The 119,449-nt window shown below is 47.6% G+C and overlaps 3 protein-coding genes across 12 annotated transcripts; all 3 read left to right on the top strand.

The window, feature by feature from the left end:
• Positions 1–5,594: 5,594 nt before the first annotated feature.
• On the top strand, positions 5,595–70,871 carry MTHFD2L (methylenetetrahydrofolate dehydrogenase (NADP+ dependent) 2 like). Of its 9 annotated transcripts, XM_054824134.1 has the most exons (14): positions 5,595–5,787; positions 11,699–11,883; positions 13,210–13,332; positions 18,056–18,208; positions 18,965–19,072; positions 22,016–22,048; positions 24,183–24,275; positions 28,266–28,391; positions 41,240–41,329; positions 46,831–46,951; positions 47,708–47,860; positions 60,879–61,032; positions 69,223–69,309; positions 70,827–70,871. In XM_054824134.1, the coding sequence occupies exons 1-13, from the start codon at positions 5,651–5,653 to the stop codon at positions 69,274–69,276; spliced, it is 1,530 nt and encodes a 509-aa protein (XP_054680109.1). In that variant the 5' UTR covers positions 5,595–5,650; the 3' UTR covers positions 69,277–69,309; positions 70,827–70,871. The 9 variants fall into 9 exon arrangements, 7 of the variants coding, with proteins under 7 accessions (XP_054680109.1, XP_054680110.1, XP_054680113.1 ...); XR_008576870.1 differs by lacking the exons at positions 69,223–69,309; positions 70,827–70,871 and adding an exon at positions 48,173–49,492 and having other exon boundaries at positions 60,879–61,008; XR_008576871.1 differs by lacking the exons at positions 69,223–69,309; positions 70,827–70,871 and adding an exon at positions 48,173–48,310 and having other exon boundaries at positions 60,879–61,001.
• A 1,302-nt stretch (positions 70,872–72,173) lies between these two features.
• EREG (epiregulin) lies at positions 72,174–81,772 on the top strand. Its single transcript, XM_054824145.1, has 5 exons — positions 72,174–72,438; positions 79,148–79,231; positions 79,568–79,691; positions 80,266–80,412; positions 81,369–81,772. The coding sequence occupies exons 1-5, from the start codon at positions 72,393–72,395 to the stop codon at positions 81,427–81,429; spliced, it is 462 nt and encodes a 153-aa protein (XP_054680120.1). The 5' UTR covers positions 72,174–72,392; the 3' UTR covers positions 81,430–81,772.
• Positions 81,773–98,118: 16,346 nt separating this feature from the next.
• AREG (amphiregulin) lies at positions 98,119–105,917 on the top strand. 2 transcript variants are annotated; one of them, XR_008576872.1, is made up of 6 exons: positions 98,119–98,261; positions 98,418–98,603; positions 101,116–101,299; positions 101,750–101,908; positions 103,651–104,583; positions 104,694–105,917. XR_008576872.1 is itself a non-coding variant. In XM_054824146.1 (6 exons), exons 1-5 carry the CDS (start codon positions 98,219–98,221, stop codon positions 103,736–103,738), a joined length of 660 nt encoding a protein of 219 aa, XP_054680121.1. In that variant the 5' UTR covers positions 98,120–98,218; the 3' UTR covers positions 103,739–103,753; positions 104,694–105,917. The 2 variants fall into 2 exon arrangements, 1 of the variants encoding a protein (XP_054680121.1); XM_054824146.1 differs by having other exon boundaries at positions 98,120–98,261; positions 103,651–103,753.
• The last annotated feature ends 13,532 nt before the right edge of the window (positions 105,918–119,449 follow it).

Raw genomic sequence — 119,449 nt, forward strand, 5'->3', positions numbered from 1 at the left:
TTTTACATAATTTCCAGGGGTTTTTAGTTACGCGAATGAACTGGAAAGAAGTTACTTTCTGGGATTGTCTATAGATGAGTGTTTTACCAAAAAGTTTAGTCATCTAGTGAGTATATCTATCAAAAGCAAAGACAGCTGGAGAATGGTTTGGTAAGTGATAAGCATGAAGATAACTAGTATGGGTTTGCTGGGAACTTCAATGAGGTTTTACGTTGTTTTGAGCTCACGAAGACATCTTTTGTTGACTTCGGAAGTCTGGTATCTGCACACCAAAGTAAAAGCAACATAAAATGCTGGGTTTATGTTTTGCTGGTGTATGTTATCAGAAATTAGGTTTTCCTTTTTAATAGAATAAGTTTTAACATAAGATCCACAGGAAGATCCCTTTATCAGACATAATTTGTAATGTGTGGTTAAACTACATGCTAAAAGTCTTGGCACTGTTTATAATTCCTAATGATTATTTTAGAATAACCTAAAAGAGATTATAAACGCAATTAAGATATGCCAATCAAGCTTAAGAGAAGCTTCCAAAGGCTGGAAATCCACATTCCCTGCTGTTGTACTCATAGCAAAGAGCTCAAGCGCCAACTAGATACCTCATTTTCACTTATGCAGAGTTCTATAATGAGTCACAGTATTCCAAAAGAGTCGTGGCAGAGCAAATACACCTGACTATTACCAATGTAACCGATCTAAACTTGACTGGGAAATGACGCAGCATGAGTAGAATAGAATCTGCCTAAACTTACAGGGCATTTTACATTCCTTGCAATTCAAATCGACTATTTGGATTATTTGACTATTAATGAAAAATGAAATGAAAATGAAAAAGTCAAAATATTACATACTTATGCAAATATATTACAGAATTTGGAGCTTGTTACTATTTAGGAATAGCTGTTAACTATTAATAATAGCAATAGTCATTACTGTCTAGCAATGATTTTGTAATAACACAAACTGTCATTTCATTTAAATCAAAATAATTTCCTTGTTTCTCCATGAAAACATGCATTTAAAGGATCAAATAATATTTGCAAAAGGCATTATAAATGTTTATTGTTGTGGTTAATGAATCCTATTTTATTTACTTTTTACAAATAATACCAGAACCTTTGCTCCAAATTCAATCCCGCACCAAATGCTAGAATTTTCCTTTTTCACATAAAAGATCCTTTCTATTGTTTCCACTGTAAGGTCCTTTAGAGTACAACATTAAGACAGGATGTAGAGAAAAGGAAAACCTTAGTTTATTTTAATTGTGCTAGAGAAAGCCAAGAAAGAAACACGTTCAATATTTAGGAGCTGTAGAAATACAATGCACTGTTATTGAATGACACGATCTACCTAACTCGCATCAGCACGTCCAATACTGTGCTCACTTAAGAAGACATTTCAGAGTAAGACCGTGACAGACAATAAATGCTAGCTATTAATCAAAAATGTATCTATCCATAAACTTTAGCACTCTGAGAGCATTGACTTACTGTAGAAAGGGATGCCAAAATAACTCAGATGAAAAACTCTCATTAAAACAGACTTGGCTGGGTATTTATTTCTTCAGTTTGTGCCTTAAAACTGCATATTTGAGCCAAGATTTTTCTAAACACACAGTGTGGACGGGTAGCCTGAGGACTCCCAATAGTTCTACTGAAAGCATAGAAAAAGAGTTTTTAAAAGATTGCCTGTGCTTTGATGTCTGTATTTCTCTTCAAGATCCTAAATATGAATTTCCATCTTGAATCTAGTTCTCTTTCATTTCCTACAGAACAATTTAATACGCGTATGTTTTCTATTTCAGCTGACAGCTACGGTGAACAGAACTCGCGCTCCGGTTTGTTTCCCTGCCACCATCATCCGGGAGCAGGTCCTAAGGGAAAATAAGATATTAAAACAAGTGAAATGACTGGAATCTCTTATTTGACGATTCAGAATAATGACTGCACAGCAAAGATGTAGTTAAGGCGCTCGCTAACGATCTTTTGGCTTCCCAAGTAGGGTGAATTACGAAGAGGGCAGCAGGAGGGATCGGCAAGGCGAGACTAACGTGTGGGATGAGTGACTCCTGGTGGCTAGCTTCCCACATGGCATCGCAAACCAGGGAGGGCAACGCTTCCCTTTGTGATTATCCCAATTAGCCACAGACTTTCTGTACAAATACAAGGTGAAGGCACAGTCCGGATTATTGATGTGCACTTTAAGAGAGTCACGGCACATAGTAACACACGTGCGCACACACACAGACGTGATCCAGAACGTACTGATGAAGGAAAACCCTTCAGGCCTCGAGCCACGTTCTGCACTGCCTTCTTTTCCCTCTTGTGAACCAGCACTTCCGAAGTTGAGCGATGTTGAACCAAGGTGCAAAATACGCATCTGTTAAATAAATCAGTAACACAGCTTTTTCCTTTAGTATCTCTTCCGGCTCCAGCAATAGCCGCGACTCTCACTTTTGCTCACATTCCAAAAATTCCCAGTACTCTGCTGTCAGGGCTCAGGTTTTATACAGAGTTTGTTGCTGTAGAAAGCAGAGGCTGCAGCAGGTGCTGAAAGTGCCAGATCGTGGGATCCTGAGCAGGGCTTCTTAAAATACAGTAACATGTTCGTTGCAGATGCTATGTTCATCCCCAATACTGGTGCCCTTCAAAAAGAGAGGCTGCGGGTGGGGTGGGGGTAGGACTTCTAGAAAGCAAAAAAGGCCAGCAAATAAATTTTCTTAAAATAGAAAGCTTCCCAAGGGTAACAAGTTTTTTTCTTAAACTAATTTTTCCTCAAACTATTTTTTCCTTAAACTAAGATTCATTTTTTCCTTAAACTAAGACTGCAAAATAAAGTACTCACAAAATTTTTTGCAAAGCAACATTTCCTGCACCGAGTTTTCAGAAGATGAGAGAACAGCACTTCTTACCCGAGAACCACGTTTGACTTCCTCTTCACACAAAAATAATTATTGAGATAATTTTAAGTCGATGGAATTGTTAATGCCCAAGACAGAATTTTGTAACTATAGTCCTTTATCATACGTACATAAAAATACTCCAAGTATAATACATTCTGAAACAACCCATTAAGAATATCCACCTTCTTCACAGCTGTCAATGCCTAACTCTGCTTTAACTGTTATGCAAACCAAATTGCATGTTTTCAGCTTTATCCTTTGTACCAATTTCATCAGTGCATTTCTGTGGACCATATGCATACTGCTGTTATTATTATTGTAGTATTGTCGTAAGATTTTCTATATAATGTATTCAAGAGATTGTGAGCAATAGCAATGTGGTCACTTTTTGTAGGCTATGCTCTGCAAACTGTTAATTCTAAATATTGCTATTATAGCAGTGGTGAGCTTTCAGGTTTGGATTTTTTCAGGAATGATACGAAAAGGCAGTGTATTATTTTGGTGTGAATGACTGGTATCGGTAGCATTTTTTTATATGTACTTTACTATACGTAGCTTCAGGTCAAACCTGAGGCTGCCAGTATGGTGCAATTTGATTGGTGTGCAAGTTAATTTAAAATGTTGTGGTGTTTTGCTTTTTTTTAAAGTTGTGATATTTAAGTGTCAAACTCGAATGGGATCTAAAACCTAAGCAGTTAACTCAGGTCAAGAAAAAAGGTTTCATCCTCATATTACTGAAAACCTATTTTTATTTGTCTGTAGGGGTCAGTATGAATAGCAGGAATCCAATTGGTACAAAAGGTGAGTATGTAGAAAACATAACAGATGACCTTTTTTTTTTGTTGTGTTCAGCATAACTGACTGCAAGAACACGCTCGCCTACAGTTGTCAAACATTTCCTAACCGATGTACTTTTGAAGTAAAGCAATTCTTCAGTCACAATTTGCATAGCATATTTTATCAAAAGCATTTATAATACGACTGTTTTTTCCTAGTGTACTAATTTGGTAGAAAAGTATGTGGTGGACATTCCATCTGCGGAAAATTTTGACAGCAATATAAAGTTTTGTAGTCAAGTATACAAATCTTGCATAAAAAAACCAAAAAGAGTGGACAACCTTTTTCATCCTAGACAAAAAGAAACTTTTGATGGAATTCTTTTCTGTAATACCAATTTTTAGGACTACTGACATTTTTTTCATTTGCCCATCGTGTTTTCTGTTATCTTCTTCAGCTTTTCTTTCTTTTAATATCTTTACTGTTCTTTGTGATATATATATCTCTCTCTCCTTCAAGTAACCTACTCCCTTTTTCAGGATTACTTGCAATTCCTTTTCCCACTACCACATGAAGTGTCAGTCTATCTGAACATATCTGTTTTTATGAACCATCGATATGACAGTTCTAAAACAAAAAAGCCCTCAAAAATGGCTAGATTTTATATAAATGAGCTTAAATATTCAATTTACATTCATAATCTTCGGTTCTTTAGAAGCTGGATAGGATAGATTAACATCTGAAGATCTTTGTTCTATCTTAAAAGATCTACTATCTGTTCAGGACAGTAAATTTTCATAGGACTTCCTGTATCCTCACATGTTCATTTTTCTCCAAACAGGATAGTAACAAATAATCATGGGAGTAAGGGACAGTGTATATAATTGTGTCGACGAATCCTGGGTAAGTGTCCTTTTTCAAAAGAGCTTTATAATGAATGCAGTACGTACATGCTAAACGGTGTGTAAAGTCTGGTGTCGCTACTGTTTATAAAATAAGAGATGGCAACCTAAGGGGGAAGATTTACATAATATCTACAGTGCTGGAAAAGGATAAGATTCTAGGAAGACGAGTCATTAAAAACCAGTATGCGCGTTGTCTGTGGAAGCATCTGAGCCGTGTTCCTTACGAAACACCTGACCGATCAAGACATTTACCAGTGCCATGGCCGAAACTGCAGCCTCGGTAATTTGTTGCATCTTTTCAATGATTTCGCCAGCTTCGTAAAGGAACTTGCCCACTGTCAGTAGGCTCGGTATTGCAGATCAGGTTGCCGTTATTATTTTGGCATGCTTTGTACATGCTATTTCAGATCTCGGTTTGTTTTCTTCTTCCCCTCTGCACAGGGGAATTTTTCCACACTTTTTAGTGAAAAATCTGCTGTAAAACATGACAGAAAGCACTAATATGTGCGTTGCAAGGGAGTCCACGAGACTTCCCCTGGGAAAACACGAGGGTGCAGCTGAGAACTACGGAGGACATCGGTGCTTGCCTGTGTAGCTCTGACTCGGTGCCGGCTTTGCCCGTACCGCGTTTTGGCGGGAACGGGAGTTGATACGAATCAAAAGATGCAAATGAAGGCGGCCTTGCGCACCATGACCTGCAGCGGCTCCTGCCGCAAGCCCCCGAAGCACTGCAGGGTGGCAGGGGCTGGGGGCTGGATAGGAGCTGCGCCGCTCGCCCTCTCAGCACACAAACCCGCAGGGTCTGCCGGCCCCGGGCACGGTTTGCCAGCCCCGGCGCCTGCCCACAGGTGTGCCTTCACTGGAGGCGCCGCCGCCGCCCCGGCAATGCAGCCGTGCGGTGCGCCCATCTCGCCCCTCAGGCCCGCTCTTCCTGTCACGGCCACCGGCAGCTCCGCCCGGCCCTCAGCGACGCGCCACGCCCCGCCACGGCCCCGGGCCCGCTACTTGCCCTGGCTCCTCCCCTCGTCGCTTGGTTGCGGCGGCGCTTCCGTCCGTCGGGGCCGACATGGCGGCGGTGGCCGCCTTCTCCTCCTCCTCCGTGCTGCGCCCGGGCTTGGCGCCGCTGAGGAGATGGCGACCCCTCTCGCGCCCGGCACCCCGGGCCGCCTACAGCACCAGCAGCTCCCCTCGCAGCGCCGCCAGGTACGCCACGCCGCACCGCTCGGGGCATCTTCATCCTCGCTCCCTCCTCTTTTTTTTTCTCCTCCTCCTCCTCCTCCTCCCGGTGCGGCGGGAAGCGTTCTGTGGAAAGGCGGGCCGGGCGCGCGCCGCCGCCGTTTAACGGTCGCGCTGGAAGCTCGCGAGCGCGCGGCTGGCAGAGCGGGCGCCAACTGCCTGAGGAGAGAAGAGGAGAGGAGAGGGCAGAGCCCCAGGGCCCAGCTCCGCTCCCGAGGCCCCGTTTCCATCGTCGGTCGCCTCCGGGGTGGCTCCCCTGGAGCCCGGCTGAGTTGGAGTTGTCGCCGGGGCTCCGCGGGGTCCGTGCCAGCGGGCAGAGGTACCCGGCGGCAGGGCGGGCCGCGGCACGGCCGTTGTGGGTCAAGCGGGGATTTAAAGGGTGCACTGAAGTGGGGGAGCTCTGGCGATGGATGGGCCTTCCTGCCTCCTCCCCGAGGGGAATCTGGCTATTAAACGTTTGGTTGTGTCTGGTACCTGAAAGAGCTTCTCAATTGATTTGCACAGAATTAGTATACGTACAAATTTTTTGGCATCTATGATTATTTTTGCTGATGTAATGCCATAGCAGAAAGAATGTTACTGTCTGTATGAAGGGGCATGTGACGGTGACAGGCCATCCCATTGCATCCCGGTGTCCTCCACAATTTTGTTTTTGACAAAATAAATAAAAATTTTAAAAGAAAAAGAAACTAAGCTCATAATAATTTAAATAAATAAGTTGAACCCCATGGTCACACTGTGTCTCACGTAGCACTGCAGCGGGCAGAGGTCTGCCGGTGTTTGCTGAAAGCCTGGATGCCAGGGCGAGCACGACGCGCTCTAACACAGCGAGGGCCGGTCTCTTGATGTCGTTAATCCGTGTGTTTCATTTAATGCGCTGGCTGGACTGAGCCTCTCGTGTTGGTATTGCGGCACGGCAGCTACAAGCGCTTGCCTGGGTGTGGATGGGAGGGTTTCAGCTCAGCTCTTGCTCGACAGCCTTTTCGTTTATACTCGAGTTGTCTTGAATACTGACCTGAAGGTTTGCTGAGTTCAGCGGGTCACAGGTAGCCTACAGTGAAAGCAAAAACCCTTTGCTTTGTGTTTTTAAACATGAAAAGATTAGTAAGCTGTGCTGTGACAGTTGAATTAAGCGTGTGATCTTCTAGATATTCTGTATATCCTGTGCAACAGAGCATTCAGTTCTGCTGGGTTTGGCACAAATAGCTGCATTTCTTGCACAGTGCATGCCTGCTTCTGTTCTTTGCTGCTAGTAACTGTTCTGCCAGTTCTGCAAAAAGTAGATGCTCCTGTTATAATGATTTTACAGAGGTTTTCATGCGGTATGTATGAGACGAAGATCATGTTGTGATGCCCCATGTGCTTTGGGGCTTTCAGTTTATAGGTTGATCTAAAATAGCAGCTGACGTCTTTGTTTCTGTCATGTCCTGCAAGTCATTGGATGCACTAATAAGGAAGATTGAATATGTGAATTGTTCTGTTGTAAACTCACGCAGGGTTCAGAATAAGAGCATCCATGAGCGGGTAGGATAACAGTGGGACAGGATGGCATAGTAACACGTATTAAATCTGTCATTACACCTGGTCAAGTTTTTAATGTACATACAATTTAAATTAATTATTAACTTATTAATTTCAATGTCTTGAATAGCTTGCTGCAGTGTAACCTTCCTGTACAGCTGATGCTTTACTTTTTCATATAGTTCTTGTATAATATTCCATTGAAAGACTTTAACTAGTTAGCTAGTTAACCTCGTGGATGCGTGGCATGCTTATAATAGCTTGGGGCTCGTGACAACTGGGGCACTTAGTTTCTGAACCTTTATAAAAACTGTTAATTGTATTCCAAAAAAGATTTGCGTTAGTGGCATAGTACCGATGTTGGTAGACTATGGGTGGTTGAACTCACGTGGCTCAGGATTGGTGTACGATCATCAGCTGTGAGCGGATGATGGGGGTGGAGGGGAAGCTTTCTGGCTTTAAACAAAGAGTAAAATTTAGTGTGTGTGGGGTGGGAAAAGCCACAAGATTGGCTGTCCTTTGCTGCCTTAGGAGAGAAGAGTGCATCTGTAACTTGACTGGCTCTTTATCTGTAACTCTGTAAGGTACAAAGCTGACCCTTTACACACCATTTTCCCATTATTTGGTCATTTCAGTTGCTCTGTGGTTCATGGTCAGTCTCCAAAGCAAAGACTGAAAGGTTTATCTGAAGATTTCTTTTCCCTGTACTTTGTCTTCATTGAGGTTCTTCTTGAGACCTGAAGTCACTCCCATAAACATTTGCCATAAATGTACATGCTATTTACCATCTCCCTGCCCGGCACCTTGAAGTTACGAATATGAAAAATAGAACTACTCTTTGATACTTTTCTTAACTTCTTCCAAGTATACATTCAGCTGTCAGAATGCCAGGAGACGGCAGCTCTTTTACAGTAGGGCCATTCCATAACTCCTTGCTAAGGTATAATTGTACTTGTTTCCTTCTGCATATGTGAAAATTTTCATCTTCTATACCTGGGCTGCCCCAGAGTATTAATTTTTGAGAGTAGTCTTAACTTGAAACACTTGTTTTCAGGCAAGTTTTTGTCTGTTACAATTGACTTTTGCCAAGGGTTGTAGAACTTAGTGTGTGTTGTCTTCAGAAAGATCCAGGTGTTCAAGAGCTTTATCACAGCACCTCCTGGCTAGGAAATAGTACATGCAGTTTGTCCTAGCTTATGATGCGTGTGTGAGGATTCTTTCTCCTGTATTTGTGTGTGCGTATGGTTTTGCTTTTTTAGCACTGTTCTTCTGTTGGTCTGCTTTGTTTTTTGTCACTGAGAAGATTGAACGTGATGGGGTGAGAATGGTCAGATTTAACTGAGGACAGATTTTGAAAATTTCATGAGTCTGGCTAGATTTTAAGGAAGAGGCAAACACTTAAAATTCTGTGCTTCAAGATGAGGAAAACTGATCCTTTGGCAATGCTTTTACAGTAAAAATAGCATAGAAATGCGATACACATGGATTGAAAATTTTTTTTGGCACCAAAACATTGTTAAATCCTTATAATCTAAAATATATGTGGCATTGCTACACAGGTGAGCATTAATTATTTATTTGGCATAATGAGTACATTGAAAGAAATGTCTTGTGCCAAAGGCATGTATAGCTAAAACATAAATAATGAAGATGAGAGACATCTATGAAAATGAGCACATAGAGAGCAGGCCATACCGGAAAAGAATTAAACCACATCTGTTGGCTTAATTATTTTGCTTTATATGTATCTATCTATCTATCTTTCAAAGTTCAACAGTGCAGAACCTTGTGTTTGGGAAGTAGCTAAGGCTGGTGTAAAATTCAAAGAAACAAGGTATTTGCGTGCGCTAAGTATGTTTCTAATGCTTTGCTTTCCTGACAGTCAGATAGGTTGTTCTCAGTAGAGTGTGTTTTTCTTTTTCTTTTTAAATATTAAGCAATGCGATTTTTTTCCTTTTTGAAGTTATAATGATACCTTGTTGTTGTCATTATAACTCATCTCAAGTCCTTGCTAAACTATGTCAGCTACAAAGGGTAGTCACTTTGAATTAATTTATTCAATTCAAAGCAGGGGTTACGATATCTGTGTGTGTGTATACATGTAAAACTCTTCATCTCAAAGAAGGAAGCGAAGGATGTTTGCAGAGGGGAAACTCTCTCTTACTCAGGCTTACTTTCTAGTAAGTAAGATCAAGTAATCCGTCAACGGTCTTTGATTAGGAGCTGATGAACCAGGAGGGTGGTTTTTCTTGCAGTGCCGCACAGTTGCGCTCGTTAGGAGAGGAGTGAACTTGTCCATTAGCAACTTTAACTTTGTGTCTGTCTTAGCAGTTCTGCTTCTGGGGAGTTGGTGTTATTTCACTGCGTTTTTACAGACAGAATTGTATTTACTTTCTTGTGGTAGTTTCAGACGATTGTGCCAAGAAACACTGTTAACTGTATGTGTGTATCACGTTAAGATTCTTGGAGTTTCTTTGAGAAGATGAGAGGTTTGATTAGTGAAGGAGACAGTGTAGATAAAAGCTGAAACTGTGGTGGAATATGTCCCATGGACATGTATAAGGTGAGGAGCACCTATGCTTGCTCATAGCGAGCAGGTGGGCAGGAACATGGAGAAGACTCTGGAGACCAGGAGAACAACCCAGGTAAGATAACGCCGACACTTGGAAGGTCTGAATGAAATAGTACTGAAGGAAGTGCTGTTCAGTCCAGGTGCACTTGATCTTTGAGCAGTTAGTTGGTGAGGTGAGCATGGGAAGTTGATAGCAGACATTAAGAGCTTTGCCCAAGGGGGTAAGTCGTAGTATTATTGTCACCAAAGTGTCATTTGAGGGTGAGGGTAGGGCTTGTAAGATTAAGTAAGAAATTCAACTTCCGTTCCATTCTGCGGTGTCTCTGGAGCATCATTAAGGTTTAGCTCGTATGCCATTTGAAATACGGTTTATTGTAAAATACATTTTTGGGGTTTTCACATTAGAAGTTGTTCATTTAGTTGAAGGGGTTGAGCAGCAGTAGTAGTTAGAGACTTATATAATACTGTTATTTCCAATCCAGAAAAAACTATTTTCAGGTAGACTGGATTTCTTCATCTATCAGTCAGATATAGAGGTTAAGTTTGGATGATTTCTTTATATAAGACCATAGCTAGTCTGTGATTTTGGGTGGTCTTGTGATTGTCTTGTCCTCTGTGGTGCCGCCTCCACCGCTGTTCCCCCTCACCTTCCTTCTTCTGCACCTTTGTGTGTTTAGCTTCTTGGGTCGTGAAGATTTACTGAGAATGATTGAAACTGCACAAATTGCTGAATTAAGTAAAAGGCAGCATACTCTTTTTGGCTGCTTCAAGTGATGGGTTTGAATCTTACAGAATACCATATTTTAAACCAGATCAGTGATCAAGTTTCTTGCTCTATAGCTTTCTGTCTCTTCTTGCTTTCTACCCTCTAAGCACCACCACTGCTAAGCAATAAAGTTAATATTGAAAGGCTGCTTATCCGACACAAAAGGAATTAACGTCGTAGCATCTGGAAGTTATGCGCGCTGGAGATGTCTTGTTTGTTACAGGTTGGTGGGTGTGTGTGGGGGTGTTCCATGTCCTTGGTTGTGGTCACGATCACAGCAATGGTGGAGGGAAAGAGAGGGGCTGAGGAGAAGCTCAAGGCACAAGACTTTTTCAGTTTTCCTCTGCTTTTCTGCATGGGTTGGGTGATAGTTGTTGGCCCTTCACCCAGGGAGGATGTTTGTCTGCTGTAGTGCTGGGGGCGGGGGGGGGAGTGCGCAGAGGGAGGATACTGGAGGGAAGGGGAATTGAGAGGACAAAAGTGGGGCGGGTATGACAGAAGCTCCAGAGTTAGTCACCACTGGCTTGTATCAGCTAAGTCCTAAGAAAACTGAGAAATAGTATCATCTAGCTATGCACCAAACAATAGTGTGAATAATCCCATGTTACATAGATTTTTTTGCTTTTTTTTAAGGAAATTTGGAAGGGAGGTGGGTAAAAATTCCTTACACCAGAAAAACTTAAGGGCGTAAGAACATTCTCATGTTCTGTTCCCAAAAGCAGTTGATAGCTGTGTTCAACCTGGCTGGCTACGTGTGTTGGGAAGGTGGGGTGTGGCGGTTGAGCTCCTCTTCTGCATGAACTGATGGCACATTGCCGCTCTTCAAACAAGAGTGGGGAAACGCTGCTTTCCCCAGGTGGATTTGTAGTGCGTTAGTTTGTTTCAAAGCGTGTTTGAAATAATGGCAAATTAACTAATCAAAGCATTTGCAAGTATTTAATGTGGTAGATTGCACACTTGAAAATTTCATAAACAAGACACTTTTGACCTAAATATTGTCTATCTTTTTGTCTTTATAGTGATGAAGCAACCATTATCTCAGGAACAAAGCTTGCTAAACAAGTTTTGAAAGAAGTTCAAAGGGACGTAGAATCGTGGATATCCTTTGGAAACAAGAGACCTCATCTCACTGTCATATTAGTAGGAGACAATCCAGCTAGTCATATCTATGTCAGAAACAAGATAAAAGCAGCTGCAGCTGTCGGTATGTGTTATGTAATGTAAATGATCCTTTGGTAAGCACCAGATACTGTTACTTAAAAATAAAAAAAAGCAAGGGGGAAACCCCTTCGTATTTTAATTGAATTTTGAACTATTTTCTTCCTCATCTTCTCTGATGAACCAAAAGAAAAGAAGTTGCATTGACATGTGATGAAGGTAGTTTTAATGGCACATGAATGACAGCCATAAGTTCAATTCTGTATCTTAAAATGTTGTTAGGAAACAGTTTGCACCCTTATCGTTAGAAACTGGAAACTAAAGGAGAAGACTGGGGAAGTTTTTTTGACAGTTAAATGTCTTAACTGGCTCTGAGGAGCTTGGTGAATAAAGATAATCAGAGAGAAATTATGTCAGTTTGTAGTTGTTTTTGCAAGACACTTTCATTATTTTTGAATGTGAAATACTTGCTTAAGCGCTTGCCTCCTCAGTACCTGTTAGATCGTTCTTTTTATACATGGATTTTTCAGCCCACCTCCAACCGCGGTAGCAAACCCTATACCCCGGAGTTGATGGGAACAGTGATTAAGTAACCAGGTCCACAGGAAGATACTGGGAAGAGCCTTTTACTTCATAATGTCAGTGATTTTTTCATAACATCAATCTTGATGTGTATCTGCTGCATGTCATGGAACGTCTGTCCAGTTGAATGCTCTAGGTCCACAGTAGAGCCAGGCAAGCCAATCCAAAACCAAGGCTTCACGGCTCTGAATATGAAGGGCAAGATTTCAGACATAATGAAATCAAACAGTAAAGCTAAGTGAGTGATTACCTGGGCTAAAGCCCAGTCACTACCACATCTCATCTTCAAATGAAAGAGTATCACAGTCTCAAAAGGGAACTTGAGCATTGTTGCTGTCAGTGAAACTGCAATCTTGTGAAGTAACTTGAAAAATTTTCTTTTAATAATGAGTTTTGTCCCGCAGAAGCAGAAAAGATATCAGATAAAATGCCAGTAATGCTAATGTAGCTTTATCTGTTTGGTTTTAGTTGTAACTTTTCTACAAATGTGCTCTTGAAAATTACATGCTTTATTTTCCAAATATTTCTAAACTGTCGTTTAATTTAGGTGCTACTATAGATTTGTTTGTTTGTTGGGTTTTTTCCTTGTATGTTTCATTGTAAGATTGTACTTGACATCTAGAAATAGAGCGTGAAAGACCAGGCAGCAAAAGTAGAATTCTTAGCAGGTCTTCCACGGTTATTTAAGACAGTTGTTAAAAATAGGATGGATTTTTAGACAAAATACTAAGCTGTCCGTAGATAAATTTCCTGATACTAATACGCGTCTTCTGTTTTTGTTTTTTATCAGGCATTTCTAGTGAGATCATACTGAGGCCTAAAGATGTTTCTCAGGAAGAACTCTTGGATATGACGGTAAAACTCAACAAGGATTCAACCGTTAGTGGTTTATTAGTTCAGCTACCTCTCCCAGGTGGGTGACATCTTTTGTCCCACTCCTCATATACAGTCAGCGTAAGAGGAAAGAGTCTGACAATTTTGGGTTGCAAGTGTGTCTTAGTGACACGCATAATGAAGGATTAGGTGAGGTGTTAATTTTTTTGTTGTATACTACCCTGCAGTTCATTTTAAACAAAAAAGCAAATGAAATGGTAAGAATCATTTCATATTGTCAATCTTGCCATTTTTTAAAGTTCAGTCAGAAAGCTATTTCAAGGAATTTCCCTCCATACTCACACTTTGTCCAGTCTCTTTCTCTTTATTTTTTTTGTTTTGTTTATAACATACTGCCCTGTTTTGCCTTGATCTCCAAGACCTTTGCCGTAAATTCATCCCCTGTATCGTGCCGAGTTACGCTATGTAGCAGATGATGCTATGGTCTTTCTCACAGTTATTTCAGGTTTTGCCTTAAACATTTGTTTGTGTTTTCTATGATGTCCCTAATATTCCAGGTGAGCTTCGTGCTAAGGTTCTAAAAGCCTCTACTATATTCTTGTTTTCTATTTCCCTTCTCCTAGTTTGTAATAAAATCTCACTAAAATATCACTTGGCAACATGGTTTTACATGTTTTTTTGGCAGTGATAAAACTCGGAGTTTTCATCTAAATCTACCTAAGTCAAGTTAGATAAGCCGCCGTATGCTTCCTAACGGGGAGGCGCCTGGATGAGTAGAGCCATTGTAATAAATGGCCTGGCATGTTGCATTTCCCCTGTCTCTGTGTTCCCAAGTGTTGTCTTTTATCATAGGTTTATACCGTATGCTCTGAAGGGCAGGAGCTGTCTCGTTGGCATGTATAGGCATGATTTCTAGCACTAGCTGGGATTCCAGGGGTTACTGTTTATTAGTATCTCTCATGATGGTGAAGTTGCAGCTTTGTTTCTAGGTAAGCTCTTCATTTCCGCTCTTATTCCTAGTCTTGGTTTTAAGATAGTTCTTGCTGCCTTTATTTAAATTCATATCTATGCAACAGCAAAAATTGGGCCAGGTGCTGAGCGTTACAGAGGAAGAGATGCTTTATTAGATTTGTAATAAGCATCAGTGTTTGTGATGAGGAAGTTTTGTCCTTCGTATTAGAGGAAAGCTAACGGAAATAAAAGCCAGTTGAAAAAAATTGGCCACAAGGTGGAAGTATAACACAAGTAAGGAGATGACAAATTGGACACCTAGTGAGGCGCTCTGGGAGCTGATGTAACGTGGTTGGTTTCCTTTGAACGTACCTCTCTCCCACTAAGAACAGACTAGGGAAAACAGGTAATGTAATAAATTTTCATTTCAGTAGTGAGAACTTGTGCAAAAGATGGAGCACTGACAGCCTAGGGATGGAAGGCTTTGTCTGAAGCGTGTAGCAAAGGAAACGCTCATCGCCTGGACTCCCAATCCGCTGTTGTGCTCCACAGAAATAGGAGGTGTCATGCGTCACTTGACTTAGCTGTGTGGATACTCGATACAATTGTTAGGTACCGCTTGGAGAAATGCAGTTTTTGGAGGAGGATATCGGGTCATTACAGTCTGCTCTTGAGCTGTCTGCCTTCATTGGTCCATGGTTCCACAACAGACTTAAGTCTTGAAACTTAGTGAATTTAAACTTGTTCAGCATTTGAAAAAAGAAAAAAAACCCTGAAGATAATTCTAGTTGCGTCAATTCTAATGTCTGATGCTAGTACACTGAAATGGTTAAGCCATTTAACATTGGGATATTAATAGAAGCAGAAAATATGTTTGTCCTCTTTCACTTTGTGAGCTGGAGCAACTTAACTTTGAGCATTGTCATCTTTGCTTGAGGAAAACTTCCTTTCTGTGTACCTTTTGAGGGCGTTACTTCTGACGTGGTAATGGTTTTGTGGAGAGTTTCCTGTATCTTTTTTAAATAGCCTGGAAGATGGCTATGAAATTTTAGATCTTTAGTTGAGATAGAATATGAAAATCTCACCATTTGCTTAGTTGTAAACAGCAAAGAAGTATGAGACAAAAGAGTACAAACATGATATCCCTCTGTTGTGGCAGACTGTGCCTGCCTAAGCGCAGCCTGTTTTGGTGGAACTGACTGTTGAGATCATAGCAGTGTCTCGCTATAGCTTCTCAAAATTATTTCCAGGGCGATCATTGCTGCTGCTCAACAGCTTCCTCCCTGCTCCACGTTTGTACTTCTTGATCCATATGGTATGTTTTGGAATCCCTTCTCTGCTACGTTTTAATTTTTATCGGTGTTCCCTTTTGAAAACCAGTCTTGATTTTTTTGTGTGTCCGCATTAGAGGCACATGTTGTTCATTGTGCGAATAAGAGTTTCTCTGCGTGCGTGTCAAGGTAGCTAGGCAAGCGACGCCTGGTGTTGCCTCGTGAGTTTGATGAACAAGTGAAAGGGTGAGTGCAGAGAGGAACGTGGCATGGTGAGTAGTGAGTGTGTATGACTATCAGTAAGACTGAAAGGAACGTACTTAGGAAATTGTTTTATTCCTCTCGAAATAACTGAGGCTCTCTTCAGTCAACTAACCAGGAAAATAGATTTCTTGAGGCTAATGGAATTTTCTCATTAAGTAACATAGTAACTGTCTATACAGCTTGAATTGGGTTGTTTGGTTTGTTTGGAGATGGCCCACCCAAGATAGTGTTTCAGAAGTGTTTCTGAGCAAGGGAAGGTGTCCACATCCTCTCTTCTCAGGCCCGTGTCAGCCTACTTGTCCCCAGCTACGCAGCTGCATTTCTTCCGGTACCATGTGCCCTTTTCTGAAATTGTGCAAATCAGTTTTGAGTGAGGGTGGAAAAAAAAAATCCCTGTAAAGCATGATTTCTTTCCCTTTTTTGTGGAGGTATCTATTATTTGTCTCTTTATGGGAAGCAGAAGACAGACAGCAATGAGGAGGCGTTTGTCAGAGCAGCGTTCTGTCCTATCCCGGGCGCAAGGAGAAGCGTGGCTGCCAAATTTTTGTTTGCTGAACAGCTAACTTGCCTAAGGTTAACGAGTCGTCTTTTGCAAAAACTGTTTATAGGTTACTCCAAATTTCTTTCTTCTTTGTGGTTTGTGGTTTGGTTTTTTTCGTTTTTTTTTTTATTCCCCAAGTTGACACAAAAACAAGGTTATGGTTGCCTTCAATCTGGACTAGGCTAGTTTGACTTGTAAGAGACTCTTTAATCAATGTACTTAACATCTTAATTTCCACAGGCTTCAGAAGTAAACTTCCTCCCATTGGAAAATAGATAATTAAATTGTAAATCATAGTAGTCTGGTTGAACTCCAGGGTTTTTTTCAATTGGAAATCTTTTAACAAGAGATTATCACATTTAAAGTTCTATAACATGGATGATGTCTTCTAATTAACTAGCTCCTTTTAATGCAAAATCCCAGAATACCTACATAAAGCTAGTTGACTACTGAATTCAAACATCGTATATACGTCTATAAAACAGTTTTACTGGGAACTTCCGAGTCTCGTAATCAACACTCATTTCCTTTGATTTGGCTTTTTTAAACATCCTGTTAGGCTTCCTGAATTGGACTTTGGGATACATTGCCTCACAATCATAGAATCGTTTTGATGGGCAAAGACCTTTAAGACCATCAAGCCCAACTGTTAAATAGCAGAGTTCTGTTAGGGATCTAGCCTCGAATGGGTGAGGTTTTGTTCTAAGCGAGATTGAAAAAATAATCTTTCGGAGATGGAAGTAAAGCTGGAAGTATAATCCTGGAAGGAGTTCGGGACTTTATTAAACAATGAAGCGACAGACTAAAATGTCCTTGCTCGTTGCAGGGGAGTTGGACTAGATGCACTGTAAAGGTCCCTTCAGACCCAAACTATTCTTTGATTGTGAACTTGTGACTGACGTACCACTGGGTAAATGCATTTATTAAACAAAGTTTGCTTTCTGGGTCAGTATGGGGACATTTTGTAGAGCCGTTCCCCTGGAGCGTCTTTACGTTTGCAAGCTTTATACTTGGGTTTGTAGTTTTGCAGAGGTGAGACTGGCTAACGCGTATTTTTTCTCATAATTGGTGCCAATGTTTATGCAGTATAAGCCTTAAACAGTTGCAGACCCATCCCGTGTCAATGTGCGTATGACAAATGCTCTTTGCAAATAGATATGGATCATAAATTATGTGTAGGTATCGTAATTTAAGCCTTACTTAGTGTTTCAAGCTCATCAGCATCAAACAATGTAATGTGTTCTCACAGTTTTCCAGGGAAGGAGGATATGTTTTGGTCCTACTGATTAGGAAATCGCTAAAACCAGTTGTTTTGTTGTAAAATGGAAAATGAAAGCTAGGCCTACAAAGCTATTTCAGCTTAGGGTTTCTGTACATTTGTTTAAACCTGAGGTCGTGTATCCTTTGTGATCTTAGAGACGGGTAACGTGCACAATAACCATAGAATGCAAAAGTCATTCTCAAGTGTCTTGCTTAAACATTTATTTTTATAGTTACTAAGTCGTCATTCTCAGCTGACTGTCGGCCTCTCCTATTTTGACTGAATCTGTTGTATTACCAGTGTCACAAACTGAATCATTTAATTTTCGGTAGATGACTTGAAAAGCTGAAGTTGTAACTGCTGCCTTTAGAGGGGGAGTGTAGTTGATTCATAATGAATAATAATAATAACCCTAGCTAGACCCAACTTGTGTGTTTCTGTGTAATGATTCAGACAGTATTGATGAGACCTGACAAGCACAAGAACTGTAATGTGAAAGCAATGTGTTTCCTAGATCACATAGATGAACGAACAGTTTGTAACACCATCGCACCTGAAAAGGATGTGGATGGATTTCATATTATGAATATCGGACGTCTGTGTCTTGATCAGCCTTCTATAATACCTGCCACTGCTGCTGCCGTGTGGGAAATCATAAAACGAACAGGTAAGAAAGTGAACTGTATTGAAACTCTCTTTATCTCGGAAGATGAAGGAAGGATCAAGTCAGGTGTGAGTTAAAAGGTGTAGGTTATCTAAATGTATTGGGCTGATTGAAGAACAAACATTTAGAGGATTAATCTAAATAATAAGGAGGTGCCAAATAGATGAGATCTTTTGCCAGTAGCATAATTATTAATTAAGTGTAGACCGTAGTCTGCATAGAATACTTGGTGAAACACTTCGGTAACTTATTTTCTGCATTTTATCATGTTGCAAGGAACTTTCTGTGATATTGCTGACCTCCTGATTATTTATCAAATAGAAAATTTGAATGCGTAAGTTCTTGTGGGGCATGAGGAAGAAAGAAGGACAAAAATGGGAACATTTAATTCAGCACTAGAAGGGGAAAAGAATGCATATGTATTCAATAGTTGTCATTTCATAAATATAATATACATGTTCTTATTGGTAGACGTAAGAGCTTCCATTTCTCTCTGTGGTCAGAGAAGAGAAATTCAGTCCCTGCAAAGGGTGATTCAGATAACTGGAATGAGTTGCCAGTTTAGTTTCTCTAAGGTGAAAACTGGAAGTTGTTTTGTGGATTCATCCCTCAAGTTCAGCCTTGTGGATTTTCGAGTCATGTCATTGTCAGCAGTCCACAACAGCAAATTATATCTTGGGGGTTGAGAATAAGGGTTTAGGTATATGAAAATAGTGGAATACAATTTTTTCCCCCCCTTTTTTTCTCTCTCCCCCCAAGGAATACAAACATTTGGAAAAAATGTTGTTGTAGCTGGAAGATCTAAGAATGTTGGAATGCCAATTTCAATGCTTTTACATACTGATGGAGAGCATGAAAGGCCTGGAGGTAAGTTCATCACTGTTGTTTGAATGTTTCCGTTTGTGCAATGGTTAAAATAAAGCTGACCAGAGGTTTCAGATAAAAAGAGAAAGCTTTTGTCTCTTGTACGGTATTTGCAACCAGAGCAAGGAAATAGATTTGTTGATATATTTCCTGACGTATTCGCAGGAGAGCAGATTCTGGACCCGACTTTTTCTGGCGTTAGGTCATCATTTTGTCCTCTATTGGAAACAGCTACTGTTTGAACATGCTTAGCACTGAAGGCTGAGGATAACACCTGATGGTGTGGCCTTAAAGAGCTACAGAGGTTCATGGGGTGTTGATACAAAGCAGTATAGCTATATGCCTTATCCTCGTGCTTACGTAATAGTATTTCAGGTTTTTCGTACACGAGCGTGCACACATATGTATACATGTACACGCATATACAGATGTATACACATGCATATATAAAAATATACATGACATGATTCCTGCGTTGTGCTATGTTAGCGAGGTGGTGATTATGAAAAGATCCAAATGACCACCAAAGTAACTTTTCAGCGTGAGCTCTGTGATATTACACGTTGGCCTGGGGGATTTTTCTGCAGTGCAGTTTATATCCCCCTGGAAATTGGGGGTTGTAATGGAGATAATTTTAATTAATTCTAATTACAGAAGCATGCATGTGCTGCTATAATTGTGCTGTAGAAAGAAAAACAAATATAATTTTAATAGAATACTGGCCTTTTGCAGCTTCATTTTGATGTTAGAAACTGCCAAGGTGGTGTGCGCAAATGAGGTAAACATGAATGTTTAATCCCAGGCATATTTAATAGGAGTGGAGTGAAATCTGTTATTAATATAATAAAACACTAAAAGCTTCTTACTAATCATAGAGTTGGTTTTCGCATTCAGCCTCTGTGGGAAAGTTGCTATTTGAAACTTCTCTCAGCATTTGAATTGTAATTACCATCAGCACATAGTTCAGGTGTCATCCCCATTCCCATGAAAATGAGTAGCATTTTTGCCATTTGCTGCAAATCCTGGGTTTTATATGTCACTGGCTGCGCAGTTTGGTGTTTGAAATAGGCTTTATACAACACAGAGTTGTGTTAGAAACTGCTTGCGTGTTTCTTGGTTGGAGAGGAGGAGGCTTAGTGACCCGTGATTGTTCCAGCAACTTGTTACAAAACCCATAGTAGTTGGAGGGATGGTTTTTAGCTGTATGTACTCTTTTGTAGCTTTGAGCTTGTGAATTAGTTGGATCTGTGACTGTTTTGTTTACTTGTATCCTGGGTTTTTAGTTCTTAGGTGACTGCCTGCTAGTCTGACTTGTTTTGGGGGGGTTGTCTGTGAGTTTGGCCTGTGAATGAACTTGGTTGTACTACACGGTCATCTGCCTACGTTCTGATTCCTGACATATTACGCATGACTTCACTGGCAGCCGTATTTACTGGCGTTGTCATTGATGCTATGTATGTCAAGGATTCTATGTAGGGACAGAAGAATATTCGGATATTCTCCTACTGACAGTGACAGTGGAATCTAGATGTAGAAAGAGTGAAGTCATTGAAGTTATCTTTGCTTATTCTGAAGAAATGGATTTATTTTTAAGGTAGTATTTCTTGTTTTCCAACCTGCGGAGTGGTAGTATACACTAGAGTGGTAGTATATAGTATAAAGCAGCTAGCCACAAGAAAACAAAGGAACGTTTGTACTTCTTTGACAATAAATTAACATTAAGTATGTATTTTTCGTGTACATGGTGATAAATACTTTTGCAGTTGGGGTAGTTCAGTGTAGTTTTCATTCCCGACTCACAGCTCGGGCTGTCCTTGAAGATCCGGTTGGTCTTTGGCAGTTACCTTTCTTCTCTGCTTCTGCTCTGAGCAACGAGAGGCTAGCCCGGACAGCGTGTGGAAGGGAAGGCAGGCTTGGCGATGGTTTATGCTCTACCTCAAGGGCTGTCAGAATTTCTGGATGTATTGTGACAGAGAAGAGACTGAAGGTGGTTGAGATGAAGCAGAGATAAACAGTGAAAGAGAAGGCATAAAGCTGAAGTATAATGACATGGAGGAGGTGGAGCTAAAGGAAAGATTGGAAATGTGAACGTAATAAGAAAAATAGCATCGACGGAATAATCCTGTCTGCCCATTTCCTTAGTGAATAATAGCAGGGCAAAATTTGTGCATTATGATGAGAGATATCTGTCGGCGTACAAGATGAGGTAGCTTTAGCAAGTGTGTTAAGCTTGGAGATGAAGTGTGTTCTGGAGTTGAAAATTACGTGTTGGAGTTGCTAATTTTTACCAAAGGCGGGCTTTCTTCTTAAGCACATGCTTAGAACAATTTGAACCTGTTAGTACAAATGAAGTGGAAGGTGGGCACTTTTTTGGGGGTTTGGGGATTTTTTTTCCTTTTTTTCTTTTTTTTTAATACAGGGGATTGGGGACCAGAAAAGACTTACAGTTAAGTGCTGAAAAAGATTTCTTTTTTTTTTCTCAGGTTATCAGCCGGGATAGGGTTTTATCAGCAATTGGGCTGACTTGGTTAGATACATTTTATTAAGAAGCAATGCAAGGTCTGTTTGTGATAGTCCTTTTTTTGTTTGTTTTTGTTGTAGGTTTCAGTTGTGGGTTTTTTTACAGATGATGAACAAAACTGAAAAGCTGGGGTCTGTTTTTACCTGTGATGTTTTGTATGTAGAAATGGTCATGTCCTGCAGGTGGCACTATCTGATCAGATGGGAAAACTATCTGAACCCTTACAAAACAAATTGTGTTTTGTGTAGGCAGGTGAAGAGACTGTCTCTATTTTATAAGCTAGTGAATTGACTGAGCAGTATCATGTGGAATCTTAATTGCTAAATATATTCCTCTTCTTTCAGCAGAAGTAGCAGTGTAAAAATAGTTGTTTATTTTCTGTTTTGGCATGATCCCAAATAAATGGAAAACCTACCCTTTCTGAGGTGTCTGTAAGCTTCTGGACTGCTATTTTGAAGGTAGGGGCTTTTGGTTTTTTTTCTTTTTTCTTTTTCTTCCTTTCCTTTTTGGTAGCGAGAGCAATTACTTGGTTTCAGGAGCTGACTACAGACAAGTAGTCAGACAATCTTGACATGCAGGCTTTGTGTACTGCCCGGGATGTTGCTATCATAGGAAGGGTTACTGTGGAGATGTTTTTAAGACGATTAGCTGTGTAAGCTCTCAATGCACTTTGATTCGTGGGAAGTTATAGAATGTCGGTGAGAGATTTATAATTTCTGGCAATTCCCCTTATTTCATGGAATTGCTTATGCACATGTACTTTTTTGTTCTCATTATCTGAAAATATCTTGATGTACTTCTCTTTGAGGAGACGATATAACTATAGAGACTGAAGGAGAGGAGGGATCAAAGATGAGGGGAAAGAGCAGAGAAGGCAGAGCACAGACAGGTTGAAGATGAGATGCGTGAGGAGGAGAGTTAATGAGATGAGAGGCACAGATTAGATCAGTCAGACACATTCCAGAGGAAGCAGATGTGGTGGTAACGTCTGAGATGGCAAAAACTTTTATTGAATGGTTAATAATGTGGCTTACGAGTCTATGATGAACGGAAGGTGGAGATGGGGGATGTAACACCTGAACGCTTTGCGGTAGAGGTAGTTGACAGGGAGAGTGTTGGGAGGCCTCTGATAGTTATCTTTGTTGTTTTCTTGGGCAGTCCTTGAGGGATCGCCACGCTTGCTGTTGGATGCAGGATGAGACTGCGGTCCCTATCCCCGTGACAATTTTTGTGTGTGGTGGTGTCTCCTCAGTATCTCTATCAAACAGCACGAGGTTTTCATGTCTTACGAGGAGGGTTTATTTGTACCTTCTTGCCGAGAAACGTGGGTACGTGCAAGAGCGGGCCCCGTATCTTATGAGTTTGCCCAAAAGGCTATGTGCTTCTATTTGTCATAAATTCAAACACTTCCTGCTCTGGTGTGAAGTAAGGGTTCAGCTGTTTTTGTTTTATTGGGACGCACAAGAGTTCGTAGGACATCTGCAAAAATCTGAGCACCTTTTTGTCCAGTCTTTTCCATTCTTGTTGTGGCACTCGAGCTACATAAAATAATGACTGGAAATGCTGTAATTGTGTGGAAAAAAATATACGCGCTGGATGTATTGATTCCTTAAGTGGTTGTGGTGATAAACCTCCTCGGATCCATCCAGTTGGGATTTTGTAAATAGTGATGCTTCTGTTGATTGCGTTCAGGAATGCCTCTCCGTGATGAAATCTAGTAGCGTTGCAGTCGAGAGAGGGATTTTGCTGTCCGACCCTTGTGTGCAGTTACAGGTCGGCAGGATTTCTGAGCAGAGGCCCTTGGCCCGGGAGCATCCTAGCTACTAGAGTCATTCCCCATGCAGTCAGAGCTTACAAAGAGAAGAGCCTCAGTTGTCATCTCCTGTTACTGGCCAGATGATCAGCCATGTTAATTCTGGAGAGAGGGAATATCAATAATACGCAGTGCCACTTCACTGAACTTGAATTACCATTTATATTCCTTGAGCACTCAAAATCTGTCAAAAACACGGGGCAAAAACTAAACGTTGACTCGAGGGAAAGGCTGTTGTGAAGTTAGGTCACGGGTACAGGAAAGACTGCGATCTTCCTTCCTGTCTATACAACAGAATGTCATGGGAAGCCTCTAGGGAGCTTCGGGACAGGTGAATGACAAACCTGGTTGAGGACAGAGATCCGAACGTGGTGATCTTGTACTTGAAGCTTTGGTTCGTGACAGACAGCTGAGTCTTATTGCACACTATACAAATTGTGCTTAATAAGGTAGACGCTGGATTCCGTGCTGGGTTTGCTCTGTGTAATTCCACTAAATGTAATGAAAGTGATGAAGGACTAAGTCAGTCCACAGTGTATAAATGAATTCATCCTGTGAGAATTTTTTAAGAATAAATGTTTTTTTCAGAAGTGTGAACAGCAAGTGATGTGAGATTTGTGCCTACGCTGAAATAAATGCATGTTGGATGCACCCCAACACAAATCTCATGATCATCTGTACTGTTGTTAATGTACCAAACTAAGTCATTTGCGCCTGAAAGTAAGTGCTGTACGGGCATTGTATGTGTGACAATTAATTGATAATCTCTTACATTTCAGGTGATGCTACAGTGACCATTACTCACAGATACACACCAAAAGAGCAGCTCAAGATCCATACGCGACTCGCTGACATTGTAATAGTAGCTGCAGGTAATACTAGTTGTTGCTAATGCTCCAATCACAGCGTTTAAAACCTAAAAAGTAGACTTTGGTGTCTGTGTTGGTGATGCTACTAGCTGTTTCACGTTTCAGCAAGTAATTGGTGCTCGTGCTTGCTGGGGGTGTTGCAGTAAGTAGGATTTCTTGTCGTAAGAAGGGCAAGTGATTTGGCTCTTTGTTCTCGCCCTTCACGTTTGCAGACTCATAAACTGTTTCTCGTCACATGTGACACCTTTCCCTTAGGGAGACTTTAAAGTGAACTCAAGATTGGGAACCAGTCAGTGCATAGTTTATACAGGTATAATTATGTAAATTAAAACATTCTCTGTGCAGTGCAAAAATCATGAGTCATTTAAATTCTGACAGGAGGGTTTCTTTAAATCAGCTGGAGGCTGCGTTCGTGAAACAATGGTATTATTCCCTTGCTGCTAGAATTAAGGGCCACCTTGCCAAATGAACTGGTAGTTTTGGTAACATAGGTTACTAATGGAGGAATTTTTATTTTATTTTTTTCTTTTACAATTATCTTGTAAAGAGGAGGAGAATGGTAATTGCCTAGAGGAAGGGGTCTGAAAGATCAGCATCTATATTCTTAAGGCAACGCAGAGTGAAATACTTGCAGTTTGACTAGTCTAGACCAAAGAAACAAGCAGAACTCTGCTTCTGAGCAACCTCTGTTTTCTGTTTACGGGCATTACAAATGGAAATATAAATTAATTTAAAGAAACAGAACCAAACAATGCAACTTACTAAAAGCCTCCGTAAAATTCTGCGTCCCCTCGCAGCTCAGGATGTCGTCCTTCTCTCGTACCGTTTTGGAGGACTACAAGAGGATTGTGGCTTTCCTCTTTTCTCCTCCTTTCCTCCCTCTTCTTCATTCTCAAGACTCAAGTCTTGCTTGCTTATTTACAAGATGAAAATTAGATGAAGACAGAAGACCTGTCTAAAGCTCATCACTTCCTGTTGAAGTGAGATGTCCTTTGCTTCAGGGCTTAACTGCACTATCTCTTTCTCATGCCGGGTCAGGCACGAGAAACAGCTCAGTTGTCCCACATGTGATGACTCAGCTGCGGGCCTGACCAGAATTCACACGCTGTAAATGAAAGATGATAAGGTGTGTGCTAACTGCAGATAAACGAAAACTTTTCATCCAAATTCCCCGCTTCTTCCAATTTAATCATCGCTTCTGATTTTTATGCTGAGCATAGTTTGTCTTCAGTTATGCTTGTAGTTAAAATGGTTCGGTAGCAATTCAGCCATGTTTGTTCTTCGCGTCATTTGTAACAGGAGCGTGATACAACACTCGTTACACAACATGAGATATACTTGGAATGATGAAAAAATCTAGGGCTAGATTGTGCAAACGGTATGCAGCCCTGCCCCAGTGGATGCTCTGGGGAAGATTACACTTCAGAAAGGTGGAATCCCTCCAAGGTTCCTCTTGTGACTTGAGAACCGTGCACATTGTACCTTTGGGATCACGCATTCCCCGGAAGTGACCTGTTCAGCGAGTGTTGTGAAAAAAGGTAACTTACTGTGGGAGGTAGGAACAGCTGCTGTCATAGGCCGCTGTGCAAGTCGTGCGGTAGGAAAACAGCTTTTTGTGTGTGTCTGCATAGAAGAGCAAGACTGCTGTTCTCGTTCTCTTTCTGTGCAATACTTTTCGAAGAGCCACCTGCATCCTGGCTCCCGGTTCGGTGACTTGTTGTAGCGAGTCTGTTCATTCTGATGTGGTACTCTATCTGTGAGGAGTTTTCTGTTCACTTGCATTCATGGATTTTGTAACACTTCAAATCGGGAACTTCGGATTTTACTCTTGAGTCTGAGAAAACCCATCTCAGTTAAATTTATAGTTTGCTCTTTTTTTTTTTAGCACCTTTTTTAACTGCTCCCGCTTATGTTGTCTCTCATTCGCCCCCAGCCTTGGGACCCCAGTTTTCCTGCTGACTTTGTAACTATCCATGCCATTTATTCCTTCTCTCTCGTTCCCTCCCAGCCCCTTGCATCATAAGTTCCAACAATGCTGCTCTTGTCCAGCCTACCCCTCCCTGAAATCTGTGTCTCTGTTTCCAGGTGGAGCTTCCTAAACTCTTTCAATACCACGCAGCTTCTGCATTTCTAGCCAAAGCGTGATGTTTCCTCCTAAGCACACCCGGCACTTCCCCTCCCACCATAGCCTTTCCTGTCTTTGCCTGCTATCCCTGCCTATACAGACATCCCACGGAGTCTGTTCTTTTTGCCATCGGCCCAGACACGTAGTAGAAGAATAAGTGCAGCTTTACCTGCGGTGCTTGTGTAGCCACTGCAGTACTGGTAGGGCGGTCATGGAGGCAGTAAGCAGTCTTTGACTAGTCAGCCTGCTGCTTCTGTTGTCTTGGCTTTCCGGTCTGCCTCGAGAGAGAAGACTCATCTGTCTGCTAGGTTTGGAGAGGGCGTAAAGAGGAGAAGGAGCGGGGGTGCCCAATGCCAGACGAAATTCTTCTGAGACAACTTGCGCTGTCCCTCGGGATGTGATCTGTGGTCATCTTGTATAGGAATTACTGATTTGGCAGGCCCTTTTATTCAGATCGTGGCTGGTAGGCGTTCTCAGGAGTTGGCTGTTGTACAGTCCTTGTACCTAAGCTGGGGTTAGGTAGGGCTTTGTTTCTGTTTTGTTTAAAAAAATGATTCATAGTTTTCTACAAAAACTACCAATGAAAGATTTTCCCACATTCTTCAGTCAGTGCACTTCAGGAATAGCTGCTCTAACGCTTATCTCTTCCTACTCGGTATGTAAAGTAGGCCTAAGTAAATAGATCTGCTCATTTGGTTTGGGGGTTAGTTTATTTGTTGCTATTAAGTATTTGGCCTATTATCAAACCATTTTACAAAGGGTGTAACTGTGCAGCTTCCGTTAATACGCTTCCATCCCTATCACAGACAGATCATTTACCCCCATAAGGCTGAGGCATTATCCAATTACCAGCCAGCTTGCGATGGATTGCCTAAGAGTGTCATGAAGTAGACGCAGCCAGATGTTATCAAATGGCATAGGAAAGAATGTGAGGTCTTGGCTTGCCCAACATTAGAAGCAGAGTTTCAACCTGGTGTCCTATGGGGGAGTGAGAAATGGAGAGCAAAGGAGGTTCTTGTATTGCCAGTATCTAAATGACTGACTGGCTGTGATCCAGCATTTCAAATGAAGCCAAAGCCCTCGTACACTGGCACTTGCCTCCAATAAAACTACAGTCCCAAACCATATGGATTTTCCTTCTTTGGCTTTTTTGTCTTCTCCCCGCCTGAGAAAAAGCCACTTTGCTGGGGAGAGGGGAGCTGAGACTCCCCCTTTGGAGATATTCTATTACTAGGATGAACATTCCTCACAGAGCAGAGAACTGAGAGAATTGCTCAAGAAGCGAGGTGAATTGTAATTTCAAAGTTTGAATTTCCTTTCACGCCAAGTTGGAGGTCACACAGTAGAAAAGAAATTTAGGAGGTCATTTGAAGTGAAGACAGAGAAAAGATTGCCGCTGTCGCGATTAAGTTACGATGGGTGAATGATGATGATGATGTGTAAAGGACTGGATCTTCTTGGCTCTCCGACAGCACGCGGCCACTTCAGTCTCAGATACTGCGTTGCCTTAATATTCCATGAGATGCTTCATTTGTTTTGACTGTCCAGGCATAACATTTCAGATGTCTGGTCACACGTGATGCTGCTGGTTGTAAAGCAGTGCTAGAACGTTTGTTCAAAGATAGTCTTTATTGCTATTAAAATTGCTCTCTGCATAGCGGAAGCCTGCTGAACTCCTGTTCTTGAAAGGGAGGTCTTTTCTGTGCGTCAAATGGAGCTCTTAGGAGGGAAACTGGGGAATAATTGTTTTCTGTATGTGATGTATCAAGAAAAATTCCAGCGAAGGAATGATACCCCTTGGTATAATTTGAAACTGATGACCGAAGACTACCCGGCCACGTTAATCAAATAGATCTTGATGATTCCAGGTATCCCAAAGTTGATTACAACTGATATGGTCAAAGAAGGTGCAGCTGTGATTGATGTAGGCATCAACCATATCCACGATCCTCTTACGGGAAAGACCAAATTAGTTGGGGATGTGGACTTTGAAGGTCAGTGAAACGCACTTTATATGAACCTGTTGGATAAATATTTTGAAGTTTGTGGGATTCATTTGTGATAAATACTTGGAATAGCTGGTGTCTCGAATGAGATGACACTTGCAGGAATTTTTTCTAATTTATTTACTTAAATAAGAAAACAAACTTATGCTCTTAAGAAATGGTATGTTATTTAAGAGAGGAAGTGTTACTTGTAATTACACATACCAGCAACCTTTAAGAGATGCAGATGAGCTCTTAAGGCAGCGTGGTGGCAGAAGATGCTTGTCTCCAGGTTTCTCGAATCATTTGCGAGTGAAGTGTTCCAAGAGTAAGCAATAAAAACGGTTTCTGCTCTTTCACAAGGACTCCCACCATTCATAGCAAATACTACTGTACCACAGCTTCTCCTCAGGCCTCCTTTTACTCTCTCGCTCTACGCTTGTACGTGAAAATGTTCACTTCTGCTTTAGAGGTACCGTTTATGGTAAGGCTTAATGTGGGTTCATCTTGAGCTGTTGAAAATCTTGGTCCAGGCAAGCCTAGCAGATAAAAATTGATGTTACGTATTGATCTTTTTACGTTTAATGTGTTGCAGAGCAAGTTCACAATGTAACTTGATTAAATATCTCTCTTCTGGAGGAGCTCCAGACTGGAATAGCAGGATTGTTGCAGTGGAAAATTAAAGCTTATTGGCAGAGTCAAGTGTGGGAAGCTTAGACAGCATTTACCCACATTATTAATGGTTCTCAACAGTTCCTTATTTTGATAAGTATGAAAATCACCCACAGGTTTTTTTCACGGTTATTAACATCTTGGCTAGCATAATGTCTCAAAGCTTAATTATATTCAAAATGTTTCTAGCCAGCTGTATGTATTTGTAATTACATCACTCCTTTAGTTCCTGCGGCTTTTACTCATCATACACGATACCTGTCTGTTAAAGTCAACGAAATTACCCGCACGAGTGTAGCTAAAGGATTGTCTCGGCATGCATTTGGAAATGTATAACCGTATGTGTACAATAGACCTTTAATAGACAAATACTCTTTGAGTACAACTTGAAAATTTTTTTGTTTTGTTATCCTGCTTGTACTATCAATCACGAGTAAAAGGTTATATTTTCTGTTTTCAGAACTGAACTAAAGTACCGAGAACTTTGAGGATTTTTTGTTTGTTTTAGGAGGTGTGGCAGGAAAAAAGCTATAACTCTTACAAACATGAAATCTTACGCTTTTTGTTTCTTTTCCTTTAAATGCGAGACCTTCTGAATGTAATATAGGTGTAGATTCCACGGCAAGGCCGTGATTCAGAGTTTCAGCAATGCGCTGTATGTGTCTCGTCATGTCTGCTGTGGGTTGTGCTCAGGATTTTACCTGGGGGGAGGGAAGATCCAAAAAAGAGGGAGGAACTTCAACTTGGATTATGCCACTACAGTTGCAAGTAGCATTTCACTGTGCATTGCCAAAGGGAAATTGTTGTTGGTTCATTGGTATCGGTGAAAGTTTCACTAAATCTCTGACAACAAAAAAAACATCCCAGTGTATACAGTTCTAAATACTAAAAAGTCGATCGCCCTTGCCAAGTATCTGATTTGGCAGTTAGAAAATGGAACGAGCTGGTGTATTCATGTAGCAAATCATTTTATCTGTTTCCTCTGTTTGATCGCTTGACTGAATTTCTATTTAAGCCTAAGTGAAAATGATTTTTGCAGGTTAAGGACAGGTACATAAATGGCTGGCATGGCGTACAACACTTGTTTAACATGGTGTAACCCACCGGTATCTGTGGTCTCATCATCCACTACTTCAAGTTTAAAAATGTGGCCGTGAGGAGAGCAGAGATTTAACTGGACAACCAGAGGTTAAATTTGATTTATAAGCAATAGATGGAAATGGCTTACTTGACCAGGTCCTCTGACTAAAAATCACCCGCAGTGGAAAATAAGTCTATTATTAGATGGGTGGAAACTGTTTTGACTCAGTCGTCATGTCCTAGCAATACTTGGATGCCATCCTCTAATCTCTAGGGGGTAGGTTAGAAGCTAAAGTTAATTTTTATCTCTTTGATCAACAAAAGGATGCCATTTCAACTTTTTTTTTTGAATGCTGTTCGTTATTAAATTCAGTGTAAGAAATGTCTGGAGGAAAAAATTCCTCCCGCAGGCCAAGAGAATTTGATAGCTGCTCAAAAAATGACTGTTGAAGTTTCGAAATCTGTTCTAAAATCTGCATTTGTTTGAGTCGTGTCCGCTTCTGCTGTAGGCAAGAGAGTCGCATGCAGTCACCCGCAAGCCAGAGACCTTGCTCTTGACAACGCTTCCCACACTGGGCTGAGGACAGACCGCTGGCTTATGCTGGTGTACCTGTGTACACGCTGAGGCAAGGAACACACTTTGGCTGTCCTTTAAACTCCAGAAGATGAGGAGGAGCAACAGGATTGTTTAGTTTATTTAGAAAAAATTAACACCATCAGCATCAGACCTGTGCTTATCACTATTCCAGCTGCTATAATGGTTGGCTCTGTGGTGATGGCGTCGGGGTACCTCTGTGCTTGTCAGGCTTAACCGTTTATTTTGGGCAAAAGTCCCAGGCTGTATTATGGATTGTCTTTAAACAGTATTTGGACTTCCCCAGTCCCCACGTGTCCACTTTATTTTGGCACTCCAAATGGTGTCCACCTTAAAAAAAAAAAAAAAGGGGGGGGGGGGCGTTGTTGGTTGGGGGGGTGGGGTTTTTTTGTTGTGTTGTTTTTGGTTTTTATTTTGGGTTTTTGTCCAGAATAGTCCTGTGCAGTTCTGAGGTATCTAAAAGAACCAGACAGGAAAACGTAGTGCATGTGGAGGTCAACTGCGAAGCGCTGAGGTACGTAGCCTGATCTTGCTAGGATATCTTAAACTGCGTGCGCATCTCTCCATGTATAACCAGCAGAGCGCCTTCAGCGAACCCCTATTTATCTTAGGAATTGGCCAAAATACATGGTCCAGGGAGGGAGCACCCTGGGAGGTGAAGTGACAGGGAGGAGGAGAAGCCTTGGCACCCTTAGATTATTGCCAGCGCCGTTTTAGTTAATTTGGGGCAGCAAGTTTCAGTCGCAGAAAGGGAGACATGTTTCGATGAACAGGGTAACGCACGTGTGGGTGTACTTGGCCCTGTTTTATAGGGCTTTTGTTGCCACAGCAGTAATGCTAAGGGAGGAGGAGGAGGGCTACAAGGACCAGGAACATGAAATAAAGCAACAACTTACACAGAGCATTTAACTGGAACGGCTTTTTTGGGTGGAGCACCATTTCCAGGAGTGACTGGTAGAGCAGGGTGGTAACACGCCAATGTAGCAGCTAACCTTTGAAACTGGAACTGGAAATGCCCGTGAAACCAAAGCGTATACGACTCGAGCGGGATTTAGTTTAAATGCTGCCTATATTTCTTTATCATTCTTCCCATATCTTTGACAAACAGACAGTAGCGCTGGTTTTTGAGTCTTTATTGTATGCCTATATAGAAAAGAAATCTTTTATGCGAGACCTTTGTAGGTGATGTAGTTGCAATATCAGCGGAGAGGTTTATAAATGAGAATCGTTCTCCCGACTCGTCTGTTTTGCACAGCCTAGGCAATGTAAAAGAGATTCTGGAAAATGGGTGCCACCAAGAGCGGGGGCGGGGGGTGTCCCAGTACTGAACAGCAGAAAAGACTGCCTCAACAACAAATAATCGATGTGGTCACGGGTGATGGATGTACATTATGAGCTTCCTTTGAATGAGGGATAACTGTACACGGTGAATGCAGGGGAACTAGGGAAATGGTATGCTGAATAATATTAAGGCTGAGAATGGACCGGATTCGTATATCGTTTCTGGATGGACCAAGTGTACCAAAAAGAAATCGGCTACAGGACTAATGACTACAAAGTCATCAGGCAAATTGACAAGTTTGTTGAAACTTGTTCATGTAGCTCAAGAGATTTACCACCATAATCTTCTAATCGAATTTCTTAATGGAAATGATGGTCCTGCAGTTGTACCTTAGCTACGGTTTGCGGGAAACCCAGGCTTTGCGACAGCAGTCGCTTCCGAAGGTTGTTTGCTGACGCTTTGCGTTCGTTGTGTTACCTCCCAGGCTGTAGACTTCCCTTTAGACTATCAGATCCTTTCTAACTTATTTCTCTGTGCAGCTTTTCCAAACAGAGAAAGTGCACGTTCCCGTTGCTTTTGCTATAGCTTTTTTAAGTTAATTTCTCAGGTGATTTTGAAGACCTGCTATTCATTTTGCAATTAATAATTAAGTCCAGTCTGCGTAATCTTGTCACCGTATTGTTGCTCTGCAAAAGTAAGAGGAAGCATTGCCTGTTGCTACGGTCCGCTAGTGCAAGAAATAAATAAGCATGAGCATTAGGCTGTGATGGCAGGCGGCCAGGCTGACTGAGTGCTAGCTGGTGGCAGTAAGCTGCTGGATGGCCAAGTCTAGGTACTCTGCAGAACACTATGTCGTGCAGAGGTCTAAGTCATCTTTGCTGTCTTGCATTGCTGCTGCTTACTGTCACAAGGCTACAGCGATACCCCATCTACCTGTCTGTGCTAATCAGCTGAATGCAAAGAAGCTGTTGCGCATAACCTTATGCTGTATTTTTCTGCCCGAGATGCTTCTGTCGCTTAGCTTTTAGAGGGACCGGAGGAGGAAGGATGTATGCGCTATTAGAATTACAGTACTTGGGCCAGAAGTCCTTGACCTTCCTTTATCTTGCTGTTAAAATAAGTGCAATAAGAGAAACGAGGATAACATCAAAAAGAAGGAACTGTGAGAAATGGGGTAGATGGTTGCTGGGTGGTATTCCACAGCGCGTAGTGAGAAGAATCCCAGAGCGTGTAGAGCAGAACAGGGGATATCTACTGTGATTGCTGAGCACGTGATTCTCACTGGTGCAGTGCTGCAGGGATGCAGTGTTGCAGAGTAGCTTTACAGGGACTCATAAAGCTGTGTGGAAACAGTGCCGAGGCAGAAATTACTCTGCATCACTTAATGCAGATGCACAAGACCCAGAACTGCCTTCAGGTTGAGACTTGCCCTTGGTTTGTGTGATTAACCCTGTTAGGTGTCTGATGTCCTTACCTTTAAAGGAACCTAGGAATGAAGGGCTGTTTCCAAAGCAGTGGGTCCTGTTTTTCAAGGAAACAATCTACATTTCATTTCTTCTGAAGAATCAAAGGAAGACTTTAAGGTTCTACAGAAGCTGCAAAATAGCAGCTCCTCCCCCATAGGCACCTAATTTGCACGCCAACGTTTTCCAGATTGGCAGAGAAAAGCCTGGGAGAAGGGCACGCATCTCGAGAAAAGCAGACTTAAAGCTAGGGACGAAGTTAGGCTGTTGCTGAGGAGCAGAAACAAGACCTCCTGGAGGAACCGACAGTGCGGCACCTTACTCGCCGACGTGAGATGGGTCACGCTGAGGTGCCGTCTTGGAACTGTGCTTTGGCCTGCTATGTTTCCCAAGGACAGGAAGATCTGCTTACGGTTTTGAGGGCCGGGCTATTTTTTCCCCGTTTGGTCGCTGGCATCAGTCTTGGAAAATTGCATTCTCTGTATCTGTATTTACTCTTACAGCTGGAAACTTACCAGATGGTAGTTTCCCCAACATAGACACCTGTTGTGCATTTTAAAATCCAGATCGGCTTTTCTGAATAAGCTATCCGGGTGGTTTTATGCTAAAACTCATACAAAATATGTCTTCTGCCACACTGACCCACAGGGTTTCCATAATGATAGAGTACGGGTAGAGAAATTCCCCAACAACTTGTGAAAACAGTGTACTGTGTGTTTACTGCCGAGTACGGTTACTAACACTAGAGGCAATGAATGTTGTACATGATATTCATTAGAAGGCTTTCTTTAGGTAAGGATGGTCCGGTTGTGGATTGTACCTCTTTGTAAGTAAGATAGAAGTAGTTCGAATAATACCGCAAAAAGACGTATGTAACATTGGCATGGAAAAAAAAACTTATTTCAATTTAAAATGCCTAAAATATGTTTTATGTTAATTACCGTGTTCATTTCAGATGTGGGTACATGTCAATAATTATGACATTAATCTGGGAATTTATAGTAACTGTATTAACCATAAATACCAATCTCAAATGGTAGGTAGTTTTAAATAGTGTAACTATTAAAAAGACAAATTATTTGTGTTTGAGAAAATTAAGAATAACTGTCATATGACATCTTAATTCCTTTGTGGTAATTTGCATGTAAAAAAACCCACATTGCAATTTGTTTACCTTTCCAAATATTTTAACAGTATATCTGGTGGTACCAGTCAACTGAGCAATTAAAACCCTCACAGTTGTAATTACCATCTGTCCTCAGTGAGGCTTAATCTTCTGTTCTTCGGTTCAGCGAGATATTCGCCGTTACCTTCTGGGAATGCTTGTCTTAAGTCCCTGCCTTGGGGACTTGAAGCGGTGGGGTTTTTATTTCATTTAAGTCTCCCCGCATCCCTTAAAATCTAATAAATATTTGATTCAGAAAACCCAATATCCAACTTTTCAAATGAATTTTCAAGAGTTATTTTTGTGAGACCTTGTTATTCTAAACAGTGAAGCACCATATAGATTCAAGGTGAATACACTTAAGGCAGAGGCAACTTTGTCTTGTTTGTTCCAAAATCAAGGTGCCTAGTTTTCCATCCGTTGATCTCCTCGCATAGCCAGGTATAGATTCTGCTCTGTAGTGACTTCACTAGAAATGTATGCGCTTGTCTCAGACTTAGGCTTGCTTAGATTTCTTCTCTGTGTGTGTGTGTGCACTTTTGAAAAACAGTGCTTTTAAAAGCAGGGGGTGAGTTTCCAAGAAATTATTTCTAAGCAAGCAAAAAAACCCAAAACTAACAAACAAAAATCCTCTCACGGTGGCACTTGAGAAAAAAAAAAAACTAACAAAAAACCCTCTGTAGTAATCAGGTTAGTAGTAAGCCACTTGGACTAAACATTAGTAGTAAATAACTGCTCATTACGGTTTGTCATGCAATGACTTCCCAGCCAGTTGCATTGAATTCCTTTGCAAGTAACCTGCAATTCCAGTTGATTGCATTTTGCACAGTAGATAAGAATATCAAGTCAAGATTTATTGCTAAGTTACGTTAATTCCTCGTACAAAGAGGTTAACTTGTCAGGTGTTAATGTAAATGCTTAAAAAAAATAATCTGTACATATTTACCTCTTAACACAAGCATTCAAGATCTGTACTAACTTTGGGCAGTCTGACGTGGTTTGTGGTTGGAGCTAATTCAGCTGTAAGAGTTTCCTTTCTGTTTGACACTTTGGGAAGACCTGCGCCTCCAAATCCTAGTTCAATATAGGCACCCTAGTGACGCTGGTTAAAAAAAAAAAAAAAAAGTGTTCTCTGGCGGAGCTGAGTGTTTATGGCTGAAGGTGCAATGGGAATTTTGCCCCTAGAATCTATTTTATGTTGAAGACAACTCTTGGTTTTGTTTTTTGTCCATATTGTGGAGCAGAAAAATCAACCAGGAAACCATATTTTATGCCTCTGCGGTTTTCTTAAGTTCCCTTTTCCGATTGTAGAATATCTTTGGTGGAAGCCGCAAGCCAGAGCAGGGAAAGAGGCCGAATAGGTGACTTGACTGCTGTTGGTTCTCTGCTGTCGATTTGGATAGTTACAGCAGATGCCTGCTCTGCACGCTGCTCCTCAAGGGCACGCTCGCTTGGGGGAGGTGTGGGGCTGTCATCTCTTTACCTACAGCATGAGATCCCCAGCTTCCATAGCTCTCCTGGGTATTGAAGGCGCAGTATCACGGTTGGCAGATGGTGATGTGCGTGTCTGCTGCCCTCCTGGGGTCGTCCCGTCCTCGTGTCACCCGGGCGTTCCTGGGCCAGCTGGTCAGCCAGCTCAAACAGTCGAAAACTGCCCCTTACAAAAGAAATTTGGCGGGATTAACTTTCCATCTGTCTGACCACAGGCTGCATGAGTGTGCATTGCTCCCCTGAGGAAAGGGCAGCCTTCTGCAGGTAGATCAGCTCCAACAGATTGTGAAGCCGTGCCCTGGAACTAGCCCCTGGGTAATAATAATTCAGATGAAGAAAACTACCTTGCAGCCCCGGTCCTGACTGCATCCTGTCACTACCGTGGCTGTCATGAGACTTCTGCCTTAAGTCTTCCCTTATCTTCCAGTACTTGCCCGGACATGGTCCTTTGTGCTGATTGCCATTTAGGCATAGGTGGGCAGTTGAAGGGGGGGAAAATGTTTTTGGAAACATTGGTGGTCATTACCTTTTTCTCTTTTCTCTTAGAAGTGAAGAAGAAGGCTGGCTTTATCACTCCGGTGCCAGGAGGGGTAGGACCTATGACGGTTGCAATGCTTCTGAAGAACACGCTCGTAGTTGCTAAAAAGCTCATTTACTAGAGCAAGCGGGCTACTTTGGAAGAAGAATCCAAGTTGTTCTATTTATTGATACACAAAACTGTTATTTTTTACTACAAAGATATTTATTTCTACATCGTATTTATTTTTTCATGTAAAGTACAGTAAACCTGATGGTTTACAAACTGTTAAAATACTTTGTGTTACCTCCTACTGATTTAATGTGAGCAAAAATGAATTGGAGAACGCAGCCTATGCAGATAGGTTGTTGGTGGTCAATTATGGGTGTGAAAATGAAGGACGAAGCATGAATTACAAGTATACCTGTGTATCTGGGGATGGGGTGCAATGACAAAGATCTTGTAAGCACTTGGGACCCTCAGTTTTGATCAAACAATATAAAAACTCAGTTTCAACATGCTAGATACCGTTTAAAAATACTGATTTGGGTTCTGAGGTCATGAAGCACTCTGGTTCTAGTTTGAAGTCTTGAATTTATTGGATTTTTAATGCGCTTAGTGTCAACAGCAGCAGCAGTATTGAATCCGAAAGGAGTGGAAGACTGAAATTTTTGTTTCGGCTGCCAGGCAGTAATGCTGACGTGAATGCAAATGTTCAGTGCGTGTTTTAAAATTGCCATGTAAACTTGAACGCTGGCGACATTCTGACCTTAAACATATGCAAGAGGTATGCATGAATAAGTAGCTAGAATTGAGGCCAGAATTCTTTTCTTGCCATGTCTGGATGTGTTTGACAAAATGTTTTGGTGCAAAAAACCTCAACAGATGACTGGACTGGATTGGACTTGAATTTAGGTAGAATGTAGTTAAAACTACTATGTATGTACAACATCTATAATGGGGGGGGAGAAGGAAGAGAAAAGCAAAAGTTTATCCCCGATGAAATACTTGTATTGGAATCCTAAGGCATTTAATTAGTTTGTTATTTTTTCAAACTGCACGAGGGGGTTTTTTTAGTCCATGATGTAAGGCTCGGCCCTATGAATCCTTGGCTACAACGTTTTGCTGCTTAGAGAGGACTGTGTGGGATAAGAAGATCAGTATGTTTCTATTCCCAAAACTTTGAGTTTCAAAAGTGGATCTAGAATTGTCTCATGCGATGGACTGGAGTGGAGTTACTGCTAAGCTGCCAGTTGGACTGAGTGCGCGCGCTATTGACACGAAGAGCCTACCCCAATTCCCGCTGCAGTCAGTGGGAGCCAGTTTGGACTTCTGTCTTCATGGTTTTATCTCAGTTGGGATAACTTTGCTTTGTTTTCATCGAGAGCCTTAGGTGTTTGCTAGTAGACTATAGGTAACTTGAAAGGAGAAGAAAAAAACCCTGTGGTTATATACTACTGCCATTGAACGCAAAAAATGCACTTACTGTAATAAAAGAAACAAGATGGAGCATCGTTTCTGTGCTGATTGTTCTAATGATGGACTTTGACAGTTGCGTTTAATGCAGTGATGCAAAAGAGGTTGATGGAATCATTACTAAATACATAGTGGCAATAGTGTGGACGGTTGCTTATCTGTTCAAATTTAAGCGGTAGTATAAATGTTAGGAGGATCGAGGTACCTAGGTGCCTGTGGAGACAATACGTAGACTCAGCTCATCGTGGGCCAAGATGGAAAAAAAACTTGTTCCCTGTTGTTAGTCTTGGTGAAAAATTTTAATACTGTTTGCAGAATGGTTGTGTTCTGAGTTTTTTGGGGTTTTTTTGGGTGGTTTGGTTTTTTTTCCCTTTTTGTATTAAGAGTGGAGCAAATGGATGGAGATACTTGGTATGTTCAGTCATTACTTTCTTCATCGCTTTGCATTGCTGTTCTAGATTCGTGTTTCTTTAACTAAAATCATCTCTGCATTTTTTAGGCAGAATAACAATTTATGGTGTTTTGCTTAAGTTGCTTGAGTGAGTCTCCCTCTTTCATGTCCTGCAAACGGTTTTTTGTACGTCTTAAGCTTTTTCTCTTTTCGCCTGTGGTGCGTGGTTTAGCATTGCACAAAAGGCAGCGAGACCAAGGTTTCGCTCAGCGGTGTGCTATTTTCGGAGCTGCCAGACACATCTGTGAGAGCATTCTCCACTGGGAGAAGCTCCAGAAGGAGCATCCAGAGGGAAGGGCCTATTACAAACCCAAAAAGCATGCTCGTGTGCCAGACCCGGTCAAGTCTGGTCCGAGCACAAACGCCCTGTGGCGGACAGAGGCACGGCCTTATCCGCAGAAGCCTTCTCACAGGGCTACCGCGCCCAGCGGTGTTGCCTAACGATGAGGCCATCTCTCGGATCCAAGCTGGATTAAGCTCCCATTGTGTGGACGTGTGTTGAAAGCAAGGCTCATGAGACGTAGCCCTGCTCGGGACTGATAGCAGAGGTTATCCGGGTAGGCATAAACATGCCTGTCGATCCGGCGAGTGCGCAAGCTGCACTCGATCAGTGTGCAGGCATGCAGCCATTCAGGATAGCGAAAGAAGGGAAAAGCCTCCTGGAATGCAGTTCGTGAGGAGGAGAAGGCATAATTAAAATGTGTACAACTAGCTTGTGTTTTTCCCTTAACATGTGAAGTGGTTAGATTTAATCCTACAGATCACTGAGGAGAGCGCAGCATAGAGGGAGAACGTGAGCTGACCGGAGATGTTAGAGCATTTATCAGGAGATTTTTGGTTTAAAAATATAAAAATTGTGAAATGCTGTTGTTGCTTGGAGCTCACAGTTGAGAATGCGCAAGCTGTTGCTGAGGTGAAGCGCGTAGCTCTCCTCCGGTGAGAGTCGGGTGGTGGGTGTGCGCGTACGTGATTGAACTGGGCCTTTCTGATGGTCTGCTCCGGTACGTCTGGCTACGTCGGTACCCTGCAGAGACCAGTCCTCCTCGTGCCAAGCTGCCTGTGGCCAGCGAAGCTGGACAGCGACTGGGGCTGTGGAGAGCTGTTTAGTACAAGAAATGCACATGGCAGGTGTGTCTTAGAGACCCACAAACATTTTATGTAAAAAGTACGGTTGTTCTCCTGATGCATACTCGCTTCCTTGAAGAGGTAGAGATGGGCTTTTATGGCAGTAAGTGGCGGGAGTAACGAAGGGATCGCCTCATCAAGGAGGCAACAGCTTCCCCCGTCTTTCAGTCTGTGTTGTCTCGGTGCCTGTGCTTTGCCAGCTTTCGCCATCAATTATGTGTTGTCTCGGTGCCTGTGCTTTGCCAGCTCTGACCATCAGTCCCAGGCCTTGCGCAGGGCTGGTGGCCTCCCTTGCTCCAGACCGGTGTGCACACGGGAAGGCTGAAGGAGTAGCGATGAGCAGGGCCCTCGGGCTCGCCGGAGCCTCTGATCAAAGGCCTCCTGCAGTCACTGATGGCGAACGTTGTCCGTTATCTTTGTGTGTGATCGCTTCCTAATCTCGGTACTAGCTGTTCTCGCAGTCCCGCTTCCGGATGGCAGGGAACTGAGGTACGGGGAAGACCAAGGAAGGAACGCTAGCAAAGCAGGGGCTTGTCCCTGGACCCTCAACTCTAGAGCGGCATCCTGAGCACCGACTATCCTCCTGGAAGTAACACAAGACCTGCGTTGCTAATGCAAAGAAAGGTGGTGTTTTTCACAATAGGTCATTTTTCATTTTGCTCACCTCCGTTTTGCAGTACTTGGTTCATCTGCTCTGGCAGATACCGGGTCTCTCTAAAATTGTATCTTTGCATGCACGATTATGCCCACAGGTAATAGGAAACCCGGGTTTCAAAAGAAAACCTGATCCCATTGCTAGATAATAGCAGTTTCCTGAATAAATGTGTGGTTGCCCCGGGGGTTAAGGTTGTTGCCAGATGCACCTTTTTTTGATTGGTGAGAACAGCAGATGACGCTCCGTGGCATATAAGTGCAAGAGAAAACACGGGAGCGCAGATAAGCAGCGCGAGCGAGCCATCTGGAAAGAAGAGTTGAGAAGGTGTTAAAGCAGCCGCTTGCCATGGCATTTGGAATGCTAATCTATATTTTGCTGAAAGGTGGGTTTGGAGGAGGCTTTTCAGTGTCGTAAGATACGAGGGCTTTGTTGAACAACAGCTGTCTCTTTCTGAAATAAGCGGTAGGGGTGGGAAGCATGCGAAGACATTGTGAAGCAGAATTACTTCAGCTATTGTAAACCTGGATGAAATTTTAACTGATAGGGTATAATTTAGACTCTTTGAAAATAAGCTACTTGGGTAAATAGGTGTAACGTTGTAGTATATTACAGGTATGAGTGTTGTAAATTGCATAAGGTGATAGAATGGAGAAGGGAAGGGATGTGTGTTTTGGAAATTTGCAAGCCACAGTTTGTTTTCGCACAATTGTAACTATGCTGTGGCAAAAGGAAGTTTGAGACAAGAATGTTTTAAATGAGTTGTTACTATACTGCTACATGGTATCAGAATTGTATTAAGCGGGTACGTGTTTTCTGAATGAAATGAACCTTGAATAGATATACTGAGTTTTTCTGTTACAGTAAGCATCTATTTGCATTACACAGCAATGGGGGCACTGAGTGAAGAGTCAGCGATTACTGTTTCATCCCTCAGCACAGACTTATGGAATAATTGGACAAAAAACAACGCTGAAGGTATTTCTTTTTATGTTCTGTTTGTCTCTATTCATCTGTCACTTTAAAAAAACCAAGCAAACCAACACACAAAAAGCAAGCCAACAAGATCTGTTGTGGTGATAGCCGCTATTAATGCTCCTGTCACTTGGACTCCGTTGAATTTTGTGTGTGCTTTCTTTGTGAGATGAGCTGCTTGCTTCACCGAGCCTTCGAAACCTCTCTGAAGTAATAGTGGCCACTCAGCTGGGGTACGCTCAGCATTGACCAGCTGAAGGACCATTTATCCCAAGTCAGTTATAATTGGAAGAAGACATTTTAAAGCTAATTGGGATAGGCGATATGTATTTCTGATGGCTGTTTCTGTTAGTTTTAACTAGCGCTTGGTTTCTAGCTGTCTTGAGCGTGAATCTATGCACACGAGTGAGAATGCAGCAAGCATAACTTGAAGTGATGCCTCTCATTACTGTTACTCTGTCGTTTCTTTTTTTGTTGAAGTTTTGCTTTTGGCTATCGCAGCTTCCACAGCCCTCTTCAGAGTGCTAGCTCTCTTTTCTTTCTTGTTCTTTTCTGACTGAAATATGAACTCAAGCTATTTGCCTGCCAACATCTGAGACGAGAGCGCTGTGTTTATCCTGCAAGCTGCTTTCTTGATGTTACTTCAGGTGCTAGTGATGTCATTACTTGTGGAGAACGGTGCGATCTGGAACTGAGGTTTTGGCAGGTCAGTAAAGGAGGAAAGGATTTTAACTGTGATACTTACTAATGTCTTTGTACTTTACAAAGAACAATAAACATGCATACAAATCATCTTCTGTTCATTCTAAGTCATCAGAGGATGCCTTACAAGCTTTTTTTAGTAGATCTGTAAGTCTTTTATTTTTCTCATAACAAGTCAAACTTTTTTTTTGTCTAATTTGGCATAGTGGTACAGCGTTATATATACACACGTTTACCCACAAGTATGTAATGTATGTGGGTTTCACATAGATGTATATATAATATATATTGTATATATACACACCCATATGTATACAAAGTCAAGATGATGTTGATTTTTGACTGCAGTAGTTGGATTTATCAGCACAGCACTGTGGTCTGGTTTAGTGGATTTGTCTGACGCGATTCTTCCAGAGTTGCGTAGGGCAAACGGGAGTATAATCAAGTAGAAATATCTTGTGACTGGTGAAGTACCCTGTTTGTATGATTTCTAGAAAGCAGGAGTTACGGGTCACGTTCTAAGCAATCAGAAGCTTATTTTCAGGGACACAGCCATGTCTGTAGTGGTCCCATGTACTTGTTTGCTAGCTGTGGCTGTGCAAGTCAACTAAGAGACCAGCGATGTTCGTTGAATGGCTTGTAGCCACTGACAAGTTAGAAAACACCATTTCCAGTAAGAAGATTGGTGACTCTTTAAGCACTTCTTTTCAAAGAAACCGGCTGAATCTCTCTGAAGTTTTCTTGTAGCTCCTATTCCTGTGCAAATTAAGTTTATAGTAAGGTTTATAACCAAGTTTCAGTAATACTGGATTCTAAGAAAATGAATTCCTGGTGAAGTATCACTGGAGGAACTAGCAGTTTCTTGTGGGATTGCAGAGCCTCTGGGGGCTGAGGTGCAGTTTGTGCAAAGCCGTTAATTTCTGCTCAATCCATTTGCCTTCTATTTACAAGATCATGTCCTATTTCCTTGTGTTGTGTTACATAGTCTTTACTTGTCACCATTGCTGGGGCTAGGAAACATTAGGCTTGGTGATCAGCCCAGGGGGAAATAAGGTAATGGAGAGGGTGCCCGGCTGGGGGCTGACGCAGCAGGGGTAGAGAGCTTCTGACACTGTTTGGGCCAAAGGAGAGCCTTCCTAGCAAGATGGGCAGCTAGGAGTAGGGAAGGGCTTGGTTTTACAGGGCTAAAAATTAGGTCCCTTCATTACCGTGAGCCGCTGCTTCTGTGCAGCCTGTAAGGGAGGCCCTGAACCTGGGGCTGACCCCTTCCCTCCCTCCCCTCTCTGACTCTCCCGTTCCTCCCCGACGCACCATACTTGAAGGCTGAGCCGTCGTGCCCTTAGTGGCTGACTCTTTCTGTTGCCCGTCTGTCAGTTTTGGCATGCCCAGACTTCCAAGTACCTGTAGTTTTGATTGCATGTCAGATCTTGCCAAGTGTATCTGTTGGAATGACTCAGTTGCAGGCAACTGTCAAGTGCTTACACAGCATGCTTTTCTTTGCTCATGTGACATGAAAGGGCACATGGATGTGTTTATTCAACAGCTTATTTAGTATCTAGGTGGATAATATGATATGAATTAGCATAATGCTCTGGGATGGGTTAGAAAATCATTCTTTTTGTTTTCGAGACTCATCATTCTTTCAGAGATAATTTGTACTTTTGCAATGCCAAAATAATGAGCACTTAGAATTTTGTGTGTACATTTAAGATCTGATCTTGCAACCCGCAACGGACAAAGCCCTCGCTCCTGACAACGAGGGAGGAACGTATTGTTTGTTTGTCACCTGCGCAGCAAGATGTTTGTCTCCAACGCTTTCTAGGCAGGCTTCTGTTGTAGGCTGACCTTTGCTTCTAATGACAGGACTAACTTCCAGGGCACTCGGGGGGAGGAAGGTTTCGCGTACCTGCACGAAGCGAGGTTTCTTCCACACGTTGGTAGGTGGAAGGCTGCCACCTCTTGGCAGCGGTGGGGTGAGCGAGGAGGGATGTTCTGGCTGCGTCAATCCATCTGGTGGAAGGTTGAGTAGAGAGGGCTGGGGATTTCATGCCTCTGGCACGTATGTTTGTACCTTCCTCGTTTTTGTTTTTGATTTTTTTTTTCTCCATATGGCAGAGATACAAGTGAAATATTAAACCTGTCTGGTAGACATCTTCTCAGGGCCCGGTGGAAGACTAGCGCTTTGGGCGGCAGGAAACGCACGTTAAAGGGTGCAGTTGAGTGGTTAAGTTGGGCGGTTTTGTAGTGCACTGTTCAGCCCCCTTTGTGCTGAAATGGTGATTCCAAACAGTGGGTGCTTATGCCTTTGAGGAGAGGCACGGGGGAAGCGGCAATGTGCTTTTGCCTGTTTTCTGAAACTCTTCCCTGCAGAGCTTCGGTAGGTGGTCTGCAGGTACGTCGGGCCTAAGTGAAAATGGGCTTTTGCAGGTCTCCTGCATCCTGGATCTCCTTGATATGCTGAGCCCCACAGCTGTGTTTACCATGAGATTTATTTTTTTTTTTCCATCGCGCTTTCCCCAGCGGTGAGCATGGTATAGTCCTCCTGGACAGAAAATAGTGTCATCCATCTCTTGTCAAAAAATCTGTCTTTTCTTCCTGAAATCTGTCCTTTCTGAAGTTGTCGTTCTCTTCCTTAAAGCTGTCGCTCCAAGGCCTGGCCCTGTTCTGACTGTGCTCTCAGCCCACAAGCCTCTCCCCGGAGCGAGCCAGAGAACAGCCAGAGCTTGATACGAGAGCAGCTCGCGTGTGGCCGGCGCCGACTTCATCCCTCGCAGAGTGTGTGGTTCAAGGCTATGGGTGTGTCTGCCCTGCGCAGGGCTTTCTATAGCAGAGACATGGGTCTGGTTTCGGTCCTTGGGGACCACCTGGCTGCGGTACCCCCGAGCTCACTGCTAGGTGATGCTCCACGCACGCCCGGTCTGTGAGCCGCTTCGGCGCTCCCCTGCCGCATCGCAGTGTGCGGCAGAGGTGGGGCCTCAGTCTCGGCATCTCCTTCGGTGTGTATCTATTGTCACCTGATTGCTAGGCGGACGCTGTGGATTTGGTTTATAGCTTTTAGCTTTAGGTCTGCCATCTCCACAGTATGAAGAGAAACACGTGATTGCTCCTTTCAAGAATGGAAAAGATGTCCTTTTCTCAGCCCAAAGAAGTTCATTTTAAAGGAAGACGTGCTTTTTCCACTTCGGTAGCTTTCCCCAAGAAAGTGTAGTAAGCCGACATGTTCTTTTTCAAGCAGACTTGAATCGTTACTTGTTCTCTCGAAATCTCCTGATAAGCTGGAAGTCTGATGACTGTCAGGTTTTAGAGGGCACTGTTTTCAAAGTAGTGGTGTTTGATCTGAGTAGCAGTGATAGCATCATGCCTCTTAGGTGTCCAAACCACAGTATTCACTGAAGTTGTGAATTCCCCTGACGTGCACACGTCGAGTAGAGCAGCTGTTTACCCTCGCTTGTCACCTCTGTGACGAAACCGCATAAAGGACAAAGAAAAAATGGTTTAGTGCAGCACACGGGAGGGACTCCTGCCACTAAACGACTCAAGCTGGAATTTGATCAGGAATTTAGGGGGCTGGTGGTGTTACTCGTGAAAAATGCGTCGTGGGAGCTCGAGTTGCCCGCAGGAGGGCTAGAGGCTTACGTCTCTGACAGTCGTTCTGTCGGCGTAATATCCCCAGACCTTGATTCAGCACTTAGTCAGAAAGGAAGGATTCTGCTTGCTGGGCCATTGTTTAGTCACTCTGAGCAGACCTTGTCACCTTCCTGCCTGATGTTATTTTTCTTGTGGTCATAACTGAAAGGTGGTGTTGACATATACTCGGTTAGGAAATCACCTTCAGCCATCGCTAAAACAGTCCCTTGAAATAGCACGGCATTGCTTGGACACCCCACCCTACCTGAGATTGCTGTACTGAGTAGAGAGACCAGTTCCAACAGATAGTTGCTTTGACGGTGAAGCTTTTCAGCTTTCTCTTCGCTTGCCGCACCCCAGCTCCCATGTTAGAGATTGATGCTGGCCTCTGCGTTCCTTCCACAGAGCAGGGTGCCTGGCTCCTGGGCTCAGGCGCCCTTCTGTCGGTATGTAGCAGCGCTAAAAGATCCCCAAGAACAGTTTTGACTTGTCCTTTATTCCCATTTGAGCTGCCGTGAATGGGAATAAGGTATTCATTTTCGGTGCCGGACGCATAGAACGTTGCGCAAGTTGAGAAACTTAATAGTCACGGACCGCGCTTTTGCAGAGGAAGACCATCCGGGCAGTCTGGGGTAATTACAAGCATAACTGGACACTCTGCTAACATGGGACCGTGGCGAAGGGGTGGAGGGAGCAGTCCCACTGTTCATCACTCACTCACAGCTGCTGAGCCAGCCGGCAGGAGTGTTAGATATGCAATAGTTTGTTTTGTAATGGGGAAAAGAAAAAAGGAGATAGTTAATACTCTGAATTCAGACTTGGGAAGTGTACTGAGAATAATTCGGTGCTCTCATTGTGCCCTAAACCCGTGATATTTGTGGAATGGTTTTTCTGATGGATTGCAGTTTGGGTAGCGCTGGCCTTACCATTTTGGTACGCAATTTTCAAGAGCAATTAACTTGTTTACAGTCTGTTCTTTCTCTAAAGCTATGCTGGAATGTCTTAGAAGCTTGTTCGGCTTAGCGGTGTTTAAATCGGCTCACGAGACATATCACAGTGAATTTATATATTAAGTGTCTTTGTGCAGACAATGTCTGTTCATCTTGAGTTGTGAAAAGAGATTCCAGTGATTTTTTTTTTTCCTAAATATAACATGACTTTTTCCCCTTTCACAGTAGACTACACAGAGCAGCCCAAGCTCTTGAAGCTTATGCAGACCTGTCTTGAAGAACACCACAGCTATTGTATCAATGGGCTCTGTGCGTTCCACAGCGAACTGAGGAAACCCATATGCAAGTAAAGAATACTGCTTATAAGTATCCTTCTTAGACAATAACAACAGGAGCGTTGTTTCTTTGTCTGCTACATGTTACGAATGTAACGAGACTAATTTTCAGCAGAGCGCAGCTTTGAAGTGCCAGTCGAGTATTTGGAGGCTTAAAGTTTGGCACAGGCTTGAGCGCTACGGTGGCTCAGGACTGCTAACGAGGCAGTAGTGCTGTGCTAGGGAGAGGGAAAATGCGCAGCTCTGTGGGTCACCGCAGTGATGGCGTCTCAGATGACAGCTGATAGTAGACTAAGTAGTAGAGGAATAAGTGGATGTTCACAGTGGGCACAGAGAAGGGGGCAGGATCTTCCAAGGTACCAGCTGCAGCTCCCTTATTCTGCAACTGCTGACACGCCATTCGGGACTACGGCGTCCTTATGTTTTCCTAGGGTCCGTACTGGGCAGCCTTGGCCTTTGGAGACAGGAGAGCAGCTAAGGATCGGCAGAGCACAGTGCTCTTGGTCCACGCCTTCTACGATGAGGTTATGTTTAGACTGCGCTTGCTGCTGTGACTGCAGTACTAGAGCTAGCTTAAGACTAGAGAGACTGGGGCGACTGGTAGTCTTGGTGGAGTGAAGGGGTTCTGACTGGGCACCAGATTCAGCCGATCCTCATTTAGATTTGTTCTAAATGATTTAGAACTGATGAAAACTAACATATGTTTCTGAAATACAAAGCATAAAAAGTTCTGAATAATGTTTGCACTGTGTATATTTATTTTGTAGGTGCCTTGCGGGTTATAATGGAGAGAGATGTGAACATTTAACGCTAAATTCATACGCACGTAATTCTTACGAACGCTACATCGCTGTGGGAATTGGTGTAGGAATACTGACGAGCGGGATACTTGCCATCATCTACTGCTACGTAAGAAAGAGGTACGGCAGATATACATAACCTTTCCTTTATATTCATCTGAATTACAGTGGGCAGGAGGAAACAGCGTGCAGAGTTTTGAGGGCACTGGGAGCGTGCTCGTGCCTGTTACTGATCTGCAGTGCGATCTTAAAGGAGCTGACACTGGATAGGTCTGCTTTCCGATCTGCCAGTCGGGTCAGCTGGTGCGATGGTCTGAAACGTGGGTTTCGTTGGGGCTACCTCAATGAGTTGGGTGACTAGGTTTAGTTCTGTTCAGACTGCTGTGGTTTTAGATTGCTCTGATGCAAATCACGTGATGTTGTCCATTCTAGATGCAGGAAATTGAAATCACCCTACAAAGTCTGCATGGGCGAGACGGCGTTGTGAGGACGTGGCGTTGGGACACTTACCAATTTGCCTGTAAACGCGAGGAAGTTCTTCTGGGAAGGCCACCCAGCGCCATCTGGCAGGTACCCCAGCCTTGCTGACGAGACGAAACCAAGGGAATGACAGAGCGAGTACATAAAAAGAACTCCTGCAGAACTGACGGGCTCTGTTCACTTTTGAAGAAAGACTTCCTCTTTTTTAGTAAAGGTCGCTGGATGAGCAGGTCTGAACAGCTAAGGATACTTGCAGCCCTCAATGCTCTCCTGTGGTTGGTATTTGCTGAGGGGAGGACTGCTGGGTTTTAGCTGTTTTCAGTCACTTCAAGCCCTGTGGAGTGTTCTGCTCTGGGCTATTCATTTTTTTTTTTTTTTCCCCCTTCTGTTTTCTCCTGTGGAGGAAAAGCACAACCTGTCTCACGATGGAGTTGTGTTCTGAGCATCACGTGATGACAAGAAACCGTTTGGGTTCTGATTTCAGTGTTGCTGCCTATGTGTGCGGGTAAACAGCCCTCTTCCAACACAGCAGTTATCTTCAGCGTGCTACGCAAAGTATAGCCTGCTGTTGCCGTAAAGGACAAAATCATACAATACTTTGGACTGAGGAAAATGGAGGCTTGCTTAAACTTAGGAATAGAGAGTAAGCAATTCCTGGAAAATTAGACCGTGACACCTCTGGCCGTGGCAAGTTCTTAGCGTTGTCATAAGCAAAGGACTTGGACGTCTTTCTCAAAATGGATTATTGAGTGTGCTCGTGACAGAGAGCTCTGCTTTTCTCTAACATCGTATAGCAGCTGCTCATCAGATTCACGAAACTTCGGGCAGAACGTTACCTTGCTGCACCATGACTTCGGCACAAGACTTCAGTTTCTAGAGAAGCTGGAATTGTGTTATGAAACTTCAGTATAGCTTTGTCCGGGAAGCAGACTCTCTTTATTCCCTTCTCACGTTATGTGCACAATGTGACCACTCAAATAAGAAAGAAATGACCGTAGGGATTTTGTTCAGCCCTGGACAAACAGATTACATGTCAGATGCTTGTTTTTGTTCATCTTGTTGTCTACGAAGAATCGCAAAGGTAGAAAGACTTCGTTCAAGGAAAAAGGAAGAAAATTGGTTCTGAAGACGGTGGTGCTAACTGTGACTTCTCACTGGCAGTTGGAGTATTTGCCAGTGCTGATGAGACTGGAGATGGCTCTAAGAGATTGTCATTTCAGCTGTTGCACATTGTACACGCATCTGCTGTGCTTAGTCATCCACGAGGAAAAGGTAGTTAGGTACTCTGTGATTTTTATGGGATGATATAGGCTCCCGAATTTAGGTGCCCTGCTAGAAAGCTCAATTTCTTTGTTATGTGAGTCAGTTTTCACAAAAGGATGCGTGTCGTGTGTTTAAAAAACGCTGTGTATTTGTGCGACTACAATGGTAGTGCTGAAATGTGTATGAAAGATGGTTTTGAAAGGGTAAATGTACATTTGGCACTCAAGTGGTCTGAAGTTCAGTGGGCTTCTCGCCCGGGGGGATCCCGGTCAGTAGCTGAGTCATCTTGGCTGTCAATTTGATACCAATAAATAAAACAACACGTCACGCGCTGTTTGGTTGGAGTCCCCGTGCAACTGGCTGGAGCAAGCGACACGTGTGCGCACAGAAAGGATTGTTGGTGAGGAGCTGGATGGAGACAGACACCAGCCCTTTACTCTCTGCTTTGACATGAGTGTTCTGTAAGAGATGCTTAACTGATTTTCCAACTCTCAGCCTTTTTATTTTCTTCATCTCAAGTCAAATCTTTAGATTTCTGTATTGTTTGCTCCTTTCCATTCTTCTGGCCTTTCTTAGTATCCACTGAGAGACAACTTCTGCTCCTCACGATTTGCAAGTCAGCTTTCAGCAGCTGACCTAATGTTTTCTGTGACACGTGTAAGTAGCGAGAGTGCAATTAGGTGTGAGTTACAATCTGCGCATCCACACGCAGACGCGCAAAAAACACCCTTCACCCTTCACGCACGCTGTACAGGCTGAAGTGCCTATTAGAAACATGCACGTCATCAGGAAAACATAGGTGAGAGATCTTTGTCAGAGATGTCGGAGAAATTTTAAAAGCTATATATGCAAAGAATGAAAAGCCTCAAAGCTTTTGTCACATGAGCGCATCTCCTTCTCCGCACTGAGTGCACGTTGCCAGTGTTGCGTTCGCTCCTAGAGGACCAGCCCCTCTGCATCGCAGAGGCTGTGTTTTGGCGCAGAGGCGCACAGTAGCGCTACTTGCTCGCGGTCTACGTGCAGTTGTTAAAGGAGTTTGAGTAACTGGACTTCCTCTTGTCCAAAGAAGGCTGTCTGGGAGAGATGGGTTGTCTTTGGTTTTAACCATTTGCCTGTGCTCTTGCTGACTTTTTTGATGCCCTTTCATTAGCAGTGGCCAAGCAGGTCCCTTGCAGGATATGCAAGTGTTTCTTCAACAGTATTTACTCGTTGCACTGAGACACCCTGTAGCTATAGAAACACATGCTGACTTCCTTTTTCTAATGTTTAGTTAAACCTAACTGGAAAAGAAGGTTTATCGCAAGGCTACAATTTAGCAGAGGGCTAAATAGTGAAATATTTTCTCTAGTTTGCTTTCTGGCCCACGGCAGCTTTGGAAGGACTGCCAGTGAAAGTTTGCTGAGGTTTTTCTGCTAGTGGAAGAAAAGCTTGAGAGCAAAAGGACAGATGAGTTTCTGGCATGCAAAATGAGACTTTGTGTAAAGGGCAGAATGAGAATGAAATGGAAAGACGCAGACGGGAAGAAGGAAGGACAAGGAGGTCTTTGCTTTATTTCAGTTTTCTTTTTCCAAGCGGTATCGAGGCTTCCAGAAATGGGTTCCTCACCCCCGGGGCGCTGTACGCCCTTTGTGCCGAAGCACAGCCTCGAAGCAGGCTAGCAGCTGCTTAGACATCCAAGGCTGGTGGCACCAACACAGATGACAGCTTCCTCCATCCGTCTGCAGGGTTTACAGGCTGTAGCTGAGTGGGAGGAGTGTGTTGTCATGGCAGTTTTAAGGGATTTCATCAGGCCCAAGCTGTGTTTGAGGCATCACTGCATGAATGAGTGACTCTGCTGTTTGATGCAGTGACCCGGCTGAGGAAGTCTGCGTTGCCTCACATCGCTTCGTGGAGTCAGCCGTGCTGAGCCCTGCCTTGATAAGTGACAGATGCTACTGGGCTAGTATGGTGTGTTGCTGCTTACGGTGCTGAATTTCTTGCAGAACTGGCCCATCAGAGGATCAGGATCGTCTTTCCTGGCTCACTTATCAGGCTCAGCCTCCTTCTGTAATGGCATAATTAACAGAGTCGTAAGCTTCTGCTTCCTATTAGCTGCACGTGCCAAAACCTGTCGTTTCGAGAGGAGACCCTGTGTTTGTGTGGCTTTCAGGCAGTCCTGCATCAGCTTTGTCAGGGCATCACCTCAGCCCGGCCAAGAGAGCGACGTTAAAGACTGGGACCCGCCCTTACGAAGGACACAGCGCTTGCGCTGTGCGTGATCCTGGCTGGCGGAACCACGCTGGCTTTTCCTGCAGCGCATCTCTCGAGCCTAGTTGCCCGTAAGCCACCCAGCCCTCTACCTGCTTTGCTGCCATCTGCAGTCACCGTGCAGGTGTGCTTGATTGCTCCTGCTTGGCTGTGACTTGAATACCTCCCCTGAACTGGACACCCATTTTCTGTTGAGGCATGCAGGTGGCCTGCAGTTTACCCGATCCCAGCAAGGTCTATTTAAAATGACGAGATGCGAGCCTGCGGAAAAGATGTCTGTCCTCGCAAAATCCTACTTCTAATCTCGGAAGGAAGTGTACTGACAGGTAACGTTTGCAGTAACAGGGTCCCTGTCCTGCCTGCCTGGTAGGGCGCGCGGCTGATTAACAGCAGCGCCTGTGATGGCACACGGCCGATTCAGCCGTCTGAGCTGCAAGGGCACAGGAGCCGCCAGGCCGCTGGCCCGTCTGGTCCGGTAGCCAGCCAGCCGCTGCAGACAGTGCCGGAGGCTCCTGAGGAAGGTCTTAGAGGTCTGGTGGCAGGCAGGCAGGTAGGAGACAGTTTTCCCTCAGAGAAGGTTTTCTCGTATTTGCGGTAACCAAGAGTATGTTTTGCATAACACCGCCGCGGGGTTTCTGGTCCTTCCCGCTTACTGTGGCAACCCAGCTTCTTCCAGTGCACGTCAAAAGTGAAAAACTGATTTGTGCTCGTGTGGCTGGGACAAGGCTAACTGGCCTGCGGTCTGACTGTTAGTACTGGGTTGTGTCTGAAGAACTAGCTGTGAAACTGGTTACTTGCTAGTGACTCTGGACTTGTTGAAAAAGAGCAAAAACCCAAAACCCGACAAACCCAAAACCCCAAACGAAACAAAAACCAGAACAAAACAAAAAAAAAAACCCCGAAACTGTATGGCGCTCAGCAAAATCTTACAGCTTTGTCCTTCTTCACACCCATTGCATATTTTGTTTAATTTGTGGTCCAGGAAATACACTGTAGTCGGAAAAGCATCCCACAAACAGAAGGCTAACTTGGCAAAATAATTGATTTAATAATTAAGTTCAGAATAGCTCCGCTGACCCCTGAAGCTTGCAGTCCTTACTGGATTTGTCTTCAGAGCACCCCCATGAAGCGAGGCGGTGCTGTGGGGGTGATGTGCTGTGGAGAACTGAGGCAGGGAGGGGTTAATGGAACAGGAAGGAGAGGCATCAAACGTTGCAAAGCTGCTCCTAGTGCTACAGCCGATAGATCAGTCTTCTGCTCCTTTGAGTTCTTTTCAGAAATGGTTCTCTAGTAGATGGATAACGCCCTAATGGTTTTGATAGAGGGGAAAGAGGGGTCAGTCTTGGTAAAATGAAAGTTTGATGGCAAGCAGCAAGAGTTTCTTTTTTGAGTATTCATGTCAACTCTGTCTTGTATGACACGAGTACAAATTTTTTGTTTGTGTGTTCTTTTGAAGCTATTCAGAGAAGTACCATGACAAAATGTAAGTGTTTGAAATGAGACAATTTCCATGAAGCTGATAAATAATCTGAAGACTATATTCAGTTATCTCTAGCCCATCATAGGCAGGGTCTTCAGCAGACCTGCTCGTTTCAGTAGCTGCTGGTGTGGAACCCCACAGCTTCATGGCAGTGGGGTAGCTGGATCCAGCCTCTAGGAAGATTAGCATGAGAAATGAGGAGTAGGAAAAATGCTCTGGTTATGGCTTGCTTTTCAAGGTGTCGCTTCGGCGGCCCGAAGGTGCCAGTGAGCAACTTGACCTGCCGACAGAGAGACTGAAAGCGCTGTCTGCACAGCTCAGCGCTCTGTGGTCTCTCTGTGTTGCAGAGTTCTGGGGGTATCTGCACTGATGTGTGGCTGCTCGTTCGCGTCCTGTCCTTAGCCTTGCTCTGAAGAGGGAGACGCCTGTAGAGGTCCCTGTTGTACTATAAATGCAGGAAATCATTTGGGACTCCTTCTTTATGACCCAGTAAATGAACAAAAGTGCAGCTACTCATTAAAAGCTCAGTGTAAGTAGTCATTAATCATCATGACAGCAATAAAATCTTGTACTATGACTAGACTTTGGACTGCTCCTACTCTCGCTGAATCGGATGGGAGCAAGAGCAGGCTCGGTAAGAGTAGGCTTTTGGCAAGCTGAAGGAGGAGGTGTCACGGCGCAGCCGACACCACCGATGGGCGCTGAGGAGGAAAAGGTTTGTTGTGCTACGGCTGGGAGCACTGCTGCGCCAGGCCCCTTTAGCCAGTTGCTGTGCAGAGGGGAAGAGCACCTTCTCATGCCGCTGCTGCGTTAGCAGCTGGGGCACAGACTGGTTTGGGCTGGGAGCGGAGTTCGGCTCGGTAGGCAAGCCCTTTGCCGGTGTGGGCAGGCAGACCCATCGGGGAGAGGCTCGGTAGCCGTAGCGAAAAGAGGTGAATGCCTCTCTTGTAGGAGGCCGGATGAGGTGATAGAAGAGGAAATAGAGGCACAGAAAAGGGCAGCTTGCTGTGTCTAAGTTGCAAGGCAGCAGACGTGGCCATAGCCCCTGGGCCTTTGGCCTGCCCCTCCAGGATCTAGGCGAGTGCTTTCCTCCTGATTGCAGACCAACATCCTGTCTTTAGCTTTGAGGGAACAGCAGAGGCCCAAGAGCTGGAAGGAGCACCAAGTTGCTGTTTGCTGCGTTTGGTGGATACCTTGTTGATGGAAGGATAGAAATTGGTGGTGCCCAAGTGTAAATCTTTTTGTCTGTCTTCCTGGGGCTTCAGATCGATAAATGTTCGCATGGAAAAGCAAGTAAAAAAGGAAGCAGTAAGTGGTACACAAAGATCAGTGTAACACTCAGAAGGCTTCTGTCACGGACTCTTCCGCCTAGCTGATTTTTAAAGGTTAGCTATGGGCCGTATCCTGCTATTAAGAACACCTAGAAGCAACCGTTCACATGGCGAGTTAGAAGCTGTCGTGTAGCTGGTCCAAACCGATTGTTAGGTTGTTGGGAGTCACATTAAAATGCTAATTTTATTTTTTTTTTAAACTACAAACATAAAAATAGTCTGTGAGACAAAATTTCACAGACAAGTTAGGGTAAAAACAGTTTTAAATGCTTATTCTCTGGAGCAGTTCCAGATGAGCTGAACTTGGGAGTTGAGGCATGTCTTCCATTACCATGTTGGGGGAGTTTTCCGTCTGATGGTTTGGGGGTGTTTCGCCCTATTGTGGAAACAAGGCCACCTGTGAACTTGAGCTGAAGCTCTGGGCTCAGTTGTCCAACTCCAAAAGGTCAGAGGTGTCCAAATGCAAGGTTTTGATTCCATGTCTAACACTGAGTCACTTAAACCCTAATTTTTAATGAAAGCTTTGAGTTGAATTTGTCTGGTGAATGTTGGCAAACAAGTTTCCTTGTAAAGATTCCCTAGCGATGTTTCTTCTTAACAGTATTTGGTCCTTTACTAAGCAACAGTACAGTTTGCTGTACTTGGAATACCCGACATGCAAGTGTCCGGGTGCGTTTCCTGGTTGTGACAGCCCAAAATGCGGCACGGCGGCACTGCCGTTGGCTGACCAGGGGCGGGCTGATGGAGAGCCAGCCTGAGGCGGCCGTCGTGGGAAAGCTTCCTAGACGGGGTACGTCTGCCAGCCCAGAGTCGAGTGCCCGTGCCCGCTGCCTCGGACCCGAATTGCTTCTGGAAACCCGGCCTTCGGAGTAGCTGTTGCTGTTTGCAAATTCAGGGACAGGAGCGTTAGAGCTTTGTCACTGTTGCTACCTGAAACGTGTTATGCTCTGTGCTTTTTTTTGGATTGTTGTTTGGGGTTTTGGGTGGTTGGGGTTTGGGGTTTTGTTTTTTTTTTTTGGCAGGGGGGTAGGGGGAAATGCAAGAACCCTTCCCCTGTCTCCCATGTTGAAGGCTGGTGTGCAAAGATGCCTTTCCGCAGCTCCATCTGACAAATAGCACAACCGGGGTTGAGACATGAGAGGACAGGGCCGTGCTTTGCAAGAGTGTCTGACTAACTCGGGCAAAGCTAATTTGTTTGACATCATTTCTATACGTAAGACTAAGTCTGTTTGTGTCCCATTGTTATGGCAAATCCCATGATGAACTGCATTTTATTGACTTCTGCCAGGCATTTGACAGAGCCCGGCAGCAGATTTGAATATGAGCACTGTTCCAGGAAGCTGTCTTAATAGATGCTAATTCAGAATTTAAAGGTTGCGGGGCAACAGATCGGCATCGCAGGTAGCTGTGATGGCTTTACGTAACAGGGAGGACCTGGGCACTTTGGTGCATCCCTGCTTTGCGAGCCAGGCGGCCCAGCAGCCACCCACGGGGTGGGTGAAGCAGGCTGAGATGAGTCAGTGGCAGGCAGGGACACCGAGGGGGGACCTTGACTTACAGGCCACGTAACGAGAACATGCAGGATTTGGCCAATAGTTTTGTGCCTTCTCCCCTCTTTTCAAGGCTGTAACATCATATGTCTGTGTGCCTGTATTGGAGGGGTGCTGCTCAGGAAGAGAAACGCAAGGAGGAGCCCCCAAGAGCCTTACCTGTGTGTGTGATTTTTGGGAACTCTTCATATCTAAGGCATCGGTTTGTTGGGTAAAAGTCCTTGTAGCTCTGGCGCGACACTGGGTGGACTTTGGTAGCTTAATCTGCCTTCTGTCTCTCGCAGTGCAAGCACTGAAACTTGGCAAGCTGGGATTTATTGCGGTTGCAGACACGGGCAGGGGAGGGAGAGGAGCTGCTGTCAAGGGTGGGAAAGCAGGTGCTGCCACTGGACTTGTGAAGGGGACACGGTGTCTGCCCTGTCCAGGTGAACAACACTTAGCTCTGTGTTGGTCCCCGTCTTGGCTGCTTTTGATGGCTGCAGCCTTACTGATGTTAGCAGCATCGGTGCTGATCTGTGAGTGCTGAGGGTTTCCCTTGCAATGGACAGTGCAGGTCCAGAAGAACAGCCAGCCTCTCTTTATACTACTCTTGTTCCTTTCCAGCAAGGGGAATAATTGAATGTGCGATTCCCGTTCAGTTAGGCTCTGGGGCCTCGTCTTTCTGTTTGACTTGAGATCAGATCTGAGTCCGCACAAAGGAACAAATGCTTTGATACCTGATGGCTGAAATAGTGTTGGTTTAAAAACCTTCAAGTAGGAGTTGCTGCTAATTTCTCCTGCTGCCTTATTCTCAGGGTGGTGGTGAGGTGCAGAAACCTGAATTTCAATTTATGTGTAACAAGAAGATGACAGCAAGTTGAGCCTGGCGAAAGGCACTCTGCTTAATGAACCTGTAAAATCAGTCACTTCCACCCTGATCCTGTAAAACAAGGAAAAAGAAACAGGATGGAGTACTGCAAAGCAAAACAAAGTTCAGGACCCAGAAGTAAGTTTGGGGACAGCTGACTAGTTCCCCAACGGCAGAGTAAGATCTGTGGAAAGTCACAGGAGATGCATATCTCAGTGCATCGGCCTCTGGTTCAGCTGCGTTCTGGTTTCCCGCTTACGCTTTTAAAGCCAAACAGCTTGTCCGTAGCCCCTACGCGAGCATGAGCGTGCGCAGCTGGGCTTGCGTAGCCTAAAACATCACCCCTTAACTTTTCCTACCGCCTGTGTGGACCCCGGTTAAGTGAACGCAGGCGCCAGCGGTAGAGCTGGCTTTGGTGGTTGTGTCGCAAACCCCTTTTTGGTAGTTCACGGGCTGGTGCTGTAAAGGATCTGATTGAACAAAGGCACATCTGATTTTGCTGTGGATGCCAAGCAGGCAGAAGTTAGCCCCGCTAGAGCAGTGCCTGCAGCTCCCCGTGCCCTCTCGTAACTGGGTATGACCGCGTAAGCTCCCGCGTGCATCCAACAGCTACAGGTTAAAGCATGGTGTTTGCTCATTTGGTAACTTTTCCTGCCCACGGATGACTTCTGTGGTGTCTGCTGCCGCTCTCAGAGCAGTGCCCTTTCGGCTGCCCGGGTTTACCGGACTGAACTGGCACACTGAAATGCAGGCAGGGCTCCCGAGGAGCTGAAAGACAGGAAATTGTCTCGCCCTTTCCCCTTGCCTTGTTAATACTTCTCTTGACTTTTTTGGTGGCACGTTCACGACTTCTCATGTGCAAATATATTTGAAAGCTTTCCCTCAAGCACTTGTCAGCCATCTCCTGAATTCCATCCTCCATCACTAACTACCTTTTCCATCAAGATTACAGCAGCAAAAAATGTTCTCTATGGGCTAGGTGCTCCCCTGTGCGTGAAAAATGTGTGCAGGAGCCAAGAAACACCAGGAGTTTCTTCCTGGTTGTTCCCAAGAAGAACAGGGAGTGACACAGGCAAAGGACATGACCTTGCACCAACACACACATGCTCTGAGGTCTGCACAGAAATGGCCATGACCTCAGCGAAACCGTGAGGAGTTCGGGGGTAGTCGGACCGAACTGTGATGCCTTTGACGTTCTTCCCTGGACCTTCCGGCCCAGCATGGTTCCTTTCAGGTTCGTCCCTCCCGGCCTACCCAAAGCAGATGTCCCCTCTTCCCACCAAAAGCAAGTGCCAACGTGGAGGTTGATTCGGTGTGGAGCGTGTTCCCTTGAAGGGGTCACAGGGGAGAGCCGCAAAGGAGCATTTTAACCCTGGTTCTGAGCTCTGCTGAGGGACGAGCTGCATGCTGCTGAGGAGAACCTGCGAGAGCTCTCACGGGATTGGGAAGAAAGAGACGGAGCTTTCTGTCCTTGCTTTTCTCTCCTGTTACTCAGCACGTGTCCGCACGGGTTTGACTTGCTCGGTCCGTTTAGGCGGAGGGAATATACCCCTGTGAGGTATACCGCTATAAACTCGCCTAGTGGCCTTTTGTAATTCAGGTGCCAGATTCAAACTGCAGCCTGGAAAGTCTTTAAAAGGGGTATTTTGGATGATTCCAAGTAGGGTTAGTTTGATTGCTATTTAAACCATTACGTATTGGTGAAATGTAGCAATTGAATGTCTCCACTGAAGGCTTTTCAAGAGAATTAATCATAAAGTAGGGATCTGTGATTTTTCCCTATTAGCTCTGGCCTAACTCCAAGCCCTGCTGCAGGCTACAGGAAAATTTTTTTACTTCAGCGGATGCAGACTTAGGCTGCTTGCATCGTCTGATCCTGGGGTATTTAGGTGTTTATGTTTTCTGAGTGCCATGGGATTCTTAAAGGTTCCCATTTGTTTGAGGTGTTTACTAAGCAGTACCATGAGATAGAAGAAGAGCAAGGTAAGAGATAGAAGCCACCATGCTACTCAGTAGCAGCAACTCAGTGGAAGTGTGCTTTGGATATTACTAGAAGGTTAAAAAACCCTGGGTGGAGGATAAAGCTCGGGGGCACTTGACAATATTTGGGCGCCGTTTGGACAGAGCCTGTTGAAATCCTGGGCATGTTGCCATCAACTTCATTAGGCTTTGGAGCAGAGCGCAAGGGGCTCGTGTGTCCTGTGACACAGGAGAATCCAGGGGCGTCTGTCACGTTTGGAGCGATTCTGCCTCTCCTGTTCACGCAGACGAAATTGTAGCAGAATTAACGTTGTCGATTTTGAGCAGTGACTTGTGAAGTAACACCCGACAGCGGTGGGAATTAGAGTTTGTGTAGTTTCGTGGGATTTTTGTATCAGCGGTCCATCAGTCCTTCGTGCCTACCGCAGGACTTCTGGAGTCTGTGTGCATTATCCATAATTAAAGTGAATTAAAATGAGATTGTTTCTCTGCTTCAATACGAATAGTTGTATCTATTTGTATGGAAAGAAAACATAATGCAGATATGAGCTAAATTGCCTCTGTCTTCGAAACATATGAATACGATTGTTTAAGAATGTGCATTGCTTTGTTATTTGGTCCTTCTTCCTTCGGCCCTTTAGCTGTCTGCTGCCACACGTAGAATTTCTGTTATGCTAACTGATATTTTCTGTGATCAGTGTCTAGTTGACGTAGAAAAACATAGTCAAATGTTGACAAAGGGGCACCCTGTGTGTATGATGGAAAATCTCTGACGTTAATGTGCATACCATACCTTGTGCTGATGCGGAGCTGAGGCTCTGACTTAGATTACAGGAGGTTTGGTCACGTTGAACAGCAAGTTTGTCTTTTATTTCTCATAAAAATAATCTTTGTTAGCCTAGAACTGAGGTTCTCGCAGATAAGCACATGTGCAGAAAGCCCTGCAGAAAACATCCCATTATCCTTAGAAGAACTCAGTTGGGGCGGGGGGGGGGAAGAAAACCCAAACCCCGGCAATGCTGGGGAGAGTTGGCAAAGGTGCAGACCAGGGCCTGCGTATGAAGCATCTCCGGGCAGACCACGGCCCCGCATGCTTCTACATGTGTTAGGCTGGTTACAGCCTGTGGTGGCTGCGGGGTGGCCTGGCCCGGTCGGCGTGCAGCAGCTCCACGCTCGTGTGTGTAAAGACAGTAGTAAGGGATGAAGGGTAAAAGAGTAGAGACTTGGTGACGCTGAACAGAGGGGCACAGGCGGCTGTACGGCCCGGAGCGTGTGGAGAAGTTGCGGAGTTTGCAAGAGACAAGAGACTGTTTACAATGAATAGCTAATAGCTGCTGACTGCAGGAGGGAAAACCTCTGTTTCCGGACAGCGTGGAACTTAGTAACACTGGTGGGTGGTTCTTCATATTCTGCACAAAATCTTTAGTCCGGTCCTTTCCACACATTAAATTCCCCCAAGGTTTAGGGTCCTATGCAAAATGCAAAAACGATAACTTAATAGAAATAACGCAGAGCTACGATTCCATATGATTTATTGCAAGTCACTGCCAAAGAAATCAAAGCAAAGGTTTCTGCATATCATGAGAAATTAGATGAAAGCTTGCATCTGCTTCAGGAGGAGGCCTGTTAGTTAGTTCAGAAGCTTGAGCTCAAACATGGGTCCGTCTCAAACAGTAGACCTTGTAAATCTCTTGTCTCTTCTGTAAAGCAACAAGCTACCTGGGTACAAGACATGAGCCAAAAGTTAGTTTACCCTGTGCTAAGGGTGAGGAAGCAGCGATGGGCAAGAAGCTTGGGTTGATTTGCCGAGGCCACCGTGCACAGCATCTGACGTGTCCTAACTTGCAGAGTAAACAGGCCCAAGGGACAGAGTAGTCGTCACATTCGAATACAATGACCACACAGTTTTGCCACTTGTAAATCTCTCCTCGGTCAGCTTTAAATTTTCTTTCTCCCGCAGCATGGACCGGGGCTGGAGCATCAGGAAAAGGAGTCTGGGAGGCAGCCAGCGCTACTCAGCCTCGCCGTCCACGCAGGAAGCGATCTGCGAGCAGGGCAGGAGTCTGGATCACGGGAGATGCGGGTACAAGTCTCTGCCTCCGCCTGTGCGTTCGGTAAGTGGCAGACGCTGTGCGTGCCTCGGTGGTACCATCAGAGAACTATCAAAATAGCTACAGGGGAAAGCCGCAGGGATGGAACTATTACAGACTGTGACGGTAGTTCATAGGTGCTGGGGGATGGTAAACGGATACTTAGTCCTTGAGGAAAACGTAGCACCTGTAGATGGAGAACGGGTAGGGAAAGCGGGCAGCGTTTTAGCAGCAGAAATGATAGGGAGGCTCCCCTGGCCCATCACACTGCAGAGAAAGTGAAGCTTCTCTGCCTTTTTTTTTTGTGCTGCTTGCCTCCTTCAGCCCTACCATCCATAAACAACTGGGGGGAGTTTCGGGTGTTACTAACTTTAATAAAGTGGTTTTAGGAATGTTTTGCCTCTCTGGAGCTTTCATAACATATACTAATAGAGGCTTTTGGCAAGAGCAGTAAAGGGAATTGCTCCCACCCTCTCTTAGCACGCGGTAAGCAGTGTCTATCCCAGCCGCCACGTGACTGAAAGTCTGAAAGCAGCGCAGCACCGGTAAGATGGCAGTGCCCTTGTGAAACTCCCAGGGCTCCGTGTCAAGCACGGAAGCGCCAGCCGCTGCCCTCCCACGCCCGCTTTGCCCATCATGTCTGCCAGCTCCTGCAGTTCTCCGGAGCTGCGTATTTTTGAGGCGATGGGGAGCGTTCTGTCATTGGGGTTGCCTGTCCTTGCACCGTGCTTGCCTCTAAGCCTTAATTTCCTTTGCTTTTGAGGGCTTACATCAGACTGTCAGGCACTATTGAACAGAGACATTTGTGTTTATCTGCCTACCTGGTAAGGGAAAGGTAAGCAATTTTTATGCTTGAAATGCCTCTCATATCTCCCCGAGGGCATATAGTTATCTCATTCCTTAGCCGTAGATACACTTGTAGTGGGTGTAAGTTACAGTTTCCTCCTGCTTTATCTCCAAAGCCATCTGAAGCCCAGCTGACTTCATAGTGCGGTACACAGTGATTTACCTTAGAATGGGTAGCGACAGAACTTCACACCACTGCCTTTTCCTCATGGTTTTAGATGAAAGAAAAATTTTACGAACGCTTTGCTTACCGTGAACACCTATTTCAGATGCGATCGTCTGTGTTGGGTGGTGCTAAGGATGGGTTAGAGGTGTGAAAAATGGGCCCAACATTTCCCACTTGTGGTGACAGCAGGAATGACACCCGAGCAGTCTGTGCCCCGCATCTGCTGTTCGGGCAGAGCAAAGGCTGCTCTCGGGGGCCGAGAGAATGTCAGGAGCGGTCTCTCCTGCCCTCCCGTTCCTTTCACCCAAGTGACTGGCACAGGAGGAGAGAAGAAGAAAACGGGTCCTGTCTATGAAGGTTTTGGTGACACCGGCCCCACTGAGGTTATTCTGAGAATCCATCCGAAATGAGACGTGTTCAAGTTTGTTCTTGTTTGTGACACAGCGCGTGACTCATGTCCTTTTTGCCCAAGTCTGAGGGAAATGTGTGTGCAGGGGGGAGGAGGTGCAGAATGGGGAGATCATGAAACATAGGAAAGTTTATCTCCGTCTCCCTGGAGTTTTGTGCGGGATGAACAAGACTGGCAAGTCCAGTACCTTTATCCCATATATACTGAGGACTGTTGGGAAGAAAAATCATTGCAAGACCACCAGGTGCCAGCATGTATTTTGTGCCAGGCGATCCTGGCCTTACACACTGCCGTTCTGCCCGGTGGCTGTTCGGGACTGCGGTCAGACAAAGCAGCGATCAATGGCTGTAGGGGATTGGAACCGGGAGATGGGAGAGGATGCCAATGTGCCGGTGACAGAGGAGACGTGGCTGGGAGATGAGCTATGTAGCGTCCCGCTGGGAGCAAGGAGAGGAGAAAGGCTGGGTTTTAGAGTGGGCCCAGCTAGTGGCCAGCGAGGATTGCTGCATGCCGCACGTGCCGCTAGAGAAGCGGGACTGCTCTGCGAAAGAAGAGCCCGTGACGCTGGGAAATAGATTACAGGTGCAATTCTGGGACAAGGACGTAGCTAAGGGGCTGTCACGGCCCTTCCAAAGAGGCCAGGATAATAAGCTGTGCCCTCTTTATTTTCAGAACTGTCTTCAGCAAGGACAGTAAGCTGGACTGGCTGGGACAGACAGCTTTTACTGCAGTGCACGGCTTGACTGTCTCTGTGTGGGAGATGGCGCCTTGGATGGGAGGCCGTATGTGTTTTGCAGGCAAGGGTATGACAGAGATGGGGATATGGGAGCTGGGGGAAACCGGCTTGACTCAGGGAAGCATGAAAGTTCATGGAGACAACGTTAGGGTCTGTGTAATGTGCAGACCCCGGGGGTTTGGTCAGAAATCGCTCTGAACTTCAAAGGGCACCAGGTAGCTGAGACAAGATCTCTTTTAGGTGCAACATGTTTTGAGACAGCAACAATATTCCTTCTTACGAGGACTCCCTCACCTGCCCAAATAGTATGTAAGGTGGGGTCAACTGTTATTTCTTGAATGCTTTACTGACATCCGACCTTAGGTAGCACAGTTGTAGCCTGGAGTTATAGTTCTTTAGGGCACTTGTTTTGGAGCTAAGGACGAACGGTTGCACTACTTTGCATCAGCGCGGTCCTGGTAGTGGGTTATTCACATGTGGATTAGCAGTGACACATCTTGGTGCTTCTACACCGAGGGTTCTTCTTGTTGTTCTTCTGTCAGCTTCCAAGCTGGAGCTTCCCTCTCTGTGAAGGCAACTCCTCCGTCCCCCATAGTTAGCCACCTAGTCAGTTAAATATGTGCCAACCGGGGTAGGCGTGCATTGCTTTTAATAACGTATTTAGCTTAGAAGGAACTTTGAGCCTCTCTCTAACTCTGCTGAGAGGATATGTCCTGAGGTGGACTGCTAAAACACAAGAGGTTAGTGTTACGACTTCTTTTCGAAAGGTATTTTTAGATTTACTGCAGAAAATTTGCAGGATTATGGACAGGTATCTAATTCTTCTCCATCGAAACGCCCTATTTTGCAACACCTAAGGAATTCCCAAGAATACTTCAGGTTTTTCTGTGCGCGTGTGTCTGCGCGTACGCGTGCATGTCACCGTCTTCGTTCAGCTGGAGTGGAAGTTTACGTGAAGGGGAAAAAAACCCTACCTTTAGGTAAAATGTAGCAACAGGAACGGAGACCACTCTGATTCCCTTGCTTTCTCTACCTGAATGAGAACTACAGAACACAAGCCTATGGAAAATGATGACAACAATAATATATTACTTCTTTGATTTATAGTCCCGGAGCAAAGGCTGTAAAGATATACCAACTGCAGAAACAATTTGTAGAAGCCGTGAAGTAGAAGCATAGGTACGTACAATTAGAGGCAATTGTTGTGGTCAGTAGCGGTTATGCAGAGAGAGAGACTTATTGCTGATGGGCACAGATCAAACTGGTCTATTGTGAGCTTGCAAGTACAGCTGAGGGATTTCCAACAGGATATTTAGAAATTGTTAGTATCCTGTTTATGAAAACCGTGTAAACAATCGAAGGCCATTGCCCAAAGGCTCCGATGTTATTTAGATCTACGTAAAAGACAATTCCCACATTTGCAATGCAGTTGGCAACTCTGATGATACGTGACACGGTAATCAAAGTTGCCCCAGTGTAATCCAATGCACGCAGCAACGCACGGCGCGTTGCATAAGAGCGCTCTGGGAGAGAGGGGAAAGAGACATGCAGAGAGACCTCTTCTTTTTTTAGTTTAGTTAACCTGTGCGCCCTTTAAAGTGGCTGATTTGGAAAGATGGGTAATTAGCTTTGTGTACAGCCAGCCTTTCCTGGAAATCTCTCTCCTGGTTCACAAAGGGCAATATTACAAGAACAAAATCAGGGGGAAGGGTTGAGAGGCCGGGACGGCGACAAAAGAGCGGGCATGTGTTCTGCACGGGCTCTCGCATCTGGCATGTTTCGCCTACGACAGGCCGTCTCCTGCGCTAACTTCATGGTCTTTCTGTTTCGGTTGCTGCCGGGTTGCTGGTGTGCTTGGTTTGGGCAGGGTAGATTAATTTGGGTGTGGAGCTGGAACGTGAGCGTGTTTATGTACGATGGGGTGACCTCTGCTGTAGGCATGCTGCAAGTCAGTGGGCAAAAGTGCCTCGTCCCGAGCACCTCATGTGCAGCCTCTCTTCGGACCCGTACAGAAAAGTACTTTTTAGGGATGCCTATTTTCTTTCCAAGTCCTGAAGAGGGACGGTTGTTATTGAGGAGTTGAACTAGATTCAGAAGCCGACCGTGTGTTTGGCAGCTCTGGCTAATTGACCCTTATCCGTAGCCCTTTTTTTCACGTACGAAGGACAAAGACCCCAGCTGCAGGAGCATTGATCAAGTACTGCCAGCCCTAGCTTAGCGCTGTTCCGAATTTAATAACCGACACCAGCCTAATTAAACCCAGCCCCGGCCTTTTGTCCTGTCCCACTTGATTTACACGCATGCGTTCTGAGTGTCATAAAGGAAATCTCCCACATCTCTTAAATAACATCAAGCTGCAGGAACGAGGATGAGGGGGTGGATGTGTAGATACCACGCAGAGGTGTTATCCGTGGAAGCGTCACAGGCAGCTGACCGGCTGCTGGCACCTCTCCCCCAGGACATGTGGTTGCAGATCCCTCTCCCGGTCCCATATCCCATGCACGCAACAGGTGACCAGCACCCTCCCCACCCATGGGAGGAGATGTGAGGATGAGTTCCCGGGGGGACTTGGCCTGGAGGTAGGCCTACGCCTTTGCCTCCCCCTTGGGCAAACCCACAGCTCCTTGCTGAGAGAGCAAAGAAACGTGCAGGGGTGAACACGTTTGGGTTTGCTGTGCTCTCCTTTTTTAGTCTTTTTTGAGGAATCTAGGCCGCGCTCCCCAGGCGGTTTGGGGAACAGCTAGCTTTGACCGGAAAGCTGGGGTCTGTCTCCTTTGCCAGTGGCTGACAGCAGCCGGACCTGCGTATGTGGGAGGAAAAAATCAATGTTGCAAGCAGACGGCTCCCACCTGTGCTGGAATTTTTTGTCCTTCTCAGCCCCACGGAGGGTACAGCCTTTCCCTGGGGCTCTCGGTGGGTACCCAGTCTGTGGCTAAGCTGGCTAATCCTCTTCTTCAGTCTGTGGCCTAGGAAGAGTGTCTGGGGAGGCTTGGATACCTGAGGTGATGGTCAGACCGTGGATGGGAGGAGAAGGTGACTAGAGGATGATTCCACACAGTCTTGGTCATTCCCCAACCGAACCCTGGAGGTTTCCGCATACCATGTGACTCAGGGTTGGCTCTCGGGAGTTGGTACTAAATTCACTGGAGATCAAAGAATATGGACTTTTATAGCAGGTTGGGCCCAGACAGGGAAAACACAGAATGGGAACATCTTGCTCAGTGTTGTGGTGACCCCAAAGTATTCCTCATCAGCTTCTTTCCCTTCTAGCCGCATCTCAGCAGCCAGAGAGCGTGATGCGAGCAGCCTGGCTCCAAGCTGATGTGAGCCGGAGGGAGCGCCGTGGCTTATTAATGCTGGAGTTGTAGGGGAGCTTCATTGCGGACCACGGTGTCCTAGTTTGGAGCAGGACTGTAGCGATGGATTGGGCACCCGTGTTTATAGGTTCCCTGGGGCAGGCTGTCTCATCACCTCTGCATGACAACAGCCAGCACAATAAAGGCCTGATCCTGACAGCCTTTTTTTTTGGTCACTTCAGTAATAGTAATGATTAACAGTAATTATCAGAACAGTAATGGGAGTGTCCCATAATGCTAGTGGATGGGGGAATTCCACTAAGTGCATCTCCTCCATGCCTAGCGCTAGTTACCAGGCCAAACAAATACACCGTGGACCCGTGCCTCTTTCCTAGATTTGGTTTCTGGAACGTGTGCTGGCTAAGCTGGTTTCAGGTGAATTGCTGTTTACTCTATCATCGCTAACGACACATTCCTGTGTCGGGGTGCCCCAGCTCCCCGTGCGCATGGCTGGCGTGCAGGTGACAGTCACCGCTGAGGCGCAGCCAAAATGCGGCGTCTGCGGACGGCTGCAGTCCCGCTGGCGGTGCAGGGCCTGGAGCGCAGGGCGAGTCACAGCTCGGTGCTGCCTCTTCTCGTTCAGCAGGCCAAGCACGGGAACCCTGCGGCTGGGAAATAGCCCGCCAGGCAGCTTCTGCTCCGCTCTTGCCCCGCTTTTATCCCCTCACCCCCTGCAGAAGTGAAAGGGCCGAAATCGCCTGGCCGGAGGGGTTGAAGCCGCTGTAGCTGAGGCCTGTGTACCGGCTCAGCTGATGGCCACGGTTCCCAAGCAGAGCGGGTGAGAGGCAGAGGGCTCTGCTGATCGCATGCGCGCATGGCCTGCTGTTTAGGCTTCAGCGCGGGCCTTAGAGCTGTCCCTGCTCCAGCCCAAGGCAGGTCTTCCCTTCCCTGTGGCAGGGGCACTCATATACAGCGTGTCCTCCTCTTCCCGTGCTTGCGCCGGCTGTCCAGGTCAAGATAGAGGAGAGGGATGGAAGTTGCGGTGGAGAGCCCGTAGCCGGGAGTGACTGCTCTGGTGAAAGCCCGACAGGAGCCGGTGAGTGCCTGCTGAATCATACCGCTCCCCATCGTGGTGGTTCCGGCTGTCGTTTCCCTGTCCCGAGATGGACGTCGCTCTCGGGGCAGAGCTGTCAAGCGGATGTGCCACACGGTCAGCCACCAGGAACACGCTTTCACGTAATGATTTCGGTTATATTGGCCGCTGGTCAGGGGTCTAAACCTGCACCCACGCGTACACGTGGCAAACGGTCACGGCGGGCGGTCATCATGTTTGCATGTGCTCTCTCTCTCTCAGTGGTTAACTCTCATCTGCCTGGAGAATGAAGAATACTGTTGAAGAGGTGACTCTGTGAACTCGGAAGACATGTCGATGGACAGACCAGCACACAGGACTGATGGCTAAGGGGCTGGTGGTGTTCTCCCAGCTTGCTTGCGACCTGCACCATGCTGTGGGGAAAACTACTTTTCTTCCACCTTGGTCCTTCTCATATTCTTCACAAATGACTCGGAGCAAGGAGAAACAATTACTAAAGATATGGGCCGTGATACCGGAGGGACTTGGTTTGATAACAGCATTTACATGGGTACAAATAAAATGCTTGCATAGGTTTGTTTAGCAGCAAGTAAAAGCAGAGGCCGTGAAAAGACTCTGCAAATGAAAAAAGCTACAAACTCCTCGGAGGCTAAGAAATCACTTAGCATGGAGCACTGAGCTGTAATTAAGAAAGGGAAAACACCAGCTGAGTGTTATGAAGCTCTGCCTGCCAGTGAGATGTGTTGAGCCATTCCGGACTTGCCCAGGGGACAGTAATGGACATTTCATACAAGCCAGAAGAATGAAACTTTAAAAACTGCCCTGTAGGGAGCAATCCAGCATGAACCGGCGGATCTGTCTGCCTTTTCATGTCCGTGTTCCAAGACACGCTGAGATGGATGGGAATAAGCTGTTTGGGTTTTTCTTCTTTCTTTTTTTAAACTGCTAGTTAATGCTGACCCAAGAAGTTGGCTCAGAAATCAGTGAATTTGGGGGATTGTTTTTTTTAAAGCAGCAAAACATCTGTCTCTTCACTGCATTTACAGGAAGAGGCATCAGCCACTTTGAGCCTTGGGGGCAGCGTTTTGAACTCTGATAGTTTATAGGAAAGCCTGGTTGTTTAAGAACAGTTGACCTAATTCATCGCTCATATACATGGCAGATTGGGAACTGACCTTTACATGGAGCAAGTCTGGCTCAAGGTTTTTCCTTACTCGGTTTCCTCCGGACTGTCTCGTCTGTGCATCCCGGTGAAACATGGTCCCTTCCTAGCGCGCGTGTACTCACGTGTGAGCCCCGTGCTTTCTACCGCTGAGGATTTTCACGCTTAATATTAATTTCCTGTAGTTCAAGTGAAAATGCTGTCAAGTGGCCTGCGCTCCAATTAGCTGTCTGATCTCTTGAGAGTGTTTCTTGAGAGTGCCTCATGCTGTGCAGTGAAAGCTTGCTATATATAAAAATTTGTCTTACACACGTACCGACGTATGCACTGGTGCTGTTTTCAAAAATGCCGGCAGATTTTTTTTCCAGGAATTTATGAAAATGCTGCTTTTTGTTACTTTGTGCGTGTGTGTGACAGTGCCGAGTGCTTCAGTGCAAGACTAGGAATGATTTTCTTCCAGTTTAGAAAATAGTTTCTAACCAAAAAAATGTTGATTTTGGAAATAGGTCTTATTGTTGACAAAAACAATGCAGATCCAGCCCCAGAACGGCAATGCATGAAACTGGATGCAAGTCCTACAGAAAGCAGCTCAAGTAAGTAGTGCGGTCGCTCGTCATGTGTGGTTTTAGTTATGTAAAAACACATCCATCAAGTGGCACTTCATTGCCATGAACACACGTGTATTCTTCTACAACAAATCACCGTGAGGAAAAGTATTTTCAAGCACAGAAAAATGTACATTGAACCTGTAATTTTTCCTCTCTGAATTGCAAAGGGTATGCTGTTCATGGAAAGACACATAAACGAATAGACGGAGCTCAATCCGTACCTGTGAAATAATCACTGCTCTGAATCTGCTGCTGTGTCCGAGTACCTGTGACGTGGAAAGGGGGGATTAGGCCCAACATGGATGTGAGTTGAGCACATGTGCTTTGTAAACAGAGGTTATCTTGAAAGATGGTTATTAAATCATTGCGAGGTAATAAAAGCAAGTCTTTTGCACAAGCTCTTAAGGTATTGCCTCCTACACTTGTTACACTTTGTAAGGAAGACAACCCTGAGATGTCCAAGCGTTCTGGGGGCTCCTCGCTGGTCGGATGCCAAGCGGCCTAAGTCCCTCATCGACTGGAGCCGGGTGTGCCAGTTCACCCCAGCTGGAATTGAGGCCACTGGCTGAAATGCTCCCACCAAGCTCCGTTGCCCAACCAGTGCTACCTCTCGGCGTTGTACAGACATGTCACTCCGTACTCAGATCCGTGGGATGCAGTGAATCTACCTTACAGTGAACCTATTGGTGCGGGAAGGCGCTACTCAGTGAGAACAGCCTCTTGGAAAATTGGCTCTTAGGGCGTGTGCCAGCCTTATTCCGAGAGGCAGTCTCCATGTGGAGGAGAGGATGGCGAAAGCCGCAAGCGGGGATGCCAGGTGCGGAATCGCATTCCGCGAGACAAAGAACATGACAGAAAGATGAAACTAAGATGCGTGTATGATACTTGTTTTCCATGTATTCAAATCTGAAAGAGGAAATTCCAATGAATTGCTCCAATTGTGTCAGCATTACTCGGTATCTGGATACCGGTACAAGACTATAATTAAATGCTCTCTTTCAGAGGATAAATCATGCAGGAATTTAAGGGTGAAATTAATTATAAAGTGGAAGTTCTACGGTGATGCTGCTTTTCAAGGCATCTGTATGCCCACACACAGAGAAATGCTTCACTAATCATTGCGATTGCTTCCTTTACTCATTGGGATCCCTGAAAGAGCAGACAATAAAATCCTTAATAAGGGGGATCAGCCCAAATTAAAGCAGCAACAAAAACAGTCATGGGGCATCAAAAAAAGGTACCGTGTGCTAATCTTAAAGCGATATACTGATTGTGGGGGGGTAAGCCATGATCCTGATGCGGGGCGGGGGGCCGGGGAAGTGACTCAGAAAGAGATTCCAACTGTATCATGTCCCACTTAGTTGTGGAGCACCAACTGCTGAAGGCTGCTTTCACACTGATTTTTATTGTGTTTATCTTGCCGACTCTAAGAGCATTTGGATAATTAATACATGGTGCTGATAGACCATTGCATAGTGACACATGGCTCTCTTTAATTTCAGCATTTCCACACTTCCGTAGACCTAAGAAAACGCTCACAAAATCAGGAGGAGTATGATTTGTAAGTACGAGATCTATTCCAGCTCCCTGAATTAATGTGTTCGTGAATTGTAATTGCAATCTCAATGTGGAGATTTAGTATATTGTATTCTGCAGTACCTTCTACAATTAACTCTTTTGTATCAATAACCGCTTACAAAATGGACAAGCTATGGATACCTGAGTCACCAGCTTTTAAACTGCTCGTCACTACCAATACGCAAATTCCTCACGCTGTGAGATAGGCTTATCGGTTCTGCAATAAATGGGTTATCACTTTGCCTTTTTTGACGATGGAGAGCGGTAAGGCAGAGGAAGAAGTTTTTTGCTTTAAAAGGAAAAGAAATAACCGCCCTTGTGGAGCAGCATGTGTAGATAAAACACACTTTATATTTCAGGCAAATGCGTGCAGTAGGGATTTGGGGGCGTGGTGTCGCTCAGCTATCTGACGACGGGATGTAAATGCCAACCAAGGCCTTGACTAACAGCAAAAGCGTGGGTAGATTTCAACCAGATGCTTCAAAGCAGGGCTTTTTTAAAAAGTAGCGGTAGCTAGTCGACTGCTGTCTAAGTAACTGAAAGATGCTACCGGGCTGCGAGGAGGCTGAGGGCTGGAGGGGCAATGTGGTGTCAGCGCTCGCTGACCTTGAGCCCCTCGTGTCTGGCCCCGGTGCTGGGTGAGGTGCTGGCATTCCTGCGGCCTGTGCTGTAAGCTAATAGACCATTTCTGCCCCTGGGGCTGAGGCTCCCTGCCAGCACCACGTGTGTGCCGAGGGTCACTTCAGCCATGCCGGCAGAGGGGAGAGGAGGGAAGGCAGCAAGTTTCTGGCCGCCCGCCCTGACGTGTTTTCCAAACCTTGCTTTACGCGCGGGCGGCGTGCGTGGCCGTGCGATGGCCCGGCGGGCATTCGTGCACATGCAGGGCCCACCCGGGCAGCACGGGCAAAGGCTCACACCGTTACGCCTCGCACGGATGAGTCGAAGGCAAGCAGAACGCGGCGGTGCGAGGCTGTGCAGCCGGCTGCGGGCAGGCATGGCCCGGGCACGCCCGTGGGTGCCTTGAGCCTGAGGGCTTAGAGGGGACGGGTCGTGTTGCGACCCCACGTACGAGTGCGGTCACGCGTGCTCAAATCAGGAACCTGGGGAGGGCTGAGGCAGGAACGTGTGGGGCCGGACCTGCCCTCCCCTGCCTCCCGAAGCGCCGCGGTGCGCCCTCCTGCCCGCCGCTGGGGCAGCGCCCCATGGGCGCAGGGGCCGGCACGGCACGGCACGGCACGGCACGGCGGGGGCACAGCCCACCCGGGGGCGGCGGGGCAGGAAGCGAGGAGGCCGGGGCCGGGCACCTGCCCCGAGCCCAGCCGCGGTTTCATCACCGGCGAGCGCTGCCCCGCCTCTCCCGCCGAGCCATAAAGGGCCGGGGCGGCGCGGCCGGCACCCACACCGCTCCCGCAGCGCCGCCGCTCCGCCGCAGCCGGCTGCCGCCGCCTCCTCACTTTCCTTCTCTTCTTCTCTCCGGGGACGCGAGGGCCATGGACGCCGGCTGTCTGCGAGCCCGCAGCCTGCTGCTTTTCCTCGGTGAGTGCCGCCGCCGGGCCCCCGCGGGTCGGGGTCGGGGCCGGGGCCGTGGTGAGCCGCTGCGCCCTGCTCCGACGGGCCGGCGGCTCCTCTGCTCCCCGGGCGGGACTGCCGGGGCCGGGAGGGCGCCGGGTCACTGGTCTGGGGCATGCTTTCCGTAATGGAAAATTTCTGGTAAAAGGTAAAGCTGGGCTTACCTTCAGGTGAAGTCGACGTGTTTCTTCTCGGAGATGAAGTCACAGGGCAGGGTTGGGTGTACCTGGGTGGCTGTACGAGTTGAGGAGTGGAACACGCAGATCTTACTCTGTGGTGTGCTGTTCTGGGGTGTTTCGTTGTTTGTGCGATGCCCAGGTGTGCCGTGTGACTGAGTGAAGGTGAATGTATTCCCCTTTTCCCCAGCTTTGCTCGCAGCGCAGTCTGCTCAAGGCATAGAATCGTAGGATCGTTAAGGTTGGGAAAGGACCTTTAAGATCATTGAGTCCAACTGTAAACCTAACGCTGTCAAGTTCACTGCTAAACTGTGTCCCCCAAAAAAGGCCATGTGATCTGTTCTCTTTGACCTTGCCCTGTGTTGTTTGTAGGCTGCTGCTGCTGCCTTCACCCAGGCTGTGCTCTGGGTGAGCTCAGCAGGTGAATCCCCACGGCAGCAGAGACTTCCTTATGGTAACAAAACAGGTTGTGGCCTCCCTCTGCTTGACACACCTCCACCTCCTCGCTGGGAGCGTGTTTCTGTACTGTGTGACACAAGCTACCTGAAAGTCCAAAGTGAACATGTGTATCCTTAGAGCAGAGAGAGTCCTGGAGCCTGGGCGCACTGTGAAGCAACAACTGATCCTTGCCGCACACCTCCGCTGGGCACTGGCAGTGACAGGCAGCGCCTGCTGAGAGCTGACCCTGTGAGGTGTCTCGAGCTGTGTGGGCAGGAAAAGGTTGAGGCAGGACCGAGACCCGGTGCGTTCGCACGGTGCTTTAATGACGAAACACGTTCTCGCTGTCGTGGTGTTGGGCTCGGGGTCGCAGTCGATGGGAAGCTCAGTTCCTGAAACTTTTCTTTTGGGGCGGGTGTTCCCTAATCTGCTAAGCCCACCGCAGCTTGAGTTTGTGTCTGTCATCTTGGCCAGGTATTTCCATAATAGCTTACGGAGCAGCTGCTGCACAGCATCTGACAGCAGGCTAAACATCTTGTAGTCTGTGACTCAGCCGTGCTTTGCACAAAACTGGCACTGGAAGGAACTGGTATGTCTTCATGGATTTGTATATGGATTTATTTATTTCCGGGGCAGGCACAAAATCTAATAGTAAGGGATGGATTAGTCATAGCTAGATGGCATCATAACGAGTGGTAGGAGCACTTTACTGCCTTTACCTCCCAGGTCAGTAGCGTAAGCAGAACTCGGTGCTGCTGGCAGAAGCTGGGAAGACTGTAGCTGGCATTACGCCTGGGGTTCCCTGTAGAATGGCTTAAGCCTAACTGAAGTGACAGTCATAGCCAGCTTCGTATCCTGGCTATCGAGGGCTTGGCACAGCAGAAGGCGGTGGTGGGACAGAGCCATCGCCCAGCCCTGAGGAGCCACGGTGCCGTGCCGGCCACACGGTGATGTGGCGGGGATGGAGCCAAGCCCAGGCCCTGCCTTTTCTGTGAGTTCCTGCGGGAGCCTTGGCACTGGTCTCCTTGCGGTCTCTCACTGGGAAGACAGGCCTCGGATCTCCAGGCTCACTGGATGGTTTCAGGAGCGGCTGACCTTAGTTTTCCTGTGTCACGTTTGTCTCGCCATGGTCAAGTGGGGCGAACGTAAAGGTCCCTGAGTCTGGAGATGTGGAAAATGTCAGCGGCTGATGTGTCTGGCTAGAAGCAATAATGGATTTCTGCTGCTTCTGTGGCGTAGGGATCTCTGCCCCCAGGCATGCGGTGGAAGGCAGAGTGGTCCAGGCCAGGGGTAGCACGTGGATAAGATCACTGGCATGGAGCTCTCCACAGGGATGGAAGCAATGCTGAGATCACTGGGCACACATAATACGTAGTTATCTGCAGTATGTCTGCTTACGAGTAAGTCCTGGCACAGTATTGAAAGTGATCACGCGGGCCTGCAGCAGTTTTGGAGCGACAGCGTTCCCACGCAGGCTGGTGCTTCCAGGGCTGCCTTAGAGCTGCTCCGGCCTGGCCCCGGGCATCCGTGACGTTGAGTCGGCAGTCCTGAAGTCATGGGCACGAAACGTGAGATGGGGAAATCTGAACGCTACTTCCCAGAAATGTGCATAGGCACTTCTGTCCCATTGCCCTAAGGGTAACTTATTTGAGTCTCTTTCTCTCGGTAGCATCACATGTGGTGCCGCCGTTCAGACAAGAGGCCAAACGTACGCAGACCGCAGGGGAATGAGGGGTGGAAAGGGATGGCAGCTCCTCCTTTCCCACGGGTGAGAAGAGCGAGCTGTGCGTCTTGTGTGTCTCATCTCAGGAAGAGGAGTGTTGGGCACCCGCCTAGACGGGCACGGCCAGGCAGCTAGGCGCCAGGTACGTTCTCCCCGAAACAGCAAGAAGAAACTGGATGATATATCCTGAGTGCAGGGATAGGGCGGTGTGCTCTGTCTGAGGTAATCAAAATTATCTCAAATGACCTCTTCCCCTTTCCCAGGAAACATGCTCAGCCTGCGTGGATAACCTGAACTCTAGACATGCTGTGGTTGATGCGAGCAAGGGGTATAGTTGCGCAGCCAAGTCTTGACTCAAGAGCAAGCTGTTTGCAAGGCTTTCTGGCTAACTGTGCGTTTCTGTGATCCTCATCTAAAACGCAACCACCCGCCTAGCCTTTATTGCCAGAGGCGCTTGCTTTGTCTGAGATGGCCTGCAAACTTCTGTGGCTAGCTAGGGAGGCTAGCAGCAGAGGGCTACGGAAGGCGACGCGCTGGAGTTAAACGGTGGTGGTAGTGATGCTCACAAAGCTGGTAGGACAGACTGGCTAACTTCATGTTTCCCGGCTAGTCTGCGCAGAGAAGGCCTTAGGCAGTCAGACATGCTCTGGGTGTCCAAAACCAGCTGACGGGGATCCACTTTGATCTGTCTCTAGAGTTAAAATGGGCTGAGATCCTCCAGGTGCGTGTCACTCGGACACCCCCGCGCTTGCCGTTGCTTTGAAAGTGCAACCCACGTGAAAAGGGTAGGCGCTACCGCTGCGGCAGAGAGACCGCAGAGATGCCAAATGTGAAGTAGCGTCATGGGGTCTTCTTCAGATGAACTAGTGCCAGACTAGTGATCTTGGTGACAGGCAACGCCAACTCAGATGATGATTGACCTCTCAGGAACCTGACGGTTCCTCTTTAAAATAGGTGTAAATCTTGCAAAGAGGCTAGTTCTCAGTTACGCGTATCCTGTATGTGTGTCCTTCATTCCTAGCGCTCATCCCGTAACTGGAACCGATAGCTGGCTTTCAGCGGATGAACGGGTAATTAGTCCTTGCCTGTCATCTCTGAGGAAGGGTGCAGGGAGCGAAGGCAGCCAGTCTCTGTTCCTCGTTTCCCTTTAATTCTTTGTGGAAGGACGAGTAAAGAGCAGCATTATTCCTGTTCCAGCGACGGCCAGCGCTGTCAGCGTTACTCTTACAGGAACACCCGCAATACCTGTTGGTATTGTGTGCGCATGCTGGCGCTGTGGCTATGTGCTGCGCTCGCGTTCCTGCGAGGCACACGTGAATATCCACCGTCTCATTGCTGTTATCTTGTACCCTGTACAGTATTTGCTTAGTGAACGGTGAAGGAATAAAAATATTAACTACCTCTCCCAGGTCCTATATTTGGCATACATCATCTGATAATTATTCTGGGAAAGGCTCTCCTTTGCCTTTGCGGCGTGTGGATCCCTTATCCTCCCGCAGGATCCCCCTCCCATTGATGTCAGAGGAGAAATATGTGCATGGGGGAAGGGGCAAAATATAACAGTGCAGAGCAGGACGAACTTTGCCCCAACGCAGAAAATACCGCTGGGTGTCAGCAAATATCCGTGCCTGCATTCCAGCCTTTCTGGCCGGTGTGCCTGCAGTCAGGAGGAGGTGGCTATCAGCCTTTGCTGGGTGTTGGGGCAGGAGGAGGTGTATTTCATTTGTCCCTCACAGGTGTCTGAGTTTTGGCCTTTCCTCTAGCTGTAAAGCAGTGCTTCCTCCTGGAGCCGAAGAACAGCTGGCCTGTCTCTTGTATGTACCTAGGTTTGAATTTCTCAAATGCGAAAGCCAGGTTCTGGTAACTCTCCAACTGGGAACTTCAGATGAAAAAGCAACTGCTCAGGTTATGCTCAGATCGAGGAAGTGTGCAAGCTGAAGCAGAAATATGTAGGCTAAGAGAGATGGTCAGCTGGCTTAATCCCTCTACTTAACCGAGTACAGTAGAAGTAGATGTCTCGAGTACCTCTAGCATATCTTGCCTTGACTGATGTTCCTTACTGTCGTGTGGCCCCCCCCCGACCAGGTCTTGCCATAGCACGTCATACAGAGGTGAGAGCAGCGGAACGTGGGGACAGGAGGGAGCCTCAGGTCACTAACTCTCGCTAGTCATAGGATTTCAGCATCCCTTCTTGCAGTGACGTGGTGTACGCTTCATGGGACAGAGCCAAGGGAGCAGCTTAGTCCAGGGAGCGCTCCTGAAATGTCCCTCTGGTTCCCGCAAAGGAGCACTGACCCGGTAAATCTTCTTTTCCCAGCGTCGTTTGGGACACCAGTCCCAAAGGCTGCCGTTCCAGCAGTAACTGAGGTGCCACCGTCTGTCGGCTGATGGCCTCATCCTTCACACACTTTAACTTTCTGTTGTGGCCTTAGAGAAGCGTTAAACTGCTTCTACTGATGAAATCTATAGTGAGTGCAGTACTGTTTTAAAAAATAAATCCCACCCTGAAAGTAAACTTGCTGGTCCTGCCTCGTTGGAGTGAAAGGCAGGTCATGTTGAGTCACGCTAGCAGGCGCAGATGTCTCCAGCTCCTGTACGAGTCAAGATGCCGGCATCATTGGTCTATTACCGGGGCTCTTGCTTGGGCAGACCTAGTCCTTGTCTTTCCTTCTAAAGCTTGGCGGAAGCCTGGCTTATTAGCTTCGCAAGGAATGCGGTGGAGAGGGAGGTAAGGGGAGGGAATGGTGTTTTTAAAGAAACACATATGCACAAAACCTGCTGTCTCTCTAAGATGGACGTTCTTGCTGTTCTTGTATCTAGCTGGAATAAAGCTTAAAGGAAGCCTAGTAATCACCCCAAAATAGATGAGCTGCAGGAAATCCATAAATCACTGCTAGATTTAATACTGGGATGTAATGAAACTTTCTAATAACTGGAGTCGAATTAGAGTGATCAAGAAATTAGGAAGGCACACTCCCTCCATTAGACATGCATGACCTGACAAGTTAATAGAGGCAAACAGCCCAAAGACACAAATTACAGACTTCTGTGGAATGGGGCTGATGACTAAGCAGTTCATGAGCAGGTTAGTTTGTGACCACAGCAGGAGTGTTAGCCAAGTGGATTTTATGGCCAGCTGGGGAAACATTGACTATTCGTCGTGGGCTAGCCACGAAGCTACAAGTACTTGTGTTGGACTTCAAATCCTCTTTGGAAATGTTCATTTAACTAGTAGAACACCTGAAAGCTGTGCCCGTGCCGCACTGTACAGCCCGAAAGATGTCCAAATGCTTTATAAGCTGAATCTCTGAGAGAAGTGAAGGAGGGCCCTGGCTCCCCAAGGAAATGCAGCCGCCGCTCCAGGCGCCGAACTCCTCAGCCTGCCTGGTGCAGTCTGCTGTTGTGCTGGTACCCGCGTCAGACCTGCCGAGCTGCGGTTTGCTTTAGTGTGGAGGGAGGACAGAAACATACCTGCTTTCTTCTGGGGTTCTGCTGAGATGAGTAACGCTGGCCCAGGATCCATAAAGTGGTCGGTAACCTCTGCAGCCCAGTGACCGCACAAAGAGGGTTTGGTATCTCGCAGTAGCTGTCTTTGCGAGTGGGCTTTTGAGTGAAATAGTGCAACACGAGCGGGCGTTAGTGCAGGAACTGTCCAGCCTTAGGCCGGCTACAGCAAGGAGAGGTCTGAGGAAGCTCTCTGCTGCTCAAGAGCAGCCTTTGTGTTAAGCCTACCTCGGGCAATATGCGGACCCTGAAGGCAGCGGTGGGCTGCTGAGCCTGGCTCGGCGCTGACCTGCTGTACTGAGTCACCAGCCACACTGGCTTGCTGAGTCCTAGGGAATCCTTTCCCCGCGGACTGCTGTGACTCAAGGACGTCTTATTTTGATCACCAGAAGAATCCTCCTGCGATGAATGCTGGATTGTCGTGCCTAATTGCGGAACCCTGGCCGCGTCCCTGGCACGAGCGCCGTGCCAGACTGTTCAGAAACCTAACGTAATGGAGCTGGACTGATTTCTCCCTCTCCCGTGTAACCTCTGCAAGCGTGTTCCTGCCCAGTTTCACTCAGAGTGTGGTGAGAGGTGGTCGCAGACACCGAGTTTCTGGTCGATCTCTGTTCTACATTGGAAGTTTGTATTTCAGAGATGTTTCTTTGGGCTGCCGTATATAATGTAGGCAGCAGATCTGAGCCACATTTTTTCAGCTTACAACACTAGTTTTTTCTTGCCAAGATAAAAAGCTTCTGTTCCTCTTGTATTAATTTAATGAGTACACCAGCTGAAATACCTAACTGTACTTGAAAAGCATCTAGTTTTGACTCTTGTTTTTATTTTCTTGTAGGTTACCTATTGCAAGCAGTCCTGGGCACAACTGTCATCCCATTGTGTGGGCCCGGTGAAATGGACAACTGCACAACAGCACTAAGTGAGTGTACTTGTTGAACAAGAACCATTTTTTAGCCCGCATTTCCTTTATTTAGCCTGCGTTTCATTTAATATTGCTTCTTCCAGCAGAAGAGCTCTGTCTTAGGTGAGAACTCTGCTGTAAGAGCAGAAATAGTTTATGTGGAACTCCTGAAGGAAGTGTCAGTGTAACTCTGGCCTGGGAAAATCCTCTCCCCATTCAGAAGGCTCTCCTGCTTGAATGCCTTACCGCACTGAAGGTCTCTTGCCAGCGAGACTATTAGCGGTGCTTGTATGTTGTTTGGGAAGTACGAAGGGGAAATAAGGTTGACGAGATGCTAACCAAATCTCCTTGCAGTCCAGACAGAGAACAGCCCACGCGTGGCTCAAGTTGGGATAACGAGATGTAAGCCTGAAATGAAGGACTACTGCTTCCACGGCCAGTGTGTGTACATAGTGGACTTGGATGAGCACTATTGCAGGTATGGACGGGACGCAATGCATCCTGCGCACCTCCCTGAGGTGAGCTCTGAGATGAGCCGCGCGTGGCCTTTGGTCTCGCTGCGATTGACGCTTAGCTGGGACGCCAGTCCAGCAAAGCATTTAAGTGCTCGCAGAACTTAAAAAGGAGCAGTGTATCTAGAATGCACCTCAGCTGCCTTGAAGCGAGTGTGAAGCACGTGGGCTCGTCCTAGTGAGACCTGGGCGAGAGGTTTAGACACCTGAAATTAGTCACCGACCCAATTAAAGCTTGGGACACTCGTTCTGATGTGCTTCTCCGTTCATCTGTTTTTACAGTAGCGCGGGATCCAGACCTCAGGCAAAGCAGCAAAGTCTCTCCTTTGATTCAGCCTACAAAATAAAGACCCTCTAGGCATTTTTAAGGGTATTAGTCGTTTATTTGAAGAATTTGCAACCATTTCTAGGACGGCATGGGCTTGAGTTACATCAGTTCAAGTTGTTTGTCGCTGAGGAAAGAGCAGGCCAGTGGGCTTTGTGGAGTGCTGAAGTGTAACCCCATGGCGATGTCTCTAATTCTGTGTCTCTTATCCTCAGGTGTGACGTAGGCTTCTCTGGAGTCCGATGTGTGCATTCAGAACTCGTCAGACAGCCCCTCAGTAAGGAGTATGTGGCGCTGACAGTTATCGTAGTTCTGCTTTTCCTCACCGCCATCTCTATTGCAAGCTACTACATCTGCAGAAGGTAAGGAAGATTTTCTTCGTGGCTCAGGAAGGCAGGTCAGCTGCGTGCGTAGCACGATGTCTGCTGAGTACCTCCAGATAGTTCGATACGCAGAGCCGCTAGCCTGCGCTTAGCAATGTGTTCCAAAAAGGCGGTATGCTGACTACGTAGCATAGCCCGAATCGCAGGCTGGGCAGCAGTACCCTCAGCTGCCTCTCGACTGTGTAGCTTAGTTCACGTCTGTCTTAGAGGGCGTGTTGGGGTAAAGGACAGAGCGGAGAGGGAACAGGAAAGTTCGAGTTCCTTTTCTTGGTAATGCCGTTTCCCCAGTCATCAGGAACTGGAGAGCAGCTGGATTAATGCTAGCCAATTAGTTTATTGACCGTGTTATTGTGGTGACTGTGATATCGGGAGCACTGCCTTATCAGCTTTGCCATGAAGGACGGCAGTCTTCTCCATTGACGGACCCACAAGCAGCAGGAATCGTTCTTCAGGCTAACAGCTACTCGTAAGCAGCTGTCAGAGAGCCGAGAAGGCGGAACAACCCGCCGAGGGAGAGCTCGGCTTTGCAGATCTGATAGCTAGGTGATAACCACTGTAATTGCTCTTCCCTACCTGAAGACTCGATGGTGCGTCATCTCAAGCAGAGCGTGGCCTAGATGGTTAGGGTACTCAGCCCTATTGCAGGGAAGGATCCCGCAGGATTTTTCAAAAACAAACCTAGTACCAGCAGCAAGACTTTAATGCAGAAGTGAAATCCTCAGTGAAGAGTTGAGGAAGGAGACTCGGCATGCAAGTTATCTCAGACCTGGAAATGAGCACAGACAGAGCCTAGCTGCTAGAGAGTTAAAGGCAACATGAGGAGGTCATACAGTGTTCTTTTTCTCCCTTCCCCACCCCCCCCCCAATTCACTCCCTAAAAAGCCATTTGGAACAGCTGGCTTTCCAGAACTCACACTTCCCTTCTCTACTTCCAGGTACCGAAGCAAGAAGAGACGAACGAACGCCAACGAATACAAGGAAGTTGGCGCCCTGTAGACGAAACAGCGGCTTCCTACAGTGTTCTGTTTGTCTGGATGGACTCAGTGGCTTCCCATCTATTTAAATGTTATTTTTATTAACAATATTTACAATATTTATATCCTGTTAAAAATTTCAATTGTTTGGTGATCCAATCAGTATAGGTCAAGCATTTTATTTTCAGTGTTTTATTTTTTTATTAAATAATGTTTCCTAATGAGAACCCCACCTAAGTGGTTCTGTGGGATAGAGATATATTTTTATAAAAACTCATCTTCTTACTCTGAAGAGGAATTTTATATTTATTCTTGTGAATATACTCAGAACAATTCTACTCCTTGAAATAAAAGTTCTAGACAAAGTCAAAAAGTCTGTGTGGTTCGATTGACGTGAAACGTGGCGTGGTGTGGCTGAGCAGGATGTTTGAAGCCCCAGCAGTTAGTTTTGGAGAGAGAAACCATAGTATCGCTAATAATATGCATCGATGCACCTTAGTTCCAATGAACATAGCGATCAGCTGGCATAATTGGAGGAAGACTTAAAGGAAGACAGAGCGCAGGTCCTAGCACAGCCTGTCCATCACGGACTGCGTGACAGTGGCACAGATCTCGCATGCTTGGGAAGTTGGGCCGGGTACGTTCGGGGTGGCAGCGGGGAAGCGGCAGCTCGGGTTGGTGGGTCGGTGCAGCTGAACGCGGTAGCACGTGGCAGCTCAGGGTATGAGCGTAGCCACAGGAAGAAAACCCTCTGAACCAGTACCAGCGCTCGAGTCCTGCCTGTGGCGCTCCCGCCGTAGCGTCTGTGGGGCAAAGGAAAGGTTTGGAGTTTGGGCTTAATGTAGATATCTTACTGGCCTAAAATAATGATAGACTAGCCCGCTGGGTTTAGCTACACCCTCGCCGTGGCTCCCTGTGAACAGGAAGGGTTCTTGCAGCATCGGAATCATCCCTGTTAATCCCGTCACTTCTCACACTTTCAGAAGATGTGAGAAAAAGCACAACCTTGACGTCATTCCCGGTCTTTGCCGGAGGTCCGTGCGAGCTGCGTCGGCCTGCGTTGCTTGGTGCTTATGGGCGGGAGACCCGTGATCCATTGACCTGTGCAGCAGGACCTTGTGAGGAAGAGTGGTGGGACCCGAGACATCTCAAAGTGGGAGTGCTATTTCAGAAGCTCTCGGTCAGCCGGAGGCACTTGTGGAGGAGTAAAGGGGCTCTTTCCCTCTCTCCTTGAACTGCCCTCCGGTCTTAGATGCGCTTGAGAGCACATGAATGAAAGGGGGGATCTTATTCTCAGAAAGAACCATTTTCATCTGAGCTTGTAGGTAACAGGGCTTACATTTGCCGTGCGTCATCCTGTAGAGTAAAGCCTGTCCGTGACCCCCCCGGGAAGGGAGCCCACGAGCTCGTCCGCGCTCACACGCAGCAACCTGACGGAAGGAGGCCGGTTGTGACGAGCCGTTCGGCCAGCAGCGGTCGTCGGGAGCGTCGCTGTCAGTCTCCCGTCGGGAGAAGAGGGGGCTGCCAAGGGGAACAGGAGGGTCCCTGCAGTCGGGAGTGCTCTGCCCTGGCCACGTGGCCTGTACCCCTTTCTTTGGAAAAGATGAGTCATGTGAAATGACAGCTCTGCTGCTTTCCCAGCTTGATACTCGCTGCCTGACTTGGACTTACTTTCCCTGCTATCTTTCCTCTAACGAGCACCAGCCCCAGCAAAGGTGTGGTCAGGCAGAGCTGGGTGTGATGAAATAGCTCTGCCCAGAATCGGCCAGTTTTCATCACACATCTCTCGCCAATGGGGAGTGCGTGAGGTGATGAGGAGGAGGGATGTCTCATTAGCAAAACAAAGGTGTGATCTGAGCGGACCGACGTTACGCCCGATGGATCGCTCCGGCAGCGCGCAGCCGGAGAGCCCAGATGCTCCAGGCTGGTGCACGTGAGCTCTGGTTGCGAGGCTGCGGCCTGGGATTGACTTCCTTTCCGCGCTGCTCGCTCCGCTGCGTTCGCTGCAGACCTTCTAGTATGCGCCGCTCTCATGGTCTTTCTCTGGCAGGTAAACCACCAGCTTCTGAACGCTCCAGCTGCAGCGTCGTTTCTGCCTGCCGCAGGCCTGCGGGTGAACAAAGTGCGATCGAGACCCAGGCCCGCTCAGCCAACGTAAGCGATGCTTTGCTCATTGCCACTTCTCAGGAGGAGGAGCTTGACGAAGCGACGTGCGCCAAAGACAAGAAAATCTTCCAGACCAAGCATGGTGACGTAGAAGGGAACCCCCTTTGCACGTCCTGACGGCTGCAGGCAAGCTAGCTCGCGCTGTTTGACTCGAGGTCTGTCACACAACAGCCTGTGTTGATCTGACCATGGGATATCTTGCCCATCTTTTTCAAACACCAACGTGCTGGGTCTGTGCAGTCACCTGTGGCTACCTTCTGCCATCTTCTGAGGTAACTGAAGCGCTCGTCTTTGGCACTGCTACAGACCGGTCCTCATCCCGCCCTCGGTATGGGTCAGTCGATGTTTAAGATGGATCTGGATGGAACAAGTTTTTGCCTGGTCTGCCTGGTCCTTTGCGTCTCCCTGCAGCATCAAGTTAGAAGGGGATCGTTGGTCATTCCTGGTTAACAGGGTTAACTCCGTGTCACAGGGCCCTTATTAGCTGCTCTTCAGCTTTTCACTTCCTCTCTCCTTCTCCTCTAAGCCAGTTGTCACACAGGAACCTGTTCTGCCGGGTAACTAGTGACGGCTAATGGCAACCCCAGCCACAGCCTCGTTGTTAGCGCAGCCTTTTCCAGTGGGAAGATGGGACAGAAATCGATTCTCGGAGCCTCCTTCCATTCCTGCCGTGACCCAGTTAGGATACGTGGTGACGCATGTTTGTTTCCCCCTCGGGCTTCCCTGCCTGTCCGTGAACTGCTCCGGCCGGTCCCGGTTCATCCTCCAGAAACTTTTCCTGGACTCCCCGGAGAGACTCAGCCCAGAGGCACGTGCAGCCCGGCCGCGCTTTTGCTCCGGCTCCCACACGCCGCCCTTTCCGCTCCTCTGCTCCGCTTGGCAGGAGCATCACGAAAGGGGACTCCATCCTCTCACCCCACCTTTTGGGCAGGATGACCCCATGTATCCGAGGTCCCATTACTAGAGCTCCAGTGGCCAAAAGGCTCTAAACTCTACCCCGGCCCTGCTCGCTGCCAGCCCCTCTGCCCCTGAGCAGCCGCAGCAGCCGAAGATGCATCTTTTTGCTGCGGCGCTTGGCTCCACAAATGCCCATTGCTGCACTTGCTGGAGTTTTAAATTGCAGTAACAGCAACAGCCTGGGGTTTGTCATGCCTTTAGCTGCTCGGGTCAGGCGAATCTAAGAGGAATAGTCCGCTTTCAGACCTGAGCAGGATTTGCTTGGGTTTTTTATTTGTCTTAACTTTTAGCTGACTGTCTTCATTTGGCTTCGGCTTTCTCCACCTACCCTGTTGCTCATCTTGCTCCCAGCCCGTGACAGCCCTTCCAGACCCTGTGTTTTTCTCACTCCTGCACATGATTGAGCAACTGGAGAGCTTGGGGCCACATACCAGCCTGCCACCTCAACAGCTTGTGCCGGCTGGACGTAGATTGCCAGTCCAGCAACCACGCGGCCCTGGGTCCTGATGACACGCCCTGAATAATTTGTCTCAGCGAGTGAACCTCCCTCATTCTTTCCATGGTTTCTGCTGGCACCACCTCCATCCCTCCGGTGCAGCTCTTCCTCGCCCGCACCGCCCGCTGTCAGAGTCACCTTTGGCTGCAGCTCTTTGCGCCGGTGCGAGCGCCTGCGGTGTGCCCCTGAGGTTGTCCTGCCTAAGCCTTCCTTACCGAACACCTTCGCCTCCTGCACCAGTGTTACAGGCTCCTGCCAGGGAAGTTCTCCCGTGCCCGTGTCCAACTGCATCACGGCAGAGTAGGTGCGTGGAACAGGCGGGGACAGGCACTAGGGATTGGCACTGGGGAGACCCACCTGGCACCACAGCCGTCTACGTGTCCTCAGGGCCACCGACGTATCGCTGTGCAGTTTTTCTGCCTGGGACACCTTTGCTGGCAGCTCTGCGGAGGACCGAGCAAGCACGGCTCCCACCGGCTGCGGCGGTGCTCCATTCGACATCTCCCTGTCATTTTAGAACTTGCCCCATCCCAGACCTGCCCTGGCAGTAGCCCTGCTGGGGGTTCTTGCCCACAAGTCTGTCTGTTATAGCCCAAACCCATTCTGGCCCTTTGGGACTCAGGCAAAGGACAACTGGTGCTTGCTTTCCAGCCTGGGGCTGTCTGACCTAGAAAGCAGTGACAACAACTCCTCCCTTTTAGTGCTCTGTGGAAGGACGGTGCTTTTTTGAAGTAAGGCTTACTATAAGCTCTCTGAAATGCTGTGCTTTTGTGCAAATGTTACTGCTGTTGAGATTTCCCCTGGTCACAACATACCTGAATTTTTTTAAGAAGGCATTAGAAAAATCTTTCCAAAAGCAGCAGCCAGCTGCAAAACAGCAGAGATCGGAACGGGCGCAGTCGCAGTTACTCAAGCCACCCATCCCATTATCGCTTCTTGAGGGAGAAACTTGTTCGGTGTCCGTCGTGCGCCCGCTGTTACCAAACCTGGAATTACCATTTCCACAATGTCTGTGGCTCCCGCAAGGGTTAAGCCCAAACCTCCTTTAGTACGCTCTTCATCCGTGGCCCACACAACCGATGACACGGCGATGCATTTCAGCTGGGAGGCTGACCTTTCTCCAGGCGCCGTCCTGCCTGTTGCGTGCTTCACGGGAATGTCGCTAGAGGTGCTTGGGCAATCTCAAGCCTCTGTGAGTCATGTGTCCCCCTCAGCGGGTTTCCTCGCAGTGCGTCAGCCTGTCATGTCACAGGTTTGCCGAGAGCTGGACGAAGCCTCCGCGACGGTCTTGGGTTACATCAGAGAGGCGGAGGACCTTTGGACAACCGGTCCCCGCTGAGGCAAGCCTGGGATTGCCCAGTGCATCCAGCGCCTCATCTCGGGGCCGCTCGTGAGAAGGGGAGGTTAAATGGGCTGGAAAGACTTACAAATCACACGCTCGTTGCAAATGTGGGCTGGGTCAGCGGCAGTCATCCTTTGCGTTCATGATGAAGGAAAGAGGGTTGGATGGATGGACGATGGATGGACCAATGAACAGATGGAAGGAGGGAAGACAGGACGGATGGATGGAAGGAGGGACGGATGGAAGGTGTTCTGTCAGTAACTGTAGAAGTTTGGTCTTGCACAAATAGTCGTCATTATTTTAATAAAGCCAGTGTCAAACCTAAATTACTCCAACACTCCCATTATATAATCCCATCCTGTGTGATTAAAAGCTTTCCCAGCAAACTGGGAGATTAAAACAACTGATCAAAAAATGTTGAGCAACCTCTCTGCCCTACCCTGATGGATGCCAGTCCCATGCTTCTGACCCAGTCACCAGAGGGCATCAGCCTCTTGACGGGAAAACCCAGGAGGAGTTTGGGAGACGAGATGCGATAGCGAACAGGAACCAGCCCCCGCCGGGACCCCCCGTTTGTCCATGGGCATTTGTTTGTCAGTGGTCCCCAGCGGTCCCGTGAGGGCGGCTCCTTCTGTTCCGGTTCGTCGGGCTGGTTGCGATGCCCTTCATTATAACGGGAAGCCGAGGCAGTTGTACAAGCCACGCGCGTGAGGAGGAGAAGCGAGTTTAGCTGCCTCTCCCAGAACTGCTGTCATTTAGGCGGTAGGGGTGAGGAAATAGGGGTTAATTTCAGGAGAGAAGACTAGCTGGTGGGAGGTGGATATCCATCCGGATACACACAGCAGCAGGGGAATAAACCTTCAGGTCACTGCAGAAAGCGGGAGTTGTAATAAGGGGACGGAAAATCAGGGAAGAATAGGGTGTAGGTGAGGGCGAGAAGAGATGGCGAGCCTTTTGGTTGTAAAAAGGACACAGTGTCAGGAGGAAACAGGAGAACTCAGTACCTCGCAAAACCAGTGCACCTGTGGCGTCCCCAACGTTTGGAGCTCATTCCGGAGGCCCGCCTGCTCAGCCCACCCGTGCCAAGAACCAGCATCGCTGAGACGGCGGAGCAAGGCACAGCAGGTTTCAGCCCCTGTGGAAAGCTCACTAGGACAGGAGCATTTAAATGAGGAAGGTCGAATATCAGAAATCAGACTGGATTTACAACGGCTGGAAAACCCAGTCTCACCTCGGAGACTGTGGCCCCACTGCCAGGTCCCGATCTCTTTGCGTGGGGCATCGCGAGTGTCATCCCACGCGGGCGTGCGTGGGGCTCAGGTATCGGACACGGTGCAGCAGGAACGGAGCAGGGTGGGAGCACAGCCTCCTGCCACGTCCTGCCACGGGGAGCTAGCTTGGAAACTTCCTGTGGAAAAGCAGTGTTTTGTGCACGTCCTCAAACCAGCAGAGAACATTCTGAGCTTACGAAAGCTGATATTTTTGTATGCATCCAAAAAAGTGGAAATTAAGGCTTTCAGCATTTTCTTAATGCAAACTTTGGAGCGTTGCCAACCCCAACGTGGAAAAAATCATTGTGACATTTTTGGCATAATGCCCTGTTTTGGGATAGAAATGGAAGCTGGAAAGCCAGACTTCCCCAAAGGGGCAGACACGTGGCTTTGGTCAGCCCTGCTCTGAAACGCATGGCATCTCTAGAAGGCTCTCACCGTTCCTTGCGCCTGCTGTACTCGGAGTGATTAATCATTGCTGCAAGGCTCCGTTTCCTGATATGTACCAGCAAAGTCTTCCTTTCTATCCGAACCAGAGGCTAGCATCAGCTGCCACAGAGCTGTGCAGCCACCCGGAGCATTTTGTCAGCCTTGTCCCTCGCAGCAGCGGGTACCCTGAACCTCGGGCTGCCTTCGGCGGAGGCTGGAAGCGATGCCGAGCGATACGACGGATTTTATTCCCCCCACAGCCGCCCTTCCTGCAAATTCATCAACTTCAAAACGAGCTGCTCGAGTTCACGGTCTGAGAATGCAGGAGTCACCGTGTCTTCCCAGGGATTTGGCAGTGACCTCAGCCCTGATGCATTTAGCCCACCGACAGACACGCAGAGAGGCAAGATGTCCGATTGCCGCGACGGTAATTTGGCAGTCGTGCGTGGCAAGGCAACGGCACGGGTGCAGTTTGTGGCTCTCCTAGCGAGGGGTGCGGAGCTGTGTCAGAGAGGGCTGTCCCTGGCACTCCCCTCTCTTTACTGATGAAGTGGTACTTTGTCTGTCTGTCTCCCTTGCAGGTTTTCGCCTGCAGTGCGGCAGGGAGTCCCCGTTTCCAGCACCAGAGCTCAGGGGTGGTGGAGAGCTGCCTTTACGCCCCACTCGCTGCACCGAAGGTCTGCCTCCTGGGATCGCCGGGCAAGGGACAGCCGGTTCGGCAGCGCCGCGGAGCGCCGAGACGGCAACATGGGGACGTGGCGCCTGGCAGCCGCCGGCAGCGGACCGACAGGCAAAGCCCGGTCAGTCTGAAAAGCCTCGCAGAGACACGGTGTCGAACTTTAGGGAAGGGCTGTGGGGATGGGAGCAAGCACCCAGCTGGGCTACGGGCACGACGGCTCTGCCTCTGTGGGCGTTCAGAGCGGGGACGGGACAGAGCCCGTGCGAAAATCGCTTTTGCAGAGGCATTTCTAAAGTTGAGTGTAGGGCCCCGAGCAGCCTCGGCTCTCCTCCTTCCAGTTTCTTCCAAAACATTTAATGTGTTTGCTTACTGTGGTGCTTACTGTGTAGTGCCTAACACCTGCGAAATGAAGCATTTGGCATTCGTAGGGGTCAGGATACTTGAAACATGACTCCTGAATTGACACTGTACGGCCATTTCTGAATTTTCTTACAAAGTCTTCTGCGTTTTTTTCAGCTCAGCTCCTTCTTTTAGATGTTCTTTACTTGCCACCGCTCTGCTAACGCGGAGGGAAAATGGCCTTCTGGCTGCAATGCTTAGTGACCTGTTTCATGCACGTTAAGACAATATGTCTTTAAATCCTAAAATAATTCAAATGTACTCGAATGCCCTTGAATTTTCTCTCTCTTGTGCCACAGAAACACGTTAGTTCCAGGCAACTTGAGCACGCTTGGGAATGACTTTCTGGAGTTATGAATGGAGAATGAACGAGATGGTTCGTTATCAGTGAAGCAGGTAAATCTTGAATAAAGATTTCAGAAGACACTGGGCGGGGGCGGCGGGGCACAAATCCTGTTACCAAAAGCTTGTACCTTAAAGGGGTCCCTGGGGCAGATAAATCCACCCTGCCCTTCTGCAATTCAGAACAGCATCACCAAGGCAAGAGGGAATAGAGACAACAATCTCTGATTCCCTGATTTTGATACAAATCCCTCTCACTACCAGGGTCTCCTCTCAGCATCCGCTCCCCGGCACTAGCTCCTGCACTAGTCCGAAACCAGTTTACGTCACCTGCTGTAGCTGAGTTCCCTCTCACCGTGGCAAGGGAACAGAGCCGAGCTCTACACTTCCAGGAAAGCCTTGGGCGGTGGGGAGCAAGGCGCTCAGCCCCGCGCTCGCCACCTCCAGGGTCCTCCCTCCCCATTCGAAGCAGACTCCTGCTCCCGCCGAAACCTCCTGGGTGAAGCCCACGAGGAGAGGAGAAGCCACGCAGACACTGGTGCATCGGTGACACTGAAAAGCCTTTCGGGAGTGGAACGAGACGTCTCGTCAGCCAAGCACGGCTCGCGCGAGCGGGACCCCTGACTCCAGCTCAGAGCGGAGACTCAGTTTTTCTTCGGAGGGGCAGAGCGCGTCTCCACGCAGTCAGGCTGGGGCGGACCCAAACACGCCAGGAGGACGGCATTGTGGCGTGCCAATGTAAACTGGTTTCTGGCCAAGGACTTCAAGAATAGGGGTTTTCCTGCGTGAAGGCAGAGCTACCTAGAGAAGGAAACGAGGCTGTGCCTAGGAAACCTCCTTCACAGCATGAGTGTGCAGTCTGTATGCAAACGAGACCTTACTCACACGGTGCGTCTCAGCAGTCCTTTCCTGGGAAAGCGCTGGCCCCGTGCTCCAGCGTGCCGGGGACACGCGCAACACGCCAGGAAGAGGGGACACGAGGAGCGCTGCCCGCACGGTTTCGCCGATCGATGGACGTGTGCGACTGGAGCAGCCTCGCAAAGCACTCGCTCACTGATCCCGCTTCAGCACGCCGAAAGGAATGCCCAAACTGCCGAGACCGACTTAGTCCAGTGGCATCTTTTTAGTTTGCCAAATTTCATGCCTATTTGCTCACGCCCTGGCACAATTAAGGGCAGCCGACGTCACGAGGGCACAGCCGTTGCAGCCAAAAGCAGGCGCTACCAGCGAACAATGGGATTTCCAAGGAAGCATAACAAACGTGCCCGCGGAATGGAGTGATCTCCTGAGCGTCTTTGCATGCTCACGGCCTGTGAAAAAAACAAAATCCAGAGCAATATACGTAATCATTGTTGTGCGTAGGAAGGCTTGCCCGGGCTTCGTTCTAGGGAAAAAATCTAGCTTTGGCAAAGGTGAGAGGAAAGGAGTTTCTAATTGCTGTAGGCTTCTCTTTGTGATTCATTGTTTCTTCACATATGAAATGACTTCAAATAGGTAAAGAAAATTTACCACCTGATGCACCGATGGGAAGGCACTAGGCAAAAACTCAGCTGCGGTCAGGCGGTACCAGATGCCCTCCTCTTCCCGATGGCGGGGTGAATCAGAAGGAAAACCGTTCGCATCCGGGGAAATGCTGTGAGTCTCGCTGCTGCCAAAGAGCCTTTGCTCTGCTCAGCTGCAGGGAGCTCAGCAACACAAACTGCCCGTGCCTCGGACCGACGGTGAAGGGTCCCTCCGACGGCCGGGCCGAGGGCGTTTCATGGGGAGCCGTGGTCAGCCCAGACAGGAGTCGTACGGACTCAGAGGAGAATCAAGAACTTGTTTGTGCGCCGTTTCCGCTCAGTTTGCCCCTACCGGGCCTGAGTTTGGCCTTTGCCTCATCCTGCCCCCGTGAATCTCCGATCAGAGTCGGGGGCTCTGGATCCACTCGCTGTCAGGCAGGAGATGGACAGAGCGTGTGACCCCAATGGCCGTGGCGGACATGAGAGCAGGAGCGTTTATTTCTAAAATTTCTGTTGGGTTCTCGCATCAGATGATAGGACTCGAGCACCAGCAAACCAACGAACACAGCGGAGAGCAGAAACGGGCACGCAGCCACCAAACGGCAGCCCCTCTCTCAGCCAGGGGATGTACGTGTCTTTGTAAAGATGCCGAGACAAAAAGCGTTCACTTTGGGTGGGAGAGGACCCTTCCGGGCCGAGGGGATTTGCCCGGGTTCCTGCAGGGACGGATCCCGGCAGCTCACGGCATTTTTCCTGCTGAGATGAAATCCTTTCACCCGGGAGGACGTCCACGCTCTGTTCCTCCGTGCGTGTTTACCTGCCTCGCCAGCTGCTCAGCTGGGAACCAGGTTGAAAAAAACGTCGTGCAAGGAAGATTATACAGGAAAAAGCTAAGGCTTCAGCGGCACTTCCAGGAGAAAATTCCCAAACAATCCTCACGTCGTTTATTTCTCTATTACTCTGGACACTATTGGAAATAACACGGGACGCAAGGAAAACATCATGCTGTTTCTGTCACACGTTCCCAGTCCTCACGTGAGACTGCAGTCCCTCAAAACGGGCAGTACCGTATAATTTACCGACATGCCACGTGCTTCCAAATGAGTTGCGATACGTATCTCCGAGGTGACTTCATACCCAAGCTCCTGAGGTGAGGAAAGGGATGTGTTATTCACCCCACTTAACCCACTCAGTCAAAATGGCCCACCGCAACTTTCATTGCCGCCAAGGCGCTTTAGGTCAGCCAGACTTCGGTGGCCGAGATCCTCTTAGGGGAGCGTTAAAGGAAACCCCCGATTGTTGCCGCTCCCTCTGTACGAGACCATCTCGGGGAAGTTTGCCTTGCCTTCTGACTATAAAAGGTTGTTCCCCCGCTGTTGAAGCTAGCCGCTGCGTTTGCCCTGATTGTAGTACCCAGTGATCCTTAAAAAGAATTCAAAGCCACCCGTGCCTACAGAAACTCACTTTATTACGGTAAGCAAAAAAGTGGCTGTCCAGAGGTTGCCTGAAATAAAGAAAACAGAAAAATCATAGCTCACGTTACGGGCATTAGAGGTAACCGTGTTTTAGCTTTTAAAAATACCATATGGCGATGTGTTTTGTGGAGGCCTTTTTTCAACAGGAAGATTGCTGCTGCAGCTCTTTTTCAGCTCAATCTCTAAGACTCTAGAGGAAAAAAAACCCTATATTTTCCCAGGTATAGACATCATTTTTCCAACAGCCACATAATTACACACGTTCTCAAAGCTGAGCGCATTCTCTGATGAAACTTAATGAACAGCAGTCACGCAGTTTTTGCTACTTGGAGCGCAGCTCCACATTTAAACATTTTTTTCTCTTCTTTTTAGAATGAGTACTTTTGGAGCGCTTGCAGAATGATCCAGTAGCTACCGACTCCTTTGGAAGGCGGTGAGCTGGGGGTTCTCTGCTCCAAGGACCGTGCTGGGCTGCAATCCTGGAAACGTTACAGAGAAGAGAGGTGATTTTGCCCACCTAACCGTGACGCGGTACACTGAATATATAAAACAACGTGCAGTGCCGGTGAACCGCCGTCGTGTTGAAGGTAAAGGGCCGCAGTAATGTTGCCGGGTAAATGGCTGTAACGGCACTGACTACAGAGGCTGAGCTCTGGCCTCGGTTTCTTTAGGGACCCCTGTCTGAAGCACCGACCCCGTTCTGCCCACCGTCAGGAGGGTGGGTTTGCACGGCGGGGCGGTGGGGAGCCTGCCTCGGGGGACGTGGGCAGGGCCTCGAGCGCACCCTCCCCGGAGGGAAGTTTCTGCAAATCGCCCGAGGCACTGGAAGAAAGAGCAGCAATTGCCAGTGCTCTGGGCATGGCGGGATGTGGTATTAGAGAAGGAGATCGTTAGCTAAGGGACAGCTCCCCGTTCTAGTGTAAATCCAGTATTGCTTCGCCCAGCGTGGGGCTTCAGGCCGGTACAATTAGTGCTGGGGTCAGGATCTGCCCCTGAGCATTTGCAAATTGAGCCATTGCACACAAACGAGCGCTGGAGGATGTGTCTGGCCAAACGAGAGCGGGCTGCTCCATGCGTGCTGTGTGGAAAATAGAGCAGTCGAAGCCCAGGGCAGCATGCTAACATCAGGCAGCTTCCCAAAAAACCTCCTAGCACGCGGCAAGACTCCTGTCCCAGACAGGTTTGCACCGTGCTCCCCACCGCCAGTGCAGAACTGAGCCCAGCCCGTCCTGCTCAGCTGTATCTAGTGCCAGTGAGCAGGCAACAGCAGGAGCCACGTCACGGCCCACGATACTCTGCAAATTATCAGGCCTCGTTCCCCACTGCCTGCCATTTGTGAAGGCCTGTGGAAAGCAAGTGTAAAGCCCCCCCCGCTGCGATTTGGTAGGGTTAAAGGCCTTAGCACCACCACGTGTTTCATCAGATGAAGCAGGGATGCTCGGGGCTGCTGGAGTTTCTGTTGGCTCATAAGGTAGCCCTTAGATTTTCAGGGGGGACTGTTTTTCATTTGCATTGATATAAATGAGAGAAGAATCCACATCTTGTCATCCTGGGGGCCAGCAGATTCTGTCCTTTTCTCTTTAGACATGCTCCCGAAGATTTTGCAGTCAAATGCGGAGTGACTGAAAGCACGTGCCACCGGGCAGGGCGTACAGCCGATGCAGTACAAGCACATCAGTTATTCCCTTTCTGGACAGGTTTCGCTCATGCAGTCCCTGCTTCAGCCTAAGTCTCAGGGAAAGGAGCGGAGCACAAGGAGAACGTCACCACCTTTGAAAAACATGATCTGCCAAGGACTTTCACAGCAGGGATGCACGGCCATCCGAACGCCCGCATATCTCAGAGGCGAGCAAAATCTGTACCGATCTCCAGAAAGGCAGTATCCGGGCCTTTCCCCTTCCCTCCTCCCCAACACCCCGGCTCCGCATCTACATCCTCTTTATTACAGCAATCTTGATTTACATCAGCAGATGTCACGCACGCCTCACTTCAAAGCTCCCTCCCTGCCTGTGAGGGAGCTGCTGATAGCAGAAGATCCTGGCGTCTGCGGATCACAAGTGAAAGTCTGGTGAGCTGCCCAGACAGACACCGCTCCGGTTTGAGTCATTACCCTTTTCCACCTGTCCTCAACTGGATGGATGAGAAAGGATAACTCATGTTCAAACACCCAGGTCAGCTGCGTCCGCCCTTGTAAAATAAACATTTGATGTCAGTGAAGAAAATTAATGGGCAGGTATTTCAGATACTTCCCTTCCCTTCACGCATTTCTCAGAGGTTTTATCAAAAGTAAAGAGAGTGAATAACGAGCTCGCAGTTGGCACTCGGACTCTTCTGGAAGACACGATGCCCAAGCGCGCTCCGCCAAGGCCAAGCAGCTGTCAGCATCGATGTCACTTCGCCTGCGCAAGTCCCTGTCTACGCTCCTGATTGCCACGGCACGCCTGGGGAAGGAAGGGCTGTGTGCTGGCCACTGGCCACCCCGTCCGGCGTGACAGCGGGGTGGCTTTTCACCCTGGTCCCCGGGGTCAGAGCAGAAGGAAACATAACCCAAATACTCTGCCAATCCGGGCGCTCCCAGCACAAACCAGAGCTGACGATTTCACATCCTGGGCACATCCTTCACATTGGCGATTTCACATCCTGGGCACATCCTTCTTTTTAGCCACCTCACGGTGTCAGGCCACGGTGAGTGAGGAGGACAGCAGGTCCCAGGACCTGCCAAGCGAAAGGAGAGAACGCATTAATGTCAAGTCAGCAAAATTTGCTGGGATTCACCGCCGAGCGGGAGATGCTGAACCGCTGCCTCAGGACACCAGGTCCTTGCCAGGGTGGCCTTGTGGCCCTGGGGCTGCAGGTAGCCAGGTGATGCACCGCTCCACAGCAGGAAACACAGCCACGGTGTTCGTTGCTGGGACGTTTTCTGGAGATGAGCCTGGGAGGAGAGAGGCAGACCGACAGAGAGAAACCTCCCCTCCGACGTGGCCGCGGTGCTGTATTCCACAGACGTGGCTGGAGACCAGAAAGGAAAAAAGTTGGCCCCAGCGCCACCTGTGCCGCGTGCTGTCGGGTGCTCTCTGAGTCCAGGCAGCGTACCACTGGCCGATCTCCCACTGCACTGCTGGCCCGTGGAAAACCAGGTCTGGCTCAGGGCAGACGCCAAGGAAAGACTGTGGCTGCGCCCGTGCGCGCAGCTCCCCGCACAGGCTCCCCGCTAACCTCTCCGGTGCACCCCGTCGGGCTCTCCGGCCTTTGGAGAAGCTCCGTGTCCTCTGGCACCAGCATGATGGACCAGCCAGAGCAGGCAAGGGCACTTTGAGCAGCAGCCCCGGCCCGGGTGTCCCGGCAAAAACCCCAGGTGCTGCCGGGAGCGGTGGCTCAGTAGGTGGCACTCTGCACCCACGGGGAGCCAGCACCTTCCCAAAGGCGAGCCCTGCCCTCGCTGGCCCAGCAACCTGCCCCGCCGGCCCAGCCGCAGCGGGGCAGCCCACGGGGGGAGCCTCACAGCCCCCTGAAGGCTTCTCCTCCTTTCACCGCTCCTGGGGACGTCCTCGGGGAGCTCAGCCTGGGGGCAGGGTCCGAGCGTCCTACCAGCCCTGGGAGAAGGCCGCGGCCAAGCTTAGCCTCCTCCCTGACAGCACGCAGCAGGGCCGGGGCTTGCGGCGGGATCCCACCCTGGATGGCCGGAAACACGTGGGCTCCGGAGGGTCTCCTCTCCGAGAAGCAGCCAAGCTTGGCCAGCACGCCACCGTTTGGGAAGAGCTCCCCTGATGTCCCACCTGAACCTCTCCGTGCACAACCGGTGGCCACCACCCCTCGCTGCGTTTTCTGCGTGCCAAGGAGCGGTGCTGGCTGATGCCAGGATGCCCCTTCCTCTTCAAGGAAGCAGGAGCGGCAGGAGGAAGTCAGCGAAATGCCCGATGAATTCGCATCATGCTGAGCTAAATTCCTCGCCGCCGCCAGTCCGTGAGACAGAGCCATCGGCTGGAGATTGGAGGAGAGAGGGAACGTGGTGAGTCAGGCGCTGGATATGCCGTGTTTGGTCTCTAAACAGCTCAGGTAACACGGGCAATTGCACTCGGGTCATTCAACCTTTCCCCTGCTAAGCCTCTTGCAGTTGCTTAGCAGTGTGACAAGCGTAGGGCGCGGGGCTGAAATTTTCAGCGCTAAGTAGATTTCTCGGACTGAACTTAAAAAAATTAATTGCCAATGTTTCCAGTGAATCTCTGATAAAAAAAAAAAAGGGAGAAAAGCTTCATTTTAACAGCTGCAAAAAAAGCCAGTTCGGGAGGGAAGTGGCAGTGCCTCGCCGAGGAAGCCGGCCTGGAGCGCGGCAGGCCGGGGGGGAAGGAAATCTCCCCGTTTACAAAACCTCCCTTGGGCCACTCTCACGCAACCAGCCCCACGTTTTGACGCGAGAGACCCCAAACTGCAAAGTCTCTGCCTTTGGAGAACGTCCCCTCACACGCGCGCAGTCTCTGCAAGCACCGGGCCCTGGGAGTTACGGATGTCTGGTGGGAAGGGAACTGCAGTCCGAGGGCAGAGGAGGGGCCCTGTGGAGCCCCGGCTGCCCCCAAACGATGCCCCAGCCGTAGCCCGGAGCTGCTCAGCGACTGCCGGCCGGTGCTGCAGCGGGACCGAGCACGCTCTGTCCCGGGGCTGCGGCAGCCAAGCAGGATTTGTCTTTTCTCTGCTGTAGACGCTATGAGAAAAGGCACAGGAAACGAGGGGAAACGCAACGATAAAAAAAACCACCCAACAGTAAAGCCGTCGGCTAGTGAAAATCAGTTTTAATTGCCCTAAGCACAAAAGGCTGACAGAGCTGTGCCGGGGCTGTCTGTTGCAGGTCAACGTCCGAGCGACAGATTTGGCGACTTCTTTTTCAGGGCTCTTGGGCATCGCTCTTGGGATTGGCGTGGCTCGGCGGAGACGGCACCGGGAGCCGCCTATCCTCCTTCGGCGTGCGTGGCAGAGGGGAGAAGTTTTAATGACTGAGCAGCTTGGATCCCAGCCACCTCGAGCAAAGGCTCCGTCAGCCTCCTGAGCTGTGAGTAGCCTTGCAGCCCCGCTGTCGGAAGAGACGGTTGCCCTGATCCTCCTTTCCCTACGCCCCACTGCATCGCTTCGAGGGGCCCTGCCCCGGCGGGCGTGGCAAAGGTGCGATGTCCCGGCTGCCCTCCCGCCGTGCCGTGCCGTGCCGTTGTGGGGAGCGGAGCAGAGGGCACCCACCCCTTCATCCTCGTCCCCCCGCGGGGCTTCTCTGGGTTCCCACCCTGCCCGCCCCAACAGCAGGTCTGCTTCGCGCTTTCCCGCCCCGCGGCTCAGCCGGCGGTGCTGGCGGTGGCACGGCGCCCTGCGCTGCGCGCTGCCGTGGCGACCGGTGGCCAAAGCGCCCCCAAGGAGCCCGTTTCCCTGCCCGGGGGCGCGGCCCCCCCTCCGCCCGGCTGCAGCAGGCCCGCACGGAGCGCGGCCAGGGGCCGTCCCCGCATTTGCTCGGCGGGGCGGGCAGGGAGCTCCGCGGCCGCAGCGGAGAGCTCAGGTGCGCCTGCGCCGCTGGCCCCGCCCTCACCTGCCGCCCCGCCCCGCCCCGCTGACGCCGATCCACGTCCGGGCGCGCGAGCGGCGGCCGCCTATAAAGCGGGCGGCGGCGGCGGGCGGCTCCTCATGGAACGCTGCGCTCCGCCGCCGCCCGCTGCGACGTTCTTTACTCCTCTGCCCCGTCCGTCTGCCGTCGCCCGTCCGCCCCGGGACTGCCAATGCGCGCTGTGGCGTTCGTCGCCGCGCTGGCCCTGCTGGCAGGTGCGTGCTGGGAGGGCGGCGCGCTGAGGGGGCCGCGCGGCGGGGGCCGTTGGTGGGGAGGGGCGCGGCGCTGAGGTGAGGTGAGGGGGGGCTCGCGCGGCGTCGCGCGCCGGCGGTTGTTTTGCCCCCTGCCCACGGCGCCATTTCTCCTCACAGCCTGCCGGCCGGCCGCCACCTCCTCTTCGCCCAACGGCACGGAGCCGGAGCGGCACGGGGGCCCGGGCCAGCGGGAGCCTGAGGCCCGCGAGGGCGAGGCCGCGTCGGGTCCCGACTACGAGGAGGATGAGGAGTACGAGGAGGCGCTGCCCGTTCACCAGTACATCGTGGACGACTTGATCCGAGGTGAGTCGGCGGCCTTGCCGGCGGTGGGGGACGGGGCCAGGTGTGAGATGGACTCATCAGTGCCGGGCCTGAGGACTCTCTGGATATGAGCACGGACTTCTTTCTGACTTAGCTCTCTTGTAAGGCAGCTGTGTGGAGCTCGTAGAGCGAAAGCGGGCTTCTACTTAAAACTGTTGCATTAAAAGTAGGCTGTCAGGGATGAAAACTTACCGTGAGTGTGACTAGGTTGTGCGGAAGCTGCAGATTAGCTGATTGCCATCTGTATTGCTCTCCTCCGATAAACCTGACAGGAGGGCTCTGATGGGCCAGCTACCACCGACTTGCCGTGGAAACCTCAGTGGGGTCTGTGGGTGCTGTCTGGCCCAAAAGGTGTGTTTTGCATCAGGCTGACCGATTTTCTGGGTGTTTTCTCATGTTGGCTTATTTGGTTTGGAGTTGACTAAAATTTCCTGGGAAAGCAAACACTTAAACCCCTTAAGAGGCTGCAGGAAAGTTTGTTAGGCATCTTTCAGGCAGTACTTCACTCTCAATAGTTATTTTGTGAATTTATTGTAGTTTGTCCACCTCGAAGCTGTGAGGAGATCTGAATAGCCCACCTGACTATGGGGAGGGGAGGGTTTTGTTGATTCTGGCTTAAGTGCAGTTGTAATACAAGCCAGGTACTTAAAAGTGATTTGAACTTGAGTAGATGTTAGTAGCTGGTGCTGTTCCCCTCAGGGTAGATCTGGCTGCTATTTTTTCTGCAGAAACACTCTGAGACTTGAATGAGACTAAAGGACTAAACTTAGGTGAGGGTACGGTGCTCCACATACTCCATCTGGGGAATTTGTGGACCCTTGCTGAAGTTGTTCATGAGTTGGAGATTTCCAGGAGAAACAGGAATGTCAGAGTTATTGAGCAGCTCGGCCTGTGAAACTACTGGCTTGGTGACTTCAGTGTTGTATAACTGCACAGAAACCAGAATTGTTACCAAGACAGGGACACGGAGATCAAACCGACAGGCTGCTGAGCCTTGAAGAGGGAAGAATGGAAACAACCTCAATTATGAAAGTGTGAACCTAAGTATCAAGTCAAACTGGACAGAACAGGGGCCTCTACTGTCAGTAGTAAGCTCACCCTTCTAGGGACAGGAAACCTTGCTGGAGGAACAGTGTTCCTCGTTTACATATTAATATAGCTTATACCATTTGAATCAGAGTTCTGGTTGCTGAAGGCGCTTTTGCTTTTAAGTAACTTCAAGCCAGGCTTGTTGCTCTAGAAGTTAAAACGATCGGCTGTCTAGACAACAGTGAACTACACCTTGTTCTTTGTGCAGGCTCTCTTCTTGTCACTAGAAATACAGGGTTATGAAGTAGTTGGATCAAGTTGTGTCCTATTGTGGTGATTGCCCGTATGCATAGTGCTCTGGGTAAAATATAAATACTCCGAAGATTACTTTCATTATGTCTGCACAGCACAATAGAGAAATTGAAGAGTATTGTTAATAGGTCTACTGTACTTGAGACCTATTCAAACTCACCTGCTTAACTGTTACTCCTGAATAGCACAGGGTTGCACTGAGAAGACTTGCTTTATGCTTAGCAGTAAAGGGACGCTTTCTTTAGAGAACCAGCTTGTTACTGACTTGCTCTAAAACGTTGCTACTAAGCTATGACCGCCGCACGAAGCAGCTGCAGAGCTTATGTCCCTTAGTGTCTGGCTTTAGCTTGTTCTCCCCAGAGCAAGGAAGACGATTGCCCTTAGTAGCCCCAAAGGCTACTAAGTCACCAGCATTTTAAACCACACTCTTCTAGAGGTTTGTCTTAATTGAGATAATAAGGGGCAACAGTAAGCGGGAGAACAAATAACCTGCCTCTTGCAGACTATCCTGCTTTCTCTCCTTTGGTGCACTTGGCTTCTCCCTCAAAGTAGGAGAACTGGAAATGGGTTATCTTCTGCTGAAGACAGCCCTGCAGGTCATTGGGAGTAAGTGTTCTAACTGGGACAACGAGCCGTCTTGCCTCTGCAAGCACCCGGGACTATCTAGTGAGTTATAAAGCCTTTCATCACTGATGCAAATGGAGAGTGTAGAGCGACGGAGGCTGTTAGCTTTCTGCTGGAGTCGATGCAAAACCGGTGGATGGCTTGGCTCAGTGAGAACTTGGTGTTCTTTACAGGCCTGGGGTTGAACCTGTACAGCCTCACTCAAGTACCTCATGCTGCGAAATGCTGCAGTCCTTCAACTCGGCTCTTCATCTCTGGGGGCTCTCTCAGCTCATCTGCTTGTACTGCTTTATCCTGCATGGCACAGGACTTAATGCTGGCACAGTTGTGCTTAATTAGCTTCTAAGCTTGCTGCCTTTGTGCTGGGTGTGAAATGTCCAGCTGTGTGCTCGCTTCCATCCTATGCTTCCTGGTCACAGGTTCTCCTGCAGTGACCATCCCCCTCCCCCTTGCCAAGTCCTGTAATGGAGTTTTCACAGAATCTAGCTTTTTAGCATTGCTAGACTGAGTCATCTTGTCCTTTTTTCAGTTGAACCTGTGGTTAAACCCAAGCCAACAAAGAGGGGGGGTGAGAAGAATGCCGGCAAATCAAGAAGGAAGAAAAACAAAGGGAAAAACAAAAAGAAAGGGACTCCATGCGAAATGGAATACAAAAACTTTTGCATCCATGGTGAATGCGTATACCTAGAACATCTCCAGATGGTGACCTGCAAGTAAGTCACTTGTACCTTGCGAGTTAGGCGCGATTGGCGTGAGCCAGTGGCGTGTGAGGGCTCAGAGGAAAAATCGGTGTCGACTGGGCATAGATCCATCTCCTGCCGTATTTTGACTGAGAGTCTTTCTGCCATGTAAATTAAGTGATGATGGAATCTGAGATGCATAACAAGCCACTGAACTCATCAGTTGGTCATAAACTCAAACCAAAAGAATGAAAAGGCGTGTCTTCCTGGAACATCACGCCCAAACTAATCTCGACTTGTTGAAATGCTGACAAACGTTGTGCTAGAGCCGTGACGGCGTTTCATGAACACGCTCTAAAGGGAGCATCGTGAGATTCATGGGAAACTCTGAAGATGTCTAAGTTGGGTTTGAATGTGTGTGGGTGTCCTTGGCTCCAGACAGCACGGGAGCTGATAAGAACTTGTGTTAATGTTTACTTGCAGGTGTCATCAGGATTTTTTTGGTGAGCGCTGTGGTGAACAGTTCATGAAAACTCAAAGGAAGAATGATGTGGCAGACTACTCGAAGACTGTGTTGGTAGTGGTAGCTGTCCTGCTCTCGAGCGTCAGCTTCATTACTGTACTTATCATTGTGATAGTGCAGTAAGTATTACATTCTTTGGTGTCTGTCTAGCTTGAGGGTGAGCGGGGCTTGTGTCCATTAGCCCCAAAATATGCATGGCTCACCTGAATTACCTGTGTGGAAGACAGTCAAAAGGGCTGTGCTCTTAGCCCAACTCGGATACGTCTTGAGGCTAGAAGCGAAGTCTGAGAAGTTCCTAAGTGACTGCGTGCTCACTTGCCCCCTCTTCGTATTGGCCGTGAGCAGCCTGTGCCCCGTAGGTTTTAGAACAAGAGTCTTTCTGCTCTTGGGACGACCAGGGTAGTTACAGTGCTGCAGAGCACCAGCAGGACGTGGAGGAGGAGCGTTAATGCTGACACAGCAGCGCCTTCCCTAATCCTCGTGGAGAAGCCTGCAAGCAGTAATGTAAGAGCCTCATGTGTGGCCACTAGCCAAAGACTGGGTACACAGCTGGAGGGAAGGAAATGGTGCTCCAACTGTCCATTTATTCATGGAGGTTGCTGGGCTTAAATACGTACGCTGAGGGGCAATCAAATGGGGGAACGAGTGCTGTCAGTCCCAAGTACTGTACAGCTTGCTGTGAAGATGGAGGGAACAACCATTCCAGCCTGACCAACTGCTGATGGCTCAGCCTGGTGGGTAATCAGAATCTGGGGGTCCTGTTGCGAATAAACTAAGAGCTGTTCCAGATAGATGTTTCAGGCCCTACATCACACTCATCTTTGTACCCGCTTACAAGCGGTACCCAGCAGCTTATATATGCCTGTGCCTTTGCGTCTTGCCAGTGTGTTCGCCGGGAATTAGTGCTGAGATTGGATGGTCGGGACGGGGAGCTTGCCTCCAGTGTTTCCTGAGTTTTGGAACAGTCTTCCAGTTCCGACGCTGCAGCTCCACCACAGTAGGGCTTGGGATGTTGTAGGTGAAACTCAGAAGTTCAGTCTAATTTTAGTTCTTGATGAAGTACATCAACTGAATTGGGTACGTGCTGTACCCTTTACTGCAGTTCAGGAAACAAGGTGCGCATTTGTCATTTCACTGTTGCTTCATATTTAGATATGACCTTGAGGAATGCTGGGATGAACACTTGTTGTCCGAACACTGCTTCATTCCTTGCTGCTAGGAGAGAGAACCAGTTCTGTAGTGGTGGAAGAGAAAGGATCATTGTTAGTTTCTGGAGCGAGGATGGCATGTTTCATGCTCTGAACCTTCACAGGCTTGAAGCATGAGGTTCCTGAATCTGTACCTTCATCCAGAGAAGCTACATGGTCTGTTTGGAACAGTTGCTAGAAAAGACTGGAGAAAATCAATAAGCAGCTTATGTGTTCGAGGGACACATCGAGAGGACAGGGACTTGAAATACTTAAGTCCACAGGGCTCTGCTGTGGGGAGAAGGCAGTTTGGTCTCAGCTGCTGTTCGCTACAGCCACCAGGAAATCTGTCCCCCTAGAAAGGCTGCTGCTGCTTTGCTGAGTCCAGCAGTAAACCCTCTTCATCTTGTTATCTGTTGGGGCTTAAGCCAGGAAGCCCTGGCCCTGTGAGGCAAAACTGCCAGTGCCGAACTCAGGGGCTTCTTGATAGTCTTGTCAGATTGTGCTTGATGCCAAATGCTTAAAAATTGTCTTGCTTGAAACTTGCTGGTGCTGAGGAGTTGCGTGAGGATTCAAAGGACATGAGTCCAAATGTTGCGGAGGATGTGGGGGCTGGTAACAACAGGACGTACATCGGGATTCAAAATGACTTCTAACATGCCGTAATTCCGCAGGGTCAGGAAAAAGTGTCCTCAGTATGAAGAGAAAGAAGAAAGGAAAAAACTTCGACAAGAAAACAGAAATGGCCATGTTGGTGTGTAAATGAGGAGGAAGCAGGTATGAAAGCTGACTTGAAATGCCTTCCAGTCCTTCAAGGCTGGAGTTACCATATGAGAACTGCATGCATGTTTTGCGTAGCTCGTGTTTGCTTCTAAAGCTTGAACCGCCTTGAAACACATAGGTTACGTGTGAAGGACTGGCTCAGTTTTCTGGTTTCCCGAAACCTTGAGCTGTGTGAATTCAGCAGTGCTGTTTGCTTTAACACAGCAGCCAAAAAGCTAAAGTGAGGATAGGAAGCTGTACCGTCATGGGTGGACTTAGGAAGGAAAAATCAAACCCTAATATCTGGGCAGAGGCAGGTTTAGTGCAAGAAACTATGGTAGACTTCCATCATGGAAGATGGTGCAGCAGCTAAAAGTGGATCATCACCCCATGTAACATAAGTACTGAGCATTTTCATGTCTTGTCTGCAAGGCATCGTGAGTTTCGGGTGCTTAGAGAGCTGTAGACCAAGAAGCAGCTGCCAATTCTGTGAGCACCATAGGTAGCCTCTCGGTCAAATTAAATACTGTCATAGCAACTGAGTGCTAAAGCTCCTTGGTCTAGGTGCATCACTCCTGGGAGAGATCTAGTGGACGTTAATGAGCAAGCAAGTTGGTATCTTCTGAGCAAAAGTGTACCTAGCAGCAGACTCGAGGACCCTTATTGAACAGGAGCTATACTACAAGCTGAAGGAGGAAACTATAAAGGATAGTCTTGAGAAGTTGTGGCAGCACTCGGAAGTTTCGCTTTGCTACATGTCAGCTACAGACCTTGTCCCAGCTTTGTCCAGTGACAATTGGAATATTTTGCTCAAAGCTGAGGAGTACCTAGCAGAGTGTCCTCAGGTGTGTGCACTTCCTTAACCTACCTGCCTCAGATGGAGGTTTGGCGCAGTTCTAGCGCAGAGTGCTTGTGTCTCTGGTGGTGATTAACGTGCCTGGTCTGCCCCTTACAGAGCAGTTCTGATGTGGCCACTGCTGAGCTGCAGAGTACCTCTGGCTACCTGACACATCCACCTGGACACTGTGGGCTGGAGCTGTTGCCACTAAGCCCTGATTCATCAAGACAGAGGCTGCTGCAAGGAGATGTCAACATGCCACTTGCTGGGGAGGACAGCTGCCGTTACATCTTGGCAGAAGGATGTGGAAGGAGCTGCCGCTGTGGGGTGGAAGATCTGCTAGAGGCTACTGCTACTGAGCCCTCTCGATCAGTGCTGGAGCTCCAGTCTCTGCTGTTGTGTGGATGGACTTTCTTCTGTTAGCAAGTCTCTTTGGGCAGCCCTAACCCAAAGGGAGAGAGCTTGTTGTGGCTTTCAGGAATGGATGGAGGGGAAAAAATTCCATTCCCTCTCCCACAGTTAAAAAGGGAAGAGTTCTGGATGGCTTTTCTCCCTTGACCTCGGTGGATGAGTAACCTAATTCTGCTGTCACTGTGCTCCCTGTTGTTATCAGCTTCCAGCAACTTCATCTCTAGTTCTGACTTGCAGGGTGTTGGTGACAGAACTTTGTCAGCCACACCTGGGTTCTGTTACTGTATGTGTGGAAAGTAATCCCTCTGCATTCAGTAGGACTTGTTGTGTGAGTGGAGCTATCGGTTTGCGTGTGTGTTAGCGTGACTTGAAATTAGTCTCTTTGGGATGCTGAGACAGTAAATGCAAGAGCTGAAGCTCTGTATGTGAAGGAAATGATCCCTGCTCAAACAAGCTGATAAGCGTGGACCCATCTGTTAAAAACACAAAGCTACTTTGTTACTCGGATAGACCATGCTGCTTTAAGCAGCATTTAAAGTACAAAATGCTTCACATCAGATCCAGTCAGTTGAACTTGACCAAGATCCTGTTCCTTTGAAGAATGAAATTCACACGCTGACACTCTGCAAGCAGTGGTTTCTTGTGCTCTACCTTCTGGTGCAAAGAACTCTACTTACCTCAAACTTTTCTGACCCCAGTGTCCTTGGTTTCTTGAAGTGTCCATGCAGTCTTGAGCACAGAGTATTACTTGAGTTGAGCCTCTTCTTGAAAGAGTGAATGTGTTCTGTATAAACAGAGCAGAATTGTTCTGGTAGCAGAGAAACGCCATTCATTGTCAAGTCATATCTGTAAATGTGTAAATATTTATTTCTGTATTTAATATTTAATGTTTCCATAACAAACTTATTTATTTTATAATTAAACTTTTTACATAACCTAATCATGGTAAGATTTTTTCTTGCTCTTGGGAGTACATGTAAACGCTTGAAATTAGAGCTTGGTTTCTCCTCAAAGCAGGAATTTCAAGGCTGAAGAGTGCAAAGTAGGGCTGTGAAGAACAGCAGCTGTGTGTGAAGTATGTGCTCCTTGCTCTCACAAGAGTGCAAGTTGTTTGTAAACAAAATGTGCAAATGGCAGTACCTGTATCAGTAGGAAGTCCACTTAATTCAGGTACAAAGGAATCTTTTAGTTACTGGCTTAGGGAGGGGCTGAGTGAGGCACCTCTTTGGAAACGAAATTTCCAACTGAACTTTGAGCAAATGAGTAGCCCTTTGCACTGGATTCAAAAGCTGGGAGTATTGAAGAGGGTAGAGCCTTTCATCTCCGTGTGGTTAGAGAGAATTTGGACAGGGACTTGAAACTTGGTCTTAAATAAATGAGGAAAAGCAGAATAGCCTAAGGTCAGTGACTCCTTAAACAGAAAGGGAGCCTTGGCCTCCGCAGTCTGCCGCTCCTCCCAGGTAGTTATTAGTCCAGCTGTATGCTGGTGTTTCCTCTAAGCATTTCCAGCACTGAACTGGGCTCTTAGTTCAGAGTGGCCAAAAAAAAAAAAAAAAGGGGTTAAGGGGGTGAGTTTGGTGTTAAAGCCACAGTTACAAAGAAGATTACAGAGAACCTTGTTTTGAGGTTCTTTTTCTCAAAAGCATCTTCAAGAGGTGTTGCTGGCTGTGGCTTAGCTTGAAGCCGAGAAGAGAGAGGGGGAAAAAAACCACAAAAAAACAATCAACCTGTTTCAATGAGGACCCAAACTGCATGCCCGGTGTAGTAATAGAGTGTCGTTGGGTCCCTAGTAGCTGAGGTGCGTTTGCCTTGGCCTCCTGACTTAGGTAGTTCTCAGACTCTGACAGCAGCCTGTATGGTATGTAGCTGAGGTACAGGTAAATGTATTGCGACACCTCTTGGGAAGATTGCAAGACTTCATTCCAGGGAACTTGCTTGATTACCAGAGTAAACAGCACTTCTCCAAGTGGCTTTTCGACAGACATTTGCTATTAGAGTTTTGGCAAGAAAAGCTGTTTCTGTAAGTCATGCCAAGCTTTTTGCTTTGGAGTAAACAAGCTCAATCTCAGTGGTAACTGAGCCATAGCTGAGCGAGACTGGGGATGGATTACAACTCCCATTTGAAAACCGTGATACTCTTCCAGACTCTTCTATGTCTAGTCTTCTTTACGGAGTAAATGTCAGGTTTTCTACTTGATAGGCTAACTGCGAGCTTAGAGAACTGAGCTGTTTTTTCTGTTCCCTCCCCAGCTTGAAAGCTGAAAAGGAGTGAAGTTACTAGTATAACTTGTAAATCCCACCTGTTGTGGGTTTTTTTGTGCTCTGATGAGTGAGTGGACTGCAGGGTGTTTTCCAAATATAGGCAGTTAGGACCTGTAGAGGCCCAACTGACCTATTTCTGGGAGGTTGGACTCTTGAAAATTTGAGTGTTAGCTGGCATTGTCCTGGCTTGGGCTTGAGCTTGTATCAATAATCATCAGGAAGGAAAATCATTGCTGAGTCTCCTTAGCTGAGAGTTTGGAAACAGGGCTGGGTGGACTTTGTAGAAGGCTTATTCCTTTGGAAGGATTTTGGTTACAGCTAGATTTTCTGAGAGGTAGGGCAGCCAGCACCTCTCTTGCAGGGAAGACTTTTGCTATGGGTCAGTCACATCCAGCGTCCCTCTATTGCTCGCTAGCAAGCAGTAATGTTTTTTCCTACTTGAGCTATGGCGCTGACTAATAACAGCTTGCTGCCAGCTACCTAATGTGCATTTGATGCATAAGCACCGTCAAGACTTACGGTGTCCAGTGGGTTGGTTGGTTGCTTAAAAAACAAAACACGCAACCGATGGGTGGAACTGTACGTCTGGGAGCCTCTTGCTGTCCAGGGATGCTATGCTTGTGTGAGGAGCAAATGTGATCTGCTGCAGGGCAAGGCCAAAGATAATTTTTATTGTTGATCTTGCACAGCCAGGCCTGCTCTTCGGGGTATATGTACATCATTTGGCTTTAACCTGCTCCCCTCACGGTGGAGTTACCTTAGTTCCACCGAGCATGTCAGGGTTTCTGGTCCCGTGTCTTATTAGTAAGCTACGCCTCTGGATTTTTCTTCACCTCCCAGTGGCAACGTTACTTTGATAGGAGAGCTTTTACGGCCTTGTCACTTGCAGTTGCTTCAGCCGAGACCTGGAAGAGTAGCCTGGTGCTCTTGCACAATTTTCTGCACACACGGCTGATTTTGCAAGTTATTTTCGATATCCGGATCAGTATCTAGGAATTCCGGTACTGTGAGGGTCATGTCTGCTTGCGCAATTTCTTCCTCTTTCCCGAATGTGCTGTTCTCCGTCGTTACTGCATTTTGTAGAAAAAACAATGGTTCCTCATGGTATTTTTCTGTATTGTGTATTTGCGGAGCTTTTGAGAGTTTTGCAGTTGTCTATGACCAGAGTAGCTTCCTGTTTACTTCTGGACTTGGCTTCCCTCCTCCCAGCATGCCCCCTTTCCCTCGAGCCGTAGCAGATGTTACTTTGAATCTTGGCCTGCTGGATACTATAGGAAGGCCGGTTCTGCTCTGTGACAATGAAAAGGTACACGTTTAAGATGTTTTCTTTTCCTTGGTAAATCCATATATATATGGATAGCTATGAAGGTGTTTGTACTGGCAGTGGCCGCAAGTACATGTTGTGCAGTGCAGATGTTGTTGCCTAAATCCACCTTTGAGTTGTTCCATGCCGTTTCTAGTAACTGCTATAAGGTTTTGAGTTCTTAAAAAAAGCTTTGGGCATTTTTTATATCAATATACTTACCTAGCCTGTTAGCGCTACAAATACTTCAGTAAACTACCTGAGCAAACATATCTGAAAGCAAGGTTGTTACCTGGGACAAATGCTTGCCTCTTTTGGAAGAGTTTTTCTCAATGCGCTAACAGTATGTCTCGCTTCAGTGAAGGATCCTGCAATCGCTTGGCTGTTGAGGCGTTATCTTTGATAGGAAGCGACGGCTTTGCGTTCATGGTGACAGCTGGATGCAGCGAGCGAGCGTGCTCGGGGAGCAAGGCCCAGTTGTCGGTGTCAGTGTTGGAGTCTGTTCACGTGAGATAGATCAGTGGACGGAAGGGTCAGACAGCCTTTAATAAGCAAACCTCAATTCCTTCTCATTTTGCGAACAAAGGCGTACATACCTATCGTTCCTCTGCTGGTTACACCTTCCTTGAGCGAGTAATCCTCACTGCAGGTCTGGCTTTGCCTATGACTCGCGAGTTTGCTCGGTTGAGACAGCTACGCCTGTGAATGTCAGAGGGAGGAAGCTATTGTTTGCTTACAGTGGATCTAGGCCCAAAGCCAAGGAAGCAGGATTTGTGCCTTTTTCAACCAAAGGAGACATGTGAAGTGGGACATCTTAAGTCCAAGGGAAAGAAATGCTTTGAAAATACATTTTCCTCGTAAGGAAAGTAGCAGTTTTTCTGGAGAAAAAACAAATTTTCGTTCATACGCTTTTTGTCTCAGAAAGACATATCTTTTTGCATATCATTCAGAAAAAAGCCACTTTTCAGCTCATGGGTTTTTGACTGAAATAACACGGCCTGTTCTCTTTGCGTTTTGGGACAAAAACCAAAGCTAAATAGTCTGAGAGTCTGATGCAGTCCAGCATTTCCAATATGTCTTAACCAAGATGTCATACCCTCATTGCCACGCCATGCCCGCTAAGTCAGATAACGCCATCATTACTTCTGTAACTGCCTTTGGATTATCGCCTACTGAAGCTTTGGTCCCAACCTTGGAAAATAGCTTCCTTCTTTGCGTGTGATTTTCCTTACGCAGCTGGCAATGAATTTGTATTTGGGTATCAGACAGCAGCCGCTTACAGACTGAATTTGTTCACGGGTGGTGCTTGGAACCTGCTAGTTTTTTGGAAGATAAGGAAGTACGTATTTTGGCGTCAGTTATGTTCTTCTTGTTTAGGAAAAGACGTCTCTTCAGTACTGCAGGTAACTAGTTAAAAAATCGTGGAAACAGAAATGACTTTTAGGTGTCTAAAGCGATGAATGTATTTTAAAATGTCTCTATTAGAGCGTCCACAGCTCCTGTCAGCGTAGGGTCTGAGCACCTCAGAAACAGTCCGGATGGTATGATGTGCTGTCAGATTAGCATTCCACTCCTTATTTCAGTGCTAGGATGGAAAGGTGAATTGGTGGTGGTCAACCAAGAGCTGAACCTGATAGCTGTCCCAAGTTTGAGCCACAAGACTTCCCTTCCTCATGCATCCTTTGCCCTCACATTTCTAAGCAGTGAGATTTATGTTCAAAAATGATTAAAGGTGCACACAGAAAATGCAGGTAGAAAGAGTCGCAAATGAAACTTTCAATGTAATTTCCATGGGTAGGGAGTTAGTGTGGCTCCCGTTGATATGTGTCTGCATTGCTTTTGTACTGTATCTGCCTCCTATGGATCTGTCTCCTTCCAGTGAAAAGGTGCTTTCCTGTCTTATGCCCAGAGATGATTACTGTCAGGGATGAAAGGCAGACGCCTCTTGGGTGGAGCAGAACGGAACAAAACCAAACCAGGGCTTAGGGCAACAAATGTCCTGTCAGGTCTTAGTCCCTGTCATTTATGGTGAAAGCTTTCAAGAACGTGAACAGTAGCTCAGTGTCTTAATCCTGTTTAGATGTTCTGCGCAAGCGCTAGCGTATTGCCTGAAAAAGGCAGTAGCAGCTAGGATTTCAGCTGGAGGGGGAAGTGAGGTGGAAGGATAGAGTAGCAGAGTACAGCAAAATGGGCCAGAATAAGTACAGGATTTTACGTTATGACTCGCCAACAAATACCCCTGCCACGGAAAAATAGTAACTTCCCTGTCAGTTTTAAAGACTTTTCTAGGATCATTCCCAAGAGCTCTTGTTATCGCCTGTGAAGGAGCTTCTGAAGTGCTAAATTCGACCAATATCTCTCTCGTACCACTACAGATATTAAGGAGAGGAGTAGTAAGGCATAGTAAGGGACGGCCCCGGTGCTATATAAGTGCATACCATAGTGCCAGCATTTCCGTGCCTTTTGTAGACTCAGCAGTAAGCGCCTCTGACGTGTCTGCAGGCTTGATGGAATACTGACACAGCGATGCACGCTGTGACGTGGATAAAACCAGAAGCCATCTCCAGGCCTCTAAGAAGCTTGTATTAGCAGCAGCACTAAGAAGGAAAGGATCCCCTTAGCATGGCCGCACGCTTTTTTTTTTCCCCTCTATCGCATTTATGGTCTTTAAGTTTATGAGACGCCACATAGAAAAGATCTGTTGCCACTAGCTACGTAGCCGTGTCTTTAAAAGATAAAGTTAAGATCTGAAAGAAGACGTGAGGTCCACGGACAAAAATGCTCATCAGTTTCAAACATCTAATGAGTTGCACAGAAAGTGCTGTTGTACGTACAAGCTTGGTGTCGGTGCTTGCAAATAGGTAGCCAGGGGAATTTTGTATTTGCAGTAGCCTCTCTGCAGGTGTGAGGGTAATCCTGCTTGCAGTGGAAGATACGCAATGGCTGCTTTTATGCCTGCTCCTTGGTTTTCTATTTTTTTAAAAAAGAAAAAAATCCAGGATCATTAGCACCACTTCTCCTCTGTTCTGTGTCCATCCCAGCAGTGCAGACTGGAATCGAACTGGTTTTTCTGTGGGCTGGCACAATTTACATAAGAAATCACTTACTGCAACGCTAATGAGCAAGCCGTGCAAGACTCAACAATGTGTGTCTGTTAGCAAAAATATCGCAAGAAGCGTTGGAAGGGACAATGAAGACCGATGGCGGGGAGCTCGTTAGCCATCAGCACTGTCTAATCAGGGTCCTGGCAGCATCAGCGTGAGTTTTGTCATTGATTCAGCAGGAACTCAGGGAAAACAGCAGTGTTCAGAAGATCCCATCCTTTTGCTGGGGTCTGAAAAATTCTGCTTTAAGACATGATTAAAGCATTTCATCATTCTCTCTGTGGAGATTATCTTGGCTTGTGCTAATAGTGGCTTTCGTTCAGAAGACATACATAGGTAACTGAGGCCTTCCCGGTGCATCTGGAATATACTTTAAACACATGGTTTGAATTGGCATCTTTCTCTCTGTTAGAACCCTGTTTCTGGCTTTACCTGGTTCTGGAGCGTACTTCAGCCACGCTCACCGTTCAGCTATTTCATCCCCAGGATGCGTTTAAGTCCACGCTCTGCTGCAGAGTATGTCACATAAAGCTTTTATACGCTGAATCCCAAGCGGGAGTGGGATGAGCGTTGCCGCTGAAATAATTCCGTGCTTTACCGTCTCATACCGGTGTTGCACAAGCGCCTCTAAATGAATCCCACTCGTACATCCCGAACGATTGCGCTACGGTTCAACACTATGATTCAACATCCACGGTCTCGCAAGTGCTGTGGAGATGCTCCACAGAATGGTAAATTCGCAGCAAATCACAGCCGCTCGTGTTTTCTTGGGAGGAGCCGATTAATAACAAGCATTATCTTTATTGAGTGTTGCCAGCTTTAACGAACGCCGAATGCCTTTCGTCCCCTCGCTCGCATTTCGTCACAGCCATCCCCGGTCTCGGCTCAGCTGCGAGCCAGTCTGGAGGGAGCTCTTTGGGAAGCAGCCAGCTGGTCTGCCAGGAGATTGGATCCACTTGCATCAGCATGGGAGCAGGAATGCTCCCGGGGCTGGCGGGACCAGTCCTGACTGGTTTTCCCAAAGCTCCCACAGGAGCTCCTGCAAGGACATCCACTTACCTCACCAAAACCTGGGTGATCCAGGGATCCTGAAAGCAGAACAGCTGTTAGCTGGCAAAAGCAGGGAAGGGATTAACCCTTCCCTGGGCTCCAAGCCTGGTGACAGAGTGAAATGGTAAGTGAAACAGCACCAAAATGCTACCTAGCTGTACTGTCTCTCACCGTCAGTGCTATAGAACTATCACAGACGAACATCTACCAAAACAAGGATGGGCCAGGCCTTGTTTAGTGGAAGACGAAATCAATCGGTCTGTGCTGATGAACAGCTGATGATACAGATAACTTCATGGAAAGCACTCTGGCCTTTCAGAAAGGCCCATGTCTCGGACCGACTGCTTCGTGCGGCGTTATCAATGCTCGTGGCTTCACTCTGAACCTTTCCATCAGCGATGGTGCTTCATGGAGGAAACAGCTGTAGCTTTTGGTCTTTTATATTAATAGTGTTTCAGTATGAAGCTTTGCGGGAGCTTAAAGTGTTTTGTACACGTATTTGTACACGTGCACATCAAATCTAAGTGTCTACAGTTGCCTGGTACTGTGGAGGACTAGACGAGGCGGTCCCGTCAGGGGTCCAGTCCCCGGAGGTGCTTAATGGTGTATTGCACAAAGGACTGGCTCCTGGCGTGGAGGCATGGCCTGAGAACCTAAACTTTCACACACCTGTTTTGAGCAAGGGCATTTATGGCCCGCCTCTAGGGCCAGAAGGGATGAAGTTCAGCATATGAAGTAAATGTTCCCCTAATGACTTTTGAAAATAGCAAGACTTAGTTTATTTCCTCTCCTGATTTTTAGAGTCAGCGTTGTGATTTGGGAGGCCCGTCTGCCGACTGTAACGTGGCGTAAGCTGTCAGCCCGAGACCCTGAGCGAGAAGCTGTCTTCCACCTCAGTAGGTAAGTTTCCATCTCCTATCCAGGCAGCACGGGAGTGTGATATGGGCAGACATTCCAGCCCAGCTGATCTCAGGTGCTCTGGAGGAAGTAGGACAGGCAGCAGACAAACCCTCAGGCCTGTTTATGAAATGTGCCTGTGCAGAGCTCCCAAAGGGAGTGGAGGGAGGCTCACAGGGGGAGGAGGAAGCAGGGGCTGGGGGGAGGCAGTTTGCTACTAATGCCGTGACTTGTGCAAAAAAGCAGCCCGACAATTGCTTCTTCACCCCCCTACCTAGCTAATTACTATTGGAAAAGCCGTCTCCAATGCAAAGCATCTGGGATGACTTCGTAGCACAGAGAACATTGATTAAACAGATGGTATCACCCACGAGCGTGGCTAGGCCAGCGACCTTCTGCATGTCTTGGGGAGAAACAGGGTACGCCACAGAAGAGAGTGCTTTGCATTGGGTTGCTGTGCCCACACGCCTTCCGCCGTGATCTGGCGTGGTGTGTCTGTCTCCCAGGGGACGCTCACTCGCAGCCCACAGATACGTTGCCGTGGCTCACGTGGCTAATTGCAGCTCAGAGGCCTGGCCCATGTCATTGGGGCCACTGAGCACAATGCCAAGGCACTGGGCAGGAGGGAGCCGCTGGGGGTGGTTGTTTTTCTCTGCGCTGCCCTGCCAGGGAGGGTTCATCCTGCCTAGAGTATAGCCTCCTGGTACCTCTTGTTTCTCCGTGCTGTAGTCTCTGTCCTGTAGGCAGTGCAGCACCAGTGTGCGCGAACAGCTGTTCCCCCTGATACGTGTGCCCTTCTGAGCTGGGAGTTGCAGTGTGCTTTCCCCAGGAACCTCAGCCCTCTGCTTTCCCTTCCTTAGGCAGCTGAGATTGGTGGTGCTTTGCATCTTTAAGCATCCTTTTCTCGCCACCCTTTGTCAGATCTGTGAAATGTGCTACGCCTTCTCAGAGAATCAGCACGGCTAAGCGGGGAAGTCGTCCCCGGCACGGACAAAGACCTGACGGTTGCCGGATCTCCCGTGAGACTCGGCTCTGTGCGCGAGTTTCTAACTTTTGTGAGTCGCTTGTGACCGTTAAGGACCCCATTAGCGTATTAGCACGGCTCTGATGTCCTGGCCCACCCGCAGTGTGATGGTGATGCCTCTCCTGGACCTCTTTGGTGTCTCCTTCAGGCTTGCGCTCTCTAAGTTCTTCCCGCATTTTGTCCGAAGCGGTGTGCTCTTGGCTGTGGCTGTGAGGGGAAGGTTGGTTGGAGGTGCCTGCAAGATGCAGGCAGGTTTTGCAGTGTCTGGGGTGTTACCTCACCCGATGGAGCCTACCTTGAAGAGATTAAGCAACCAAGACCTCATCGGACTGGCAACAGTAGCCAGTCCGTGACTATGTGGCTATGTGACCTCCTTTCAAAGCTGTAGGAAACCAGCAACAGGGCATTGACCATTGCCTCATGCTTCCATCAGCCCCCGCTGCTCCTCGGATGCTAATGTAATTTATAACTTCCAGTGGATAAACTGAGATTGATCTGTCCTCTGCAAAGAATCTTAGACTGATCAACTCTTGTTCATTGAGCCTGAAAGTTTTTTCCAACAAAACCAGAAAATTCTAGGAGCACAAGAGTTAGTCTGGAGGTTTCGGCCCGTTCTGCGCAGCCTCCCGGAAAGGTTTCTTTCCTCCTCTGGCTCGGTGGGACGGAGACGAATTCTCCGTTAGTGAGGTGCCCTAAATACAAATCTGCTGCTTCTCCACCTCCCAGCTGATGAGGTGTAAGCTACAGCTTACAGAGGGGGCACGGAGCCAGGCTTGGCAAGCCAACCTCCCTTTTCATATTGGCTTCCTGATGCAATCTCACACCTGCTTCCCAGTGCTGGTCCAACCAAAGGGTGGCTGCCTGAGCTCGCTGCCGAGTCTATGCCGTATCAGTTACACCCATGCGCAGTTCCAGCTGTCAGAGTTGAGCCCCCTGAAGAGAGGGCCCGGTCGAAGGTCTCAGTCAAGTCAGGCCTTCCTCAGAGGTGTCTGCTGCAGGCCTGTAGGATTTTTGGCGAGCCACCGGAAAACAGGAGGTGAAGAGAATTTGCCGTGAGAAATGCCGTGCAGTCATTTATTCCCAGCCTACCGTTGTGGGTTTGTTTCTTTCTGTGCTACCAGGACAAGGTGTAGAGTCTCTATAACTGGTTCTCACCCATCCACTATTTCAGGATCTAGGTGTATCTACTTAGTAGCAAAAATTTATATAGGTTAATTCCCACACTCCCAATGAATGAATCATTAAGGGAACAAAGAAAGGTGCCTCCTTTAAAGTATCACTGCCACCTGCATTATGAACATACGCCCAGGTTTGCCTGTGCATATTTAACCCCTTATCAGAGCAAATAAATGACAGTCAGCTCTGGCACTGGCTGCACCTCTAACAGGGACCGCAGGAGGAAACACGTTCCTGCACTTGAAAGCAGTGTGCAAAACTCAAAAGAGCCCTGAAAAAGAAAGCAAAACTCCATATAGGACTCATTCAACTACGCAGCTAGACCTGGCCAGAGGTATGTCCCACCTCCCACACCCTTTGGTTTCCAGACATGTTGAGGAGGAGCGATACCCTGCAGAAATGCTTAGCATCTGGCAGCACTGAGCTGGAAAATCATACCTCCCACGAGGAAAGCCCAAAAGCCTCCTTGCTAGTAACTGATGAGCAGTTTGAGCGGAGCAGCTCACGGTCAAAGCCAAAGGATGCAGTAGCTTCCAGGGAGAGCAAATTGTTTCTTCCTGAATGCGAGTAAGAACAGCATCCCCTTCAGCTGAGAACTGCAGATTGGCCTGAATTGCGAGGGGGAGGAAGGGGGACGGCTCTATCTCCTGTGTGTTTTTCCCACTTGGTTGAGTTATCAGTATACAGTCTGCAAAGAGGTGCGCCCCAAGGATGTGAAAGGAGATAAGCCACTGAACTGTATTAGCACATGAAAGAAAAAACAGTGGGAGCTTCCAAAGGATGGCAAAGGTTCAAAACCTGCTCGCAGAAGCACATAGTTGTGGATGATTACTGCAGCACACTCCTCCAGCCGGAGGTGTGGCAACATAGCGTGAGATGAGAACGTAGCAGAAAGTGAGTAATGCCAGTGCCATTCTTAGTAAGGAATCCTATTTTTAGTACGGAGCGGCTTGGAATATAAATGGCTTTAAAATCAAAGAGCCAGTGAAAGGAGAACTCCAGTGAAAGGTGCTGACTGCAAAGATAAAAGTACAGCCTCCCTCTAAAGCTGACCCGAGACACTCAATGGCAGAAACCGAACAGTGTAGGCTCTTAGGCCCAGTGCTCTGTACTTGCGCTGTCCCGCTCCCCTTTCAGGCACCGTTAGAGGTACAATCCTGGACCTTTCTTGTGGTCCCTGCACTCTGCAAGCACCTAGTAAAGTGCTGCGCGGCCAGGGACTCCTCTTCATCCAGCCGGGGAGAGAGAGACGTGACCAGACATCAGGCAGCAGAAGGTGGGTTGGTGTCCTTGTGTTATATCTAGCTTGCCTCCAAAGGAAGGAGGGCCGAAATCCCATCTTTTGTTTCCATCAGTGAATTACAGATGGAGAGGAAGCACTGCAGTAAAATCTTCCAACGCGCCCAACGCTGGGTACTCCGAAGGCTTCGGTCGCCCGAAGCCTGCCGAGTCTCTGGCACTGACGGGAAGATAGTGCCTAACTCCTTTTACATACCAAGCTACTTAGAAAATTAAATCGTGGAGGAACGGTGGCCAGTGCTGCTGTCAACCGATTTGCAATGCTTGGATCATTGTAAGCAAGTGATTGTCCTTTGGGCATCAAGTGTGTTTCACAGGTTGACTAATTCTGACAGAGCGACAGGATGTTTGCCAACGCATGTTGTATTGTGTTATAACAGCTGCAGTCTTTGGAAGTCCCAGCTTACTCAAGGCAGGAAAGAGACTGAGAGGAGTGCTGCAGAGGTTTCTGCCTTTCTCTGGGAGAAGAGCTTTGCCTTGGAAAGGCTGTGACGTTCAGCGATGGCCAAAGGGGTCAGCTACCTGTATTGATCCTGCACCAGTCATGGCTGAGGCTGTTGAATTGTTATTACTGTGTAAATACTGTCTGTATGGAAAGGAATGTTGCTGAAGTGCAATGCCATGAGTCAGGGCTGTGCCAGAGATAGTCGGGTCAAACAGCCATTCCCGTCCCAAGCCATTCTCAGCACAGCTGTTAAAAGCCATCTCCAGCAAGCTCTGCTTCCCCCTGCTGCCCCTCCGTGCCTTGTGCTCCGGAGCCCTTCTTCCTGCCCCCTCCGTCGCCTCCCCAGCGCTGGAGCAGATGGTCCAAAGCCTGGGAGCCCATGTTTGCCTGAAACATTTCTTCAGAGCAGGAACAGAGATTTCAAAATACTCAGAGTCGCTGCTGGTTTGAGACCAACTCCCATGTTTGTAGCGTACCGTACAGGCACGGGGAGTAACGGCCTCTGGGGTACCTTGGGTCTCCGCGGCACAGCAGAAGCGAGACATCTCCGGATGCTCTGTGTAGGCGTACGTAGACGTTCTGCAACTGTGGCAGGATCCCAAGTTAACCAGAGCTTTGAGGTGGCTCTGCCTGGGCCTTCTCTGTATCACCACCTCTCCAAAGACGACCAACAAGGCTGTAAAACTCCAAAGCTGGTTAGATTTGAACATAAACTAGAATAATTAACTTCTTGAGTAGAATGAAAAGTACAAAGGGCGAGTTGAAAATAAGAGCTGTTATTGGCAATAACACCTCGCCCCTATGCGCAGACACCCTCTGTCCTTGCAGGGGCTTGCTTTCTGCCCACTCGGTGGCTCTGGATTGCAGTAAACTGCACTTCTGCCCCACAGGAGAAGCGAAACCTCTCTATCTTTGGGGTCTAGCTGTCAGGCCAGTCCTCTGGACAGTCTGCCTTTTTCAAGGAGCATAGCACCCAAATGAGACCCAAATAAATAAAACAGATAGTGTCTCTCACTGTGACTCAGAAATGGATAGTCTGGCTGGCGGTCTGTACATGTGTTGCAGACGTGGCTGTGATTTCTGGAGATCTAATGCCCTGACTCATCTGTAGGACATCTAGAAATCCTGGGCAAATAAATGTCCAGAGGCCTCACGTTCTACCTGGACACCATTTCCCAGCAGAAAAGGAGGAACAAACTAGGGAAATCCTGGTAATTTGTGGGACCTACCGTGTCCTGCATGCAGATCTGACCTGCCCACTGCTCTGACTGTCACCCTGACTCAGTTAACAGACACAGAAGTGACTTTGCCCTTCTGGGTCTGTATAGTCTTTTAGTGTAAATAGCAAAAGAAAAACGCTCTCTCCACTGTCATGGATCCGGGGCACCTGTGGGCATGGATTTTGCTTTAAGAGCGGCCTTTGGGATGTTGAAGGTAGAGGGATCTAAGAGGTGGTTGAGAACTGCTTTGGAAAGCCTGTGGTGGAGAGGGAACGGCTTGGGGGCTTCTTGTTTGGTTTTTCCTTTGCTGTACAATATTAGAGGTGCCGTTTGGGATTTCTCTCCTTTTCTAATTCGTGGCACATGGAGCAAAACCAGGAAGTTTGGTCTGATGTGGCACTTCTGGCTGGGCAGTGAGGAACCGTAGCCTGAGACCATGCGATCAGGAACTTGTTCTTCCATGCATAAGCTCTGCGTGGCTATCGCCATTGCTTTTTCTTTGACCTTAGACGGGGGAAGCTTCTCAGAGCGAGGGCTCTCTTTGGGAGTTTGCAAAATGGCAGCCATCACTGTCCACAAAGGGACGCTCTGCTCCGATCTTTGCTGGTCTTCCTTACCTGCCTGGCGCGAGCCCGGTACCGAGTACAGCCGATGTGACGGGCAGCGAGGACCCCGAGTGACC

This window comes from Grus americana, chromosome 4, assembly GCF_028858705.1.
Source record: "Grus americana isolate bGruAme1 chromosome 4, bGruAme1.mat, whole genome shotgun sequence".
Taxonomy (NCBI): Eukaryota; Metazoa; Chordata; class Aves; order Gruiformes; family Gruidae; genus Grus; species Grus americana.

Excerpts from the sequence above, each read along its gene's own strand:
- AREG (XM_054824146.1), top strand. The coding sequence starts at position 98,219 with ATGCGCGCTGTGGCGTTCGTCGCCGCGCTGGCCCTGCTGGCAG. Across the intron at positions 98,262-98,417 it reads CGCGCTGGCCCTGCTGGCAG|CCTGCCGGCCGGCCGCCACC; the intron begins GTGCGTGCTGGG and ends TTCTCCTCACAG. Across the intron at positions 101,909-103,650 it reads CTTATCATTGTGATAGTGCA|GGTCAGGAAAAAGTGTCCTC; the intron begins GTAAGTATTACA and ends GTAATTCCGCAG.
- MTHFD2L (XM_054824134.1), top strand. The coding sequence starts at position 5,651 with ATGGCGGCGGTGGCCGCCTTCTCCTCCTCCTCCGTGCTGCGCCCGGGC. Across the intron at positions 11,884-13,209 it reads AAAAGCAGCTGCAGCTGTCG|GCATTTCTAGTGAGATCATA; the intron begins GTATGTGTTATG and ends GTTTTTTATCAG. Across the intron at positions 46,952-47,707 it reads CTGAGGAAACCCATATGCAA|GTGCCTTGCGGGTTATAATG; the intron begins GTAAAGAATACT and ends TTTATTTTGTAG.
- EREG (XM_054824145.1), top strand. The coding sequence starts at position 72,393 with ATGGACGCCGGCTGTCTGCGAGCCCGCAGCCTGCTGCTTTTCCTCG. Across the intron at positions 79,232-79,567 it reads CAACTGCACAACAGCACTAA|TCCAGACAGAGAACAGCCCA; the intron begins GTGAGTGTACTT and ends ATCTCCTTGCAG. Across the intron at positions 79,692-80,265 it reads TTGGATGAGCACTATTGCAG|GTGTGACGTAGGCTTCTCTG; the intron begins GTATGGACGGGA and ends TCTTATCCTCAG.